At 40.6% G+C, this 103,333-nt stretch overlaps 6 protein-coding genes across 9 annotated transcripts; 1 reads left to right on the top strand and 5 right to left on the bottom strand.

Moving 5' to 3' along the window:
* Positions 1–5,252: 5,252 nt before the first annotated feature.
* LOC117823284 (fucolectin-1-like) lies at positions 5,253–11,043 on the bottom strand. 2 transcript variants are annotated; one of them, XM_034698423.1, is made up of 6 exons: positions 10,996–11,043; positions 10,584–10,655; positions 8,020–8,305; positions 7,630–7,781; positions 6,244–6,529; positions 5,253–5,533 (listed from the first exon to the last, which is right to left on the bottom strand). In XM_034698423.1, exons 2-6 carry the CDS (start codon positions 10,645–10,647, stop codon positions 5,383–5,385), a joined length of 939 nt encoding a protein of 312 aa, XP_034554314.1. In that variant the 5' UTR covers positions 10,648–10,655; positions 10,996–11,043; the 3' UTR covers positions 5,253–5,382. The 2 variants fall into 2 exon arrangements, with proteins under 2 accessions (XP_034554314.1, XP_034554315.1); XM_034698424.1 differs by having other exon boundaries at positions 11,013–11,037.
* A 178-nt stretch (positions 11,044–11,221) lies between these two features.
* On the bottom strand, positions 11,222–17,356 carry LOC117823285 (fucolectin-1-like). The gene is made up of 6 exons (XM_034698425.1): positions 17,292–17,356; positions 15,450–15,517; positions 13,370–13,655; positions 13,001–13,152; positions 12,268–12,553; positions 11,222–11,509 (listed from the first exon to the last, which is right to left on the bottom strand). The coding sequence occupies exons 2-6, from the start codon at positions 15,511–15,513 to the stop codon at positions 11,359–11,361; spliced, it is 939 nt and encodes a 312-aa protein (XP_034554316.1). The 5' UTR covers positions 15,514–15,517; positions 17,292–17,356; the 3' UTR covers positions 11,222–11,358.
* A 1,248-nt stretch (positions 17,357–18,604) lies between these two features.
* Positions 18,605–22,225, bottom strand: LOC117823286 (fucolectin-1-like). Its single transcript, XM_034698426.1, has 6 exons — positions 22,161–22,225; positions 21,562–21,629; positions 20,594–20,879; positions 20,225–20,376; positions 19,477–19,762; positions 18,605–18,814 (listed from the first exon to the last, which is right to left on the bottom strand). Exons 2-6 carry the CDS (start codon positions 21,623–21,625, stop codon positions 18,664–18,666), a joined length of 939 nt encoding a protein of 312 aa, XP_034554317.1. The 5' UTR covers positions 21,626–21,629; positions 22,161–22,225; the 3' UTR covers positions 18,605–18,663.
* Positions 22,226–23,416: 1,191 nt separating this feature from the next.
* On the bottom strand, positions 23,417–28,803 carry LOC117823287 (pentraxin fusion protein-like). Its single transcript, XM_034698427.1, has 6 exons — positions 28,772–28,803; positions 26,745–26,812; positions 25,648–25,933; positions 25,276–25,427; positions 24,526–24,811; positions 23,417–23,704 (listed from the first exon to the last, which is right to left on the bottom strand). Exons 2-6 carry the CDS (start codon positions 26,806–26,808, stop codon positions 23,554–23,556), a joined length of 939 nt encoding a protein of 312 aa, XP_034554318.1. The 5' UTR covers positions 26,809–26,812; positions 28,772–28,803; the 3' UTR covers positions 23,417–23,553.
* A 2,254-nt stretch (positions 28,804–31,057) lies between these two features.
* LOC117822690 lies at positions 31,058–55,796 on the bottom strand. The gene is made up of 16 exons (XM_034697538.1): positions 55,729–55,796; positions 54,701–54,986; positions 53,298–53,452; positions 52,751–53,030; positions 51,363–51,489; positions 46,711–46,754; positions 44,658–44,722; positions 42,465–42,750; positions 41,178–41,332; positions 40,679–40,866; positions 38,649–38,698; positions 35,657–35,673; positions 33,531–33,816; positions 32,331–32,482; positions 31,607–31,892; positions 31,058–31,348 (listed from the first exon to the last, which is right to left on the bottom strand). Exons 1-16 carry the CDS (start codon positions 55,790–55,792, stop codon positions 31,198–31,200), a joined length of 2,592 nt encoding a protein of 863 aa, XP_034553429.1. The 5' UTR covers positions 55,793–55,796; the 3' UTR covers positions 31,058–31,197.
* Positions 55,797–59,856: 4,060 nt separating this feature from the next.
* On the top strand, positions 59,857–98,831 carry smarcc1a (SWI/SNF related, matrix associated, actin dependent regulator of chromatin, subfamily c, member 1a). 3 transcript variants are annotated; one of them, XM_034698652.1, is made up of 28 exons: positions 59,858–60,111; positions 65,242–65,361; positions 65,464–65,546; positions 65,847–65,928; positions 67,289–67,381; positions 67,478–67,547; positions 67,752–67,821; positions 68,112–68,187; positions 69,262–69,387; positions 71,416–71,534; positions 73,432–73,565; positions 74,870–74,923; positions 75,043–75,080; positions 75,902–76,023; positions 76,153–76,224; positions 76,345–76,458; positions 77,623–77,776; positions 77,867–77,977; positions 78,545–78,604; positions 79,060–79,318; positions 80,744–80,905; positions 84,061–84,116; positions 86,805–86,961; positions 87,646–87,821; positions 88,144–88,278; positions 92,768–93,107; positions 93,484–93,609; positions 95,380–98,627. In XM_034698652.1, the coding sequence occupies exons 1-28, from the start codon at positions 59,926–59,928 to the stop codon at positions 95,454–95,456; spliced, it is 3,372 nt and encodes a 1,123-aa protein (XP_034554543.1). In that variant the 5' UTR covers positions 59,858–59,925; the 3' UTR covers positions 95,457–98,627. The 3 variants fall into 3 exon arrangements, with proteins under 3 accessions (XP_034554541.1, XP_034554543.1, XP_034554542.1); XM_034698651.1 differs by having other exon boundaries at positions 59,860–60,111; positions 65,464–65,549; positions 95,380–98,831; XM_034698650.1 differs by having other exon boundaries at positions 59,857–60,111; positions 65,464–65,549; positions 77,623–77,977; positions 95,380–98,831.
* Positions 98,832–103,333: the final 4,502 nt, after the last annotated feature.

Genomic DNA, 103,333 nt, shown 5'->3' with positions numbered 1-103,333 from the left:
TGTGTAGTGATTGAGAACTATCAGTTTGGGGGTACTGTTACTGCCAATCCAGACTATTTGTAGCAGTGGATTTCATTTAAATGGTAGCAGTTGTCAGTTTGTCCGCCGGGCCACGTTAATGACACGACCTTTCAAGAAATGTCTCTGCTTTCATGCAGTGAGAAGATTGAGTACCACTGTTGTGTTTTTAAAAGAGAGCTGTGAACGCTCGCCTGCGTCCTTTCATCAACAGGGATTGGGACAATCTCTTTTCATACAGATTAAAGTTAAGCTCATTAGATCCGTAGCTTCTACTGTCAACAAGTGTCCTTCATACCCACTGTAAAACAAATCAACAGTGGCTTTAAGCCTTCTCCTATTAAATCAACCCACTTCTTAGTCTCCTACCTTGGTTGCCATTTTCTTCAAATTAGAGCATTACTTCTCGTCTGTGAAGCAGAATTAGTCGGTGTACAACAGGTTTGTGTTACAGTGATTGGACCAGCCGTCTTTACATGTATTGTTTGACATTATGGGAATAAAGTTGATTCACTTTCTGTTGCACTATTACGACCAAAATCCACCAGATCCATGTCCGGTCCGTCTCCGATCCGTCACGGCACCGGATCTGATAGGTTTCTATTCTAGTCTATCTGTTACCTCCCACTGGATCCGCTCCATTGTGTTCCGGCTGCGTCTCTGATCCGGCAGGTCGGAAAGCAACGGATCAGATACACAAGACTTCTATTTTTACTGGATGCTGGAGCACGACGCATCAATCCTAACAGAGCAGATGGAGCGGGACAGGAAGTCAGGCACCAGATCATTTTTAACTTAACTATGAAAACAAAATGTCATTTTGAGCAGAGCCAGGCCTGGATTCATGAAGTCAGAGGTTTTCAGAGGACCAGAAAGACAACATGGATGAGGAGAGGAGGTGGAGAATCCTTGGTTCAGTAAATACTGCAGGTAAACCTCGGTCACATGACTCCAGCTATCTGGTGGTCCTGCTCCGTGCTGGTGGTTGTTGACGGACGATAGAGCATGGAGCCGGACCGCAGCGGATTGAAGACGGACCGGACACGGGTCTGGTGGAAGTCCTGTGTTAGATGAGAAGACTTTTTTTAACCTTTGTCTGTATAATTAATCAGGGGCCATCGGGGGCTCAGCTCAGCTTAGCACAGAGACAACAAAAAGAATTAGTTGGCCTGGTTGTCAGGCCATTTTGAAACCTGGGCAAACACCACTTCTAAAAGTGTAACACTGGCAACTTGACTATTTCTGGAGTCTCAGCTGGTTATCTGTAACCTTGAGAAGTAACTGTCCTCAGCTACCAAGTTGTCCAGCACTAGTCTGGCATTGTCCATGCTCCTGGATTACCGAAAGCCTTGTCAATAGTTGCAGACTAAAACGCCTCTCGACCCTGCAACCAATCGAAGCAACAGAATGGGAGACTTGGTAATTGGTTGCTGGGGTAGGAAGCTTACTTAAACATCCAGTTGTAAATGTAAACCCAAGATGTTTACTGAACCTAATCGCCCAGTTTGTTTCATACGGATGAGATAGCTGTCAGCTATCGTCTTAGTTGTTGAAACAACACATTTTTGTTACATGTTGCTTCGTACAACTAAAAAGAAAATACATTTAAAAAAGAGTCAATCACAGGATTGTAAAAGTGCCCATATGTGGATTTTACCTTCGTAAAGAACCTAGCCCTTTGAACTGCAAGATTAATGAGTGGTTTTAATCTTCTCATCTAACTTTAGTGAAGAAAGTGAATATATAACTATCTCAAATTCTAGTAAAAAAGAGAGACATGTTACCGTGTTGGAGGAGAGGCAGCAGAACAAATGACCATCACCTCTTTGCCTCTGGACACAGGGTCAATTGAAGTCAGTGAAACACACCAGTTGGCATTGATGTAAATGGGCTCTGAGGCACGTTTACTCCTCCAACAGAACTACATGTCCTCAATGATTGATAAATACTGATCAGATTTACTTGGATTGGTTTTGTTTAAAACAGACTGTGCGTTTCTCTCAGCTTCAAAATGCTTCTTTGTGAATCAAAATGTTTATAACAGTTGAACTCGTTGTGGTACGACATGCCTTCATGCAGGTATTATCGTACGGTGAAAGAACAAATAAGACTGGTGAAGTGAATTTAAAACTGAAATTACACATTCGCAGCCAAAATAAAGTTCTTACTGTGAGGAGATGAAATGTGCCAGAACTGTTGGACTTTGACTTTCTTGTTGGAAGGCTGAGGTTTCATGGTCCAGGAATAATCTTGTGAGTGAAGTGCCCATGTTATGGAGTCAGACCTCCCTAAACACGTTCACATAAACACTGTATTTGATTCCAGTTGCAGGCGTTGGTGTGTTTCAGATGTCTTTTTATAATATTTGTCTATTTTGTTGTATTTTGAAAAATAAAATATTTGCCACTGGCAATTTTGTTTTCTTGTCATGAGTGTATGGTGAACAAATGAAATCTGTTCAGTAATGGTAACTAAAAATGAGGAAAAGAGAATTCATCATTATCTACACTTCATCATCAGAAGATTCAAAGACTCTGGGTTTGTACGGATGCTTGAAATCCTTGAAAATGTTTGCATTTGAATGTTGTGTTTTCAAGGTTTAAAAATGCTTGAATTTTGGGTCTAAGTGCTTGTACAGTTGTGCTCATAAGTTTACATAACCTGGCAGAATTTGTGATTTTTTTGGCTATTTTTTAGAGAATATGAATGACGAAGAGAAAAACTTTTTCTTCACTCATGGTTAGTGATTGGGTGAAGCCATTTATTGTCAAACAACTGTGTTCACTCTTTATATTGTAATGACGACAGAAACTACCCAAATGACCCTGATCAAAAGTTTACATACTCTGGTGATTTGGCCTGATAACATGCACACAAGTTGACACAAACAGGTTTGAATGGCTATTAAAGGTACCCATCCTCACCTGTGATCTGTTTGCTTGTAATCAGTGTATGTGTGTAAAAGGTCAGTGAGTTTCTGGGCTCCTGACAGACCCTTGCATTTTTCATCAAGTGCTGCACTGACGTTTCTGGATTCTGAGTCATGGGGAAAGCAAAATAATTGTCAAAGGATCTGCGGGAAAAGGTCAATTGAACTGTACACAACAGGAAAGGGATATAAAAAGATATCCAAGGACTTGAAAATGCCAATCAGCAGTGTTCAAACTCTAATTAAGAAGTGGAAAATGAGGGATTCTGTTGAAACCAAACCACAGTCCGGTAGACCAACAAAAATTTCAGCTACAACTGCCAGGAAAATTGTTCAGGATGCAAAGAAACCCCCACGAATAACCTGAAAAAAGGTGGTGTGGCTGTTTCAAGATGCACAATAAGGAAGCACTTGAAGAAAAAAATGGGCTGCATGGTCGAGGCGCCGGAAGAAAGCCATTACTACACAAATGACAACACAGTTGTTTGATAATAAATTGCATCACCCGACCACTAACCATGAGTGAAAGAAAAGTTTTTGTGTCATCATTCATATTCTCTGAAAAATGGCCAAGAAATCATAAATTCTGCCAGGGTATGTAAACTTATGAGCACAACTGTAAATACTTGAAATTGTGATCATATATATTTCACAATTAACAGCAATCTGACTCAACAGATCGATTAAATGGAGAGAAATGAAATGGTCAAATGTAAAGAAAAAGAAACTCTCCATGATGGGCTCCCGTGTGTGACATGCTGGTCTGTTGTCATGTGTGACGTGACCTCTACCCCAAGAGGACAGTGCGTAGACCAACCTATTGTATACAGTCTTTGAGACCAATATGCCGGTAGGCTGTCGGTTCAATGAACGTTGGAAAACTCTCCCGCTGGATACGAAGACGAGACAGTGTTTCTAATCAGGACCCGATTCTATCACATTATGCCATTTACAACTGCTTACAGTACTTGAAAAGAGGAGCAAATTTGTAGGAGGTATCTACATAAATACGTACCCTTGCGAATCGGATTAAATCAAAATGGCCAACTTCCTGTTGGGATTTCACCACGATGTCAAGAGGATTTTTTGTAGGTCTTGGCATGATGCCTATCCAAAAAAAATTTCATGCATGTATGTTGAACCGTATCCTGGGGCTGGCCTTTTGAAATTTGCAACTTCAAGGGGGCGCTGTTGAGCCATTTTTGGGAATTTTTTCACGGGACCACCAAAATGTCTAAATTTTCGCCAGGCCTGATGCATGTGCAACTTTTGGGGACTTTTGGGGCACGTTGAGGCATGCAAATCTGGGATTCAAAAGTCAGGAGAAAGAAAGAAAGTAAGAAAAATAATCCCTCGGGTTACAAGAGGTGGTGCTCGGGCCCTAAAAAAACTCTCCCTGATGGGCTCCCGTGTGTGACATGCTGGTCTTATTTAAAAAGTACTTGAATTTGACCTTGAAAAAAGTGTACGAACCCTGTACTCCGCAGTGGAAGTCACTGCATAGTCCTAATATAATTTCCAAAAACCATTCTTTGTGTACAGTTCACTGCTGCATCCAAAATCGAAGGTTAAAACTGCACCATACAAAAAGGAAGCATATACAAACATGATCCAGAAACGCTGGAGACGTCTCAAGGCCCGAGCCCGTTTAAGATGGACCGAGATGAAGTGGAACACCGTCCTGTTGTCTGATGAACCAATATCTGACAGACATTTTTACAAATCTTGGACACCCTGTCCTCTGCTCTGAAGATGAGAGAGGGACCTTCCAGCTTGTCAGAGCACAATTCAAAAGCCAACATCCATGATGGTACAGGGATGAATAAGTACCTTTGGCATACTTTACACATCTGGGAACACCATGAACACTGAAAGATGTGTTATGAAGCTACATGTGCTCTCATCCAAGCAAGACAATGTAAACCCTCTTCTGTATGTATCACAGCTGAAGTCCTACATCAGGCAACGATGGGACAACATTTCACATTCAAAACTCCAGAAACTGGTCTGCCCTGAGGTAATGCAACACGAAGGTAAACATGCCTCTGTCCCAACTCTTTGAAACATGTTTCTGACATCAAATTAGAAATGAGTATAAACCCATTTTATCATTTGCAGTCAAATATAGACTTTAGATTTTGGGACCATCAAATGTAGTTTAACAAGTATTTTTCACTTATGAATAATGGGAATCAGTCAGTCTACTTTAGTGTAACCCTTCTCTCTGGGCCCACCCTCTGACCGGCTCATATCAGACATTCAGCAGTTCAATAAAAAAAATAAAAATGACCGACAGTAAAATAGGTTCTTTTTACCATGTTGAACAATTTTTATTTCATTCTTTTTGTGTGCACAAACTGAAGCCTCATGTACAGGTAAAAGTCGTTTCAGTACAAACAACAGGGTGGGTTCAATTCCTGCAACAGAAGGAACTCCTAATCCAGGACAGACCCATAAACCTCCACCTCGCAGAGAGTCAGGTACTCTTTCCTTCCAGGGATAACTATGTTGACATAGCGACCCTCCATCCCATTGCAATTGAATTTAGCAGTAGTAAAGGGTGGGATGCTTTTTATCACAGCACACCTAACAAAAAGACGACAAATATAGAGAGGTTACTGCAATGTTCATCTCAAAAGTACTATATCATTTTTAAACTTTAAATGTAATAACTTTGTTCAAAAAAGGAAACTATGTACACCTCTGGAAATATACACCATACATTGATAGTTTTAACTTAACACTATTCATTGTTTGAACTTCAGCCACACAATTATATATTGTTTTAGTTTTGCAAACTTTCATTTACCTCTCCCGTTACAGTCAGAGTACATGTTATGGTTATTTTAGTGTGACCATTTCACACTTTTCAAAACTGTTAATATCGATGGTGCTTTTATAACATTTAGATTTTAATAAGAACATTTTAAAGATATTGATCCAAGTACCTCTCAATCAGTTTGTATTTTAGAATATAAATTTTTCAGCCCCATCTGTAGGTTCTGTTAATGTCAAATTCATTTGAATATACATGTTATGTACTCAAGTTTGTAATTACATTTTTAAAGGGTATAATATAGCCTATTCTAATGCTGCAGATCCATTCATTTTAAGACTTTTACTAAATACTATAATAATTATTATATGAACAGTCAACTTGACAACTAAGCCTCTTTGAAGTCGAAGTATCCGAAGTATTTAGCACCGAAATCTTCTTCCTGTAGCATGAACACGTTAAGTTTCAACTCAGTTTGTGACTTTTCAAATGGTGTTTTTGTTAACAGGATGAATACTACCTGGGATTGTTGTTGCCGTTGTTTTCAATAGAATCTCCGATGCGGAGCTCGGCTCCATCCAGTCGTTGCGCGTACGTACTATCTCTGCGGTTGGTTATCTTAACAGAGAACACTTTGTGAGTTTTGATCAGATCCAGTCGCCACCAGGGGGATGAGTCATTATCAGTGTGAGAGCAGGACTTATGCTGCCGATCGCTGTCAGTGTTTCCATCGATGGCTAAGTTTGCCCAGCCTTCTGGATATAGTGATGACTGTGAGGCTTTTCCCGTGAGTGCAAGGTTCTCTCCTGAAAAACACAACAACATTATAACCACATGAACATGTTTGTATTATTCCACTGTTTTCAGCATAATGCAGTCATAACAATGTCGTTTTTTCTCATGTGGAGCCGTCAATGTGGTCTGTGCTGTCACTGTGTTGGATGTTTCCTCATTTCTAAACAGATTTCCTTGTTGGCATGACAAACTGTTTCCCAGAACCAATGGAGAACAACAAATCATCTTTTCTTGCGTCATTTTTACTCACAGCTGATGTGTAGCAATACCAACACACTGGTCCTGTGGTGTTCAGAGGTACTGGGGTCTACTGCGTTACTCAAACGAGTATCCAGAGGTGTCAAGTAACAAAGTACAAATACTTTGTTACCTTACTGAAGTAGAAATTTGGGGCATCTATACTTTAGTGGAGTAATTGTTTTTCAGCCGACTTTTTACTTCTACTCCTTACGTTTTAAAAATAGCCTTGTTACTCTAATTTCATTTTGGCTTCTCATTAAAAAAAAACAAACACATTCATGTACATTGACATTCCAATAAAGGCTTTTGATAACATGCCTGTGAAGTTTGACTTTTTGCACGATTACAACACTTAGACTACAAGTTCTCATATCTTCTGCTCCATGAAACACGTCAATGCTCAGTAGTACATATGGTTCTTTAATGTATTTGCATTGTATGAAAATTAGTTAATTTTCAATGGGTATAAATGCAGCTGAAACAGGTGCAACCCCAATATTTCACCATTAACATAATATAACATTATGGCCTCTAGAAACAGGTTTTTTTTGGGGGAGGTGGGGTAGTGCACTATAGGCTCCTGTGGCACAGCCTAAGCTTTTGTCCTTAAGGACATTTTTCCCCTTACATTACTTTTATACTTTAAGTAGTTTTGAAACCAGTACTTTTACACTTTTACTTGATTAAACAGCTTGAGCTGATACTTTAACTTCTACAGAAGTCTTTTTAAACCCTAGTATCTATACTTCTACTTGAGTAATGAATGTGAATACTTTTGACACCTCTGCGAGTATCAAGCCAGACCATAATTGAAAGTTACTTGGATTAATTTAACAACAATTCAGTTTTGTAACATTGGCTGAATTCTCACCTGTCGGCGCACGGTACCCGTAGACCTCCACTTCACAGAGTGTCAGAACTCTTCTGGAACCAGGGAGACTAACAGTCACGTAGCGCCCAGGCAAATCATTCACTTTCATGGTGTACGAGCTCCCTGCAGAGAGCCTAGAAATGGAACCAGCCCTGAAAGAGACACAAACTCCATTTGTGAAGTTTTTTGTTTTGTTTAGTGATGCTGTGTAAAGGTAACACGTCAAAACAGGTACCTGAAACAAACTAAGCTAGTTTTAAGCAAATAAGTCAAATGGAACTAAATTCTCAACAGCACTGACATTGTAGTTGCCAAATCGTGTGCATTATTTAACATTAAAAAAAAAAGGACTATTGCAGTAGTTTTTCCGGCAGCTTTAATAACACTCACAGTTTGTTTGCGACACCATTGTCTTGTAAAGAATCACCAATGTGGACCTCAGCCCCGTTGATCCTGTCTGCACAGCAGTCTCCTCTGTTGGTGATGACGACAGAAGTCACAACATAGCGGTCCAGCAGGTCCACCCTCCACCAGGGGTTGGCCATTTCTACAGTGTGGGTGCATGAACCGGCTGAAAAGGAGGACTCTGGGTTTCCATCAATTGCACTGCTGGCGTCCCCAAAGTTGTGCTCATAGCGATGTGACTGAGTTGCTTTGCCACGCAAGGCCACATTTTCTGTTGAGGACATACAGAATTATTTTCTTAAGCTCAATCTTGTTTATTAATAATAGGAGGAATCACATTTTTGTTGCATACGTTTCAATTTGTTCATTTCTTTCTTTCAAGAAGATTTGCCTTCGATAAGGATATAATGGACCATTCAGATTCAGAGAACTTTATTAATCCCAGAGGGCAATTTGGTTTGCAGTGTACCAGCTTGTCGATGAACACTAACAGACAAACACTCAACATGTCAAGGACAACATCAGTGCAAGATGGGGCTTGTCATAAAGAGTAGAAGAATGTTAGACTAAAATAACTTTCTAAACACAATAGCCAGGAATAAATACAAAAAAAAAAAAAAAAAACTTATAAATACACAACTTCACAGGACAATCTATAACAAACTGTTAAAAACTGCTATCAGCATTCAGAAGTTTTTTTACCTCAAAAAACATGTCCAAAATTCAGCTGCCCAATTACTCACCCACTCCCACTCCAGAGCCCACATCACAACAATCCTTCAGCACCTCCACTGGCTCCCCATTCAGCACCGAATCCATTTCAAGATCCTGCTCATCACCTACAAAGCCCTCAATAACCTCACCCCATCTTACCTGACCGACCTCAAAACGGCACTCCCCATCTCGCCGCCACAGATCAGATGCCAACCTCCTGTCCCTTATCACCAAGTCCAAGCACCTCACCTTGAGGGACAGAGCCTTTGCCATCGCTGCCCCCGACTCTCTGGAACTCTCTCCCTCCACACATCCGCAACTCTGACTCTCTCCTCTCATTTAAAAACCACCTCAAGACCTACCTGTTCCAACAAGCATACAACACATGACCTCCCCCCCCCCCCCCACCCCACCTCTGTCCCTGTTTTGTTTATGTTTTATTTTTCACCTTATGTAAAGTGACAGAGTATTGAGAAAAGCACTATATAAATTATAGAAGTCTGATGGCAGAAGGAATAAAATAATTTGCATATCTGTTTTTCTGTGAGGAGTGGGATAGCGCCGCCCTGAGGGCATTAAAGATAACTCCTTGGCTAGGATGTGCTCAGGTTGGCTAATTATCCCTCTGGCCTTAGTAGTGATGCAGTTCTTCCAAAGGGAACCCAGATCCTGCTGCTGTATGCCAATCATTTTGGAACAGACTTTAACAATGCTGTTTAGGCTATTTTTGTCTTTCAAAGAGAGACCATGAAACCAGCAGATGAGAATGTTAAAAGACTTTCAATAAAAGAGTGATAAAAACTGGATAAAATGTTCTGAGACACTAAAAGAACTTAGATTGTGCATCAGGTGCATCTAGGGTTGAAAAATTTCAGGAATTTTCAAAGTTGGAAACTTTCCATGGGAATTAACGGGAATAAACCAGGAATTTACTAAATTGAAGGTTGGCTCTTAATAGGGAACTTAAATTTAGTTAGGGAAAATATATTTTAGCATAATCCTGACTAAAACAACCAGATTTCATTCAAGTACAGTTGAATATCTCTGCTATTCCTCAATCACATGCACATAGCACACTGCAGGGCTATTGAGACCACGCCCCCTACATGCACTTTTTATTTAACATTTTGAATGGGACTTTGTTGGAGGGAGAGTGGCTCTTTTAATTTAACATTTTGAATGGGACTTTGTTGGAGGGAGAGGGGCTCTTTTAATTTAACATTTTGAATGGGACTTTGTTGGAGGGAGAGCGGCTTTTAATTTAACATTTTGAATGGGACTTTGTTGGAGGGAGAGCGGCTCTTTTAATTTAACATTTTGAATGGGACTTGTTTGGGATTGCATTTTTGTTAATTTTTGAATGGGTTGAGTCTGGGGGATGAGTAATATTTAACTCAACATTCATGTTTTTGTTCTTCAATGAAATAATTGATTGTTCAGTAAAATGTTTAACACTTGATAAAGTTCTACTTACAAATAAATCTGTTTAAATTGTATTATTTTGGATGGATGTCTGCTTAGAACAAAACAAATATTTATGCACGGATATGATACTGTTCCATTAAAATCCCACAAATTCCCATAATTTTCAATTTGGAATATTTCCAAAATTCCCCAGCTTAACTTCCCATGGAAATTTACCAGAAGTTTTCCACCCCTTTGCAACCCTAGGTGCATCCTTTTATGATTTAACATTAACAGATATATCATCATCATCATCATCATCATCATCATCATCATCTCTTGAAGAAAAGTCAACAATCCTGACACCTACACACAGCCTGCCACACATAAATACAAGGACTTTGATTCACATGCAATGACATTATACTTACTGTAATTGGAAGCTGAGCATATTCCCATGAGGGACAGCAGAATAAATGCCACACTGAGCTTCATTGTTCTGACTGAGATGGGATAGAGAATCATTAGAAAATCTGAGCTGAAAACAGCAAGTCAAGGTGAACATGCACTTCAAACAAAAGATGATCAAACTTTTCCAACAATCTGAAAGATAATGTTTGTATTGCTGTGACCCGGCTCAAAAAGGTGACAACAAAACACAAGACAAACAACGTTCCAAATTCACATAATATTTCTTTAAACTAAATTACACCAAATGAAGTGTTTACTGAATGAGGTGTGCAAATCAGTAAAATCAGTGGTGTGTGTGTGTGTGTGTGTGTAAGTGTTGTCAAGTGCAAACATAACAAAACACCAACTTTAGAGCAACAGAACCAAACAGACCCAAATATGAAGTGTACCTGAGGAGTGAGGCAGAGAGAGTGTTAGTTACTGTGCAGGACTTTAAGTAATCTCAGCACACCCGGCCCAGGTGTGCTGAGTTACCTTGATTGAGGTGCTGCAACCACTAGTAAGACACCTCCTCTCTGGGCCCGCCCTCTGACAGGGTCGTATCAGACATTCAACAATCCAATCAAAAACAATAAAGGACTGACAGTAAAACAGGTTCTTGTTATCATGTTGCACAACATTTTATTAGCCGTTTTTCAGGCAAAATAATCAAAATGAAGCCTCATCTACACGTTAATGCTTTTAGTACACACAACAGGATGGGCTCAACTTGTGCAACAGAAGGAACTCTCAATCCTAATCCAGGACAGACCCATAAACCTCCACCTCGCAGAGAGTCAGGTACTCCTCCCTTCCAGGGATAACTACGTTAACATAGCGACCATCCATCCCATTGCATTTGAATTCAACAGTAGCTCCAGCTGGGATGCTATCGATCACAGCACATCTAAAAAAAGAAGAAAGACAAATATAGAGAGGTTACTGCAACGTTCATCTCAAAAGTATTATTTCAATCATTTTTAAAGTTTGAATGTAATAACTTTGTTCAAAAAGAAAATTATGTACACCTCTGGAAATACACACCAGCTTTAGATTGGTTTAAAATCAAGGAGGAAATGACTCCTCAAAACAACTCAGTTTGAGTGAGCCCACTTCAAGAATACATTGATAGATTTAACATTACACTGTATTCTTTGTTTGAACTGCAAACCTCTTTACTAACTAACACAAATAAAACTGGTTATTTTAGTGTGACCATTTCACACTTTTCAAAACGATTAATATCAATGGTGATTTTATAACATTTCTATTTTAATAAGAAATGTATTATTTTAAAAAGATATTGATCCAAGTACCTCTCAATCATTTTGTATTTTAGAACACTTAAAGACATAATCTTTTTCGGTCCTATCTGCAGATTCTGTGTAAATTTTAAATTCATTGAATATACATTTTATGTACTAAGGTTTATAATTACACTTTACTGGTATAATATAGCCTATTCTAATGTTGCAGATCCATTCGTTTTAAGACTTTTACTAAATGCTATAATTAATATTATTTGAACATTCAACTTGACATCTAAAGCCTCTTTGAAGTCAAAGTATCCAAAGTATTTAGCACCAAAAATCTTCTTCCTGTAAGTTTCAACTCAGTTTGTGACTTTTCAAATGAGGTGTCTCTTGTTAACAGGATGAATACTACCTGGGATTGTTGTTGCCGTTGTTTTCAATAGAATCTCCGATGCGGAGCTCAGCTCCATTCAGTCGTGGTGAGAACTCAGGATCTCTGCGGTTTGTTATCTTAACCGAGAACACTTTGTGAGTTTTGATCAGATCCAGTCGCCACCAGGGGGCTAAGTTGTTGTTGGTGTGAGAGCAGGACCTACTTTCCCGGTCGCTGTCAGTGTTTCCATCAATGGCAAAGTATGCCGAGCCTTCTGTAAATAATGTTGACTGTGAGGCTTTTCCCTTGAGTGCAAGGTTCTCTCCTGAAAAAAACAACAACATTATAACCACATGAACATGTTTGTATTATTTCACTGTTTTCACCTCAATGCAGTTTCTTTTTCAAATGGAGCTGTCAATGTGGTCTGTGCTGTCACTGTGTTAGATATTTCTGATATCAGACACTGATGACATCGTCTTACACTCATTTGCAACTTTGACAGTTCCTCACTTCTAACAGATTTCCTTGTCGGCATGATAAACTTTCTCCCAGAACCAATGGAGACCAACAAATCTTCCTTTTTTGGTGTGTAGCCATACCAACACACTGGTCCTTTGGTGTTCAGAGGTCCTGGGGTCTACTGCCTAACTCAAACTAGTATCAACCCAGACCATAATATAAAAGTTACATGTTTACATTTGACATGTTTTTGTAGTTTCATGCTTTAATTTAATAACATTTTGTGTTTTAACATCGGCTGAAATCTCACCTGTCGGCGCGAGGTACCCATAGACCTCCACCTCACAGAGAGTCAGATATCTGCCGGAACCAGGGAGACTAACCGTCACGTAGCGCCCAGCCAAATCATTCACTGGCAGAGTGAACGAACTTCCTGCAGGGATGTTAGAAATGACACCAGCCCTGAAAGAGACACAGAAACTCTGCTTGTGAGTTTTTTTAGTAAGGCTGTGTAAAGGTAAAACAAGTATGTCCAAACAGTGTTTGTGAAACAGGTACTGGAAACAAACAAAGCTAGTTTTAAGCAAATAAGTCCAAATAAAACTTTTAAAAAGACCTTTTTTTAACATAATAAAAGGACTATTGTAGTCGTTTTTCCAGCAGCTTTAATAACACTCACAGTGGATTTGCGACACCATTGTCTTTTAAAGAATCCCCAATGTGGACCTCAGCCCCGTTGATCCTGTCTGCACAGCAGTCTCCTCTGTTGGTGATGATGACAGAGGTGACAGTGTAGCGGTCCAGCAGGTCCACCCTCCACCAGGGGTTGGGCATTTCTACAGTATGGGTGCATGAACCGGCTGAAAAGGTGGACTCACGGTTTCCATCGATTGCACTGCTGGCGTCCCCAAAGTTGTGCTCAAGGCGATTTGACTGAGTTGCTTTGCCACGCAAGGCCACATTTTCTGTTGAGGAAATACACAGCTTTATTTTCTATAGCTTAATTTTTCTAATGCATGTGTTTCGGCGGCTGTGGCTCAGTGGGTCGCATATCGATCAGAAGGTTGGTGGTTCGATCGCCGCTCCTGCAGTCACATGCCGGAGTATCCTTGGGAAAGACACTGAGCTCAGAATTGCTAATACTGATGGTCCCTTACTACACAGCAGATACCATCAGTGAGTGAATGTGGCATGAATGGGTGAATGTGACGAGTAATGTGAAAGCACTTTGAGTGGTCAGAAAAAGACTAGGAAAGCGCTGTAATGGTGATGTTCTCCATGAGAACACGGTGACTGTAAAGGACTTTTCTGTGACAAACACAACGGTAGAAAACAATACACTGGCATCCAGGGGGAGCAGTAGAGAAAAATAAAAACAGCAACGCTCTGTGAATGATGTCATCACCCCACCCACTCACTTGGGGGTTGAAAAGAGGATGTCACCTTTTGTTTTTCTGACTGCCTTTTCAAACTCAACTCAACTCAATTCAACTTTATTTATAAAGCACTTTAAAACAACCATAGCCGGAACAAAGTGCTGTACATAAATAGACAAACAATGCAGGCATAAAAACAATTAAAACACAGGATAATAAAACAATAAAAAATAAATAAATAAATAAAAAATAAAACAATAAATAAAAACAAGCCATAAAACACTAAAACAGGAGCAGAGTCTCATGCAGGGTTGAAAGCCAAGGAATAAAAATGGGTTTTAAGGTGAGTTTTAAAAATGGACAGTGAGGAGGCTTGTCTAATGTGGAGGGGAAGCTCAATCCATAATTTTGGAGCAGCAACAGAAAAAGCTCTATCCCCTCTCAGCTTCCGTTTTGCCCTCGGTACCTCCAGGAGCAGCAGATCAGCTGACCTGAGGCACCGAGCAGGAGCGTAGGGGTGAAGGAGCTCAGAGAGGCAAGGCGGGGCCAGACCATTTAAAGATTTAAATACAAATAACAGAATCTTAAAATGGACTCTGAAGTGCACAGGGAGCCAGTGGAGGGAGGCCAGGATTGGAGTAATGTGCTCCCTCTTACGTACTCCAGTTAAGAGGCGGGCAGCTGCATTTTGCACCAACTGGAGACGTGCGAGGGAGGGCTGACTAACTCCAATATAAAGTGCGTTACAGTAATCCAGCCGAGAAGTAATAAAAGCATGGATTACTGTCTCAAAGTGCTGCTGTGCAAGAAAAGGCTTCACCTTTGCCAGCTGCCTAAGCTGAAAAAAGCTGGACTTCACTACAGAGCTAATTTGACGATCCAATTTAAAATCACTGTCCATCTTAAAACCCAAGTTTGAGACTGTTGGCCTCAAATAATCTGCCAAAGGGCCCAAGTCAACAGGAGGTTCACATGGGCCACTGGGACCAAACACCATCACTTCTGTTTTCTTTTCATTGAAATTTAAAAAGTTAAAAGCCATCCAGGCTTTGATGTCCTCAAGACATGCCAGAAGTGGTGCGAGGGAGGAAGCATTATTCTTTTTTACCTGCACATATATCTGACTGTCGTCAGCATAACAATGAAAGGAGATGCCATGCTTCCTCAGGATGGAGCCCAGGGGCAGTAAATACAAAGAGAAAAGCAACATCTCCAGTAAGAGAGCGAGCTGGAGGCCGAAGAACAATGACCTTTTCATCATTTCAGCCCACTATCCTCTCTTGGAGAAAAGTCAACAACAATCCTGACACCTACACACGGCCTGCCACACATAAATCCATAAATACAAGGACTTTGATTCACATGCAATGACATTATACTTACTGTAATTGTAAGCTGAGCATATTCCCATGAGGGACAGCAGAATGAATGCCACACTGAGCTTCATAGTCCTGGTTGAGATGGGATAGAGAATCATTAGAATAACTGAGCTTAAAACAGCAAGTCAAGGTGAACAAGCATTTCAAAACCAAATGATAAAACTTTCCAAACACTTGAAAGAATAATTTGAACATTTCAGAGAAGAAGACATTGGTTCTTGTCTCTGATTGGTCAGTTGTGCTCTGAGCATCTCTAACATGTTCTCACTTTCAACTCATCAAACTTTGCAGCTTGTTCTGAACCTGAAACTCATGATATGACAACCTGGTCCTACTGTTGCATCAGTTTGTTATGTGCAGAGCTCTGTGATCAAGTTAGCCACCATGAATATACAAAACTGGTTTGTGTTTTAGAAATAAAGAGTAAAGATTTATGACTAACATATCCTTATTAGAATGTGCTTCACAGATTTAAAAACAGCCACTGCGTGATTTAATCTGGCACCAAGTATACTTGTTTAGAAAAATATGTCCTTGCCCCCTTTAAAGGGGAAGTGTGTAGTAATAACGACATTTAGCTGAACAGATTTGGTAGACCATAAATATAATCCTCACAGGGTAATTATGAGGCGCCATATGTAAAGTTGTGCACACTTAAAATAATAACTGTTATTATTTTAAATGTGGAGAAGTGTTGCTGTTATTAACAGCAACACTTCTCCACATTTAACTCTAAAACGTCTTTGAAAATATCACAACACATTTTTAAGTTATGTTTTTATCACATTTAGAGAAATATTTGTAACCTTTTCACATTTATTTTTCTCGCCACAGATATATTTAAGATAATACTGTTAGATTTAAATGTTAAATCTAAATATAAATGGTAAATCAAAATCTAAATATTAAATATAAATATACATTTTAAATATAAATGTTAAATGTTGCTCTGTGATTCTAAATATTTAGCTGATATGCAAATTTGCTCTGATGCCTAGCTTAAATACCAAAATAAAAGCTTCATAAAGCGATACAGACTTAGCTATAGCAACTTAGCTTGTCCGTACCATAGACTGGGTCAGTTCTGTCTCTGAGTTGTGAAATCTCTTTGTTGTCTCCAAAACTGCCTATCCAGCATTTTTGCGGCGGGCTATCCTGCTATAACCCGTAGGAGTCAGTACTGACCGACTATGATTGGGTATCTGTATCGCTTTATGATGCTTTTATTTTGGTACTTCCTCTAGGCAGCAGTGTGAATTTGTATTTGGCGCAGTAAGTACCAAAATAAGAGCTTCATAAAGCAATACAGATAATAGCAGAAATGTAGCTGTGTTATTTTCAGTGTTCACAACATAACAAACGGCACCCCATAGGGTAAGGGCCGTATAAATTATATTTAGTGAGTGGCTGCAAGAAGTGCAACGGTTGGAAGACAAAGAAGAAGAAGAGAGTTGCTGTTGTACAAACAATGATTTGTATTGACAGAAGTTTTTGATGGCGACAAAGTAAGAAACGGTGGATCAAACTTATCATGCATCTCAGGAGCTTCTTGTCCTCAAAGGTCACCACCAGGAGGGTGAGCAAGGGAGTGTTTCAATGTAGAATCTAACTGCTAGATACCGCTAAATATTTCCATTTCCTCGCCCTGTACCTTTAAGTACCATTTGGGATCAATCAGTATTTTGAGTTCCTTTTAGTAAAAAAAATTAAAGTTATTTAAGTATAATGATGTATTTCACACCACAGTCAGCTCTTTGTAGTGTTATTCTAGAAGGTACACACATTTATGACCTAACATATTATATACATTTCTAAATAATGTGAACAATTCAAAATGAATGCTTACCCTGATTTCTGGAGTCCAAAATTCAACTGCAAGTCAAATCCACAGCGGCTGTGTGTGGTGTTAGATCTTCAGTCTGTTTTTTATTAAACTCCAAACAAAGCCGTTCATCCAATCACATCACATCATGTAGTCTACTCCCAGTACCACAAGTTACACTGCTATTCAGGTTATGTGGTTCAAATTGTCATCTCAGGGCACACCATGGCAAAGGACAAAGTTCGTGTTATGCCAACTCATGGATGTTGAAACAGAGACATGACTTTGACACTTTGCTGAGAAAATCTATTTCTGGATGGCAGCATGTGTTGCTCAAAAACCTGCATATATTTTTCAGCATTAATGGAGCTTTTATAGATATGTAGGCCACCAACACCATGGGCACTTTTGCATCCCTATACCATCAGGGATGCTGGCTTTTGATCGTTGTGCTGATAAAAAGCTGGTCAGTCCCACTCCTCTTTAGAGTTGAGGACGCTGTGTCCATGATTACCAAAAAGAATGTCAGATTTTGATTTGTCGGATCACAGGACAGTTTTCCACTCGGCCTCAGACCCTCTCACATCCCCTGTGTTTCTGGATCTTATTCATACCTGGTTTCCTCTTTGTATGGTTTTAACCTGATTTGTAGATGCAGCAAACAGAATGTGTTCACAGAGAATGTTTTAAGGAGGGACTTTGTGACTATTTCCACTTCTTAAAACTGTTAAAACACTGAAGCTTAGACAACAAAGCTGTTTCTTAAATTTATTTTATTATAGTTTCGCAAAGTCAAATAGTACGTGCAAAATAAAAAGCAAACTTGATCTGTGTACTTTGACCTGTACATGACAAACTGACTAGTTCTCGCCAAGACCAATAACCCTGATGATATCCTGGACTTTGGCCTATTTGAGTTTGGTCCCGTTCTTGACTGATACAGGATTTTAGAGCCTCCACAGTTTATGCTCTCCTGTCTGATTATTTTTGTCACACACACCAAAACTATGATGTAGTATTGTGGGGGCCTAATGTGGAGTGACTCACTTTAGAGCCAGCTTCAAGTGGTCACTCCAGGAACTGCAAGTTTTGGTTCTTCCATGTTGGTTTACTTTTGTTAGCTGCTCATTTTTAAAGTCGTTATTTTACTTTCTAACTTGAATGTGACGCTCCTCTCTGGGCCCGCCCTCTGACAGGGTCATATCAGACATTCAACAATCCAATCAAAAACAATAAAGGACTGACAGTAAAACAGGTTCTTGTTATCATGATGCAAAACATTTTATTAGCAGTTTTTCAGGCAAAATAATCAAAATGAAGCCTCATCTACACGTTAATGCTTTTAGTACACACAACAGGGTGGGCTCAACTTGTGCAACAGAAGGAACTCTCAATCCTAATCCAGGACAGACCCATAAACCTCCACCTCGCACAGAGTCAGGTACTCCTCCCTTCCAGGGATAACTACGTTAACATAGCGACCATCCATCCCATTGCATTTGAATTCAACAGTAGCTCCAGCTGGGATGCTATCGATCACAGCACATCTAAAAAAAGAAGAAAGACAAATATAGAGAGGTTACTGCAACGTTCATCTCAAAAGTATTATTTCAATCATTGTTAAAGTTTGAATGTAATAACTTTGTTCAAAAAGAAAATGATGTACACCTCTGGAAATACACACCAGCTTTAGATTGGTTTAAAATCAAGGAGGAAATGACTCCTCAAAACAACTCAGTTTGAGTGAGCCCCCTTTATTCAGAGTTTAGACTCTTGCCAACAAAGAGGAGGTTCACATATACTAGGAGGGCCAGATCAAACCGATATCTTAGATCAGTTGTGCCATCAGCTGTTGTGTTTTTAAACACACTGTAGGACCTTGGCATTCTACATCGGGTTGTGGTGCCTTTGGTGTTATGTACAGGAAAGATGATGTCATCCACTGGAGTTATGGTTATATGGATATGTATTTAAACTGCTGTTGCAAACCAAATTGCCCCTTGGGGACAGAACAGATTTTCTAATCTAATCAAATAAAACTCTAATTATATATTTATTTAGTTTTGACATGATCTTATTCAGTCCTATCTGCAGGTTCTGTGTACATTTTAAATTCTTTTGAATATACATTTTATGTACTTAGGTTTATAATTACACTTTTTTGTGACTTTTCAAATGAGGTGTCTCTTGTTAACAGGATGAATACTACCTGGGATTGTTGTTGCCGTTGTTTTCAATAGAATCTCCGATGCGGAGCTCAGCTCCATTCAGTCGTGGTGACAACGAAGGATCTCTGCGGTTTGTTATCTTAACCGAGAACACTTTGTGAGTTTTGATCAGATCCAGTCGCCACCAGGGGACTAAGTTGTTGTTGGTAGTAGAGCAGGACCTATGCACCCGATCGCTGTCAGTGTTTCCATCGATTGCAAAGTATGCCATGCCTTCTGTATATAGTGATGACTGTGAGGCTTTTCCCTTGAGTGCAAGGTTCTCTCCTGAAAAAAACAACATTATAACCACATGAACATGTTTGTATTATTTCACTGTTTTCACCTCAATGCAGTCATAACAACGTAGTTTTTTTCTTTTTCAAATGGAGCTGTCAATGTGGTCTGTGCTGTCACTGTGTTAGATATTTCTGATATCAGACACCGGTGACATCGTCTTACACTCATTTGCAACTTTGACAGTTCCTCACTTCTAACAGATTTCCTTGTTGGCATGATAAACTTTCTCCCAGAACCACTGGAGACCAACAAATCTTCCTTTTTTGGTGTGTAGCCATACCAACACAGTGGTCCTTTGGTGTTCAGAGGTCCTGGGGTCTACTGCCTAACTCAAACTAGTATCAACCCAGACCATAATATAAAAGTTACATGTTTACATTTGACATGTTTTTGTAGTTTCATGCTTTAATTTAATAACATTTCGTGTTTTAACATCGGCCGAAATCTCACCTGTCGGCGCGAGGTACCCATAGACCTCCACCTCACAGAGAGTCAGATATCTGCCAGAACCAGGGAGACTAACCGTCACGTAGCGCCCAGCCAAATCATTCACTGGCAGAGTGAACGAACTTCCTGCAGGGATCTGAGAAATGACACCAGCCCTGAAAGAGACACAGAAACTCTACTTGTGAGTTTTTTTAGTAAGGCTGTGTAAAGGTAAAACAAGTATGTCCAAACAGTGTTTGTGAAACAGGTACTGGAAACAAACAATGCTAGTTTTAAGCAAATAAGTCCAAATAAAACTTTTAAAAAGACCTTTTTTTAACATAATAAAAGGACTATTGTAGTCGCTTTTCCAGCAGCTTTAATAACACTCACAGTGGATTTGCGACACCATTGTCTTTTAAAGAATCCCCAATGTGGACCTCAGCCCCGTTGAGCCTCACTGCACAGCAGTCTCCTCTGTTGGTGATGGTGACAGAGGTGACAGTGTAGCGGTCCAGCAGGTCCACCCTCCACCAGGGGTTGGGCATTTCTACAGTATGGGTGCATGAACCGGCTGAAAAGGTGGACTCACGGTTTCCATCGATTGCACTGCTGGCGTCCCCAAAGTTGTGCTCATAGCGATTTGACTGAGTTGCTTTGCCACGCAAGGCCACATTTTCTGTTGGGGAAATACACAGCTTTATTTTCTATAGCTTAATTTTTCTAATGCATGTGTTTCGGCGGCTGTGGCTCAGTGGGTCGCATATCGATCAGAAGGTTGGTGGTTCGATCGCCGCTCCTGCAGTCACATGCCGGAGTATCCTTGGGAAAGACACTGAGCTCAGAATTGCTAATACTGATGGTCCCTTACTACACAGCAGATACCATCAGTGAGTGAATGTGGCATGAATGGGTGAATGTGAAGAGTAATGTGAAAGCACTTTGAGTGGTCAGAAAAAGACTAGGAAAGCGCTGTAATGGTCATGTTCTCCATGAGAACACGGTGACTGTAAAGGACTTTTCTGTAACAAACACAACGGTAGAGAACAATACACTGGCATCCAGGGGGAGCAGTAGAGAAAAATAAAAACAGCATTGCTCTGTGAACGATGTCATCACCCCACCCACTCACTTGGGGGTTGAAAAAGAGGATGTCACCTTTCGTTTTTTTGACTGCCAAAGCAACATCTCCAGTAAGAGAGCGAGCTGGAGGCCGAAGAACAATGGCCTTTTCATCATTTCAGCCCACTATCCTCTCTTGGAGAAAAGTCAACAACAATCCTGACACCTACACACGGCCTGCCACACATAAATCCATAAATACAAGGACTTTGATTCACATGCAATGACATTATACTTACTGTAATTGTAAGCTGAGCATATTCCCATGAGGGACAGCAGAATGAATGCCACACTGAGCTTCATAGTCCTGGTTGAGATGGGATAGAGAATCATTAGAATAACTGAGCTGAAAACAGCAAGTCAAGGTGAACAAGCATTTCAAAACACAGATGATCAAACTTTCCAAACATTTGAAAGAATAATTTGAACATTTCAGAGAGGAAGACATTGGTTCTTGTCTCTGAATGGTCAGTTAGAAGTTTTTGTTAACGACAAAGTAAGAAACGGTGGATCAAACTTATCATGCATCTCAGGAGCTTCTTGTCCTCAAAGGTCACCACCAGGAGGGTTAGCAAGGGAGTGTTTCAATGTAGAATCTAACTTCTAGATATCACAAAGTATTTCCATTTCCTCGCCCTGTACCTTTAAATACCATTTGGGATCAATCAGTATTTTGAGTTCCTTTTAGTAAAAAAATTAAAGTTATTTAAGTATAATGATGTATTTCACACCACAGTCAGCTCTTTGTAGTGTTATTCTAGAAGGTACACACATTTATGACCTAACATATATTATATACATTTATAAATAATGTGAAAAATTCAAAATGAATGCTTACCCTGATTTCTGGAGTCCAAAATTCAACTGCAAGTCAAATCCACAGCGGCTGTGTGTGGTGTTAGATCTTCAGTCTGTTTTTCATGATACTCCAAACAAAGCCATTCATCCAATCACATCACATCATGTAGTCTACTCCCAGTACCACAAGTTACACTGCTATTCAGGTTATGTGGTTCAAATTGTCATCTCAGGACACACCATGGCAAAGGACAAAGTTCGGGTTATGCCAACTCATGGATGTTGAAACAGAGACATGACTTTGACACTTTGCTGAGAAAGTCTATTTCTGGATGGCAGTATGTGTTGCTCCAAAACCTGTATATATTTTTCAGCATTAATGGAGCTTTTATAGATATGTAGGCCACCAACACCATGGGCACTTTTGCATCCCTATACCATCAGGGATGCTGGCTTTTGATCGTTGTGCTGATAAAAAGCTGGTCAGTCCCACTCCTCTTTAGAGTTGAGGACGCTGTGTCCATGATTACCAAAAAGAATGTCAGATTTTGATTTGTCGGATCACAGGACAGTTTTCCACTCGGCCTCAGACCCTCTCACATAGGCTCTGGCTTCACAGAAATCCCCTGTGTTTCTGGATGTTATTCATACCTGGTTTCCTCTTTGTATGGTTTTAATCTGATTTGTAGATGCAGCAAACAGAATGTGTTCACAGAGAATGTTTTAAGGAGGGACTTTGTGACTATTTCCACTTCTTAAAACTGTTAAAACTCTTAAGCTTAGACAACAAAGCTGTTTCTTAAATTTATTTTATTATAGTTTCGCAAAGTCAAATAGTACGTGCAAAATAAAAAGCAAACTTGATCTGTGTACTTTGACCTGTACATGACAAACTGACTAGTTCTCGCCAAGACCAATAACCCTGATGATATCCTGGACTTTGGCTCACTTGAGTTTGGTCCCGTTCTTGACTGATACAGGATTTTAGAGCCTCCACAGTTTATGCTCTCCTGTCTGATTATTTTTGTCACACACACCAAAACTATGATGTAGTATTGTGGGGGCCTAATGTGGAGTGAATCACTTTAGAGCCAGCTTCAAGTGGTCACTCCAGGAACTGCAAGTTTTGGTTCTTCCATGTTGGCTTACTTCTGTTAGCTGCTCATTTTTAAAGTTGTTATTCTACTTTCTAACTTGAATGTGACGCTCCTCTCTGGGCCCGCCCTCTGACAGGGTCATATCAGACATTCAACAATCCAATCAAAAACAATAAAGGACTGACAGTAAAACAGGTTCTTGTTATCATGATGCAAAACATTTTATTAGCAGTTTTTCAGGCAAAATAATCAAAATGAAGCCTCATCTACACGTTAATGCTTTTAGTACACACAACAGGATGGGCTCAACTTGTGCAACAGAAGGAACTCTCAATCCTAATCCAGGACAGACCCATAAACCTCCACCTCGCACAGAGTCAGGTACTCCTCCCTTCCAGGGATAACTACGTTAACATAGCGACCATCCATCCCATTGCATTTGAATTCAACAGTAGCTCCAGCTGGGATGCTATCGATCACAGCACATCTAAACAAAGAAGAAAGACAAATATAGAGAGGTTACTGCAACGTTCATCTCAAAAGTATTATTTCAATCATTTTTAAAGTTTGAATGTAATAACTTTGTTCAAAAAGAAAACTATGTACACCTCTGGAAATACACACCAGCTTTAGATTGGTTTAAAATCAAAGAGGAAATGACTCCTCAAAACAACTCAGTTTGAGTGAGCCCACTTCAAGAACACATTGATAGATTTAACATTACACTGTATTCTTTGTTTGAACTTCACAGCCCTTTACTAACTAACACAAATCTCTCAAATCTTGGCCATCTTTACCAAGTGAGAGCCACTCAGAAGGCAAAGGCCGTCCTTGAAGACCCTCACCGCCCCCTTTATTCAGAGTTTAGACTCTTGCCAACAAAGAGGAGGTTCACATATACTAGGAGGGCCAGATCAAACCGATATCTTAGATCAGTTGTGCCATCAGCTGTTGTGTTTTTAAACACACTGTAGGACCTTGGCATTCTACATCGGGTTGTGGTGCCTTTGGTGTTATGTACAGGAAAGATGATGTCATCCACTGGAGTTATGGTTATATGGATATGTATTTAAACTGCTGTTGCAAACCAAATTGCCCCTTGGGGACAGAACAGATTTTCTAATCTAATCAAATAAAACTCTAATTATATATTTATTTAGTTTTGACATGATCTTATTCAGTCCTATCTGCAGGTTCTGTGTACATTTTAAATTCTTTTGAATATACATTTTATGTACTTAGGTTTATAATTACACTTTTTTGTGACTTTTCAAATGAGGTGTCTCTTGTTAACAGGCTGAATACTACCTGGGATTGTTGTTGCCGTTGTTTTCAAGAGAATGTCCGATGCGGAGCTCAGCTCCATTCAGTCGTGGTGACAACGAAGGATCTCTGCGGTTTGTTATCTTAACCGAGAACACTTTGTGAGTTTTGATCAGATCCAGTCGCCACCAGGGGGCTAAGTTGTTGTTGGTGTGAGAGCAGGACCTATGCACCCGATCGCTGTCTGTGTTTCCATCGATTGCAAAGTATGCCGTGCCTTCTGTATATAGTGATGACTGTGAGGCTTTTCCCTTGAGTGCAAGGTTCTCTCCTGAAAAAAACAACAACATTATAACCACATGAACATGTTTGTATTATTTCACTGTTTTCACCTCAATGCAGTCATAACAACGTAGTTTTTTCTTTTTCAAATGGAGCTGTCAATGTGGTCTGTGCTGTCACTGTGTTGGATATTTCTGATATCAGACACCGTTGACATCGTCTTACACTCATTTGCAACTTTGACAGTTCCTCACTTCTAACAGATTTCCTTGTTGGCATGATAAACTTTCTCCCAGAACCAATGGAGACCAACAAATCTTCCTTTTTTGGTGTGTAGCCATACCAACACACTGGTCCTTTGGTGTTCAGAGGTCCTGGGGTCTACTGCCTAACTCAAACTAGTATCAACCCAGACCATAATATAAAAGTTACATGTTTACATTTGACATGTTTTTGTAGTTTCATGCATTAATGTAATAACATTTCGTGTTTTAACATCGGCTGAAATCTCACCTGTCGGCGCGAGGTACCCATAGACCTCCACCTCACAGAGAGTCAGATATCTGCTGGCACCAGGGAGGTTAACCGTCACGTAGCGCCCAGCCAAATCATTCACTGGCAGAGTGAACGAGCTCCCTGCAGGGATGTGAGAAATGACACCAGCCCTGAAAGAGACACAGAAACTCTGCTTGTGAGTTTTTTTAGTAAGGCTGTGTAAAGGTAAAACAAGTATGTCCAAACAGTGTTTGTGAAACAGGTACTGGAAACAAACAAAGCTAGTTTTAAGCAAATAAGTCCAAATAAAACTTTTAAAAAGACCTTTTTTTAACATAATAAAAGGACTATTGTAAAATAAGTCTTCCCAGCGGCTTCAATAACACTCACAGTGGATTTGCGATACCATTGTCTTTTAAAGAATCCCCAATGTGGACCTCAGCCCCGTTGAGCCTCACTGCACAGCAGTCTCCTCTGTTGGTGATGACGACAGAGGTGACAGTGTAGCGGTCCAGCAGGTCCACCCTCCACCAGGGGTTGGCCATTTCTACAGTATGGGTGCATGAACCGGCTGAAAAGGTGGACTCACGGTTTCCATCGATTGCACTGCTGGCGTCCCCAAAGTTGTGCTCATAGCGATTTGACTGAGTTGCTTTGCCACGCAAGGCCACATTTTCTGTTGGGGAAATACACAGCTTTATTTTCTTTAGCTTCATTTTTTCTAATGCATGTTTTTCGGCGGCTGTGGCTCAGTTCGGTCGTCTATCGATCAGAAGGTTGGTGGTTCAATCCCAGCTCCTGCAGTCACATGCCGGAGTGTCCTTGGGCAAGACACTGAACTCCACTTACTCCTGCTGTTATTAAGCAATGTGTGAATGTGTATGAATGAGATTAGCTAATCCTCATGGTCACTTACTATACAGCAGCCTCGGCCATCAGTGAGTGAATGTGGTGTGGACGGATGAATGTGATGAGTAGTGTTAAAGCACTTTGAGTGGTCAGAAAAAGACTAGAAAAGCACTATATAAGTTCATCTATTCATCTATAGGAAGTTTTCTGCATTTCCTAGTTATAGTTTTTTAATTGTTATAGTATGTCTCTTTAATTTATAGTTTATTTCTTTCAGGTATGAGTATGCTCAGGAATATAAATTGCTTGGTTTAAATTGTAACTGATAGATCGATCTTAGATCGTGCACGTCAATAAAAGTCCTCTGTGCACACAAGGGTTAATCATGGAGTTCCACAAGGATCAGTGCTTGGACCAATTCTTTTCACTTTACATGCTTCCTCTAGGTAGTATCATGAGGAAACATTCAATAATGTTCAATGTTATGCAGATGACACTCAGGTATACTTATCAGTGAAGCCGAAAGAAACCAATCAGTTAACTAAACTAGAAGCATGTCTTTAAGATGTAAAGACTTTGATGACCAGAAATGTCTCGATGCTAACATTCAAAGACAGATATTAGCACATTATACTTACTGTAATTGTGAGCTGAGCATATTCCCAGGAGGGGCAGCAGAATGAATGCCACACTGTGCTTCATTGTCCTGGTTCAGATGGGATAGAGAATCATTAGAAACACTTTTACTTTGGTGTTTCTGCTAGGCGGCAGTGTGAATTTGCCCATCAGCTGAATATTTGGGATCGCGGAGCAACATTTAACATTTAGATTTAACAATTACGATTTATATTTAACATTTATATTTATATTTCATATTTAGATTTAGCATTTGGATTTGACAGTGATTTTAACTTAATATATTTTTCACATCAAAATCAAATTTGAAGAAGATCACAAATATTCCTCTAAATGTGATTAAAAAAAGTGACTTTTAAAAATTAACTCTTCATTTTTAGGACCTTTGGAGCTGAATGTGGAGAAATGTAGCTGTTATTTTCAGTGTGCACATCTTTACAAATGGAGTCCCATAGGTAAGGGCCGTACACATTTATATTTAGTGAGTTGCTGTTGTTGGAAGACCAAGAAGAAGAGGAGAGTTGCTGTTGTACCAAAAATAATTCGTATTGATAGAAGTTTTTGATGGCAACAAAGTGACAAACGGTGGATCAAACTTATCATGCATCTCAGGAGCTTCTTGTCCTCAGAGGTCACCACCAGGAGGGTGAGCAGGGGAGTGTTTCAATGTAGAATCTAACTTCTAGATATCGCAAAATATTTCATATATAATTCTGTATTTCACACCAGAGTCAGCTCTTTATATTGTTATTCTAGAAGGTACGCACATTTACGTCCTAACTAGGGATGACCCAATCCCGATCTTAAGTATCAGATCAGAGCCGATTTGGGGCATTTTTCAATAGATCGGTGATAGGCATTTGAGCCCATCCGATCATTTATGTCAGCTGTCACTGTGCTCAATTTGAGCTACACTGAAACATGCAAATAACTTACCTCAGAGGAAAAACAGAAAGTATCTTAACCCACAAAGGGGGGACACGCAGAAAAAGTTTGGGAACCACTGACTTTGATGGGATTTTGATGTTTTGAATTCTTTTTAATTGAATTCATCTTTTTTCTAAACTAGTGCTTTGACAAGTCAAGCTGGTTTATCACTTTAAAGCTACTGTGAGGAACTTTTGATTTATATCAATTTTGGCGCCCCATTGTGGACAAAGTGATACCTCTTATCTCTTGTTCTCTACATGCAAAGTAGTGTTTTCAACAAAAACCTCACCCTGCTGTCTTTTAACAACCAGATTTATCACTCAATGTAATTATTTGCCATGAAAACAGCCGAAAAATTATGTTTTTAAAGCCAAATGTCAATCATGTGGTCTGATACCTACCCCCTCTGAGTTGTTTAAGGCATTAAAAATGACAACAGAGAAGGTATCAGTGTTGTTGTTTATGGTTTTGATTGCTTTTGAAGGTCATAAAGAGGCATCGGTGTTGGTTTCAGTCTGTTTCTCAGGTGGTGAAAAACTCCTCATAGTGCCTTTAAGTGAAAATGTAATATTTTAGATATGTTATTTTAAATTATTTTTTTATTGTGTGTTCAAGTCATCTTTGTTCTGACTATTCAAGTCAAGCTGTTTACACCACTTTTGAGTGGATCTAAGATTTCTATCCAAGTACACTTGTTTTTTTTTATTGTAATACAGCACTAAGTGTATTTGTGAGTCATTTTGTGACTGAATATTAAAGCTAAATTAAACTTTTATACCATTCTGTGGAGATGTTCTTTTTGATTTAATATATGTGAGTTTTAAAACATTGCAAGCTGAACTATGTTAAATGGATTAAGCTGAAGACGTCTTTTGATTATTTTTTGTTACTTTATTCTTATTTAAAAAACTGTGTGCAGCTCTATTATCAGGGAAAATACAAGTATCAGATCAGGACTTGGTATCGTCAGATACTCAATATCAAAAAATTGGATCGAGATCAGGGCAAAAGAAAAAAAAAAAGCTGATCAGGACATCCCTAGTCCTAACATATTATATACATTTGTAAATAATGTGAACAATTCAAAATGAATGCTTACCCTGACTTCTGGAGTCCAAATTCAGCTGTAAGTCAATTGCACAGCTGCTGTATATGCTTATAAGATCTTCAGTCCGTCTTTATATACTACATAGTCAAAGCCGTTCATCCAATCACATCACATCACATCATGTAGTCTACTCCCAGTACCGTAAGTTACACTGATATTCAGGTCATGTGGTTCAAAGTGGTCATCTCAGGACAAAGTTTGGTTATGCCAACTCGTGGATGTAGTAATAGAGACACGATTTCACTGATCTAACAGAACCATTGAACCAAGACTTGATTAAACACATTCAGAGCAGCAATCGTTCTTATATCTGACAATGAAATGATGAAACCCTCTGATTTAACTCTGACTGTGTAATGATGGCACCTCAATGAAAATGACTCATTATCTGTAAGTAAATCATCAACATATGCGATTATCTATCAAGGACACCACAGTTAGGGAACTGTGTGATGTGGTGAGTACCAATGTAAGTAATATTCATCATCATCATCTTCATCATCATCATCATCTATATTGCCAGACACAGGAGTACATACAGGGGTAGGTTTAACATTTAATGTATTCTTCCATCACCTCTTCTTTAAGAGGACTGTCTTCTGAAGCTTTGAAGGTGACATGTTGTCCCATTCATGACTGAAACAGGATTTCAGCCGCTCAACACTTTGGGGTCAAGTCAGGACAGCAGGAGGCCAGTTTAGCACCCAGACTCTTTTAAGCCCCAATTTATGTGCACTGCACACAGCGCAGCCAAAGTGTTTCCATTCTAGCCAATGCTCATATTCACACAAGGAGCGCCTCTGCACCAGAAATACACTTCCAGTCTATTTTCGACCAATCTGCACAGAAAAGATCGACCTGGACAGGAAGTCAGGCACGAGGATTCCATGCAACATTCACTCAATATAGAAAAAACAAACAGATACAGACTCCCAACCATTTACAAGATCGTATATATCAGAAATACTCATTGATTGTGGATGGAAGCTACAAACAGCCACATATCTGTGATCCCTGTCGACTACAACATGACTTGAAGATGATAACTGTGTCAGAAGGTAACAGGGCAACAAAATAAAGCAGGATTATTCATATGAAACTCCTTTAAACTATGTAAACTCATGCCGTTCTCTCAATGCTGGACCCAGCTGATCCTGGCTGCTCTGAAATGGCGCTGGGCTCCAAACATGCGTCCTGTGAAGCAGGGCGGCCCCACCAGACTGAGCAAACATGCGGCGCAGCTGTAACGCGACAATGTGGTTTGGCATTGTCTTGCTGATATATGTAAGGTCTTCCCTGAAAAAGTCTATTTCTGGATGGCAGCATGTGTTGCTCAAAAACCTGCATATATTTTTCAGCATTAATGGAGCTTTTATAGATATGTAGGCCACCAACACCATGGGCACTTTTGCATCCCTATACCATCAGGGATGCTGGCTTTTGATCGTTGTGCTGATAAAAAGCTGGTCAGTCCCACTCCTCTTTAGAGTTGAGGACGCTGTGTCCATGATTACCAAAAAGAATGTCAGATTTTGATTTGTCGGATCACAGGACAGTTTTCCACTCGGCCTCAGACCCTCTCACATAGGCTCTGGCTTCACAGAAATCCCCTGTGTTTCTGGATGTTATTCATACCTGGTTTCCTCTTTGTATGGTTTTAATCTGATTTGTAGATGCAGCAAACAGAATGTGTTCACAGAGAATGTTTTAGGGAGGGACTTTGTGACTATTTCCACTTCTTAAAACTATTAAAACTCTTAAGCTTAGACAACAAATCTGTTTCTTAAATTTATTTTATTATAGTTTCGCAAAGTCAAATAGTACGTGCAAAATAAAAAGCAAACTTGATCTGTGTACTTTGACCTGTACATGACAAACTGACTAGTTCTCGCCAAGACCAATAACCCTGATGATATCCTGGACTTTGGCCTATTTGAGTTTGGTCCCGTTCTTGACTGATACAGGATTTTAGAGCCTCCACAGTTTATGCTCTCCTGTCTCATTATTTTTGTCACACACACCAAAACTATGATGTAATATTGCGGGGGCCTAATGTGGAGTGACTCACTTTAGAGCCAGCCTCAAGTGGTCACTCCAGGAACTGCAAGTTTTGGTTCTTCCATGTTGGCTTACTTTTGTTAGCTGCTCATTTTAAAAGTCGTTATTTTACTTTCTAACTTGAATGTGACCCTCCTCTCTGGGCCCGCCCTCTGACAGGGTCATATCAGACATTCAACAATCCAATCAAAAACAATAAAGGACTGACAGTAAAACAGGTTCTTGTTATCATGATGCACAACATTTTATTAGCAGTTTTTCAGGCAAAATAATCAAAATGAAGCCTCATATACACGTTAATGCTTTTAGTACACACAACAGGATGGGCTCAACTTGTGCAACAGAAGGAACTCTCAATCCTAATCCAGGACAGACCCATAAACCTCCACCTCGCAGAGAGTCAGGTACTCCGCCCTTCCAGGGATCACTATGTTAACATAGCGACCATCCATCCCATTGCATTTGAATTCAACAGTAGCTCCAGCTGGGATGTTCTCAAGCACAGCACATCTAAAAAAAGAAGAAATACATTTTGAATATCACATCCATTAGTCCGGTTATACCTCCCCCTGTTTGACCTCTATCAATGTTAGACCACGCACATATTAATAATGTGAAAGTATCAGTTTCATTCAATAAACAGTAACTTTTACAGCTCTTGCCACTTTTATCTCAACATGGCCAAAGTGTTATAGCACCATCAAATATATTACTATATTATTTTCAAAGATAGGGTGTTGTGTTTTTTGTTAACAGGATGAATACTACCTGGGATTGTTGTTGCCATTGTTTTCAATAGAATCTCCGATGCGGAGCTCAGCTCCATTCAGTCGTGGTGAGAACCGAGGATCTCTGCGGTTGACAATCTTTACAGAGAACACTTTATGGGTTGTGATCAGATCCAGTCGCCACCAGGGGGCGAAATTGGGGTTGGTGTGAGTGCAGGACCCGTCCACCCGATCGTTGCCATTGTTTCCATCAATGGCTAAGTATGCCCAGCCTTCTGAATAAAATGATGACTGTGTGGCTTTTCCCTTGAGTGCAAGGTTCACTCCTGAAAGAAGAAGCACATTGTTAGCACCGAAACATGTGTTTTTATTATGTCAGTGTTTTCAGTCACTACAAAAGGTGATCTTTTTTTCAACTGGAGCTGTCAATGTGGCAGTCCTGTCCTTGCCTTGGGTTTTACTTGTGAATAACTGTGAAGTGTAATGTTCAATTTCCACTCTGACATTTCCTCACTTCTAACAGATTTCCTTGTTGGCATGATAAACTGTTTCAGAACCAACAGAGACAAACAAATCTTCCTTTTTTGTTTGTAGCCAAGCCAACACACTGGTCCTGTGGTGTTCAGAGGTACTGGGTTCTAAAGCCTAACTTAATCTAGTATTCAGCTAGACCATAATTTAAAGTTTAAATGTAAAGTGTTTATTTAGTTACATGCTTTTAATAAAAAAGTATCTTAATTATTCAACATTGGCTGAAATCTCACCAGTCGGCGCGCGGTACCCGTAGACCTCCACTTCACAGAGTGTCAGAATTCTGTCAGCACCAGGGAGATTAACCGTCACATAACGCCCAGCCAGATCATTCACTGGCAGAGTGAATGAGCTCCCTGCAGGGATCTCAGAAATGACACCAGCCCTGAAAGAGACACAGAAACTCTGTTTGTGAGTTTTTTTAAAGAATGCTGTGTAAAAGTTTAAACAAGTATGTCAAAACATGTGATTGTGAAACAGGTACTGGAAACAAGCAAAGATGGTTTTAAGCAAAGTCAAATTAAAGCTCCTGTGAGGAGTTCTGGTTATGAAACAGGATGAAAGATAAACTCTGCATAGTATTCTAAAGCCTGAAAATGGTGCTGGGAGTAGGTGTCACACTGCCAAAACTTCCTCTTTTGACATTTCCCACTGCCAAGTCTCTTGATGAGGGACATTTTAAGAAAGCAGAGTGAGATTTCTGGTTAAGAAACACGACTTAAGGCTGATTTATACTTCTGCGTTGAATCAACGGCTTACCCTACGCCGGGGGTCCGCGTAGCTCCCGTACCTACGCCGTGGCCTACGCACGTAGCTGACGTGCACCTCCTCCAAAATGTAACTCCCCGTAGGGCCAACGCGAACTGCAAGCCCTGTGATTGGTCCGCTCGGCGGCTTTGTCTTTCCCGCATTTACAACACTTCCGGGATCCCGGACATCAGCCGCACATCGGCCGTGTATTTCATCTCCTCCTCTCTATTCTTCATGTAATCATGTCTGTATGATAAACAGCAACATGTATCAGCTGTAGATTAACATAACACGCTCTGAATCTCTGTGGAAAAGTAAACAGAGATCGTAGCGGGACCGGAAGCAGGCGGCCGGCTATCAGAGACCACACTGCCCTCAAGCGTTTCCGCGGAGAATTGCTGCGCGACACGGACACACCGACGCATGTGGGGCTCATGTCCGTGTCAGCCCCTGCTGCGTAGGGGAGACGCAGAAGTATAAATCAGCCTTTACACATGAGCAGGACAAAATCAGCAAAGAAATAAGAGATACTGCTTTGGGGGCGACAAATATGTCAGAAACCCAAAATTACTCACTGGAGCTTTAAACAAAATACTTCAGGAAAAGCACTGACACTGAATTCGATGCTGAATCTTATGCACAAAAGATTGTAGTATTAGTTTTTCCAGCAGCTTGACACTCACCGCGGGTTTGCAACACCATTGTCTGTTAAAGCATCACCAATGTGGACCTCAGCCCCGTTGATCTTATCTGCACAGCAGTCTCCTCTGTTGGTGATGACGACAGAGGTGACAGTGTAGCGGTCCAGCAGGTCCACTCTCCACCAGGGGTTGGCCATTTCAATAGTGTGGGTGCATGAACCGGCATGAAAGGTAGACTCACGGTTTCCATCGATTGCACTGCTGGCGTCCCCAAAGTTGTGCAAATAGCGATGTGACTGGGTTGCTTTGCCACGTAAGGCCACATTTTCTGTTGGGGAAATACAGAATTGTTTTCTTAAGTTGATATTGCATAATAATGGAGGCATAATGCAGGCTACTTATTCCTTTAACTAGCCAATCAAAAAAAAAGTTTGCATTTTTTGATCCCAGGGCTGGATGGTGGAGGAGTGATTAACGATGTTGCCTCACAGCAAGAAGGTTTGTGGTTCCAGTTCTGACTGGACCTCTGTGTGGAGTTTGTATGCATCACTCCCCCCTGTGTACTCTTGTGTCTTTCCACATTACAAAAGCATGCACTATAGTCTAATTGGTCACTGTAAATTTATGCATGGGTGTGAGGGTGTCTGATTGTCCATCTGGGATAGCCTCAACGGGACAAACACTGCAGCTGATGGCCGGACAGTCTTTTTATGCTCTTGGGGTACTAATAGCCATAGTACAGTTGTTAACCTTCCAAGGGCATAAAAGAGTAGCCAACACATAATAATAATAATAATAATAATAATAATAATAATAATAATAATAATAATAATAATAATACATTTTATTTATAAAAGCGCTTTAAAAGATTCTCCAAGCGCTTTACAGGAAAATAAAATGTATACAATAGAAAAGCAAAGGAAAGGAAAACAGTGCAAAAAAAAGAAAAGAAAAGCAAGGCAGCAAAATAAAACAAAACAAGAAAAAAATCAATCAATTCTAGTTTAAAAGCCTTTGTAAAAAGGTGTGTTTTGAGTCCGGATTTGAATTTGGTGAGTGAGGGAGAGAATCTGAGGTGTTGGGGGAGAGAGTTCCAGAGGGTTGGGGCAGCGACAGAGAAGGCCCTGTCCTCCCAGGTTCGGTGCTTGGGTTTGGTGAGAGGGGTGAGGAGGTTGGCGTTGGTGGAGCGGAGGTTGCGGGAGGGATTATATGGCTGCAGAAGGTCGGTGAGGTAGGAGGGAGCTAGATTGTGGAGGTCTTTGTAGGTGATGAGGAGGATCTTGTACTGTATTCTTGAGGGGATGGGAAGCCAATGGAGGTTCTGGAGGACTGGGGTGATGTGGTCTCTGGAGCGGGAGTGAGTGAGGAGGCGTGCAGCTGAGTTTTGTATGTATTGTAATTTGTTGAGGAGGGTGTTGGGTGTACCGTAGAGGATGCTATTGCAATAATCGAGTCTTGAGGTGATGAAGGCGTGGATGAGAGTTTCAGCTGCAGTGAAGGAAAGGGAGGGGTGGAGACGGGCGATGTTTTTGAGGTGGAAGAAAGCGTTTTTTGAAATATTGTTAATGTGTTGTTGAAAGTTGAGTGACTGATCAAGCATCTGATAAGCATCAAAAACTGCAGTTCCTTGAATGACCACTTGAGGCTGGCTCTTAAAGTGAACTAATCCCCGTCAGGTCCAATATTCCTGTACAGCAGGATTTAACACATTTACAGCCTGGAACTAAATATGTTTGTTGTGCAGAGGATTGATTCAGAAGTTAGTTATGGTTAACATTTAATATGCTGAGAGTTGTGCGCAATTAGGTATATGGCTGCTTTGAGTTATAAGATGATGATGCACATGGGGATGGGGATCAAAGCCCAGTTCTAAAGAAGACATGATCCAGCATTTTTCAAAACATGAATTCAATAAGATTTGAGCTTTTCAATACTGCTATCGAGTCTTGTAGGTTTGGTAATGTAATGCCCCATCTTGACATGGGTCACGTGAATTTAATCAAACCACAGAAAACTGATTGTTGGGCTCCATCTTAACAAAGCTTAAGTTTACCAAATGCAGAACAGTTGGCTGTCTTTGGGCTGAAACAACTTTGTCAACTCCAGCTGCTGCATGAATGCAGTTAAGCTGAGTGTATTCCTCTGAGGGTCAGCAAAAGAAGCATCACTTTCTTCATTTTTCTGGCTAAGGCAGAAAGGACATAGAGTGTTCATTTGGTAGCATTATGGCATTATTTAAAAAGGAGACGTAATATTTGATGAACAGGTGTTTTTAAAAAATGGGACTTGATTCAAAAGCCAAGGCTTACTTATGCTACGGGATATTCTACAACAGCTTTAATTTAACTGATACATCAACAGCCTCTGAGATTATATCCAGGGTTCGTATGCACATCCAGCCATTACACAAACAGGACCGTTAGTCTTAACATACCGTTATGGAACGGTCCATTTGGCCGTAGTGTTAGCCAATTAACTAATTGTGCCATGAAAGAGAGGCTGTTGCAAAATGTTGTATGTCCAGGGAACCTCCTGGAAAACCTCTATCCAACAAATTCAAATTGTGCATTCCTACTACGCCAGGCATGTCCAAAGTACGGCCCGGGGGCCAATCACGGCCCAAGGTCCATATATTTATGGCCCAAAGCTTGCATCTTATATTGTGTTATTTATATAACAGAAATGAATCACCTTCTGAATCATCTGTACATTTGCAGATTCTTTCAGGAGCACAAACAAAACTAAAGTTAATCCAGAAACATCTCAAACAGCTTCATATGGACTACCTGTCTAAAGCCAAAGCTCTGGGAATTCTGCAAGACGGCAATAAAGAAGAAACACAAGAACTCTTCAAGCTGACAGGTTTTCAAAATAATGTTTTTATCATGATTTGAAAAAAAAAAGTATGAACACTAAAAGTTCAGAAGACACAAGACGAGATCAAAATTATGAAATGGTGCAGAAAAGGTCAAATTTGATGCATAAAAATAGTTCAGAACGCAGGAAAGGAATGATTTTGTTCTAAAAATGTTGTCTGCTGGTCAGAACAGTCTTAAAAACAACATGAAAAAGAAGTGTGATGAAATCCAGATCGTGATCCTGCCATAGGAAAATAGTGATTCAATATTTTTCCCCACATTGCCCGACCCAAAGGAAAATCATTTTCCTCCGGAAGAAGATAAAGTTTTCTAATGTTTAAGTGGCTTGTGGAGAACTGAGGACTTAGTCACTGATTTATTGAGAAAAAATGTAAAATAATTGTTATTAAAGGCACAATGAGGAGTTTTTCACCAGCTAAGAAACAGACTGAAACCAACACTGATGCCTCTTTATGACCTTTAAAAGCAATCAAAACCATAAACAACAACACTGATACCTTATCTGTTGTCATTTTTAATGCCTTAAACCACTCAGAGGGGGTAGGTATCAGACCACATGATTTGGCTTCAGAAACACCCTTTTCTGCTGTTTCCATGGCAAATAATCACATTGAGTGATAAATCTGGCTGTTAAAAGACAGCAGGGTGAGGTTTTTGTTGAAAACACTACTTTTGCATGTACAGAACAAGAGATAAGAGGTATCACTTTGTCCACAATGGGGCGCCAAAATTGATATCAATCAAAAGTTCCTCACAGCAGCTTTAAATATTTCATATATAGCTTCTATGATTCCAAAGTCTCAGTAGGATCCACTGGCCCTGAGGTAATCTGACAACATCATATGTGGCCCTCTTTGAAAAGAGTTTGGACACCCCTGTACTACGCATAAACAACAATAAACATAATTTCACCACAGACATCTTGGAAGGACCCAGACGCATTGAAGCGAAGAGCTTAGCAAACCTGCAAATCTGACTGCAGCGAGCCTTGGCGGCTTGAGACTTGGATTGCCTCCCTTATCTCATCTATTAACTGAAAAATGTGGTGTCTCCTAAATCGTCATACTTTTCCAAAGGATTCATTCGATCCCTAAATATCCGTTGTCTTTGCATACTTACAAATGGTAATTCATAAGCACGATGTCTGCCATCCTTTAAACAGCCTAACAGGTGAGGTAATCCTGCGTTAGCACCTGTAATGGTGGGGTCCACCTTCATTAAATGTAATGCTTTTGTTGGGGCGTTAACCCGGCTCATGCATACAGCTAATCCATTTTTTTAACCATTAGTACAAACAGCCCATTTTCATCGTTAATGCTGGACGTGCATACGAGCCCTGAACTTTCACTCATGTGAAGTAGTCAGAATACCAAATAGTCAGAAAACATCAGTGACTGTTGATGCTGAAAATGCTTAGGTGCAGATTTTTGACATTTGTGTAATGTGTCATTTCCTCGATACTTCTCTGTTTACACCAGCACTCACAGTATTTCAACATTTCAAGATGTTCTTCTTCTTCTTCTCTGTTTTACTCTCAGAAAACACACAAACACGTTGAACTTTTCCTTATTTATTTAAATCACTTGATATTAGCATTAATATGTCATTCGTTTATTTCTGCAACAATAAAATCTGATGACATAATCTGACCGGACAGGAAGCGTTCCATGAGCACTAACATAAAGCACAACAGCTCTAAATTATAACTCACTTCTTGTGTATTTAAAATCTGTTCAGTCACATTTCATTTAAAGAAACAGCAGATAATGTTTTAAATCACACAGAAGAAAACATTTCCTTAAGTTAGTCTTTAATTAAACTGTGGCAAGTAGAAATCAAACCCCAATTCTCAAATGTTGAGATGCTGTGTGAAATGTTCATTTAAAAAAAAAAGAGTCCAAATGTGATTCCAACAACACGTTGTAAACATTTGGGAACCCAGGAGACCAGTCTCTGTGGTTTCCTCAAATTCTTGCCCAATGTAGGCTTTCAGCTGCTCAATAGTTCAGGGTCTCCTGTGCTACATTTTTCATTTCAGTTTCTCAGTGAGTCACAGGTCGGGACTGCAGGGAGGCAAGTTTAGCACCTGGATTTGTCTGCTACTGAGTAATGCTATAATGAGCTTCCACAGCTCTTTTCATAGAACAGTTTCAAAATTAGAATTTTTGATTTACACAGCCTCCCAACTTTTTTGGATCCGGGGTTGCTCTGGTTATAATAAGCATGATTTTAAGTATGTAAGAGCAAAACTGTTATTGTGGGCGTCCATCCTTTGTATCACAGTTGAAGTTTACGATCCGGCGTGCTGGGTTGCTCGTCATCACGGAACATCTGGTAGAAAAAGCAGAAATTCAGAGATTCACTTTAATGACATTAGCCCCTCTTCAACCTGTCCAAGGACAGAAAGCATAAGGGGACAAACCATAAGAGGTGAAACATATAACCACCTGACAAACACAACAAATCCACCTGTCAGTCAAATCAAACATGCCCCTAATTAAGCACAATTATGCATAACCTAAAGCCTTCCACCAGATCCGTGTCCGGTCTGTCTCCAATCCGCTGCGGTCCGGCTCTGTGATCTCTTGTCCTTCAACACTCACAGCGGGACCGCCAGACAGCTAGAGTCATGTGACCGAGGTTTCCCCGCGGTAATCACTGAATCAAGGATTCTCCTCCTGTGCTGCCACTAAGGCAGTTAATTTGTTTTGTATAACATTGGAATTCATTTTGCACTAATTAAAGTTAAAGAATATGTTAAAAGCTGCTAAAAGTTAAAAGAGCCTGTAAAAAAGGTTTATTTTGAAAGTCGGTCATTTGATGACGTCACATCCTGTCAGGTCTGTTTCTGTTAGGCCATTTCCTGTTAGCTTCTTTTCCTGGCTCACCAGAACCAAGCGGCAAACTCCGGTCTCAAACGATGAAGCCAATGCGAAAGTGATATAAACTGCAATACATCGAAAATCCGCTTGAGGCTGGCTGCAGAAACACCGGAAACCACATTGATATGAATGGGAAGAAGACGATCTTTGCAGCATTGATAAACATGTTTACAGCCTGGTTCAAAAACCGGCTTGGCCCTACAATGCTAATCTCTCTATCGGCACACACTGTACGGGGGGTGAATTTTTTTCTAACGTGACGGTTCAGAAAATACTAAGATTACGAGTTTTGCCCAAATAAGGACATGACTGACGTGACTCCCGGTCGGGAACACACAGCCATTGGCTAAGAGGCTCACACTACGTCACACTCTGCCTGGTTGAGTTCCGCATTACCAATATGGCTGCTGCCGTCGATTTGCTTCAAAACAGCTCTCAGGAACAGATGGGTGACGTCACGGATACTACGTCCATAGTTTATACAGTATATGATCAGAAAGCAAGGCAGACATGTGGAGCATGGTCTGAATGTTAACCGCCGCCATCTGCTCAAATTCATCATCGAGGCATTGCCGTAAGTTCATAAATGTGATGTTTAGGATGTTAAGAATATAAATAGTGATATATTGTTAAAAACATTTAAGGATAAAAGGTTAAAAATAGAGATTATTCACATTTATTTAAAAGCTATTTAAAACATGCTAGCAGCTAATGTAGCTGGTACTCAAAGTGCATTGAGTGATCTTAACTTATGTTTGAAGCCACTTAAAATGTAACATTATGTTATATACAGTGCTTATTGTTTTGTATTATTCACAGTTTTCACCAGCATGTCAGTGAAGGAACCCGAAGTAAACGGTCAATCTTGCTTCGACTCTGTCTTCATTGGCTCAGGTTTACCTTGGTGTTTAGTCAGAGTTTCAACACACTGCACGAGAACACTACACCTCCTCCTCTCCTCATCCATGATGTCTTTCTGGTCCTCTGAAAACCTCTGACCTGTTGACTCCAGGTACTGGCTCCGCTCATCATGACTTTGGTTTGTTGTTGTAGTTAAGTGAAATACGATCTGGTGATAACACAGAGTGTTTGATTCTGAAAATTAACCGGATGTTTTCATTTTGTTTTGGTGAAACCTGACTTCCTGTCCCGCTCCATCTGCTCTGTTGAGATTGATGCGTCGTGCTCCGGCAGAAATAGAAGTCTTGCTAGTCTAGAATCAGATCCGGTGCCGTGATGGATCAGAGATGGACCAGACACAGATCTGGTGGAATTTGGCCGCTCATATAATTGAAATGGATGAATCAGGAATAAAGTAACCCCTGTTGTTGGCACAGAAAAGAAACAAGGTACAAAGACTAACACCATTGTTTGTACCAGACAGTTAACGTGTTCAATTCTGCTTTAAAAATAAAGTTCATCTCGCCACCTTAATGAAAAACCCTTCGTTGGCTTTGCGAAGAGCCAGACGCCACCAGGGGTTCCTTTCTCCTCCTGCGTGACTACCGGAGCCTTCTTCCAATTTGCTTCCACGAGTTCCATCAATGTCACTATTGTCATTGCCAAATGGGAACAATGAGGGCTTTGTTGGTTTTCCTTGGAGTGCCAGGTTCTCTCCTGTAGGAAGAACACACTCATATTGGTAGCCATTTGAACCTGTTCAACCTAATGTCACTCCAAGGCTCTAAATAATGACATTTTCAAAACGGGTCACTCTGACACTTGTTTTAATTAATAATTTAATCACATAGACTTTAAAATGACAAGACATTACGAGGAATGCAAAAAATACATTTTTAAGTTTAATCTTTCAATAACTTCATCTCTTCTTTGATCACTGAGGAAATGGTTAAAGTTGGAGTAATACTGTTGGATCAATCACTGTTAAACACTGTGTTGTATGATTTTCATATTAGCCTGTAACTCACCAGCTGGGGCATGGTACCCGTAGACTTCCACTTCGCAAAGGCTAAGGATCCTTTTTGAACCGGGTAACTTCAAAGTCACATACCGTCCCTCCACAGGATTGTCGAATCGAAAAGTTAGCGATCGACCAGAACCAGTATGAGGAATTGTACCGACCCTAAAAGAGACAGAGAAAGAATTGCACAGGTAGTTTATATACAGACATGGGCACTAAAGAGGCTGGCTTTTTGTGACTTGTAAAACAGCATTTAAAGCTGAGTACCTAGAACTTTCAGTTCAGTGAGCTACTTTCAATTAAAAGGATCCTTCAGCTTTGTGTTGACTGTAATTCCTCCAAAGTCTTGAGTCCTGTATCGATCAGCTAATCTATGAAAGTGTAGACCAATGAGAATTATGCGGGTTTATTATCCTGAGGTAAATTTAATACTCAAAGACTTTATTGAGAGAAGCAGCTCACCCTTTTGGTTCTCCCTAAAGCTTATAGCACACACTAAAACACTTTGAGAATCTCTTGTTGTCAAAGAGTAAACAAACATGACGGACGATGGTATTGCTACAAGTTTAACGTTTCAAATCAGGGTTATCCTGATACTTGTCAAGGGAAGATCAGAGGAAGTTAAATTACTCTTAACATACTCCAAACCACAGGAAAACCAGTCAGAGTCCGGGAGGCAGACAACCTCTCCGATTTTAAGAGTAGGCCTCAAACTTTTCCTTTTTGATAAAGCTTATAGTTAAGGCTTGGACTAGCTCTTAGTTATGCTGCTATAAGCTAAGACTGCCTTGGGAACTGACACAGTGAGCTCTTGTCTCTCCCTCTCTCTCCTCTCTCTGCCTGTCTCTTACTTTAACTCTTCCTGTCCCATTAAAGTTACTAACCATAGACCTTTCTGGGAGTCCCTGAGCTCCCTTGTCCCGTAGGTTCCTCTGGGTGTTGCTGCTGTGAACATGGCTGACTCCAGCAACTACAGCTATTAATGTCAGTCTCACCATTATCATCAAAGTTATAATGCTGATGTCAAATTTAAATTGACTTGACTCCAACTGTAATAATGATGTATTATTGGAGTTGGACTCAAATGTGAGTTTCTTTGCATAAAAATAAGAAGTGTGAACATTTTTGGAGAGGAAAACAGACGATGCCTGCTTCAAAGACTGGAAGTATAAACCATTGAACTCTAATCTTTGCTTCAACTGTTTCTTTGAGAATCTCTGGAGGTGAATATTGACAAAGATGAAAAAGCCCAAGTTGCTCAAACAAATACAAAAAGCTGAAGTATTTAACTCACTTTGGGTTTCCAAGGCCGTTGTTTTGTAACGAGTTGCCGATGTAGATTTCTAGACCGTTGAGTCTTGCTGAACAACAGTCTCCTCTGTTGGTGATGATGATGGAGGGGATGGTGTACGACTCCAGCAGGTCCACCCTCCACCAGGGGTTGGATTGTTCAGCGGTGTGAGTACATGATCCGTGGTGAAAGTCAGAATCCCGGTTTCCATCGATAGCACTGTTGGCGGCCCCGAAATCGTGTGGATAGCTGATTGAATGAGTCGCTTTTCCACGTAAGGCAACATTTTCTGGAAATGAGACATTTAATGTTATTCTCACGTATGAGCTTTCAAGTGTTTATAATCTGATACTTTTCTGTGCTTCTAAGAGATCAACACAGTCATGAAGGCTGTTACAAAAATCTCCGAAAAACAAAAGCAGGTTGAAATAGCGATCACATGAAAGTGAAGACAAATTCATATTGCTGTGATTGTCCATGATTGGTCGTGTTTTACATATTTGGTTATTCGTTGTGCTACCCATGTTTCATTTTGTTGTTTGTATTTAGACGTATTGTCTGTATATGGTTTCAATTAGGGATGGGACATGATTTTCAAATGCAATAAGTAACAGAAGAAGAAGAAAGCTAACTTCATTAAATCAAAAACATTAGCAACAGTCGCTGGAAATACGTGTTTAGTGGTGTGAGATTCAGAAACGGAGATAATCACAGAGACTAAGCATGGCTGTAAAATGTAAACATATACGAGTCATATGAGTCACAGAAACGCCAACGTCTTGTCCCACTCGATTACAAATAATCACTGAATAGATGCCAGTGATTATCAATTAGTATTTGGGCTTGAAATTACCATCCCTAGTTGTATTTTGATATGTTATCATTCTGCGCGATGTTCTAAGTCTGTTGTTTGGTCTACATTTGGTTTGTTTTTATTTTTATGATCATGTTTTTTTTATTTATTTTGTATTTGGTTAAAGCTAGGGTTGGTAGTCTCCGAAAACCAGCATGAATTTGAATGTAGCTTTTCCTCATGACTCCATCAAACCCCTCCCCTCCTTCCTCAGAGCTCCTCCAAAACGACGCCCCCCCCGCTCACATGCACGAGTGCCGCTGATTCTCGACCATATGATGGTGACTGATTCAAAACCGGTCCTCACCAAAACATTCTCATAGTGAAAGTTAAAAACACAAACAAACATGGCTGCTGTTAGTACTCACAACTATCATGCTAGCATTATCCAGTTGTACTGGTGACACGATATCAGGAGAAAAGTTATAACACATATATAAAACTGTAACAGCTCTACTGTTTGTTAAACGTGTTCAGTGTAGATGTTCTTAATTCCTACAGTGTTGACGGTCAGTGAAGGCATCAGGAGAGGTGTAGAGTGTGCGAGTGGGAGAGAGGAGAGACAAGAGGAGAAGTTTTTCATTCATTCAAACATTGATTGTTGTTTTGATGGTTGGCGTGATCACGGCCGACAGTGACCGGTTATTAAAGATCAACGTGTTCACGAACCGGCTCGTCATCACTACAGCGTCCGGACGGGCGCTACAATAAATATATATTTTCTGTAGGACTTACTGAACGTCATTAATTATTCTGCTTGTTGGTTTTTAGACTCTGATCCGGACTACAGTCCTGAGCAAAGCACCTCATCAGGTCAAAGGGGACAGGCCCGAGGACGAGCGAGAGGGGCAGTAAATAGAGTCAGGGGAAGTAGAGGCAGGAGACGGGGACTCGGAGGAGTGCACGCCGGGGAAATGTACGAGCAGGAGGAGGGCAGAACGGCTGGACGGGATTTGATTGGTTTAAAATTTGGGGAGCCAAAAAACGGTGATTGGTTGTTGTTTTCCCAGGTTTACTCCGGCTGTAGATAGCAGTTTTTTTTCACTCTTTTTTAGGAACACATTATGTATTGATTGCCATCAGGACATAAAGATCATTTTAACCAGTATGACAAAAAGTGTATCTAAATCTGATTACCAACCCCAGCTTTAAGTTGTCATTATGTTGTTTTGTTGGCTGTATTTTTAACTTTATTCTGACCTAAAAAAAGCTGTTGCAAGGTTTTTAGAAAATGGGAAATAAATCTGCTTATACCAACAATAATCTAAAACAGCAGAAACGCACATCTAATACATTATTAAGCATAGCCATAAAGTGCTCTTCAGAGAAGGTGTCATACTTACCATGGGTGTAAGCTGAGTGTGTCTCCAGGAGGAGCAACACAATGAGGACAGTCAGTTTCATCATCCTGGTTTAGACAAACGACAAACATCAACACATGATATTAAAAAATGTTCACTTTATCATTTCAGCTTACATTCACTGTAGAATGAAAGAATGAAAAGGTTACCTGCAGACTCAGCTGTGTTTCTGCCCTGGAGTCAGATGATGACCTGGAAGTTTCCAAACCCCTAAAATCTCCAACATTTCCAAGCTCTTTATAAGCCGCATTTCTTCAGCTCTGTAGGAGCTGAACCAATAAGAAGAAATCAGATCATAATCATATCCAGCACCACGCAGTCATTGGTTAATCCTTTTTTTGAAACGCACGTGTATTTTAGTTCCCCACTCATTAACTGTCAGAGGTTATCCTGGGTCATGCTAAGAACAAAACTTAAGAACACACCAAAGATAGTCAGTGTGATATCTATCTATCTATCTATCTATCTATCTATCTATCTATCTATCTATCTATCTATCTATCTATCTATCTATCTATCTATCTATCTATCTATCTATCTATCTATCTACTCTGAACAAAAATTAAACACAGAACTTTAGTTCTTGCTCCCATTTTTCATGAGCTGAACTCAAAGGTCTTTTTCTCTCAAATATTGTTCACAAATGTGTCTAAATCTGTGTTAGTGAGCACTTCTTGCCGAGAAAATCCATCCAACACACAGGAGTGGCATATCAAGATGCTGATTAGACAGCATGATTATCAATCAATCATTCAATCAATCAATCAATCAATCAATCAATCAATCAATCAATCAATCAATCAGACTTCATTTATAAAGCGTTTTGCATACAATGACATTGTAACACAAAGTGCTGTATATAAAAAAAACTTCAAATAGAATAAATTAAGAAAAAGGTCCCACCCCCAGCCTGACCCCAAACCCACCCCACAATCCTAAGGTTAAGAACACAATATACAACAATAGTAATAAAAACAATAAAAAATAAAATAAATAAAAAATAAAAAAGAAGTTGCTGAACGAACTGAGGAAACGCTCTCATGATATCTTAATGAGGAAACACTGGAGGTAAAATAAGATGTTAAAACTCAACACAGGAAATTAAACTCACCAAAATAAAATACATTTTATTTTATTTATTTTGTATTTTATTACATCAGACACTTTACTAAGCCCAACCTCAGCCTCTCAGTGGCTTTTGGCTCTTTGTAGTTGCTACACAAGGTAGAAAAACTGCTAAACTAAGAAGTGTTGATTTGTTAAAGCACTTCTGCTCAGACAACAATGCTGTTTGTGCTGATATGCTGCAAAAGTCTGATTCAGTACACTTCAAACAGTGCAGCAAAACACACAAAATACAGTGTACACTTACAACAGGTGTGCAGTCGGTGTCTTTGGCACCAAAACTAAAAGATTTCCAACAAAACCGAAAACCACTGAGACGATATCTTGGACTTTAACTCATGTGACGAAGTTAAAATACCAAATAGTCCAAAAAAATAAGAAAAAACATCAGTGACTGTTGATGCTGAAAAATGCTTAGGTGCAGATTTTTGACTTTGCGTAATGTGTCCTTCCCTTCTCTGTTTACACCAGCACTCAGTATTTCAACATTTCAATATGTTCTTCTTCTTCTTCTTCTTCTTTTTCTTCTTCTCTATTTTACTCTGAGAAATTACAAAAACACATTAAACTACCCCTAATTTACTAATATCACTAAAGATGATTTATTATACTCTGCAATAATAAGTGCTGACTGAGTAACCTGACCGGACATGGAGCGTTCTATGAGAACTAGCATAAAGTTCAACAGCTTTCAGACTTTGGACTTTGTTTATCACTCTGCTTCTAGGGTTCCAGAAATCTGTCCATGGACCTCCCGTATTTAAAGTAAGAGCAAATATTGGCTGAAACAGGAGGACACAACAGTGAAGTGATAGCACACTCTGAGCGGCTGGGTTACCGGCAGTGATGAATATTATGAAGCAGAGAGCACTACGATGTAAAACAGGGTCATTGTTCTTTAATATCGTACCCCTCAGCGTCTGTTACTGCACGCTTTTTAACGCCAAACCTGCACTGTGAAAACAAAAGAGCTGTGAAAACTCAACATTTCAAGGCAACTGTCTGCACAAGATTTTTGAGTTTTTCTAACTAGAAATCTTACATTTGAGCCAACTGATGAGTTTTTGTTGAGATAACTTATCATTCATATGTAGTGTAACTTCAAGTGTTGAGTTCTACATACTAAGAAGTGAAAGTTGTGCCAACTTATTATTGTTTGTTCAGAAAATGTTCCTTTGTTACTGCACGTTACTGCACCGTTTTCACACCTGCAAGGTAGCTAGCTAATGTTCAAGGCGGCTCACTATTGGTAATGACCATGCCTTATTAAACTAACTAAACACATTAAAGTTACATTAACCGGTAATCAACTCACCATCAATTGACTAACTGTAAAGCTAGAGTTTCAATACAATACTCAAATAAAATACTCACCTTCAGGGTGATAAAATCCACACAGGACAGGAGAGATGGCGCTACATGTGGGGAATTGAAAGTGTGGAAGACCCCTGTAGATTTGAGTTGGAGACCCCGTTCTTTGCCTGAAGCAGACTCAAGTAATTTAGCCAAGCCTCAAACTCAGAATTTCAAGCACATTATCGGCCGATATTGGCTTTAAAATGAACTATCGGATATAATTAACCGATAAAATAATGGGCTGCTGCACACATGTTGGGCTCATGTTTGAAGTTAAACTTGAATTTAAGCAGCAGTCTGTAAGGTACATGTACATTTTTGTTTAATTGCTGTACAGTTGCACTTTTCACATGTTCCCTGTGAACAGAGGTTAGGTTTACTCACTATGTCAAATGTGAAATTGGCCAGTTTGCCCTGGTTGTGGGTATTATTGTTATTATTGTCTCAGGGAGAGCATCATCCAAGTTTTAAGTAGGATGTATGTTTTTGTATGAATTTTGTTTGAAAGCAAATGTCATAAATAAATATGCAGTTTGAAGTAAGATAAGATAATCCTTTATTCATCAGAGTCCTGGGTAGGAGGAGGTGTTTGCACCCTAAAGCTTCCCCCCGTGCCCCTTGCATAGCCCCTGCATTTTGTATGACTTCTTTGAGCAATTACTGCCCTTTCTGCTTCTGATGCCATTATTTTTCATAATAAGGTTCTTCCAATTTCAAGCTGTGCCTCAGATATTGTGAAAGTCCGCTTCCAAACTGTCTTGCACAGTGTTACATTAAGAGATCTATATCACTCTCATATCTGTGTGTCAATGCTCAGCTGAGCTTTAGGAATCAAAGTCAGTGAAACCTGGAGCAAAAAAAAGACTGAGTGAAATACAGTCAAACAACCACTTCTATACAGACAACTCAGACATGTGGTTACCCCTCTGGAGATCAATAAAGTTTTATCTTATCTTATGTTTGTCTGTCTGTTTATTTTACAGCACTTCCTGGATTATGTCTGTGAACAGTGCCAACCTTTCTCTGTTCTTTTATACCTAAAAGACCTCACTATCCTTGGCAGTTAAACTTTGTGTTTCTCTCACAAAACCAACAACACCAGATTTTTATCTCACTCACCAAAGTTGCCCAACAGTGTGATAGTAAAAACACTGTACACTGTTTAAACAGAAAATGCTGAGTTGCAGATTTTTACTGGTGACCTTTCCCCACAACTTCTCTGTTTCGGTTCAGCAGAACTCAAACGTGTTTAAGCATTTCATGATGTTCTGCTTCTTGATTTACTTGTTTTTCTAAATGAGATCATTTTTGTGTTGCATTGAAAATGTGTTTATGTGAATGTGTTATTACCAGTGGTGGACAGTAACAAAGCAAATTTAACTGAGTACATTTTCTGAGTATCTTTCCTTTACTTGAGTATTATTTTGAGGGGAACTTATTACTTTTACTCCATTTGAGAGACAAATATCCTACTTTGGACTCCACTACATTTCTATAAATGCTCTAGTTACTCACTACTTTAGCTTTGAAGTCAGCTGATGAATCTTCTTTTCTGAAATCAGATCCCAAAGACCGTAAACTGTTGGTGTATTTGTGTTTGGTTTGTCTCAGTGGTGTAGCCGTACCTCGGTTGAGCGTAGATCCAACGTTATTCAGATCAGTCCGTTCATTTAGTCGTGGTGATGATGGCTGTGACCGAGAAGGATGATGATTCTCTACCTGAGTACCACGGCCATATTTTAAACCCACGTTTGAGGTTTTTGAAATAAAGAATGATTGGTGTTGTTGTAAATCTCTAATCTGTTTACCACACAAACTTCATCACAGCCTTCAAAACATCAGCATCTAACCTGAGAAAGCATGTGGAGGTTTGGAGCTAACACACTGCTTTGATTCCAGATGAACATTTGAGACTTGTCTGTGCTTGTAGGAACTTAGTTTATATTTCATGATTTACTTTTTAGATATGAAATCATGTTTTCTAGATAAACAGAACGGTGCAGAATGTACACCCATGCATTCTTGACTGCACTGAAAATACATTTAGAGATATTTTAAAAAGTACTTTGAATACTTCAGTATTTTTAAAAGCAAGTACTCCAGGACTTTAACTCAAGTCATAATTTTACAGAACGACTTTCACTTGTATTGGAGTGAAGTTTGACCAGGAGGATCTATACTCTGACTTAAAGGCACTATGAGGAGTTTTGAACTGGCTGAGAAACAGACTGAAAATGATACAGATGCCTCTTTATGACCTTCAATAGCAAACAAGACCATCAGCAGCAACACTGACACCTTCTCTGTTGTCATTTTTAATGCCTGAAACCGCCCTGAGGGGGTAGGTGTCAGACCAGATGATGGACATCTTGCTTCAGAAACAGCCTTTATTTGACTGTTTTCATGGAAAATAATCACAATGCCTGATAAAGTTGACTGTTAAAAGACAACAGGATGAGATTTTTGTTGAAAACACTACTTTTGCATGTACAGGACAAGAGATAAGAGGTATCGCTTTGTCCACAAGGGGGCGCCAGAATCGATACAAAACAAAAGTTCCTCACAGCAGCTTTAAGTAATGAAGCCGTGTACTTTGTCCACCACTGGTTATTCCTGCAGGCCCAATGGTTGAATGCTTAAGTCAGCTGTTGGGACGTCACTGTTTGTACCTAATGAGTTATAATAATAATAATAATAATAATTCATAGAATTTATATAGCGCTTTTCTTAGTACTCAAAGTCGCTTTACATAAGATGAAAACTAAAGAAAGAAAATAAAACACATAAATAAAAACAAACAAAACAGGGACAGATATGGGGCGGGGAGAGAGGTCATGTGTGGTATGCTTTTTTGAACAGGTAGGTCTTGAGGTGGTTTTTAAATGAGAGGAGCGAGTCAGAGCTACGGATGTGTGGAGGGAGAGAGTTCCAGAGAGTCGGGGGCAGCGATGGCAAAGGCTCTGTCCCCCAAGGTGCGGTGCTTGGACTTGGTGATAGGGGGACAGGAGGTTGGCATCTGAGGATCTCAGGCGGCGAGATGGGGAGTGGCGTTTGAGGAGGTCGGTCAGGTAAGAGGGGGCGAGGTTATTGAGGGCTTTGTAGGGGATGAGCAGGATCTTGAAGTGGATTCGGTGCTGAATGGGGAGCCAGTGGAGGTGCTGAAGGATGGGTTATCAGACATGCGGTTTGATCTCTGGTTTTCTTCCTGATAATTAGCACCCATCGTCTTTTTAATACTGATAGATTGAGAAGCCATGACATGGGAACAGTTTGCCCAACCTTTGTTCATAAGACTATAAAACTTTGAACGCAGCAGTGAGGCATTACAATATCATTTAGCTCCCCAACCTGAGAGTGAAGTCAGAAGAAAATTGCTGCCATGTGAGAATGATTGATCAAAACTAATTTTAAAATAGAAAAGCTTTGACATTTCTTCACCCTTTGTAGATAGTGATTAATGACATTCATCATGACAGAAATATCTGCAGTAACAACAGGACAACATAAACTTTTTCTATTGAGTTTGTTTTTATTCATCACTTTATTTACAGACTGTTTCATGTGGAACAAAAAGACTGGATGTCTCATAAAATGACACAAAAAGTACAAAAGTACAAACTATGTACACACACAATCACAACTATATGAATCAACCTAGCTTAGAGGTCAAGGTTTCATTCTTTAAGTACTTAAAGAGAAGCTTGTAGACACCAAACTTGAGCTTCACCATCGATGAACAAGAAGCAGCCTCAAATGGCTGCTCTTTAATTTGTCTGCCCCCTAGTGGGAAAAGTCTTAGACTGCAGCTTGAACAATTGCAGCCATCTGTAGAGGCTGCAATGTTAAAAAGAAAAACAGCAGCTGAGTTAAAGAAAGCTAAAATTTGAAATGTAGAAATGATTGGATTTTTTTCTTCTCAGAAGTCATAGACACACATCCATTGTAAAAATAAGAGCTAATATTTTACTAATTCATCAGGTGGCCACAAAACAACTCCACATGGCAAGTTTTTATAAGTTTTTCTGCCCTCTAGTGGGAAGAAACATCAGAGTGTAGCTTTAATATGCTTTTTACTTATTGTTGCTTTCAATGGTGGTGGCAATATAGTTAAAAAAAACAACTTGTACTGTAAAGTTAAAACACAACATGGGGTATAAAATGTCATAGTTACAAATGTTAGACCTAATCCAGTCTGGAGCCAAAGACCTCCACCTCGCACAAAGCGAGGTACGATGTTCTTCCAGGAATAACTATGTTAACGTAGCGACCTTCCATCCCGTTACATGTGAAGTTTTCAGTGAAGCCTCCAGGGAAGGGATGAATCACAGCACACCTGGTAGAAGAAGAGAGTGAGCTCATCAAAGATTTAGCTTTATGAACAGAAACCTTTCAAAGTGATGCCCTCCTGATGGAGGGGTAACCTTTTTTTCAAATTGGTTCAACATTTGAGGAGTAGAACTTTCAGTTCTCACATCTCACCATACTCAACTCAAACCTGTACTGACATGACTGATGACACTTTCCCCCGTACAATAACTACCTCCACTCTCTGTGCAATATTCATTATTCTTTTTTTATTATTATTCTTTTTTTAAATTAATTCAACCACCCTGCACTGATATTTTGTCTTGCCTTTTTATCTTGTCTTTGTTTTCTAACAGCATCTACCTCTTGTGTTGTTATATTATATTGTGTGTGCACTTTAAAGGAGCTGCTCTCCCAAATCTCATTTGTACTATGTACAATGACAATAAAGGCTTTCAATTCAATTCAAGTGCAACTACTTTCGCAACATTTAGCCTTTTACTCTTAACAATGAGGTTTAACTTTCAGAAAGACACAATATCATGTTGTATTTGTCTGCTGCTTTTCAAATCAGACTTTACCCCCAAAAATAACGCTTTAATTTGATCAATTTAATTTTCCCCAGAATGCAAAATAACGGTGATAATAATCAATATGTGCTTGATTTGACTTTCTTCTCTACACTTTGACTTTCTTCAGAATATTAAGACACTAGCATGAAACAATAAAAAAATCCACTTATCTGTGTTTTTTTCTGGGTTTAAAGTTTATAGTGAAAGTTTGACATCTGTTGACATTTCGACATCATACTTGTCATTTGAACTGGAAGTTTTCTTCATTTAGATTTCAGTCACTGAATTTCAACTTTGCTTTCTACAACTTTATTGTCTTTAATATGCAAAGAAAACCTTTTCTATTATATGGTCTGATTAATTCAAGACTTATTTCTTGTTCTTTCTTTCTTTCTTTCTTTCTTTCTTTCTTTCTTTCTTTCTTTCTTTCTTTCTTTCTTTCTTTCTTTCTTTCTTCGACCATTAAGAAAAATGTCTTCCTCTTTTAATTTATGGCACTAATCTTTAAAGTTTGACAATTGTATTTTATTTTCAACTTTTAGACTTAATTTTCAAAATGCAAAACAAAAAAGTCTTCTCTTCACTTATTTCCATTTTAAAATTTTAGAAATTCTTTAGTTTTACCAGACCGATATTTCAACCCAATGATATGCTGTATAAACTGTAACCGCAAATGTTTAGTTATTGTACTACTGGGTTTGTTTATATATAAATTACCTGGGGTTGTTGTTGCCATTGTTTTCAAGGGAATCTCCAATGAGTATGTTAGCTCCATTAATCCATGTGGGAGTGTTACTGTAGTTGGTTATGTTAACAGAAAACACTTTGTGGGTTTTGCCCAGGTCCAGTCTCCACCAGGGGCTGTACTCGCTGATGGTGTGAGAACAGGAGCCCTTGTTCCAGTGGCTGGCTTTATTTCCGTCTATGGCGAAATATGCAACAGCTCCAGAATTTAGTGAGGACTGAGAAGCATGTCCTTGGAGCGCCAAATTCTCCCCTGCAATAAAAGAAATAGTTCCAAACATCAGCACTGACACATTTTCTGTAGAACTCTGCAAATGGTGAATGGACTTGCACTAAACATAACAATGTATAATGCCTTCTGATATGTGTAAGCTGTGCAGTCACTATCTAAATAAACCAGTTTGGCTCTGGTGAATCTCATGTGTCATGTGAAGATCAAGACAAATTAAGCCAAGATGGATACACATCAGGGAGGGAGACATCTTTGCATGCATTTAGCTTGTTTTCCACACATTCTCACCTGTAGGGGCACGGTAACCGTAAACTTCCACTTCACAGAGTGAGAGGATTTTTGCTGCACCAGTCAGTGTCACGGTCACATAACGTCCCTCCACGGTTCTGGTAAAAGTGAATTTTAAAGACCTGCCTTCAGGAATTTCAGAAATAACTCCAACCCTAAAACAGAAAAAGGGAGAGAAGCAGCAGTCAGTACAACATAAAGCAACACAATGTAAGAAACAAGAGGCCTACTTAGTCAAAAAGTCAAAGATTCATCAACCCTTGGTTTCTGATGAGGCCCCAAGATAACACTTGTCATATTGGAAATGCTGACTGATAAAGTGGAGTTAAGGCAGATCAGCCATGCCCTTGAATATACCTAATTATGCATACGTCTTCACCTCAGTAGAATCAAAACAGATGAGTTATCACATTCATCCCCCTACAAATGTTGTGATTACCGAAATGATGGAAAATAGGTAAAAACTCTTCTTGTTCCAGTTTGTTTGTTTGGCTGTAAACATGTTTATTTCTGCATTAAAAATGAGCACTGTAATGTGGGCTCTGTGAAGGTATCCTTCATTTTTGGGGCCAGCCTCCAGTGGACACTTAAGGTACTGCAGTTTTTGCTGCAGTCTCTCAACCATAGATTATTTAAATAAAGAACGTAGTATCCGTGACGTCATCAATCTGTTTCTGAAGGTCAATCGTGGGCGGCAGCCATATTGGAACTCAACATAACTGCTGTTGCGCTAGTGTGAGGTAAAGAGGTGGGCCTTGAGCCTCCTAGCCAACAGATACAGTGTTCCCACCTGTCAGTCAAGTCAGCTGGGCCTCTCATTGGAAGACTCGTAATCTCAATATCTTTGAAACTACTTCGTTATGATAAGAATTAACCCCCGTACAGTGTGTGCCGATTGAGAAATGAGCTTTCCAGACTACACTCATCTTTGTACCAGGCTGTAAACATGTTTATTTACGCTGTAAATATTGTCTTTTTTAAATTTGTGAGTATGTGGTTTCCGGTACTTCAAGTGGACACTCTAGGAATAGCAGTTTTTAACACTTCAGCATTGGCTTCAATTCTCGCGGCCAGAGATTGCCACCTGCTCTCAACACCGGATATCGCAGCCTGTCTTGCAATTTCAGACTTGTTGAAAAACTTATTGGAGAAAAACGTCACATTTTAAGAGAATTTAATCCACAAATAACAAGAATATGTGGTGCATGTTGTGAATTATTTGCAGAATGGTTGGGCTTAGGCACCAAGACAAGGGTGTAGAAAATATATATAAGGTTTGCTGATATCTGCATGTTTTTTTTATCAAAAAGTCAATTAAACTAGCTGAACTTTCATGGTTTTTGTATTACATCAATTATAGAGTCACAGGAAAGAGCATATGAAAAGGTAAACTGTTCACTCACTTTGGGTTTGCAACACCATTGTCTCGTAAAGAGTTGCCAATGTGAATCTGAGCCCCGTTGATCCTCTCTGTACAGCAGTCTCCTCTGTTGGTGATGATGATGGAGGTGATGATGTACGGCTCCAGCAGGTCCACCCTCCACCAGGGGTTGGTCTGTGATAAAGTATGGGTGCACGATCCAGCACTATATGTACTGTCACGGTTTCCATCGATGGCATTGCTGGCTGATGCAAGTGGGTTCAAAAGTTGACTTGACTGGGTTGCTTTCCCACGAACGGCCACGTTTTCTGCGATGTCATTTTTAAAAGTCAACATCAAAACATAGAATTATAGCGTTTGTAAATGACTCAACCTGCACTCAGTGTTTTCTTTTGGCAACATTGAGGAATCAGGAAAAAATTAACGCTTCACTGACTATAGAACACAAGACATACAAGCCCAATATCTTGGGCATACAAGTTATTATCTTGTGGGAGCACGTTGATATTTTGTGCCAAAAGTGTATTTTGGAAACAAGTTATTATCTTTTGTGCACATTATCAGCACACCAGATCACTGAACAAGTTGATATCACAAAAGGTTTTATCTAATGGGACCAAGTTATTATCTGTGTGCACCAGGTGCGTCTGGAACCTTCGTGCCATGATATAACCTATCCTTTAAGGTTTAGTGGTTGCATGGTTGAGTCTGTTTGTCCTGTAAAACATCAGATAGATCAAACCCTGCCTATCAGAGCATGCAACACAACCTCTGGTACCAGCTCTGGATGATAAGTTGTTCCCACAAGATATGCATCTTATCTGCAAAAATATTTATAAAAATCATTCTCTTAACTTCAGGAGCTCTGTGCAAAAGTGAAGGCAATGCAGTCTTAAACATACATTCTTTGTCATGTTCCTCAAGGGGGAACTCCATGAGTTTGAAGTCGGACTGTGTTGTCACCAAATGACACTACTTTGCAATTATATTTTAGGATGAGAGGAAAGGAAATATTGTGTAAAAAAAGGTATAAAACTTTGTCAAACTTACGGTAGGTTTCAGCCAAGCATGACCCCAGAAGGAGGGGCAGGAGCAGAACTGAGACGTGTTTCATTTTTCTGTTCAAGAGGACAAGAGAGACAAGAGGGCACATCAAATAATTACACTAAAAAGAAATGACCATTGTATGAGTTGTCTCATACAGTTACAACATACTTAGATCTAGAAGATAAATAACGTATGTTACTGTGGTTTAAAAAAAATGCTATTAGAATCCTATCTATAATATCAGGTGGTGAGTGAGACACTACAAATTAACTGTCCATAAACATTTAAACATAAATGTACAAACCTTTTGGTTACCTTTATCATAACACTCATTTTTCAACTGAACTAATGAAATAAGGCTTACTTAGATCTTAAACTGAAAAAAAAATATTGTAATATTTTAAATAACTATTTTTAAGGTAAATTGAGGAAACTCCAGCAAATTGAAAGTTGAAAAAGAGATCACTGAGGTTTTCTTTCTGCAGTGGAATAGAGTTCTGTTTTTTTTAATAACCTAATATCAATAAAATGCTGCGTAAAAATGTTGTTTCTTTTCCTCAGATTAAACTAAAAGTTGTGATAACAAAGTTGAAATACGAGTACTCATCCCATTGTTCTGATTTGATCAGTTAAATGTTATATAAACTGTAGAATGTTACCTTAATAATTACAGTATCCGAATATATTAAATCATAACCCTTTCTACTTTGATATGCAGTACCAGAGATATAGTTAAACATTGTTGGTTCACTTACAATTCTTAAGACAACACAAAGTTAAAAGCATCAGTATTCAGTTTCAAACCACCCACCTTTTCTTTCAGAGTGAGACCTCAGGAGAAGACAAAGAGCTGCTGGTGATGAGTATGACTGCATGGAGCACTAACACATATTTATACCCACATCTTATCATAACATGTGCTGTTGTTTATTAATGATTTACTGCACGTGACTTTATGTTTCCTGGTCTGCAGATAAAGTTTGTTGTGAATATCAAGCAGGTTCACTTTTTATGAGTTCTTTTAGATTCTTTCAGATTTGTGATTGTAGATAAGTCTATGGTGATTTATTGACCGGTCTACATCTGAAAGTGGATTCATTGCAACATGGAGCCATAAAATCAAACTGGGGCACATGGCAGCACGTGAAAAGAAAGAAATGCTGACCTGATTAAAGGCAAGGCAAGTTTATTATACAAAGAGCAGTTCAAAGTTCTTTACAGAGTTAAAAAACAAAAACAACCCATTAATAATAATAATAATTTTATTTGTAGAGCATTTTTCAAAAACCAAGGTACAAAGTGCTTCACATGGGCAGCAAAATAAAACAGGCAGTTCATAAAAACACACGAGTCAAGACAAAGAAACAAAACATATTTTAAAAGACACAAAATTCCACTAAAAGAACTCTAAAGGAATGCAATTGTTATTACAAATAAATGTGTGAAAATTTATAAAAACGGAGTTATCTGTTTTTGCAAATTTGTATTTATTTATTTATTTATTTATTTATTGCACATACAAAAGAACAAAACAAAAATTGCATGTTCAATAACACGAGCCAAGATATAACAGATAAAATTCAATAATAAAATGAACCACTAACATGCAGGAAGAGCCAAAAACACCCTAACAGGCTGGTCGAGTGGCCCTCTGTAAATGAACTCTTCTTTCTCACTCTCAAGTAAATTCAATTCAATTCAATTCAAAACTTGATTTGTCCCCGGCAATGGCGGAGGCACACAGTTTTGACTTGGGTGGCCAAACTGGGGCACTGACTGTTGAAGTGGCCAAGGTTACTTCCAATGTAACTCGACAGAGTGTCAACATTTAAATCTGCTGGACTGAACTCTTTAAAGGCACTATGAGGAGTTTTGAACTGGCTGAGAAACAGACTGAAAATGATACAGATGCCTCTTTATGACCTTCAATAGCAAACAAGACCATCAGCAGCAACACTGACACCTTCTCTGTTGTCATTTTTAATGCCTGAAACCGCCCTGAGGGGGTAGGTGTCAGACCAGATGATGGACATCTTGCTTCAGAAACAGCCTTTAGTTGACTGTTTTCATGGAAAATAATCACAATGCCTGATAAAGTTCACGGTTAAAAGACAACAGGATGAGATTTTTGTTAAGAACACTACTTTTGCATGTACAGGACAAGAGATAAGAGGATTTTAATGTATAAAAATGTGTGTGGTCTTGTTTTTTTTCTAGGTTCTGATCTGTCTCAGGTTTGAGCAATAAATATTCTCATTATTAACATTTTTTGCAGCAGGGGACTTTAAATGAAAGTGTACACATTATTTGCTAACCTCAAAGAACACAGTTTCTTCAAACATTTGCATTCCACCTCTCAGTTACCCTAAATGTTTTTTGATGAAGGAGATGTGTTTGTCCATTTCAAGGTCGAGGGGATGATGTAGACCTGCTCCACCTCCTGGTCGAGGACAGACAGACAAATAATCTGACACCAGCTGCCAAACAGGACCTCACATTTCAATCAGAAGCTCTCACAGACACAGACACAGACAGGAAATGCTATCCGCCTATAGTCTTGTTTTTTTCCTTGTCTGCCTCCTGCCATATAAAAACGTGTCACGTGTACTTGCTTACAGTAAATTCCTGAAAAATAAAGAGGTGCTTCCTGGTCCTGATATAAATGATTAAAGAATAGTAATATAACTGATAGGCTGTCAGGTGGTTCACATGGCACTGCTTCACTGATTAGATACTGTGTGATCTTTGGCTTCTAAAGAAAGGGAAACTACCTGAGGACAAAAAAGAAAGAAGGAATAAGTTCAAATGATAAAAAAGATATAAAAACAGTACAGGAGAAGTATGTATACACACGATTTGTGAATCCACATCTAAAGTAGTCTTCAATGATGATATCCAATTAAGGTCTGCAAAGCTTTGTCTCAGCCCCTCCAAACTGTAGCTGCCGTGCAACACATATTCTGCCATTTAGACCTGTCTCATAATTATGACTTAGTAGGAAAGGCAAGGCAGCTTTATTTGTATAGCGCATTTCATACACGAGGGCAACTCAATGTGCTTTACATTTAAAGTGGGTTAAAATGAGCTAAGATAGGAAGGCAGTGGCAAATAAAAAAGTCTTAATCTTTGATTTTAAAGAGGTGAGAGTTGGAGCAGACCTGCAGCTTTCAGGGAGTGTGTTCCAGATATGTGGAGCATAATGACTAAACGCTGCTTCACCATGTTTCGTTCTGACTCTAGGGACTGAAAGCAGACCAGTACCTGATGACCTCAGAGGTCGAGGTGGTTCATAAAGTAGCAGCAGATCAGCAATGTATTTTGGGCCTAAACCATTCAGTGCTTTATAAACCATCAGCAGGAATTTAAAGTCTATTCTCTGACAGACAGGAAGCCAGTGTAGGGATTTTAGAACTGGAGTGATGTGGTCTACTTTGTTGGTCCTTGTTAGGACTCGAGCAGCAGCATTCTGTATGAGCTACAGCCGTCTGATGGACTTTTTAGGGAGTCCTGTAAAGACCCCGTTACAGTAGTCTAGTCTGCTAAAGATAAATGCATGGACGAGTTTTTCTGCATCCTGCTGAGACATGAGTCCTTTAATCCTTGATATATTCTTAAGGTGATAGTAGGCGGACTTTGTAATTGTCTTAATGTGGCTGCTGGAATTAAGGTCTGAGTCTATAACTACACCAAGGTTTCTGGCTTGGTTTGAACATTTCATCTGTGCAGGTTAGTAGCTCATAATTATGACTTGCTTTTTTTCTTTTTTTTTTAACTTTTCAAAAAAAAAAAATTCTTTTTTTTACTTTTTTTTTTTTACTTTTCAAAAAAAAATTATTATTTTTTTTTTTTTCACTTTTCCTAAAAATTTTTTTAATTTTTTTTAATTTTTTTTTACTTTAAAAAAAAAAAAAAATTCTCACTTAAAAAAAATATATATATTATTACTATTATTATTTTTTTTTTTTTAAACTGGCGGAAACGGGCTTCCACACATAAGACACTTGAAAAGGGCAAGAAGTCATGAAGAAGCACAATAAGTAGTATCCCGTTAATGCCTACATTACCCATAAGCCTCCTCAAATAGAGTCTCGCGAGAATTGAAAAGTATCAGCACGTTTGCGGCTGCGCAATATCATTCGAAAACTTGCATGGTGAGCGACGCCGTGTAGGAGAAAGACAACGCAGCGGACTAAACACACAATGGCGACGGCGGCGACAACGGCAGGCGGGACGGGATCAGGCGGACCGGCTACCGGCCCGGTCGGCGGGAGCACCGCAGTGGGACGGAAAAAGGACGGAGGTCCTTCCACGAAGTTCTGGGAGAGTTCAGAGACCGTCTCGCAGCTCGAGACGGTGCGGCTCTGGATCGGAAAGCACTACAAGAAGGTAAGCTAGCTGCTGTAAGCTAGCTGCTCTGCATTGAGTCCTATGGTGGCCCGCGTCCCCCAGCACAATGGAGCCCTGCTGCTAGCTAGCAGATCACAACACAAAACAACTTCAGATGGAATTAATGCTGAATACAAAACCGAGTTAGAGACATATCTAACTCACAGTCCTTGCATGATGTGCTAAAAGCTAACAAACAGTCCATTTACACTTGAAGGAAGCTGCTTATCAATTTGCTAGCTCACTGTTAGCTTGCTAACTGAGCATCCCGAGCTGCAACTAACAACAAACGAGGATGAGAAATGTCTCCAAACGAGTGATATATGCATTGTGCAACTACTGTGTTATTTTAATTAGTGTTAACAACTTTCCTTAATGAGTAATTCACATGTGTGCCCACTTTATCAGCACGTTCTAACGCCCAGGCTAACCAACTGTAAGTCACGGGTTTCCTCACATAGACTTCGAGCTAAATGTTGCACTTTGGTTATTCCTGCTTGAATTGAGGACCCCATGGTCAGATCCCTGTGTGTGTGTGTGTGTGTGTTCTGTATACACAGTCATATTTTGTGCTGAAGCGTGATCATGATGATTTTGTCAACACAGCAGCAGAGCAGACAGTGTGCAGCAGCCTGAAGCTCAGCCACCAACTTAGCCAAACAAAAGACCGAGCCCCCCTGTCTCCTCATGCTCCCATTCAAACTCACACACACACTTCAGACAGACAAGTTTTAGTAACAGCAGCAGAATCCAATCAAACCCTTCTAAAATAAGGGGCCTTTTTTTGTAGTATAAGTTACATTTTCGACACTGCATATAGACTACATAAACTACCTGCCAGATGCCCGCCTTGTGTTTGTTTACCGTCTATGTTAGGGTTGCATTAAATGGGGAAATCCCTGCTTACATGCACCAATCAGCTCTTGCATTATGACCACTGACATGCAAAGTGAATATCATTGATTATCTTGGGACCTGTCAGGAGGTGGGATATGTTAGCAGGGTTCCCACACGTCCTGGAAAACAGTTGATCAGTTTTGACCAAAGTAAATTGTCCTGGAAAATCACATATTGTCCTGGAAATTTATTCCAACATGACTGCGTGCGACCTGACATAATTAAAAAAAACACATTACCATTTACTGAAAGCTGAGTGCATTCACAGAAAAGGGGGGTATGTTGTTTATGTTTTATGGGAAATGAACCTTGTGGAGTGTTCTTTTCATTCAAAGAGTCTTATATTTAAGTTAAAGAGTGACCAGAGGAGTCAGGCAGAGAGCTCAGGGGGTCTGTGCCTCACAACTTTCCCTGCAGGCTGAGAGCTCAATTACTGTACTGTAGCTAGTAGGAGTGCAAACTCCTGATAGTGAAAACAAACGGAACAAAAAGAGCGACACAGCTGCACAGAATCTGCACATTGTAGTTGTTGTTAATCACAGTAGACATCGCCACCCAGGAAAACAGTTTAAACTTTTTAAAATGTCTAAGAGAGTTCAAAACTTCACAGAAAATGTCCTGGAAAAAGATCTTTGGCAAACAGTGGGAACCCTGTGTTAGGCAGCATCATCATTGTATCATCTTGTCCTTGAAGTTGATCTGTTGGAAGCAGGCTGGGTCAGAGTGAATCAGAATCCGAATCAGCTTTATTGGCCAGGTATGCTTGAACACACAAGGAATTTGACTTTGGTAAACTGTGCTCTCTTTGTACAAGGCACAAGAATAAGACATACAAGTAAAAATATAATAACAATAACATCAGCTATAAATACAAAAGAACAACAAGTAGGCATGACTAATATGTACAGACTAAACAATATATTAGTTCAGTGCTGAGAAGCAGAGGTAGTTTTTACATTAAAAAAATAGAAGTTAACTAATAAAATAAATAGAAATATGGAATTCTGCTTGGAGAATTGTTGCATTGTATATTTACAGATATACATAGGGTTGCATGATGTGGGAAATACCTGCTTACATGCATTAATCAGGCCTTACATTATGACCACTGACATGCACAGTGAATATCATTGATTATCTTGGGACCTGTCAGGAGGTGGGATATGTTAGGCAGCATCATCATTGTATCAAGTTGATCTGTAGGGATTTTGATGTTTGGTAAACTGTGTTCTCTTTGTACAAGGCATAAGAATAAGGCATAAACATATAAATATAATAATAATAACAATAATTCTGGAGTGTCTCCAGAACTGTAGCTCTTGTGTGTTTTGGGTCTGCAGGGGGTCAGCACCAAGCGGCAACCTCCGGTCTAAAAATATGAGTCCAATGCGGAAGTGCTAAAAAGAAACTGCAGTTCATCAAGGATCCGCTTGAGGCTGGCTCCAGAAAGTACCTGAAACCACATACACATGAATTCAAAAAAGCTGATCTTTACAGCAGAAATAAACATGTTTACAGCCTGGTACAAAAGACGAGTGTAGTCTGGATAGCTCATTTCTTGATCGGCACACACTGTACGCTGCAATTTCAAAGATATTGAGATTATGAGTTTTCCAATGAGAGGCACAGCTGACTTGATCAACAGTAGCTGTTGGCAAGGAGGCTCAAAGCCCACCTCTTTATGCAAAAGCGCTTGCCAGCATCAATATGGCCGCCGCCGCCGATTTGCCTCAAAACAGCGCTTCAGAAACAGATGGGTGATGTCACAGAGACTACATCCATATTTTATAAGATAAGGTAAGATACTCCTTTATTCGTCCCACAACGGGGAAATTCATGGAGTTACAGCAGCAAACAAAAAGAAGAATTTCAATAAGAATATATGTAGAAAAAAGATGTCCATATATACAAAATACAGTCCAAGGTCCAGTCCAGTATGAGGGCTACTGGGGCTCAGATTGTTGAGAGGCTCAGTTGTCAGAAGACCCCTGTCCAATGCTGAAAGTGCCTACAATAGACATGTGAGCATCAGAGCTGGACCATGAAGCCATGTTAAAAGATGGCAATATAGTGTTGACTTGGTCTCCAAGTTCCCTGGATCTCAATCCAGACCAGCATCTGTGGGATGTGGACACACAAGTCCAATCCATGGAGGCCCCCACCTCCAATCTTACAGACTTGAAGGGTCTATTGTTAACGTCTTGGTGTCAGACACCACAGCAGAGGTCAGGTAGAGTCCATGTCCTTGCAAGATGCGGGCTGTTTTGGCTCTGACCTGACACAAGGGGTGTGAGCCACATATTGTGGGCCGGACTCCTCTTTGTGTCATTTGATTTTGAGACCTGAACCTGATGTAATATTTTTACTTTGATGGTAAATCAGTTTTTATCGCAGGCGATCCATGCAGAAATACAGTTCTTTGTTATAGTGCTGCAATGTCTTCCATTCTACCGGTTTCAGTACAAAGCAGCTTTTTCTATTGGACATTACATTTACCACGTTTGCATGTATCCTCTTGACAGTGGCCTAGTTTTAATATAGACCAGGTCTAGCGTGAGCCTTTTCCCCTTTTTAGATTTTGCATGTCCTATTTTGCATTGCCCAACCTTGTATCAATGCTGCTCCTCGAAAGATTTAAACTTTATTCCAGGTCAGGAGTGAGGATTAATCTGCTGAGAGGAAAGAAAATCTTATCACTGTGCAAGATTTGATGGATAGAAGCAGACATTCTGGAGGATGACTTTGCAAGCTCTTGGTGTTGTTGACTCTGAACTTTAACATTCATTTTAGAAGCAAAACCAAACTCTGAATCCAACTCATTTTTATGTATAAAGCTCTTTTCATACATTCAAGCATGCAGCCTGAAGTCCTGCACAAGAGGATAGAGAGACAGAAACAACAGCAATAGGGGAAGTGATGCAAGGCTACAACAAGACAGAGGAAAGTGATATTAAAAATGAAATAATTATGATCAAAGCAATAAAATAAAATCAGAGGAAATATCAGAAAAATGAAATAAAATCAGATAAATACTAGAAAAAGAAAAGAAAAATAAGAAAGGATAAATGCTAGAAAAAGAAAATAAAATCATATAAATACTAGAAAAATAAAATCAGAGACATACTAGAAAAAAAGGAAACTAAAATCAGGTAAATACTAGAAAAATACAAGGAAACTAAAATTAGATAAATACAAAAAAGAATGAAAGAAAACCTGTTAAATACTAGAAAGATAAATTAAAATAAAATCTGATAAATACAAAAAAAATAAAATCAGAGACATACTAGAAAAAATAAAAGGAAACTATAATCGGATAAATACTTAAAAAGAATTAAAGAAAACCCATTAAATACTAGAGAGATCAAATAAACTCCGATAAATACTCGAAAAATAACATCAATAAAACAAAATCTGATAAATAAAGGAAAATACAATAAGATTAAATCAGAAAATACTAGAAAAATAAAATAAATCAAGCTGATGGTAATAATGCTAATAATGCATTCCATGGCTAAAAGGAAATTATCTAAATTAAAAGCCAGATTAAAAATGTAAATTTTAAGTTTACCTTTAAAAACAACCGGAGAGCTTGCCGCTTTAATGTCCAGAGGAAGAGAGTTCAGAGTTTAGGGGCATAAAAACAAAGAGCTGTCTGCCCGGCACATGTGAGGGACACATGAGGAACATAACAGCCAATTAAACTGGCTTCCAATTATGAAAAAAGTACATGCAGAGGTTATGGTCCTGACTGAGTCCCTGTCTGTGTTATTCAAGTTGCTGATTATTTATTTGATTAGCCGATGCCAGGTGTAGTCACCATGCTTCCCAAAAAGTGACGGCTTTGTCTACCTCAGAGACTGAGAGAGACCCTTCAATAATCAGAATAGTTGTTTATATTTCTGTTAATTAAAACAACGTGTTTCAGCCTATTAGAAGAAGTGGATGATATTCCTGCCAAGCTGTGCTCTTCAATAGTTTACAGTAAACTAGCAGAGACTGTACGCTGCAGTCTGTTGTGTAAAAATCAAATTAAGAAGCATAATCCAATGTTTTGTAGACGGCTGAGTAATACCCCCTAAACAGGAATAGTATCAGTGTACCTCACATATTTAAAAAGTAGACATTGATATTTAATGTAGATTTATAAACAACAGAGCTGTGTTAGTGACAAACACACAGCTTTACATGTGTTAATGAATGATTTTCTCTCTCTCTCTCTGTGTCTGCTTACAGCACGTCCAGAACGACTCCCCCTCCAGTAAATCTTTGGCGGGTCTGGTGGTTCAGCTGCTGCAGTTCCAGGAGGATGCATTTGGACGCAGGGTCAACAATCCTGCTCTCACCAAGCTACCTGTAAGCAAATCATCACACGAGCATTTTTCTGTGTCGGAGCTCTTTTTGTTTTTTATGAAATCTCCAGCCATCGTAACCTTGTGGTTTCGCTTCCATCCTCAGGCCAAGTGTTTCCTGGACTTCAAGGCAGCAGGGGCCCTCTGTCACATCCTGGGCTCTGTCTACAAGTTCAAGAGCGAGCAAGGGTGGTAAGTCGACTTGTTGCGCTTATTTTGTCTTTCGCAAAACTCTGCATGCTATACTTGTTTCTGCCAAATCCCTGAAATTGTTTATTGTTCTGAAGTTTGGCAACAAACTGACGTGAAGTATTTTCTATTTCTGTTTCTAATTGAAGGGTTTCTTTGACAAAAATCTACCATCGATTTTGGTTCACCTCAGAAGTTGAACCCTGGAGCAGTTCCTGGTACCTCTTCTTTTTTGTGTTGTCCTCGACTTCAGCAAACTCATCTCAGTGCGTATCTCTCTTCTCTGTGATCTCCTCACAGGCGCAGATTTGACCTGCAGAACCCGTCTCGGATGGACAGGAACGTGGAAATGTTCTTAAATGTGGAGAAGAACTTGGTCCAGGTATAGCCCATAGTTTTGACACAGGGTGCTACTTCAATCAATCAGTCAGTCAGACTTTATTTATAAAGCGCTTTTAAAAAGACCCCCCCATTCTAATCACAACCCCAACCCCGACTCCAAACCCACCCCACAATCCTAAGGTTAAGAACGCAATATATGCAACAATAATAAGAATAACAATGAAAATAAAGTAAATGAAAAATAAAAAAGAAGTTGCTGAAGAAACAGAGGAAATGTTCTCATGAGATCTTAATGAGGAAACACTGGGGGCAAAGATGTTAAAACTCAACACAGGAAATTAAACTCACCAAAATAAAATACATTTCTAAAATAAAAAAACACTAAAATATTGAACCAATAAAAGAATATAAGATGTTTTACTTAAAATAAATAAATACAATTAAAAAAAGTGACTAAAATTTGAACTAGATAATAAATAAAGTAAGGTGAAATAAAACTGTTCTAAGAATAAAACTTTGTTAAAACCGAGACTAGAAAGGTGAGCTGTTGTTTCTGAATTCATGTGAATAAACTTGGGTTCCTGTAAGATGCTGAGAACAAGTCACAATATTTCAATATGGTATCATTAAATCTGATTATTGAGGCAAAAATGAACCGTTTAATCTGATTTGTACTATGTAATTACACTGTTGATGTTTTGGAAACCTCTGTGCAGTTTGAATCTATTTAACAATCTGTTTTGTACCATGTAATATCTTTATTTTTGATGTTATAAACCTTTTATTTCTGTACTGGAAGCTGTCCCTATCAATCATCAATCAGTTAGACTGTATTTATAAAGCGCTTTTCATACAATGACATTGTAACGCAAAGTGCTGTAAATTAAAACAACTTAAAATAGAATTAATTTAAAAATAAATAAATGAAAAATAAAAAAGAAGTTTCTGAACGAACGGAGGAAACGCTCTCATGATATCTTCATGAGGAAACACTGGAGGTAAAATAAGATGTTAAAACTCAACACAGGAAATTAAACTCACCAAAATAAAATACATTTCTAAAATAATAAAACACTAAAATATTAAACCACTAGATAATAAATAAATAAATTAAAGTAAGGTGAAATAAAACTCAGTTAAAAGCGAGACTAAAAAGGTAGGTCTTGAGTTTGCGTTTAAAAATGTTGATGCTCTGTGCAGCCCTCAGATCTTCAGGTAAGGTGTTCCACAGGTGTGGTCCATGATGATAAAAATCTGCCTCACCGTGGGTCTCTGCTCTCATGACACCAAAGTACTTCTGTCAGAGTCCTAAATGGATTCTCCAACTCCCAAAAAACTACATGAACAATGATTGTCTTTGTCAGGTTATGAAAAAAATTACTGTCTTATTTTTCTTGCAGAACAACTGCTTGACTCGTCCCACTGTGTTCCTGTCACCGGACATTGAGCAGAAACAAGCCAGTAAGCTCAAAGACATCATCAAAAGGCACCAGGTGAGCCAAACGCACATCCTTAAACCCTCTAACTCTTTCGTTCCAGGTTTGTGTGCTTATCTTCATTCTCTTTATTCTCTCTCTCTTTTTTTTTAGGGCTCCATGACTGATGACAAGTCGAAAGCCACCCATCACATTTACCCCTCTCCATCCCAGCAAGAGGAAGGTAGAGGAGACCTTAAAGCTAACTCCAGTGTTTTATTTGTTGTAGCCATGAAAGTAATGAAGTTAAAAGATAAGAATGAAGAGTAAGATCTTCAGACTGAGACCGTTTATTCATTGTTGTAGATTGTGATTCTGCATTATTTCTAATAGAGTCTTTGCGTTAGAATGAAATGAATTTGTCGGTCCTGGTTTGTGTTTGTTGCAGAGGAATGGCTTCGTCCAGTCATGAGGAAAGACAAACAGGTGTTGGTGCACTGGGGTCTCTCCCCTGACAGGTGAGCACAATGTTTAGTAATAACAAACTTAATACATTTTATTTATGGGCGCCTCTCAGGTCACTCCAGGTCACCTTACAAATGCAACAACAATAAAACAGAATTATTATCAGAGCAAACAGTATGCTGCGATAACACAAACATTACATTATACAATATTTAAAAATATCAATTATATATATTATGTTTCTTTAATAGCTCATGATTGTTGGTTTATTAATTGAGAAGAAGATGAGACCAGGAGTGAATGCTAAAATGTTTTCTCTGCTGTTTTCTTTTGAATCTTGAAGTTATGACACCTGGGTATCAGCCAGCGAGGTGGACGGAGATGTGGAGGACCCACCCAGCAATGACAGACCGTGGAAAGTGAGTATCCAGGAATACAAGCAGAGAAAAAAATGCTGAAACCCCAAAATTGACTTGATGTCTTTATTTAGAACATGTACAAATAGAATGGAAAAAAACATACAAGTGAGAAAAAGGAAGAACAAAATCAATCACAGAAAATTTTAAATTTACATGTAAAAAAGGAGTAGGAAGAAGTTAAAACATTTGTATCCTACCCCTTTTATTCACTGTTTCCTGGTATAACATGAGTGCATTCTCAAAAGAACAAACTTTCATAACTTATCTTCATATTTAAGCATAGTATCAAGGAAAAACCCTCATTATTACCCATGCCTTTCTTCCTCCCTGTACCCCATGAAATAATTTCTTTCTACGTATTCTTGAACTTGGTTATGTTTTGGCCTTGCTGTAGCTCCATATTGAGTCTGTTCCACAGTTTTACTCCACAGATTAAAATACCAAAACTTTTCCGTTTAGTCCGAACACTCATAATCTTTAAATTATACTCCCCTCTTCACTTGTAACCTCCCTTTCTTAGATGGATAGAAAATCAGGGAGCTCAAAGCTGCTGCGTTTTCCCCGGCTACATTAAATAGATGTTAGAGTGTTGCTGTTACTGCAGGTTTAACAGTTTGTGTTTTTTAAAGTTTTAGGCTTTCACATGCTGCAGTGAGCATTGTAGTGTAAACAATGAAGGAGAATCACATGTAAAATAATAACTTCAGATACTATAAGGGTAAACCAATACATGTAAATGCAGCACAGAGATAATCCTCCATGAACTTTTAATAACCAAAGATAGACCCACTTATTCGTAAGAACTGTCCCCACATCCCTAAAATCACATCATATCATCGGCAATTTACAAAACTAGCTCACATTTAAAGTCTGTGAAGAAATGTAAAGCTTATTATTTCTATAAATGAAGACGTTTAGTAAATAGATTCTTGCATAGTAGCTTCTAAGTTCACAAGTTTGAAGACTGGTGGTCTGCTACAGCAGCGGTGTGGGGGTGATCTGTGCGGCTAAAATGATTGTGGATTCTTCCACTTGTAAAAACTCCCCTTCCATCTGCTTCCCTCTCCTCTTCAGGTCCATGCCAAGTGGGTTTTAGACACCGATGCCTACAATGAGTGGATGAATGAGGAAGACTACGAGATGGATGAGAACAAGAAGCTGGTCAACTTCCGCCAGAGGATTTTCCCTAAAGAAGAGGAGGTATGTTGTTTGTTGAAATGATTTTGCTGGTTGTGTCTCTTATTATGATTGTTTTAACGAACTCTCCAAAGATGTGGAGTGTTCGAATCGGCTGATATGGAACAGAAATGTAAACCTGCCCAAACACGGATGAGCCATGTTTCTGTTCGAGTGTTTTTGCTGCCAGTTTGTTTGGTCGCTTGCTGCTGTGTCCCGTGGATTGTGTGTCGCTGTCTTCCTTCGTCTGCTTTGCTTTGTTTGTCGCGCATCCTTTCCAAACTTTTCCTCACTCTTTGTGTCCTTCAGTTTTATTTCAGGGTTTCTGTCCACTTTAAAAAAAAGCTTGAAGATTTAAAGGTGATATATCATGCAAAATGGACTTTTTGATGGTTCTCTACCTGAAATATGTGTCCCTGGCATGTCTACAAACCCCCCAAGAATGAAAAAAATCCATTCTGCCCCTGTTCTGATTTCTCCACCTTTCTGTAAATGTGTGTGAAACGAGCCGTTTCAGACTTCCGTGTTTTTGTTGCGTGACGACAATATCCGGTCTGTAACGGAGTCAGAGCTCGGAGCTTGTTCAGCCCATAGACTGTATAAAATACAACTCAACCCCTCCTCCGTTTTTCATTCCCTGCACACGTGTGCTAACAAGGAGCTTAGGAGGGAGGCATGCTAGTTGTAGGCTGTCTTAATAAACACAAAGGTCGGTTTTACTCCCCACGTCTGCAGATTTGAAGATGATTTTTATTTTTCATGGGAAAGTGCTAGCGCTAGTTAGCATAGCCACATAGCTACATGTTTGTAGCTGTAGCTGTGTACCAAGACACACGTCGACATACTGACAAATAAAACAACAAGAAACACTAAATCTGTGACCAATCCTTCAGAAAGGTCCCGCTGCCTTTCTGGCAGAGCTCGGTTTTACTCCCCACGTCTGCAGATTTGAAGATCTAGTGGATGATTTTTATTTATCATGGATAAGTGCTAGCGCTAGTTAGCATAGCCACATAGCTACATGTTCGTAGCTGTGTACCAAGACACACATCTACATAATGATAAATAAAACAACAAGTAACACTAAATCTGTGACCAATCCTTCAGAAAGGTCCTGCTGCAGGCGCCTCTCCGTCAGGATCAGATTCTGGATCAGATTCAGAGGGTTAAAGTAACGCGGGTCTGTGAGCAGCCGTGTATATTCAGCCAACATGTAAACATTAGATCAACGTGCTGGAGAGCCGAGGGCTCATCCACTTCCTGAGGGGGCGTGGTCAGAGGGAAAACAGACCGTTCTGAGGAGGGCCGAAGAAGAGGGGTTTTCAGGCAGACCAAAATCTGATTTCAAAGTGTTTTTTTGAGCATAAACTTTAAAGACATGTTTTGGGGACCTCTTAGACCAATATATATTGATGAAAAAAGCGTCATATGTCACCTTTAAGGATTTCAAGATCTGACCAAAAACTGTAAAATTGATGAATTTACTCGTAGCCACTAGGGATGACAACAATTAATCGAGTATGGATTAACTGATTGTTAAGAACTTACTCAAACACATTTTTTTGTTTAGGTTTTCTATCAAGTGGAACAAACATCATGTGGTCTTATATGTTGTTCAGCTATCAGGGAGGTGTTTTAAGTTTAAAGCATGTTAAGATGTGTTGGATAAGTGGGTGCTTTCTTACCTTAGACAAGTCGGTCATTTAGAATTAGAATTTCGGTGTAAACGACTCGGGTGTGAGTCTTTTCAGAACCTCCCTGAGTAATCAAACATTATGAACTTGAGGGGTTCATTCGTCTGTTTAAGAGAACTTTATGCAGATTGATTAAGAAGTGAAGAGCCTCTCATTGAGCGCTGCGACAGTGTTCAGGAACCCTGGTTGTCTCCTCCACCACCACGGCATCCCCCACCTCCCTCCCCCCCCCCCCTGTTGTCGTTCTCCCTCTGCTTCCCCTCCTTGTGTGTGCAACCGTTCCATCCTCTCATTCTGCTGCTCTTTCTCTCATCCTCCATCCCTCGCTCCCTGCGCTACACGGGGTTTGTCTGATCAGTCTTCCCGTACACCCGATCGAAAGGAGCGCAAGGCCAACTCCGCCGGCAAGAAGAGGAGACGCTCGCCCTCGCCGCCTAGCACTCCCGCAGAATCCCGCAAGAAGGGAGGAAAGAAGGGGTAAGGAGGCAAACCAGCGATGCTCTTTATTAAGCCTGAGGTTGAGCAAACAATTCAACTTAAAGACAGAGAGATGTGGAAGTCTTTACCTTTTATCTTTAAAGAAGAATGATGCTGATGTTTCATTTATTTATAGTGGACAATTCCCAAAGGAAGGACTGTCCTTTAAAGCTAGAGTCGAAGTTAATTTGTATGGGACTTTTTAAGTGTTGAGAAATACTTGTTACTATCTGATGAGTTATTAATAATAATAATAATAATACATTTTATTTATAAAAGCGCTTTAAAAGATTCTCCAAGCGCTTTACAGGAAAATAAGATAAAATAATACAATAGAAAAGCAAAGGAAAACAGTGCAAAAAAAAAGCAAAGAAGAGCAAGGCAGCAAAATAAAACAAAACAAGAAAAAAATCAATCAATTCTAGTTTAAAAGCCTTTGTAAAAAGGTGTGTTTTGAGTCCGGATTTGAATTTGGTGAGTGAGGGAGAGAATCTGAGGTGTTGGGGGAGAGAGTTCCAGATGGTGGGGGCAGCGACAGAGAAGGCCCTGTCCCCCCCTGTTATTAGAAGATTTATCTGCATTGAAAACAAAAAAAAAACACAAGAAAGATCATCCTTATTGCATTAAAAAAGACGAATATTGAAATAACAGCAAACATGTTCTGTATTCTATTTACACACTTAATATTTATTGTTACTTCTGGTATATTTGGTGTTTTAATTAATTATTCATTTTTTTTTATTAGTGATTTTCATGACTAACTGAAGTTACACAACACATGACACGGAACAGCAGCAAAACTAATAGAAAGTATACTGGTACAGAGTTGAGGGCATTTCAACACAGTTCAGATGGCTGCTGAAATATGAGATTAATAATAATAATAATAATATATACTAATATAATAGTAGTATTAATCCTTGGAGCAATTGTAAAGTTGTCAGTTCAAAACTGAGGGGGAAAAAGAAGGAACAAGAAAAAAATGTAATAAATGAAAAATAAAAATATATGTATGTTTTGTATTTTTGTATTACAATAATAATCACACACATACTTTTGTCAATACTGAGATGGCAAGAATGTCTCCTACAATAGGCTGCATAGTAGGGAGGGGCAATTATTTTTGAATATTCATTCACTTAGTAAAAATCAAAGAGTTACTTGAAAAATTGTACTTTTAAAATGGGAAAATATTTTATCGTTTTCACCAGTGCCTGGTTGTAATACGGTATCCCCTAGACGGTGACTATAATAGAGCATCTTAAAGCTGTTAGCTAACCGCTTTAAATAACAGAAGAAGAATGCTAACCGCATTAAATAGCAAAAGAAGAAGAAAACATCATCCACTCAAACTCAACACTATTGAGGAAAATCAAGTGAAGGCGGAAAATGAATTTTAGATTTAATGACAGAAATAAAGATATTAAGACAAACTGACAGCTCTGCAAAAAATCCAATCTTAGCAGATTATTTCTATCATTTTAGTTCAAAGTATCTCGTTAGACTTCAAATAAGCTACATTCACCCACTCTGTAAGGATAAATATCTTGTTTCAAGACATTGAAAGCAAGGAATGCACCTTAATTTCTTTTGAAGAGTGAAATAAACACAACCAATGAGGCAATAAGGAGTTATTCTTTTTCAAGAGGTTTACCCAGTAGGTTTAGTTCACAACACAACACGGGCCAAAAGATACTCTTATTATTATTTTAGTTTTTTCAGTTTAAAGTAAAAGGAAGCTCAATAGACAGCCGTTAAAGCCTTTAATGCTCTCTTACTTTAAAGAGTTGTTTCTTAAAACATGAACTGAATGAAGCTGTGCGCTGACTGCTGAATGACATATTAGTGGAGGAGTATCAGCCTCTTCATTGACTCTTGGCTTTCCGTTCGGTGTCAGGAACCCCGGGCCTCACTGGAAGCGACGGGGCGGCCACAGAGGCGAGGAGGAGGACACGGAGGAGGACATGACGAAGGACTTGGACGACTCTTCAGCCGGGGCCAGCATGGAGGAGGGCAGCATGTCCAAAAACGGTATGAGAAAAGCACGGGGGATTTCAGCTGGACTCTGTTTGGATAAACTACACCATCGCTCAGATTTTTTTTTCTTCAAAGATCTGTTTATTTGAATTTGTACACATTACATATAAAAGATCAATATACACAATTAAAGCAAGTGATGTTTTTTATATAATCAACACAATAAGTGAATGTACAAAAAAACAACCAATAATAATAAATGATAATAATTTAAAATAAAAGATTAATGAATAAAAAGGAAAGTAAATAATGGTGAAACTGCAATAAGATAAATAGGTTAATACTTAAAAGATAAATAAGTGGAGAGGTAAAAAAAAAAACAAAAAAAAACCCCAATAAGAATAACAATAAATAAAATAAAAATACATTAAAAAAATAAATAATAATAAAAAAAACAGAATTAAAATTTTAAAAAAAACACCACGTGTCACTGAGATATTTGAACCAAGCTGAAACTCAAACCTGCTCATTCAAGAACAAGAAATCTCTGACTATCACAGTCCTGATGTGTGGCCTACATGCAGTCTGACGCCCAACAAACATCAGAGGTGGTGCATCAGCTTGCATCCAAACAGGGTTTTGTGCAGCCCCACTTAAAAACCATTACAGTGGTAAGATACCTTTAGTTGCACACAGGAAGGAGCCACTTAATCAGCAGGTGTTCCAGATGAATCCATGGAACCAAAATCAAATTGACTTGATTTTACATCACCCTGATTTTGCATCCTCAGACATCATTTTAGAGATTGCAGACAAAATCCTCAGAGGAAAACCACTCCTTGCTTCAGCGAGCTGAAATCCCTGTGAGTGATTTTCAAGGGAGATCATACGGATTGAATTTCTGTGAGTAACCGCAGGAACGACAGGGGTAGTGCAGGGTATAGGGTGAAGACGCATCCGGGTTAGGATCTCTTCTTGATGAGCAGAAGTGTCACCCTGCTGAGGACATATCCTCCCACAGATGCATGCACCATTGTCCTCTCAGAAGAGAATGAAACCAGCCCGACTAATCGACTGTGGATGAATCGAGCTTCAGACGCATCCTCCACAAAGATCCTCTTTCAAAACCAAACACAGAATTCTAACTAAAAAATGCTCTTTTTAGACCAGGTCCCATCTGCAGTGTCCCACTTTTACAAAAATCCTTCATCACACGCACACACACGCACGCACCCACTCTGCTCAGCACTCTCTGTTTTGGTGTCCTCTTTTGAAAAGCAGAGTGCTTTTTAAGGCCTTCATGTCCGTGGCTGAATTACACACTCTTTGAATTTTCTCCTTCTTTTTTATTCTTTCAGCAAATTCAAAGAAAGACATCGAGAACACTCCTGTGAAAGGTGGGAATGACCTGGGTAAGTATCTGACACTGAAATGCTCTTACATTTCATAACTTACATGAATCACTTGAGAGCAGAATCAGCCTCTGAAGAACTGTTAAAAGTTGAACTTGAAACCTGTTTGTGTTTTCCAGACGACATGGAGGACGACTCGGTGCTGTCAGGTGGAAAGGTGAGATGATGAATGACTCAGACTTCATCTTTGTGTTCATTAAGAAACAGTGAAGGAGTGTGTGAGGGGTGAATGGGCCTCACTCTTTGCTTGCTGGAGTTATTTGTATCATCATAAATCAGATAAATTGATCTGCTTTAATTTTGATCAAAGCAGCCGACTGCTTTAGTTCTTCTCTGGATTAAAACTTAAAAACATTCTCTCATAAAATGTTACTCAACTCAACTTTATTTATAAAGCACTTTAAAACGACCACAAACGAGTGCTGTACATAAATAGACAAAAACAACGCAGGCATAAACAATTAAAACACAGGATCATAAAACAATAAATATTTAAGATGATTTTTAAAAATGGACAGTGAGGAGGCTTATCTAATGTGGAGGGGAAGCTCATTCCATAATTGAGGAGCAGCAACAGAAAAAGCTCTATCCCCTCTGAGCTTCCGTTTTGACCGAGGTGGTGATGTGAGGGAGGAAGCATTACTCTTTTTTTAGCGGTACATATATCTGACTGTCATCAGCATAACCATAAAAGGAGATGCCATGCTTTCTCAGGATGGAGCCCAGGGGCAGTAAATACAAAGAGAAAAGCAGGGGGCCTAAAATCGACCCCTGTGGAACCCCATACAGCAGCAGGGCAGAGCTGGACTCTGAATTTCCAAGGCTTACACTTATACTCCTGTCAGACAAATATGATTTGAACCACTCAAGTGCAATACCACAGATACCTACTAGTTTAAACTGAGTGTATCTGTGTCACAGTTCAGAGATGCTGTGTGTTCATTGTGCGGACCTCTCTGACTCTGTCTGCGTTTGCAGGATGATGAGGAGCAGGGCAAAGCTGAAATCAACCGACTCATTGACACAAGCGAGGACAACGTGACTGAACAGACTCATCACATCATCATCCCCAGTTACGGTGCTTGGTTTGACTACAACTGGTAAGAGCTTTTTAAACGTCTAACATCACCTTTCAATCACTTCACTTTGATGTACGAGCTGCTTTAGAAATAATAGAGGAAACCCTTGAACTCTGGTTTCATTCTGCAACCGCTTCCTTTTCACGCCAGCATCCATGAGATCGAGAGGAGAGCACTGCCTGAGTTCTTCAACGGAAAGAACAAGTCCAAAACTCCAGAGATGTGAGCCTTCACACACACACAGTCACATGAAACACTTCTACACTCATTCTTTGTGTGTGTAGTTTTGTGTTGCTGCAGACCTGCTGTTATATGTTCTCTGTGATGCTCATGTCTCAACAGATACCTGGCGTATCGCAACTTCATGATTGACACGTATCGGCTAAACCCTCAGGAGTACCTCACCTCCACCTCCTGTCGCAGGAACTTGACCGGAGACGTTTGTGCCATCATGAGGTGAGCGAAGTCTCAGAAACTGTTTTGAGAACAGAATCTCTTTAGTCCAGTTTCTGCAGCTGTAGTGCCGTAGTTTGTTATTGTAGTGTAAGGAGTATTGTCCACTTATGCTTGACAATCTGTATGCCTCAGAACCCCTTCAGCGATCATCTAACATCCATTTAGCTTTAAATCCTGTATAAACAAACATCTGCATTCAAGTGATGTTGACAGTTCGCTCTTTGACGTTGTCTCTCAACTCCAACAAAAACATTACAGCTCCCTGTTCACTAGTAGTTAAGGTGCATTTTGAACAAGAGTTCTGGGGTCTTTTAGCCCCCAGAACTACTTTACTAGTTTTGAACTCATAAAGCCGTGGCAGAGATCGACTGGTGTTTTGGTTTCAACCGCGACCCTGTTAACTGGAGACTTTCAGCCGGATGCATCCCTCATAAACGTCTTTAGATGATCATTAAATATCTGATGAGGATATTTTGAAATCTTAATAAAAAACTAAACTAGTTTGCATTCCCAGGAACTCCCTCTGTGTTTCAACAGCTGTGTAATTTCCACAAACACTGACACGTTCAGCTGAAGGTCTCCAGTTTACAGGGTCACTTTTAAAACCGGAACACCGGGAGAGACGCATTCATGGTGTGCTGGGAGAAGACTACTGTTACAAGCTGCTAAATCAAGAGAATCACAGCTTCTTCTTTTGAAAAGTACACACACATACAAAAAAGATAGAACAAATAAAAACTAATGAAAGAAAGAGAAATCAAGTGAATCACAGATGTGTGTGATGTTATTGTGGACGGAGGGAGGAATAAAAACACTGCGGTTAATCTACCAATCAGACACGTTCAGGATTAGTGGCCCTGCCCCCCGAAAGTCCCGGGACCTTTGAAAAGTACTACCCCCAAGCAGGGGCTTTTTAGGGGGGAGATTATCTACCCCTGAACTAAACTTAGACCCTGGTTCCTCCGGTCGAAACGCACGTAGTTCAGGTGTGAAGTCCCTAGTTCCTGCCGTCGAAAAACGCCTTTTGACTCCAGTTTTTTGCCCTGCACCAAACACTCATACAAACTAAAGAACTGAACTTTTCTTGGATAATTTAACAGACTTCATTATTTTAAATAAATCAGAAGAAGAAGTTTATTAATCGTCTTTGCTCTCGATCTCCAGAGTTCATGCCTTCTTGGAGCAGTGGGGTTTGGTGAACTACCAGGTCGACCATGAGAGCCGCCCCTTGCCCATGGGCCCCCCACCCACACCTCATTTCACCGTTCTTGCTGACACACCGTCTGGCCTCATGCCCCTGAACCACAGACCCCCACCGGTAAGGTTCACAAGAGTCCGTGAAGGCGGAGGAACGAAATGTTTTGTAATGCAATCATCGTTGATCATGTGGTGGTTTTCATTCCTCCAGATTCCCCCTCAACAGCAGATGCCCAACTTCATGGATAAAGGCAAAGACAAGGCCATCGACCTGCAGAACTTCGGCCTTCGCTCGGACCTCTACAACAAGAAAAACATCAAGGTCAGCATCCCAGTATCACTTAGGGTCAGGGTTTTCTCTCTTTAGATACTTAAATGAGTGACCGGGTTATGTCTGTGAAGGGGGCACTATGGGAAGAGGGGGCTAAACAGGGAGAGAGTTCAGCATCCTGACTGCCTGGTGGATAAACCTGTCCCTCAGTCTGCTGGTTCTGGCCCGGAGACTGTCTAGTCTCCTTCCTGATGGCAACAGGCTGTTAGACGGGTGGGAGGGGTCGCCTGCTGTGAGCAGGGCTTTTTGGGTGAGGCAGGAAGAGTAAATGTCATGGAGGGAGGGGAGAGAGGCGCCAACGATCTTCTCAGCTGTTCTAGTGTAATGTTTGAGGGATACACGCAGAGTCTCAGTGAAAAAAGTCACAAAATGACAAGAGGAAAAGTCTCAAATCAAGGAGAGAAACTAAATAATACAAGTAAAAACAGGAATGTTTCTGAGATTCATGTCAGAGGGATCTCATGCCGACAAACACAAGAGGCTAAAAAGCACACCGCTGATCTACTATCCTGTTGTGTCATTGCCTCTCTTACATGACTGTTTATTTTTGCCCTACAGGGAAAAGCAGCAAACTCCACCAGGGACTGGACTGAACAGGAGACTCTGCTGCTGCTGGAGGTGAGTCTCTGAGGACAGGAGTGAAAAAACAAACTTGAAAATGACCCTGGTTGATGTTTGCCCCCCCCCCCCCGAGCATCAAAACTCTCTCTTCCTCCAACCTGCTGGAGGAAACACTTGATAGATATCACACTTGTTGCACGTCTCCGTTGTGAAATTACGCTCACATTTTGTTCATCTTCTCCTTATTTCTTTATCACCTCTGTTCTTACCCCTGCTGTATTCTTCTAACCTTGATATATACCGTCTCTCCCTCTGTACTGACCTCTCACTCTTGAATTGCGCTCTCTTTCATGGCACATAACTCTTTCATCTCCTTCTACCTTACGACCCTTTAATCCCTTCTTCTGTCCTCCCACTCTTCAGTATCTTTCATAATCCTGCTCTCCTCTGTGAACATATTGTGAAGATACTTTCACTAAGACTTGTGTTGTCTGTCCCCTCCCCTCCTCCAGGCTCTGGAGATGTTCAAAGATGACTGGAACAAAGTGTCTGAGCACATCGGTTCACGCACACAGGACGAGTGTATCCTTCACTTCCTGCGGCTGCCCATCGAGGATCCGTACCTGGAGAGCACCGAGGCCTCCCTGGGCCCTCTGGCATACCAGCCCATCCCCTTCAGCCAGTCTGGAAACCCAGTCATGAGCACAGTAGCCTTCCTGGCCTCTGTGGTCGACCCCAGAGTGGCATCTGCTGCTGCGAGGGCCGCTCTAGGTGAGAACGAAGAGAGAAGATGAAACTGAAGCATCTCATCTTTAACAGCTCTTTGATAACAGATCACAAACACAAGATGGGGATGGAATAATAATACATCTCAGAGCTGCAGTTACCTCTAACAGATGCAGTTACCCTTCTGACCTTTAGAAGAACGCCTTAAATATGGCTGAGAGACACATTTCATTTACTTTAACAGATCTTAAAGGCTGGTTTATACGTCTGCGTCTCCCCTACGCAGCAGGGGCTGACGCGGACATGAGCACCACATACTTGTGCGGCGATGTGTCCGCCCGCTCGAGCCCGTGGAAGAGGAACATCATGATGTTAGATTTAAGTGACCGCTTGGCAGAAAATGGTACCTTGTCTCCTCGGCCGACCACTGCTTTGCCTCGGAATCCATTAGTCTCTTTAATATTTTCGCTGCAGGACAATGGCGGAAACACGTTTGGTTTGTGTTTTTGATCATGGCAACCTCGCCCCTGACGTAAGCGGTTTGCGGTTCTAGACCAGCAAAGAGTAGGAGCCGCTCTGGAACTGGTTTTCCCAGCTGGGAGCCGGTTCACTCACAGACAAAACACACAAAAACGGTTCTCAATTGAGCGCCAACTCCGAAGGGGTATCTGATAGTCCGGTCGCCTGTTTCCGGCCCCGCTACAATCTCTGTTTGCTTCTCCACAGAGATTCAGAGCGTGTTATGTTAATCTACAGCTGATACATGTTGCTGTTTATCATACAGACATGATTACATGAAGAATAGAGAGGAGGAGATGAAATACAAGGCCAATGAGCGGGGATCCAGGAAGTGCTGTAAATGCAGGAAATACAATGCAGCAGAGCCGACCAATCACAGGGCTTGCGGTCCGTGTTGATTCTACCCGTAGTTACATTTTGGAGGAGGTGCATGTCAGCTTCGTGTGTAGGTGTGTGTAGGTACGGGAGCTACGCAGACTAAGTATAAATCAGGTTTAAGACTGGGACATTATTTGACACACGTGGGATTAATAATCTGAGCAAGATTTGTGTCTCTGCAGCAGGACAGCACTTTATTATGAAGCTGTTTTCAAGATTTAAAAGGTGTAAATTGCCATACTCAAGGATCCACAATTCTTTGACTAACCATGCATGATTATCCAGAAACATGTGACAGGATCTTTGAATTCGGGTGCAGTGATTTTTGCGAGCTTTTGTGCAGATATTAGCATGAGATCAAAACTGAGGTTGAACTCAGAGAGAATGAAATAATGACAATCATGAGCTCTTTGAGAAGCAAAACTTTCCTGTACAGTTCATTTCGATGCATTTTACAGTGGAGTTTGTCTTTCACTCATGCCTGTATCAGAGTTATCTTTTATAATCAGTGGGTCAAATTTACGCTGATTTGAATTGCTTATAAGTAAACGTCCTCCCCCTGTCTCTCCACAGAGGAGTTCTCCCGCGTGCGTGAAGAGGTGCCGGCTGAGCTGGTGGAGGCTCACGTGAAGAAGGTGCAGGAGGCAGCCAGGAGCACAGGGAAGGTGGACCCCGCCTTTGGGCTGGAGAGCAGTGGCATCGCTGGCACCGCCCCCGAGGAGCCAGAAAAGACCGGTGAGTGAGAAACAGGAGCTGGTAGAGACCTAGGTAGAGACTTAGAATCATGTTCATAAAGTGTTGAACGATGTAAAGCTGTGAGTGAGCAGTGCATTTAGAAGTGGTTGCATGTAGTCTTGCTGGAGGTCTACTTCTTCATGCATGTTGTTACTTCTGCAGCCACTGGGGGGCAGCAGATACAAGCAGTTAGACTTCTCCCTGTTTGACAGGGAGAGATAGATATGATGCACATTACTGTGTTTGTGCGTGCTTCAAGCTGAGCTGTGCTGTGCTCCAATGATTTCCACGGGGAAATGTGTCCAATTTATTTAAAGCAGTCATCGTTTGAGAGTTTGAGCAGTGTGCAGCCACTGTGCAGCATCAGGTTATGACCTCCAGATCAAATCAAGTGGAGAGAGAATGAACCTGAAACATGAATTTGATGCACTAACATTAAAGATTAATTCATCGATTGCATACTTTTAATTAACATCCAAATGTTTGAATAATCAGTGAATCTGTCTGAGTAACTTCTCTGGGAAAACGTTAACCGTAAGGTTAGTTAAACCTGCTCAGCATCACGGTCTCTCTCGCACTACGATCGGGTCTTCTGCGCCTCTGTGAGAATATTTTTCATGAAACAATGATTTTGAATAAACATTGCTTCACATTGAGGAGGCGTAAATATGTGAGTGTTTCTCAGCGATGGACCGTGGCTTCTGTACGATTAGTCATGAGTCTTTCCGACATTTAAAGCAGGGATGGACATTTTAAGCCAAAATACTATTTGATAGTCATTAGCACCTATTCAGTGATTATTCGCATAATCACCCCCACACACAGACACACAGGCCTGTCCCATTAACAGCACGTTTGTGTGGCAGTTAACCAGCAGCAGGACGAGGTGCTGCTGGTAGTTTTTTTGAAGTGGGGTTGTATGAGTTTTAAATCACTAGTAATTGTAGGGGCCACAACGGATGCTGCTCAGCTCGTCCCCTGTAATGAGACAATGCAAACTGCAGAAATGAGCCAAAATATCCCAGTTTTATATTGATCTGTTATCGGCCGTTGAATTTTAAAAAAATGTCCGATGCCGATATGCGTCAAAATGCCGAATATCGGCGCCGATAATCAGTCCGGTCGATAATCGGTCTATCCCTAGTACACATCAGTTATTTGCTGGTAGGGGTTAGAAATACAGATTTATTAAAACATGAGTTCAGAATTCTCTTTGTCATGTTATTTTTTTATATTTATATATATATATATTTGGGCTTTACATCTTTATTGATAGAGGGAGAGGACAGTGGATAGTGTAGGAAACTGGGAGAGAGTGGGGGAATGACATGCAGGAAAGGAGCCACAGGCTGGATTCGAACCAAGCGGCAAACTCCGGTCTCAAACGATGAAGCCAATGCGGAAGTGCTATAAACTGCAATACATCGAAAATCCGCTTGAGGCTGGCTGCAGAAACACCGGAAACCACATTGATATGAATGGGAAGAAGACGATCTTTGCAGCATTAATAAACATGTTTACAGCCTGGTTCAAAAACCGGCTTGGCCCTACAAAGCTAATCTCTCTAATGGCACACACTGTACGGGGGGTGAATTTTTTTCTAACATGACGGGTTCAGAAGATATTAAGATTACGAGTTTTGCCCAAATAAGGAAATGACTGACGTGACTCCCAGTCGGGAACACACAGCCATTGGCTAAGAGGCTCACACTACGTCACACTCTGCCTAGTTGAGTTCCGCATTTCCAATATGGCTTCTGCCGTCGATTTGCTTCAAAACAGCTCTCAGGAACAGATGGGTGACGTCACGGATACTACGTCCATATTTTATACAGTCTATGATTCGAACCCAGGCCGCCCCCTACATGGGCGTGCAACTTAACCAGAAGGCCCTAAGTGAAGTTTTTAAATGGAAAAATGTTGGAGTCTACTCTTAAATATAAAAAAAACGTACATGTATTTATTTATGTTCTCCACGAAACCAGACATTTAAAGAGCCCATCTTAGGTTTTAACAAACACTCCATATAATTCATTATTTTCTGACATTTTCTGAATTTAACAATTAATCAAACACGAGAATTAATAACAGAGAGAACGATCAAATTTAGATTTATCCTTAGTTGACGTGCTTCTTCTCATACATGCAAACGCTGCACAGCGTGACTCCCAACATCTTAACGCTCAAAGAAAAGTTGAGCGTCATCACTTTGCTTTAAAAACGATGATAATTCTTCTGCTGAATATCAGACGGTGTGAGTTTTTTTACCAGCAGTGGGAAGAGAAACAGAGAAATATTTGTGTGTGTGCATACATCCGTGGTAACTAGTGGATTAAAACAACAGTGGCAGATGGGGCAGGAGAGTGGGAGGAGGGGGAGCCAAAAACTGGGTCATCTCACTCTATCATATTCTGATCTCTTTCTCGCTTTGCTTTCTTGAAATAATTCTCTCCCTCTCTCTCTCTCTCTCTCTCTCTCTCTCTCTCTCTCTCTCTCTCTCTCTCTCTCTCACTCTCACTCTCACACACACCCATCATTAGTCACACCTGAATTAGAGCCCTCTGGAGCCACATTTGTGATCAATAAGCTTAAATGTGTTCCTGCCTGAAGCAGCCGACCGACACACACACATCATACAATCAATACTCAAACTCTTAACACACGCTAGAGTGCACCCGTGACATGCTTTAACACTCAACCGTACACTTGTACACACCCGGTCACATGTGTGCGTTTTGCTTATTTGGTCTTGCATAACACTTGCCGCTCTCTCCCCTGCGGGCCTGTTCACTTAAAATGCTCCTGACCTTAATTTCGTGTCCTCAGTTTCTCCCTTAAACCCTTTTTCTGATGAGAGTCCGTTTATGTACGACTTCAAACGGGGTGATATGTCACCGCTGCCTCATGTTGTTACACTTATATCCCGAGTGTGGAGTCGGGTGGTTTTGTTCGGTAATTTGTGCTTATGCATGCATGAATGCGATCTCACACAGTTTCTTGCATCTCTTCTTGCTTTTTGGAAACATTAACAATTCATAAGGGAAGTAACAATTGCAGGGGAAATTTAGGCTGCAGCACAGCGTCTGCACCCATCCTGATGAGGTTCAGTTTGTTACATGATGATGATTTTTTCTCCTGCATTTGTTCCCTTGTAGAAACCCCAGAGCCTGAGAAGATGGACACAGACACAGACTCCCAGCAGGCCGACAAGGTAAGACCACCATTTCCACCATCGCCATCAACCCAACAGTCTGGACACTGTTTGTGGATGAAGGTAGTCTCATGTCCAACTGCAGGATTGAGCTCATTGTCATCATCACTGACAACTTCCTTGAGGGTCTGTCTGCTGCTCTCTTGTCTTAAACTCTACCTGAGTTTGCAGCATGTCCAGTCCAAATCCAGAATAAATCCACGAGGCAGTTTTTGCACCACAAAAATGGGAGCTTGAAGATTATCTGGAAACACTAACTCTATGTCCAGACCTCCATCCAACAGGTTAAATGCACCATGCAAAGGAAGAAAGTATTTCATTTTAACATTTGTTGTGTTAATTTTAGACCTCAGATGTGTTCCTTGCAAATGAAATATAGAGAGCAATGCAATCAATCAATCTTTATTTGTATAGCGCCAAATCCCAACAAACGTTATCTCAAGACGCTTTCACAAACAAAGCAGGTCTTGACCGCTCTATGTCAAATAATGAACAGAGACCCAACACCAAGACAGGATAAGACTCAGTCTTACCCCACCTTAATCCACCATGAGCAGAGCACCTTTAGGGCTGTCAACGAATATTCTAAATTTGAATATATATTCGAATATTAAAAATAAATGGAGATTCAATTGTGAAAATTAATATTCGACTGTGGAAAAAAACACATCGGCGGCTGCTTTGCGAGTGGGCGCACTGCATGACAGGTCAGGGACAGGTCACAGGAGTCCCACATGCACAGCGTGAAGCAGACGGCAGAGAGAAATCTTTCCCTCCCCGGATCCTCAGTGCGCTCTGAACGCGTCTTTTCCTCCGCTGGGAATATAGTGAATAAAAAGAGATCGGGCCTCTTCACACTGACTGTCTTGTGTTTTTGGCAAATAACCTGTCAGGCCTAAGACCCTACATTGACAGTGGACTAAAAGAGCCAGACAATCAGTGACACTGGGATAAAATGCAGTTTTTCCTCTCTTTTTTTATACAAGCGCCAAGAATGTAAGTGGACTACTTTTTCGTTTTTAACTTCAATTAATGTGAATAATATTTGCTTCAATCACTAAATGAAGCCTGCCTATATTAGGGACAAGAGTCGGGACCTTTAATTGCTCGCACAAGTCTTGTTCAGCACTCACTCAGCGCATTGCGCACAGAGAGGAGGGGGGCGAGCGAGCGAGCGAGCGAAAGGTCTCCGGTCTTAAAAGTGCTAGATATAGACCATTAGGTCATTTACTTGTTTTGTAATGTGTAGGTATGTTTTAGGCATGTTATATCTTAAATAAAAATACATATACAAGTAGTTATCTTTTTGTATTAGTTTGTCCACCTGTTATTGACATAATGCGCAAATACAGATATTCGAATGGTTCGAACCTATGGTTTTTTTTAGAGCAAATATGTGAACGTCATTTTTGAGCAATTTTGACAGCCCTAAGCACCTTGCAGTATTTAGCTAGTTACAGTGGCGAGGAAAAACTTCCTTTAACAGGCAGAAACCTCCAGCAGGACCAGACTCATGTTAGACACACATCTACCTCGATCAAGTTGGGTCTGGAAAGAGGGATAGAGGAGAATAAGAGAGAGAGGGAGCGTTGATGGTGATTAGACGAGTAGTTGTAGCTGTTGCCGCTGGAGTCCAGCACATGCAGGAGCAAAGCAGGCTGTAAACTTCCCAGACCGAGTCTCAGAAGACCACAAACCACAACATTACCAGAGTTCAGTGTACAAGAGGAACTTTTAATGCCTGTTTTGTCATCTGAAAAGTCTGCAGTGTCCCTTTGAGACCATCGCACAATTAAGAAGACATCGATGTTTTATTGTGTTTTGGTATTCAAGTATTCTGCACAAAGCATGCTGGGATACAGCATGAGGCAGACCACTTTTTAACAAGTGTTCTCCCTCATTAGGTCACAATCATGCATTAAAAGAAAGCAGGAGTTTAAACAAACTCTGGAAAGACTCCTTAATTTAAGAGAAGTGTCCATCAGCACCTCAGTCATCAAAAATACTGTATGCTGAGTGCAACTACTGCATCTGCTAGCAGGGGTGCTAACTGCACATGATGAAGACAGATGAAGCTCGAAAGAGATGAACAGAAACTGCACTGATTGAAATCTTAACGTAGGTCATTATTTGATTGGGAGAAGTTTTGATCTCATGCTCAGACCGCCAAACCACGCACCAAAGTGATGTTTCATACGTCTTTGACACTTTGTTTCTCTAACTCGTTGTTAAATCTTCCTCTCCCTGCTAATCTCCACGTGTTGTTTTAGAAAAAGCCCGCAGGCTGAATGTAATGGGATTTTTTTTAAATGTTCAATTTATCCTCGCTCTGCTTGGCAGCTTGTTGGCTGATGACTTCCTCATTAGCATCCATTAACCCGTGTCAAACCAGAGTTCCTGTCCAAATGCCAGCAGTCATCCCAAAGTGGAGAAAGTCACAATGCACTCTGCTGTGATGCTCAAGGCGAATTACAACAACAGTCACTTTATGGTCCCTGTAGTTTGAAGTAACCCCTCAAAATGATGATTGGATACACACCAACTCATGTCAGTTTAGAGTTTGTGCAGCTTTTATATCTATTTGTGTGTTCTTTCTTTACACAAGCTAAAAACTCCAAAGAATAATTTGCAACACTTAATTTAAGACGTGGACACTCATCATTCTGTGTCTGTGTCTTCTTCTCTCAGGCGGAGTCGAAGGACGAGGCAGAGAAGCCGAGCGAGTCGGCAGAGAAGAGCAGCGAGAAGACGGACGCCCCTGAGAAGGTGAAGAAGGAGGGAGGAGAGACTTCAGAGCGTGAGGAGGAGAGCGAGGAGAGCGGAGAAGCCAAGACAACTCCAGCAGGTAATTCACACTCATGATGGCAGTCTCTCACTTAATGGTGTTTTCATGGAGGTACGTTTGGTGTTTGTAGCCACCCTTACTGGCAAATTCCACCAGGTCCATGTCCGGTCCATCTCCAATCCGATACGGCACCAGATCTGATAGGTTTCTATTCTAGTCAATGTGTTAACTTCTACTGGATCAGATACGCAAGACTTCTATTTTTGCCGGATGCTGGAGCACGACGCATCAATCTCAACAGAGCAGATGGAGCGGGACAGGAAGTCAGGCACCAAAACAAAATGAAAACATCTGGTTAATTTTCAGAATAAAACACTGTGTGTTATCACCAGATCGTATTTCACTTAACTACAACAACAAACCAAAGTCATGATGAGCGGAGCCAGGCCTGGAGTCAACAGGTCAGAGGTTTTCAGAGGACCAGAAAGACAACATGGATGAGGAGAGGAAGAGGAGAATCCTTGATTTAGTGATTAAAGCGATATTACCTTGGTCACATGACTCCAGCTGTCGGGCGGTCCTGCTCCGGGCTGCAGAGAATCAGAGACAGACCGGACACGGATCTGGTGGAAGTCCCGTGTTAGGATACAGGCTTTATTTTTGCAGGGAACAGATGGACAGAATGTTTGTGCCATGATGCTGAGTCCACAATTTAAGATTCTTCTCTTTCTCTCTCCCCGTCAGACAAAGAGAAGGAGGAGGCGATGGAGACGTCGTCCTCAGATCAGGAGAAGGAGAAGGAGGAGAAGGTGACAGACGAAGGAGACGAGAAGAGGAAGAAGCTGGAGCACGACATCGGAGAAGGAAACATCGCCACAGCAGCCGCTGCTGCTCTGGCGTCTGCCGCCACCAAGGCCAAGGTGAGACTGCAGAAGAGCTGACTGAACGACAAACACAAGCTTGAGTCTGGTTTTCTTAGAGTCCACCTGAGATGCTGTTTCTTAGCTGACCTGAAACCCGCTGGTTAGATCTTGTGGAGGTTTCTTGAAACATGTGGGTCATGTGGATAAAATCTCTTAACTTCTGTCTTTGAATAAGTTAAAGGGCTCAACAGTCTTATTCCCTTTATCAATTATCTGCATAATTAGCTCAACTTGTTATCTCCACGATCTCCCCGTTTTGACCTCCCTCCTCATTGTTAAGATATTTATAGTCTGTCCCCTCTTTCTCTGTGTCCCTCAGCACTTGGCGGCAGTGGAAGAGAGGAAAATCAAGTCCCTGGTGGCTCTGCTGGTGGAGACGCAGATGAAGAAGCTGGAGATTAAGCTGAGGCACTTCGAGGAACTTGAGACCATCATGGACCGAGAGAAGGAGGCTGTAAGTTTGAAAGAAGCTTCCACTCCGATTAAATATGGATGTTAATTTGAACGCTCTGACCCTGAACTGTGCTCTGCTCCCAAGTGAACTGAATCTCTGCCCACTGAGAAAGTGCTCTTAGCCGAGGTGATTAATTATGAAGGTGATCTGTTAACAGAAGCTCCAAGTCGAGCCCACACACTTAAGTATGTATGAAAATAGATGTTCCAACCTTAAGTGGTGACCCATGAATCACAGATATATATCCAAACATGTTTAGAAGCTGATGAAATACTCAGGCTTTCAGAACACCTACAGACTCAATCTGAGGACACTCTCCAGGTGTTCATCTGGTGTTTGAGTTGAACTTGAACTCAACCTGTTGTTAGCTGGTCGTGTTTATGTGCCGGCTAACAATTTAAGGCTGGTTTATACTTCAGCGTCACCCCTACGCAGCAGGGGCTGACACGGACCACATAAGCACCACATAAATGTGAGTCGATGTGTCCGTGTCGCGCAGCAATTCTCTGCCCAAACGCTTGAGGTCAGTGTGGTCTCTCTGATAGCCGGTCGCCTGCTTCCGGCCCCGCTACGATCTCTGATTACTTTTCCACAGAGATTCAGAGCGTGTTATGTTAATCTACAGCTGATACATGTTGCTGTAGCATACAGACATGATTACATGAAGAAGAGAGAGGAGGAGATTAAATACATGGGCTTGCTGCAAAAGCGGGAAATACAATGCCGCCGAGCCGACCAATCACAGGGCTTGCGGTCCACGTCGAATTGACACGTAGTTTCATTTTGGAGGAGGTGCACCTCAGCTAGGTGCGTCGGCCTATGCGTAGGTACGGGAGCTACGCGGACCTCCGGCGTAGGCTACTCCATCGTTTCGACACAGAAGTATAAATCAGGCTTTAAAGTCTGATGTTGTTTCCATGTGTCCTCATAACGAAGGCTCGAACCAGCTTAGATATGACTGAGGTCCAGAGCACAGCAGCACTGGATGGGGTGGGATTGTTCCTGTTTCTTTTTGTCTGATGATGATCAAGGAACCTGATCTTAGAAATGTGAATCAAAATGTTCAAAACGTATGGAAATCACACGTTGTAGCTAACCTAGTTTTACCCTTGTTTTTCTATTCCTCTCACTCCAAATCATGACGGTCCTATGCACAGTTCTGATCCCAATGTAATCCTTTAACATAAGACGTAAGGGCAGAAAACAGCCAAACCTCAACCCTTAAACACATTCAATTTTATCACATCCTGCATTGGCAGTAAGACTAAGATGAATGAATTTGAAAGTAAGAGCAAGAAACCAGAATAGGACAAGAGCGTCACTGCAAGGAACTGAGGGCGGACCATAGCCTGTATAATAATGGACGCAGTATCCGTGACGTCGCCCATCTGTTTCTAAAGCGCTGTTTTGAGGCCAATCGGCGGCGGCGGCCATATTGGAAAATACTGAATGCAACCTAACTTCTGTCGAGCAAGTGAGACGCAAAGAGGCGGGCTTTGAGCCTCCTCGCCAACAGCTACGGTGTTCCCACCTGTCAATCAAACTCGTAATCTTAACATCCTTGAAATTGCCGCGTCATGAAACAATTCACCCCCCCGTACAGTGTGTGCCGATCGAGAAATGAGCTATCCAGACTACACTCGTTTTTTGTACCAGGCTGTAAACATGTTTATTTCTGCTGTAAAGATCGACTTCTTTGAAATTGGTGTGTATGTGGTTTCCTGTACTTCTTGAGCCAGCCTCAAGTGGACACTCAAGGAACTGCGGTTTATAACACTTCTGCATTGGCTTCAGTTCTTGTGGGCGGAGGTTGCCGCTTGGGGTGGACATGTAAACGTCCAAGATTTAAGATTTAAATTAAGATTTAAAAACATGAACCAAAGAATGTAGTTTTCTATCAAAATAAGGCTTTAAAAATGTCCTTGATGTATTTTCATCACTGAGGTAGTTCAGAGTTGTGAAGTATACTCATCAAAGTATGAGGTGAGTAAGAACAGTGAACATTACAACTTTACTATCCTCTAAACTGACCCGGTGTCACACAGTCTGTCTTCTGTAGTTGTTTCACGGAAATAAATAGCCAGTGAATATTCTGAGTTCATCGGGGAGTGCAAGCGGCTCACAAGTTTCTTGGTTTTCAGTCCAAACCCTCCACAGTGACTGGAGAGAAAAAACAGACTTTCTTCTTTGTGAGAGAAGAATAAAAGATTTTCCAGAGAGAAGCAGATGAATAGTCAGGCAAGACAAACTGTTACCTGCCTCTCCGGGGCAAAATGAATAGCCCTCAGCTCTGTGTGTGGGTGTGTGTCCTGCCACTGGACGGTCCCAGGAGACAGCAGTGAGAGTGTAAAACTGTGTTTCTGCGGTGGAGGCATCAGGAGCGTAGCCCAGTTTCTGCAGCTGTAAATAGTGCATGAAAAGAACTCTGGTTTACATAAGCTCTCCAAAGAAGGGAGAGAAATCAGACCTCTGCTGCTGCTGCTGCCATTGGCTGTAAAACACAGAGGAGAATAACAAAGACCCACACAGCACAAGAAAGAGACACAAGACAGTTTTACACTCCTCACCACTCATCTCCTCTGCAGACGAGCAGGCCTCGACTGAAGAGCACTAATGTGTTCGTTCCGTTTGCATAATGTTGTCATCAAGCTGTGAAAAATGTAGTTTTAAACTTCTCCAACATCACTGACAAACATCCCCCCTCTTTATCCAAGTTGAATTAGTCATGCAGATAATTATGGCTTCATGCTTCTACTCTGACCTGAATAAAAAACTGCTGACAGCAGTTTGCATCTTAACCAGAACTGTGTTTTCTTCAGGGGCAGGTCACTGTTTCTGTAATGTCACCTTTTTATCTTTGTGAGAAACAAAAACTAAAATAATTTTCAGCCTCTCTGTGAGTTTAAACTAAGATCGTCACCTCAAATCAGCAGGAATAATCTGCACTGAAGCTGAGAAGGTGTCTGCAGCCTTTCCAAGCAAGAACATTTGTGTTGTGTGAAAATAGCTTTTTACAGCACAGTGCCTCTTCCTCTCACCAACATGTCTAAAGCTCACTAATAATGATTATTATTAAAACTGCAAGCGGATATGAGCTGGCCCTCGCACAACCACCGCCTGATATGAGCCACCGCCTAATGACTTAGTGAGATTTTGGCATTTTTGGGAGACCCAAAGAATGTCAAATCAGGGTTCCCAAGCGTCCTGGAAAACCTGGAAAACAGTTGCCCAGTTTTCCAGTACTGGAAAACACCTGGAAAATGGGAGGAAAAGTAAAATGTCCTGGAAAATCAAGTATTGTCCTGGAAATTATTCCAACATGACTAAACCATGATAAAGCAGGTATATTTTGAGTTTCAGTTGAAACATTTGTGGCCATTTTTGCCATTCAGTTCTCCTCTGATTATTCTTCTTATTTATGTATTTATTTATTTATTTCAGTAAGGCAGCTTCCAGATTCCTTTGCTGGCTCTTTTGTTTTTTTTAACTTAGCTAATTATATATTTTTTGAGAAAAGAGAAAGCTGAGATGAGAGTGGCCCATCATTAAAGTGCTGTACATCTGCGGTTGCATTATTCTATAATCAATTTGCCATCATTTTAAAGCATGTAAGAGATGATTTCATGGATAGCCATAGACTGCACGTCTTTCAATGTAGGCTTGCACTGAGAGGAACATATTAGACTATTTAGGAACTAAATCAGGAACTAAAATTTAGACTGTCATACCAGCTTGATCGTCACTGAAAATGTCCTGGAAAATGATCTCTGGAAAAGAGTGGGAACCCAAATGTTTCACCAGGCCTGATGAGTGTGTGGGATTTGGTGAGATTTTAAAGCCCCCAAAAATCAATTTCCTGTTTATGGCGAGACATGCGTTTGATGCAAGCTTATTTAGGCACCACTTTTCATATTCAAAGCTAGGTGGCGCTCTTTCGGTTGAGTTTCGGATATGGGTGTAAGAGGCTTTTTTGTGCGTCCTGATGACATGAAAACGTAGATCAAAATAACCTATGGGGAGGGGTTTTTGAAAATTTTCTACTGAGCACAATTTTGACTTTTTTTTTTGCAAGACCCAAAGAATCTAAAATTTTTCACCAGACCTGATACGTGTGCCAAATTTCGCTCGCTTTTCGGGCATGTTAAAGACTCCTGATATGCGATCTTGTTGGGTGGAAGAATATCAATAATAATTCGTCAGGTTTCAAGAGGGCCCTAATAATTTAATTTGTAGAGCATTTTTCAAAACCGAGTTACAAAGTGCGTCACATGGGCAGCAAAATAACACAGGCAGTTAATAAAAACACACAATTCAAGATAAAGAAATAAAACACATTTTAAAAGACATAAAATTCCCCTAAAATAACTCTAAAGGAATAGAATTATTTAAAAATACATTTCTTAAGACGGTTAAAATAAAATATCTACTTACTGTCTATTTTTTGTCCTTTCTCTGATTCATCTCACGTCTTCTTCTGTCCTCTCTTCAGTTGGAGCTCCAGCGACAGCAGCTGCTCACCGAGCGTCAGGCCTTCCACATGGAGCAGCTCAAGTACGCTGAGATGAAGGCGAGGCAGCAGATGGAGCAGCAAGCTGCTGCTCAAGCCGCTGCAGCCGCCGCCCAAGCTCAAGGACAGGGACAGGGACAGGCTCCAGGATCTGGACCCCACTCCGGGCCCCCTCCACCAGGTATGCACCCCGGAGGGCCCCAGCCACACCACGGAGCACCGGTGCCACACCACGGAGGGCCGCCTCCCGGTGGTGCAATGCACACCGGTTACCCTCCAATGGGTCACCACCCAATGGCCCCACACCACCCAGGACAGACAGGTGAGGGACAGAGACACTGAGCGGGTTGGACAGATAACTGTTGTCTAACTGGCAGGATTCAATTAATCAATCTTTATTTGTATAGCGCCAAATCACAACAAACGACCGAGTTGGGTCTGGAAAGAGGGATAGAGGAGAATAAGAGAGAGAGGGAGCGGTGATTCATCAATTACTCTTTCAGTCACTATTAACATATGTGAACAAAGGAAACCAAGGCTTCAGTATCCCACATTTACATCCTCAAATGGCTTCTTCTGTCTCTTTATTTACTGTTATGAATGACAAACTAAGTATATCGTCTCATTTCAGAAGCTGAAAGTATATCTTTGACAAATATCCTACTTCTTAGAAACATCTAAATGTTTTTCAACCACAGGTCCGATGGGACCAGGCCAGCCAATCCCAGGGCGTATGATGCCTGGACCCCCCTCTGCTGGCCCCTCTCCTGGGGGCATGCCTCCCATGATGCCTCCTCGTCACCCTGGAGCTCCCAACGGCATGTGTGAGTACAAATCTCCCTCTACCACCCATTCCCCTCATGTTTGTGTGTGTTTGTGTGTGTGTGTGTTTACATGTGTAAACCTTTATATTTGTGTTCATTAGGTTAGGGTGTTGTGTACACCAATTAAATCTGTCACACCAGTGTGTTGAAATGTGGTGATGCTTTTAGAGACACGTGTTGACTCCACAAACAACCTGAGAAAATCTAAAAGTTCATGAGAGTTCAACTGAGTATTTGTTTTAAACATATAAAAAGCATAATGTTTGAGGAAACCTAAAACTGTTTAACATGTCAATCAATCAGTAAGACTTTATTTATAAAGCGCTTTTCAAACAATGACATTGTAACACAAAGTGTTGTACATAAAAACAACTTCAAATAGAATGAAAAAAAAAAAAAAAGGTGATATATAAAGATGAAAATAAAGAGCCCCCATCCATAATCCCAGCCCCGACCCCAAACCCACCCCACAATCCTAAGGTTAAGAACACAATATATGCAACAACAATAATAATAACAATTCAAATAAAAATCAAGTTTCTGAACGAACTGAGGAAACGCTCTCTTGATATCTTAATGAGGAAACACTGGAGGTAAAATAAGATGTTAAAACTCAACACAGGAAATTAAACTCACCAAAATTAAATATATTTCAAAGATAATAAAACACTAAAATGTTAAACCATTAAAAGAAAATAAGATGCTGTACTTAAAATAAATAAATACATAAAATAAAAAGTGCCAAAATTTGCACTGGATAATAAATAAATTAATGAATAAAGTACGGTGATATAAAACTCAGTTGGGGCGCCGTTGGCCTTGCGGTCTAATGGCCCTTTTCCACTACACAGTTCCAGCCCTACTCGACTCGGTTTGGGTTTCTTTTCCACCAGCCCGAGTACCGACTCACGCTGGACGGGGTCGTCATAAACACAGCTGCGCGAAACTGCGTTCACGTCATTCTGAACACAACACAAACACATCAATCACAAACAATGGCGGACATGGAGGCCATGGTGTACTTCCTGCTCGGTCTGTGGCTTTTTTGTCGCAGGCCGAGTGAGAGAGGAAAGCAAAAGAAGAGCAAAAGAGTACTGATGCCGTTTTTTTAAAAATGGCGTGTTTGATTCCTGTGTTGAGCGCATAGGTTGAGCGTCGCGCTCATGACTCTTCGGTGACGACGTTCTCTGACCAATCAGTGGCCGGCAGTCCATCGACGTCACTTTTTAGTATCGGCTCAGCTCGCTTGGAACCAGAGCAGAGCAAGTACGAAAAACTGGTATCTGACAAGAGGTACCGCGCCCGTGGAAACACAACACAAACCGAGTCGAGTCGAGTCGAGTAGAGTAGGGCGAAGACGGGCCGGTGGAAAAGGGCCACAAGCGCGCGCCCCATATACAGAGGCTGTAGTCCTCGTCGCAGAGGTCGCAGGTTCGATTCCAGCCTCGACCATTTACTGCATGTAATCCCCCCCTCTCTACTCCCCACATTTCCTGTCTCTCGTCAGCTGTCCTGTCCATTAAAGGCGAAAATGCCCAAATAATATAACCTAAAAAATAAATCTCAGTTAAAAGCGAGACTAAAAAGGCAGGTCTTGAGTTTGCTTTTCGAAATGTTTAAATATGCTGTTGTTAGACCATGACCTTTGACATTAATCCAGCAGCTGCTCTTCGTTGTATTCAAACCACCTTTAAACCCCAATGGACTCTCCTGTCCCCCCATGACAACCTGTTTCTTCCTTGCTCTTAAACTCCGCCTCTTCTCCTCCAGATCCCGGCCCTCCAGCAGCACAGGCTGAAGCGGTAGCTCCAGTTCCTGTGGGACCTCCGGCGCCCACTAGTTCATGAGTGACTGACGACGAAGACCTTACACCCAAACACCCACACACGTATACACCAAAAGCACACACCTATACACACACGCAAAACTATCTCTGAACCTGAGCCCCCCCCCATCTTCATGGCCTTTGCTACTGGCTCTATATTTAACCCTTAAAACACCAAAACTACCATAACGTTTGTCACTCACACACACATACACACACACTCAGGGTTCAGCGGCAAGGGTAACCCAATGTAACACGTGTGTACTCTCACACACACACATGCAGACTTCCTCTCAGGGCACAGCGGGAAGGGTGGTCGAGTACTAAACACTGTTTTCTGCTCTGTTGGGTCAGAAGGAGGCTGGAGAGAGAGACTCCGTACAGACGACAAAACAAGGAGACAGAAAAGATACACAAAACTCACATTAACCTGTTTTCAATTAGTTTGAGATTACACTGTAACCCTTCCTCTTCCTCCTCCTCCTCCCATCACAAAGGAACACACACCTTCTCACGTCTGCTGCCTCTGTTCAAGCCAAACACTGGGGGGAGCTAGTGAGACAACGAGGCAGGTCGGGCATGAAGAGGTGTGTGTGTGAGTGCAAAGTAATACACACGAGGCAAACTGAATATACACATGAAGATATAAAACACACACACACACACACACACACACACACAGAGGACCCAGCCTCTTGTCTTGTCGAGTATCTACCTCTCGCTCCTCTTTAAATGATACACTGTAGTTCTGTGTGTGTGTGCGTGTGCGTGTGTGTGTGGGGACAGAGGCATGTTTGATGGACGTTCACATCCAGTTTGTGTCTCTTCTGTAGGACTTCTGCATTAATGTGATAGTTGAGTTACAGAACGAAGACGACCTCTTCTTAAAGCTGCAGAGCATTAGTCGTGCGTTATTTAATTGATTCTACACTTTTATACATTATGCATTCTCTGATTTATTCATTTCTAAAGAAGAATGGATCTTTTTTTTTATAATTGTAGCTTAATAAATGTGAAGTTTTCCCTCTACTTGGACCACTTTTCAATGAATTGAGGTAACAAGCTGTAAGTTGCAGCACAAACTTGTGAACAAAAAATGAGGATGTTTATCAAACCTGTACAAAAGTTATTCATATTCTCTAAAAATGAACCCTAACCTGTCAGACAAGCTGCATTCCTCTTACTTGACCCAAACAAAGATGGCAGCTTGGTTTCACATAAAGTGGATTGAGTCTGAACCTGCAAGATCTCTTCAGTTTTGTTCAACTTTTTGAGCATTTTCTGACTGAATTTAAAAAAATCTCTTCTATGCTCTTGAAAATCCCAAAACCAGAAAGACTTCAGATCATCTTTACTTACTTTCCTAATCTCCTGTGTGTGATTCTTAGCCTGAGACCTGTTGATTTTTCTCATGAGACATAACTCTTGAATATACAGTGTGATTAATTTTCTCACGTCACTCAAACAGAAGCAAACACTAGATTCGTTGAGAACTATTTTTCTCAGCGGATTTTTAATTATCTGCTGCTCTGGTGAGTTTTCCAGGCAGCAGGACGTATATGTGCGACTCACTGAAAATAACCGGCAGTGTTTGTGTTCATGGTAATGAAGGAACGTGCCACAGTGAGGCGTATTGATGCATTGAAATAGTTTTTGAGTGACAGTGGAGCTCTGAGGCACGGAGGAGGATGGAAATAGATCTGAATTTGGAGACAGAGGTTTGTTTGCAGGCTCAGTTGATGGTTTCTTTGAACATTAATGCAAAAGTCTGAGAGGATTGAACATTAGAGGAAGAACAGTCTGCTCCATCATCCCTCCTTCTGCCACACACACACACACACAAACCACAGCCCTGTTACACAGCCTTGTTACACACACTCACACAGAACAGTAAGCTAAGCTGAGGCTCACACTGGAGGCTGCGTGCACACAACGACTTGGCCAGACCCTGCCACGAAGCACTGGACGACCACATACACACACACACACACACACACACACACACACACACATGCATAAACATACACGTACATCTAATCTCCTGCTGATCTTCACGCAGCCTTTACAGAGAGGGAGACGCTGTGATGCGGCTCGACTGAAACATCCGAACAGGAATGACGCTCCTCCTCAGCGCGTCGGGCTTCTAGATGTTTTTTAGGTGCTGATACTGTAGCGAATCAAACAACACCCCCCCCTGTCCCCACAAAGACCCCTGACTTTTAACACTTCTGCTTACAATTTCCCAACGCTTACTGCTGCCTACCTCGCTAACCCCAACACACACTCACACACGCGCAATCTTTCAATGGAGCCACAAGCCACGGGAAAATTAAGCAATATCCTCATTCCTGTGTGTCAGTACATGAAAAATACTCCAAATAAGAAGCAGTCAGGGTTTTACAAATTCTGTCCTGTGGTGTTGTCGGGAAGTAAAATGTGTGTAAACACGAGGAGCAACCGCCAAATCGTTTATTCTCTTAGCTTAATTCAGTTAAAAATCACGCCGCCTCAGCATTTTTTAAAGCAAAACATAAATATTCTCACTCTGATTTAAAAGTATTTAAAGTTCCAGCTTCATCAATGTTTTTATTTGTAGGATAATAAAGTGATTATCTTTGGATTTTAGGTCGCCGTTTCGTCACGTCATCAGATTGCTTGTTTTGGTTTCAGTAGATTCCCCCATCATCATCAACACGTGACTTGAATTAGCTCGCTACAAATCCAGTTCATTCACGAGCAGGTTCGCCTCAAATTCAGGTAGTAATCCTAATCCAAACTTGAGTGTTTGACGTCTACAGAAACCAGAATGCTGCAGCGGTAATCCTGCATCACCCTCCAAAATAAAGCAAGCTGGTTTTAACTTCTGGACTTAGTAACGACTCTTCTCCCCCCTCCCCTTCTTGCTCGCACTGTTAGTACTTCTGCTACCTCTTCCTCGTTCATCTGCTAGCTACCTCTTCTAGAAATCTTCCTCTCGCTCTCTGCTACCTCTCTGCGCACCCCTTCGCTACCTCTCGTTCCCATCTCCTTTTCTTTTCTTTACTTTTTTCTTCCTCCCGCCCACGTGACTGCTGCATCACCGACTCCCGCCGCCCTCGTCTGTCGTTGGAAGAACACACATAGATCACACGTACGGTCTTTTGACGCGCCCTCCTTTTCTCATTCAGGCTTGTTATAAAATATCACTTAAATATGACAGGAATCCCCTTACATATATTATCTTTAATCGCTACTTTTTTGTGTTGATGGTAATGTATTTTTAAGGAGAAGTTTTGTGTAGATGGAAGTTATCTCTGTTCTTTGGAAGTTTGTAGCATTCGTTTTCCTTTTTTTATTTTGTATGGGGTCTGTTGGTACTTGGACCTAGACACTGTCAAATAAACTGTGTTTTGTATGAGTCAATGTCCTGATCGTCTTATTTAAAGCTGCTGTGAGGAACTTTTGTTTTGTATCATTTCTGGCGCCCCCTTGTGGACAAAGTGATACCTCTTATTTCTTGTCCTTTACATGCAAAAGTAGTGTTTTCAACAAAAGCCTCATCCTGTTGTCTTCAACAGTCAACTTTATCAGGGAATGAGATTATTTACCATGAAAACAGTCAAATAAAGTCTGTTTCTGAAGCAAGATGTCCATCATCTGGTCTGGCACCTACCCCCCCAGGGCAGTTTCAGGCATTAACAATGACAACAGAGAAGGTGTCAGTGTTGCTGCTGATGGTCTTGTTTGTTATTAAAGGTCATAAAGAGGCATCAGTATCATTTTCAGTCTGTTTCTCAGCCAGTTCAAAACTCCTCACAGGGCCTTTAAGAAACAAATTATTAAAAACAAACATCCTTTTGAAGCCATATCTTTGTGATTACAAAGGTAGTCTGCAAAATAACCATCGGTTTTGATGCTCTTGATGACTCGCTTTGGTTAAAAGTTGTGTGCAATTAAAAGCACATGTAAATGATTTATTATTAGACCTTTATTTTACCAGGTAGCAATGTTTGAGAATCAGTTCTCATTTACAAACATGACCTGACCAAGAGGCGCCAACAGGAACACATACAGTCATGGGCAAAAGTTTTGAGAATGACACAAATATTACATTTTCACAAAGTCTGCTGCTTCAGGGTTTTTAGGTGTTTTTGTCAGATGTTTCTATGGTGTAATGAAATACAATTAGAAGCATTTCATAAGTATCAAAAGCTTTCATTGAGAATTACACAGAATTCATGCAATAAGTCAATATTTGCAGTGTTGACCCTTCTTTTTCAAGACCTCTGCAATTCTCCCTGGCATGCTGTCAATCAACTTCTGGACCAAATCCTGACTGATGGCAGTCCATTCTTGCATAATCAATGCTTGGAGTTTGTCAGAATTTGTGGGTTTTTGATTGTCCAGCCGCCTCTTGAGGATTGACCACAAGTTCTCAACAGGATTAAGATCTGGGGAGTTTCCTGGCCAAGGGCCCAAAATCTTAATGTTTTGTTCCCCAAGCCATTTTGTTATGACTTTTGCTTTATGGCAAGGTGCTCCATCATGCTGGAAAAGGCATTCCTCATCACCAAACTGCCCTTGGATGGTTGGGAGAAGTTGCTCTCGGAGGACGTTCTGGTACCATTCTTTATCCATGGCTGTGTTTTTAGGCAAGATTGTGAGAGAGCCCACTCCCTTGACCGAAAAGCAACCCCACACATGAATGGTCTCAGGATGCTTCACTGTTGGCAAGAGACAGGACTGATGGTAGCGTTCACCTCGTCTTCTCCGAACAAGCCTTCCTCCAGATGCCCCAAACAATCGGAAAGGGGATTCATCAGAGAAAATGACTTTACCCCAGTCCTCATCAGTCCAGTCCCTGTACCTTCTGCAGAATATCAGTCTGTCCCTGATGTTTTTACTGGAGAGAAGTGGCTTCTTTGCTGCCCTCCTTGACACCAGGCCTTCCTCCAAAAGTCTTTGCCTCACTGTGCGTGCAGATGCACTCACACCTGCCTGCTGCCATTCCTGAGCAAGCTCTGCACTGGTGGTGGCCCGATCCGGCAGCTGTAACACCTTCAGGAGACGGTCCTGGCGCTTGCTGGACTTTCTTGGGTGCCCTGGAGCCTGTTTGGCAACAATTGAACCTCTCTTCTTGAAGTTCTTGATAATTCGACAGACAGTTGACTGAGGTGCAATCTTACTCACTGCTATAAACTTCCCTGTTAGGCCCTTTTTGTGCAATGCAATGATGGCTGCACGTGTTTCCTTGCAGGTAACCATGGCTAACAGATGAGGAACAATGGTGTCATGCACCATCTTCCTTTTAAAGTGTCCAGTCACTCAATCATGACAGATTGATCGCCATCCTCATCAACACCCACACCTGTGTTAATGTGTGTGACACCTGTGTGTCATTGAAAATATGTTAGCTGGTCCTTTTGTGGCAGGGCTGAAATGCAGTGGAAATGTGTTTTTGGTGATGAAGTTCATTTTCAAGGCAAAGAGGGACTTTGCAATTAATTGCAGTTGAGCTGATCACTCCTCATAACATTCTGGAGTATATGCAAATTGCCATTATAAAAACTGAAACAGCAGACTTTGTGAAAATTAATAGTTGTGTCATTCTCAAAACTTTTGGCCATGACTGTACACATGTAAAGTATAGTCACAAATAGACATATAAACATAAAATAGAACAGAAGTGGACAAGTAACAAGCAATGTGCACAAGGTGTAAAAAAGTATGTGTTTATAAAAGTATGCATGTAAGTAACGTCCGAAGTGATCAGCAGGAGCAACAGTCAACTCAAATCTGTTGAAGGTTGTGAGTGGAGTCAAAGTTTAGAGTTTGAGGGTGTTCTGTAAGATGTTCCTTTCGTTAGCTTCTGCAAAACGAAAGGAATACCAGGGATGATGAACTTGATGTATTCACTGGACCTAGTGTGATATGAGGCTTGGGTGACGTGAAGAAGAGAGGACATTATAATGAAACAAATAATAAAATAACTATCCACCAGCTCTTCTGGGAGGATACCGAGGCGTTCCCAGGCCAGCTGAGAGCTATAATCTCACCGGCATGTCCTGGGTCTTCCCCGTGGCCTCCTCCCAGACGGACATGCCCAAAACACCAGGGAGACGTCCAGGAGGAATCCTGACAAGATGCCTGAACCACCTCATCTGGCTCCTCTTGATGTGGAGGAGCAGCGGCTCTACTTTGAGCCTCTCCCGGATGTCTGAGCTCCTGAGCCCAGACACCCTGCAGAGAAAGCTCATTTCAACCGCTTGTATTCACAATCTTGTTCTTTCGGTCACTACCCACAGCTCGTGACCATAGGTGAGGGTTGGAACGTAGATTGACCAGTAAATCGAGAGCTTTGCCTTCTGGCTCAGCTCTCTCTTCACCACGACAGATGCTGCTTCAATCCGTCTGTCAGTCTTGCACTCCCTCTTCCCCTCACTCGTGAACAAGACCCAGAGATACTTAAACTCCTCCACTTGGGGTAAAGACTCTCCTCCGACCTGGAGTGGGCAAGCCACTCTTTTCCAACTGAGCACCATGGCCTCAGACTTGGAGGTGCTGATCCTCATCCCCGCTGCTTCACACTCGGCCTATGGAACTACTTAATTATTGACACAAAGGTTATTATTGTAAACTAAATAACAGAAGCTAATTAACAAAAACATTTCTGTGAATTAGACAGAAAAAACACACTTTGCCTAACAAATAAAATAACTGAAACTCTTGTTTCTGCACAAAACTAGCTAAAAAACAGTTATACAGAAAATGACATCAGTTTTATCAATCAATCAATCTTTATTTATAAAGCACCAAATCACAACAAACATTATCCTCAGACTCTTTCCAAACAGAGCCGGTCTAGCTCTATGTTCTATTATTAACAAAGACCCAACATCAAGACAGGATCAGATCCAGTCCCATCTTACAGACAGGACTCAGTCTGATCTCATCTTAATCCACCATGAGCAGAGCACTTTGCAGCATTTAGCAAGTTACAGTGGCAAGGACAAACTTCCTTTAACAGGCAGAAACCTCCAGCAGGACCAGACTCATGTTAGACACACATCTGCTGAGACTGTTGGATCTTTGTCGAAGTAATTCAAACTGACTTACTGACTTTTACAGATACTTTTCTGGCCCTTTTTAGTTTATTATAAGAACACATCAACACCGGGATTAGAGATTTAAAGGTTTCAACATCAAATCTTCCCTTTCAGAATAAAAATGCACATTGTCTCATCTCCAGTAGAGCATGCAACAGTTGCTGTTAACAAGTTACCATACAGCAAAACACACAATTGAGTCACAAAATAAGAGAAACTGGGAAACTGTTCTCTTTGTATTGCACATAACCGTAATCATTAAGATGCTCATGCTGTAAATGTGAGAAACATCATCACACTCTGATAATCAAACTTATTGAAGTAGTAGAAAATGAAGTTAACTCCACCCTGTAGACGTACACTATGACGGTCACACAGTGACCTGCATTGAGGTATTTGAGGCTGTAAACTTCATGTTTATTAGATTACTCTCTAATCTGTATGGGATTTCCTCCAAACAGCCCTTAAACATGCTCCTTATGCCCGGCCTGGTGGGGGCCCTTCAGCAGAGAAGATGCCTTTCTGCTGAGCCTTCTTTCCTAGCGTATGTGTGTGGTTGTGTGTACATGACGTAGAGATGATGAGAATAACAAGAGTCTTGTAGCTGCTTTAATCCCATCCGGCCCGTACTGTAATCTGTGGAGAGGGGGGGGGGGGGTTTCTCTGACCAGCAGATTGACCATGAGGATGTTATTGAGAGGGATGAGGGCCGATTACAGGACTCCCCATGTGGGAAGCAGAAGAGGGGGGATGGGGAACCTTGGTTTTATTTCTGTATCATACAGCAGGCAATGAGGCTCAATCATGGAGCGCA

The sequence above is a fragment of the Notolabrus celidotus genome, chromosome 12 (genome assembly GCF_009762535.1).
Source record: "Notolabrus celidotus isolate fNotCel1 chromosome 12, fNotCel1.pri, whole genome shotgun sequence".
In the NCBI taxonomy this organism is placed as follows: Eukaryota; Metazoa; Chordata; class Actinopteri; order Labriformes; family Labridae; genus Notolabrus; species Notolabrus celidotus.
Note: the sequence above shows the minus strand (reverse complement) of the source record. Positions and strands in the feature narration are given on the sequence as shown.

Excerpts from the sequence above, each read along its gene's own strand:
- LOC117823284 (XM_034698423.1), bottom strand. The coding sequence starts at position 10,647 with ATGAAGCTCAGTGTGGCATTTATTCTGCTGTCCCTCATGGGAATATGC. Across the intron at positions 8,306-10,583 it reads ATGCTCAGCTTCCAATTACA|AAAATGTGGCCTTGCGTGGC; the intron begins GTAAGTATAATG and ends TGTCCTCAACAG. Across the intron at positions 7,782-8,019 it reads AATGGTGTCGCAAACAAACT|GGCTGGTTCCATTTCTAGGC; the intron begins GTGAGTGTTATT and ends TGTCTCTTTCAG.
- smarcc1a (XM_034698650.1), top strand. The coding sequence starts at position 59,926 with ATGGCGACGGCGGCGACAACGGCAGGCGGGACGGGATCAGGCGGACCG. Across the intron at positions 80,906-84,060 it reads CGAGGAGCCAGAAAAGACCG|AAACCCCAGAGCCTGAGAAG; the intron begins GTGAGTGAGAAA and ends GTTCCCTTGTAG. Across the intron at positions 87,822-88,143 it reads CTGCCGCCACCAAGGCCAAG|CACTTGGCGGCAGTGGAAGA; the intron begins GTGAGACTGCAG and ends TGTGTCCCTCAG.
- LOC117823285 (XM_034698425.1), bottom strand. The coding sequence starts at position 15,513 with ATGAAGCTCAGTGTGGCATTCATTCTGCTGTCCCTCATGGGAATATGC. Across the intron at positions 12,554-13,000 it reads TGGGTACCTCGCGCCGACAG|GAGAGAACCTTGCACTCAAG; the intron begins GTGAGATTTCAG and ends TGTTTTTTTCAG. Across the intron at positions 11,510-12,267 it reads AACGGCAACAACAATCCCAG|ATGTGCTGTGATCGATAGCA; the intron begins GTAGTATTCATC and ends TTCTTTTTTTAG.
- LOC117823286 (XM_034698426.1), bottom strand. The coding sequence starts at position 21,625 with ATGAAGCTCAGTGTGGCATTCATTCTGCTGTCCCTCATGGGAATATGC. Across the intron at positions 20,880-21,561 it reads ATGCTCAGCTTACAATTACA|AAAATGTGGCCTTGCGTGGC; the intron begins GTAAGTATAATG and ends TTTCCCCAACAG. Across the intron at positions 18,815-19,476 it reads AACGGCAACAACAATCCCAG|ATGTGCTGTGATCGATAGCA; the intron begins GTAGTATTCATC and ends TTCTTTTTTTAG.
- LOC117823287 (XM_034698427.1), bottom strand. The coding sequence starts at position 26,808 with ATGAAGCACAGTGTGGCATTCATTCTGCTGCCCCTCCTGGGAATATGC. Across the intron at positions 25,934-26,744 it reads ATGCTCAGCTCACAATTACA|AAAATGTGGCCTTGCGTGGC; the intron begins GTAAGTATAATG and ends TTTCCCCAACAG. Across the intron at positions 23,705-24,525 it reads AACGGCAACAACAATCCCAG|ATGTGCTGTGATCGATAGCA; the intron begins GTAGTATTCAGC and ends TTCTTTGTTTAG.
- LOC117822690 (XM_034697538.1), bottom strand. The coding sequence starts at position 55,792 with ATGAAACACGTCTCAGTTCTGCTCCTGCCCCTCCTTCTGGGGTCATGC. Across the intron at positions 46,755-51,362 it reads TCGCTTTGTGCGAGGTGGAG|TGCAGGTTTGGCGTTAAAAA; the intron begins GTCTTTGGCTCC and ends TTGTTTTCACAG. Across the intron at positions 41,333-42,464 it reads AACGGCCTTGGAAACCCAAA|GGTCGGTACAATTCCTCATA; the intron begins GTGAGTTAAATA and ends TGTCTCTTTTAG.